We start from the raw sequence: 144,179 nt of genomic DNA on the forward strand, positions 1-144,179 counted from the left end.
GAGGGCTTCATTAGAAGGCAGAAGGGGCTCCAAAGAGGCCGCTGCAAGCACCTCTGACAGGAGGTTAGTCCTGACTGCCACCATAGGAATCTCCAGGCCCTAGGCCTCAGCCGCCCTATGCAACACCACTGCATACGAGTCTCCCTTCTCCGTAGCCACAGTGGGGGGGGAGGGGGAGAGCATGCCAAGGTCTGGGGAGGTATCCAAACCACTGGCATCACCCAGGTCCTCTCATCAGTCCGGCTCTTCAAGTTGGTCAGCCAAAGAGTCCACAGACAACCCAATGTTCTAGTTCCCATCTTCAAGAAGGGAGATAGGGCCTGTCCGAAGAACTATAGACCCATCTCCCTTCTGGACACATCAGCTAAATTAATGGGGCGGCTATTATTAGCCAGATTGGAGGCATGGGCACTGGAACGAAACATCTTAATGCAGGCACAATATGGCTTCCAGAAGGGAAAGGGGACGGTGGACCAATGTCTAAATCTCTCGCTATGCATAGACAAGTACACAAAGGCCAAGGGCGGAAAGCTATACATGGCCTTTATGGACTTGTCAGATGCATTTGATTGAGTGTCCCATCAGAAGTTATGGCCCATGATGGTGGAAATGGGTATTGATCCTCCAATCATTCACTTCATTTATCAGCTATATACCAACGCCACGGCCTGTATGAGATACGGCCAAAACTGAGAATGCTCTTGTGTGTTTAAAATCGAGAAGGGTGGGCAGGGCTGTGTCCTCGCGCCGTTTCCTTTTTTCTATCTTCACCAACGGGGTGGAGGCGGCCCTATCTGGCTCGACATCCCTAGATTTGACGACTCCCCCTTACCAATATTGGCTTACGCTGATGATGCAGTGTTACTAGCAAGGACAGGCGTAGCCCTTCGGAGTCTTTTAACTGCATATGCTACCTTTATGGCCTCGTTGGACCTCAGTGTAAATGAAGGTAAATCTTTTATCATCATAGCTGGAGCTACCCGAGGTGCAAAGGTGCCACATTTTCATTTAGCCTCCCAAAAAATCGAAGTGGTTGACTCCTTTGCATACCTGGGTGCTCTGTTCGACAGCAAACAAACTTGGTTGAAATTGGTGGCAGCTACAGCCCTGGTCATGGAAAGAAGCCTACTAGCAATAAGGGGCTTTACTAAGAAGCTGGGGGCCAGCCCTGTGGACACGGTTAAAACTATCTACCTAGCTAAAACAAAGGCGGCGGTAACCTACGGGGCCAGAGTCTGGGGGATGGCTCATATCGAGAAATTGGAGAGAATGGAAAACATCTTTTTTAAGTCTAGGGTCTCATTACCACCTACAGCATCTAATGAACAGGTTACTTACCTTCGGTAACGCTTTTTCTAGTGGATACAGTATCTGCCTGTGGATTCCTCACCTTGTAAATATCCCCTGTGCCAGCAACATTAGGAAATTTATGTAGCTCTCCACGCCGACGAGGACGACGTCACAATAGCATGGCTCCGCTCGCGGCTCCGCTGACGTCACTGGAGCCATAAGAGGGCCTCGTCGCCATGATGACATCAGTTTCGCCCTTTTTTTCCTGTGCCTTCGAGGCACACGGATGGACCGACAACAATATATATATATATATATATACACAGTACATATTATTCAAACCAACACACACAGTTTGAAGTCAATGCTGGAAAGCAAAAGAATTAACACACTTCCTTTGACAGTAACAGATAGATTTTATCACATTATCACTATTGTAGGTATACAAGGGTGGGCAACGGGGAGGCGGGTGGGTCAGTGGGGAATCCACAGGCAGATACTGTATCCACCAGAAAAAGCGTAACCGAAGTTAAGTAACTTGTTCTTCTGATGGATACATCTGCCAGTGGATTCCTCACCTTGTGAATAGAGTCCCACAGCAGTCCCCACTCCCGGAGGAGGGTGTCCACCCTTCTATACCAAAAAGTCCTGAAGGACGGAGTGTGCAAAGTGTCCGTCCCTCCTCACCTCGGAATCTAAGCAGTAATGCTTCGCGAAAGTGTGAAGGGAGACCGAAGTTGCCGCTCTACAAATGTCCTCCACAGGAACACCTCTAGATAAGGCAGATGTAGAAGACTTTGCCCTGGTAGAATGAGCCCTTAAACCCTCTGGAGGTTCCTTACCGGCCAAAGAGTAACAGATCTTGATACACAAGATCATCCATCTGGAAAGGGCACTTGTGCACCGCTCTGCCTTTCCTGCAGCCAATGAAGCCCACGAAGAGCTGGTCATCCACTCGAAAGTCTTTAGTTCTATCGAGGTAAAAACTCACCGCCCTTTTAAGGTCCAAGCGGTGAAGCCGCTCCTCCTCCTTGGAATGGTGAGGGGGAGGATAGAAGGTAGGAAGGGTAATGGACTGCCCCAGATGGAAAGGAAGGCAGAAAAGCAACCCTCGTCCTGGGTACCATTCTTTCAGCATGAATGGTCAAGAACGGGGGTTTCGAACTCAGAGCTTGAAGCTCACTTACCCTCCTTGCCGAGGTAATGGCAATGAGAAAAATTGTTTTAAAAGAGAATAGCCTTAAGGGACACTTGTGCAATGGTTCAAAGGGAGAACCCATCAAGTAAGTTAAGACAAGATTTAAGTCCCATTGAGGCACAATAAATGGAGTGGGCGGAAATTTGTTGTTAAGGCCCTTAAAGAACCGTAACACAATAGGTGATTTAAACAAGGAGGGCTGATCAGGCAAGCAAAGGAATGCCGACAAAGCCGATAAATAACCCTTCACAGTAGCTATAGCAAAACCTTGTTGAGCTAGAGAGAGCAAACTGAAGGATGTTGGATAAACGAGCCCTCAAAGGGTCAATAGACTTCTCCCCACACCAATGGACAAATTTGGACCACCTATAGGAATAGGTAGACTTGGTAGAGTGACGCCTGGCAGACAAAATCACGTCCACCACGTCAGGCGGGAGAGAAAAAGAATTCAGGTTGCCCCATTCAATCTCCAGGCATGAAGGAGTAAGCTCTGGAGGTGAGGGTGTAGAACCTGCCCCTGCGACTGTGAGAGGAGGTCTGCCCTGAGAGGGAGACAGAGGGCACGAGGAGAGGTGGAGAAGATCTGTATACCACATCCTTCTTGGCCAATCCGGGGCGATCAATATGACTTGGGCCCGGTCTTGGCGAATCTTCTTCAGAACCCGAGGTTATGGGAGGAAACGCGTAAAGGAGATGTGAGTCCCATCTCAACTGAAACGCGTCCCCCAAAGCTCCCTGCATCGGATACTGGAGACTGCAGAATGGCGGGCAGTGAGCGTTCTCGTGAGTGGCAAACCGGTCCACCCGAGGAGTTCCCCACATCCGAAAGATGTGACGAACCACCTCCGGATGGAGCCTCCACTCGTGGTCGGCGGAGAACTGCCGACTGAGACGGTCTGCACGCATGTTCAGAACTCCGACCAGATGATTTGCCATCAGACAAATCTGATGATCCTCAACCCAGGACCAGAGACGCAGAGCCTCTCTGCAGAGACAATGCGCCCCACTCCTCCCTGCTTGTTGACATACCACATCGCGGTAGTGTTGTCCGTCAGGAATTGAACCGACTGACCGCGAAGGGAAGGGAGGAAGGCCTTGAGAGCCAAACGTATCGCCGCAACTCCAAAAGGTTGATGTGAAGCAACCTTTTCTCTGGAGACCAAAGACCCTTGATCTCCAGATCCCCCAAATGCGCACCCCACCCTAATGTGGATGCATCCATTATCACTGTGGCCACCGATGGAGGTAGATGGAAGGGCTTTCCTTGAGATAGATTGCCCTCCACACTCCAAGACAGTTCCGCTGCAGCTTCTCTGGAGATCCTCACAGACTCCCTGAGATCTCCGTTGTGCTGATACCACTGCCTGCGGAGGCACGACTGGAGCGCCCTCATGTGCCAGCGTGCATGGTTGACCAACAGAATGCAGGAAGCAAACAGACCGAGCAGACGAAGGACCTTCAGGACTAGAACGACCGCTCCATTGTAAAACAAGGGAATCATTTCCTGTATGTCGAGAATCCTTTGTGGAGGTGGGAATGCTCGGCACACAGTAGTGTCCAGTACCGCCCCTATGAACAGGTTGCGCTGAGAGGGCACCAGGTGAGATTTGGGCACGTTTATCGAGAAACCCAATTTGTACAACAGCTGAGTTGTAACCTGCAGATGATGAAGCACCTTCTCTGGCAACTCTGCCTTGATCAGCCAGTCGTCCAGATAGGGGGAAAACTGGAATCCCCGATCTTCTGAGATGGGCTGCCACCACTGCCATCACCTTGGTGAAGACTTGAGGTGCAGTATTAAGACCAAACGGGAGAACCGCAAACTGATAATGTTGTGACCCTACCGTAAAATGGAGATACTTCCTGTGCGACTCCAGGATCGGAATATGAAAATACGCATCCTGCAAGTCGATCAACACCATCCAGTCCTCCTGTTGCAGCGCTTGAAGAACCTGCGCAAGGGTGAGCATCTTGAACTTCGCCTGCTTCAGAAAAAAGTTCAAGATCCTGAGATCCAGGATTGGACGTAGCCTGCCATCCTTCTTGGGTATCAGGAAATACCGGGTGTACCATCCCTGACCCCTTTCCCGCTCTGGAACCACCTCTATCGCACCTTTTTTTCAGTAATGTTAGGACTTCCTCCTGCAGGAGAAGAAGGTGGTCCTCCAAGCAAATACCTTGGCAAGGAGGGTAATTTGGAGGGAATTCCCGAAAGGGAAGAGCATACCCATTTTTTACAAGATTTAGAACCCAAAGGTCTGTAGTGACCGATTCCCAATCTTGCAGAAAATGGGTAAGCCGACCCCCCACAGGACCAACATGATCCAGAATAGTGGATCTAGGGCTGCTTTGCTGTGGTAAGATGGAGGGAGGAGGAGGAAGGCTGACGACCTCGTGGATGACCTCTGTTCCTGCTCCTGTAGTTCTTATACAGGGTATTTTGCTGCTGTTGCTGAGGCTGCCTATAGGTCCGAAAGGACGACCTCCCAAAACCTCTGTACCTCCTGTAAGAGGAACCTCTAGGCTGTGCCTGCAGGCCCAGAGACTTAGCTGTAGCTTTGCTGTCCTTGAACCTTTCCAAGGCTACATCTGCTTTCTTTCCGAACAGTCCAGAACCATCAAAGGGTAGGTCCAGAAGTATTGCCTGCACATCTGGAGAGAACTCTGACGACTTAAGCCAAGCACTTCTTCTTGTGGCAACCGAGGAGCCCATGATCCTGGCAACAGAGTCCGCAGTGTCCAAACCACTCTGAATAACCTGTCGTGCAGCTGCTTGAGTGTCCGACAAGACCTCATTAATATTCTGCCTGTCCTCTTCAGACAATTTAGGAGCCAGCTGTTTTGCAGAATCCACCAAGGCGTGGATGTAACGGCCCAAAAGACAGGTGGCATTTGTGGACTTCAAGGCCATACTCGCCGAGGAGAACACTTTCTTGGCCGACTGGTCAATCCTTTTCGACTCCCTATCACTAGGAATTTGAGGAAATGCCCCAGAAGACTAATTTGAACAGGCAGCTTGAACCACCAGACTTTCAGGAGAAGGATGGGATGTAAGGAAGTCCGGATCCCCTGGAGCCGCCCTGTACCTCCTAGCAACAGCTTTAGACACTGCCGGAGCTGAAAAGGGCTTACGCCAAACCTCCATTACTGGCTCAGTGATGGCATCATTAAATGGAAGCAAAGGTTCTACTACAGTGGAGGGAGAATGAAGAACCTCTGTCAAGATGTTGGATTTAAATTCAGCCGTTGGCAGCTGCAAGTCTAAGACCTCCGCTGCCTTCCTTATGACTGTGTGGTAAGGAACCACATCCTTAGAGGGAGCATCTGAAGGAGGAAAAAGCTCCCATTCTGGGGACATATCAAGGCCACTTGCCTCCTTTAATTCTTCAAACAAGTCATCTGACTCTAGAAGTTCACCCTCTTCCAGTTCTTCTGCCTGATACCTCTGCTCTTCCAAAATCCTCTGTGCCTCCCGTCTGAATCTTATCCTCGGAACCGGAGGCGCCACACACAACTCCGACAGAGCCAGAGCCGGCGTCTAACACGGATCCGGAGGCACAGCCTGAGCTGAACGAGGTTGAGTTGGCGGAGCCGGAGAAGAAGGCAGCGGCGTCGACGTCCTCGGTGCTGGGAAATGCCAAGATGGCGCCGCTGCAAAGAATGGCATAAAGGGAGCCTGAGCATAGGCCTGAGGAACCCCCAAATTAAAGGCCATTGGACCCATGGGACCTGAAGGTTGCTCCAGAGGGGTATATTGCTCTTGAAAAGACACCATACATGGCATTCAAGTAATGCGATGGGTCTTGACGCGGGCCAGGAAAAGGGGGTAAGGCTCAGACTGAGGCATTACCGGACTCGCGCCATTCGGCCCCGATGGTGGAGCCAATAGAGTCGGCGGCTCATCAGGTACCGGAGCCTCTTCCACCAGAGCCGGAGAATGCGCCGGCGTTGGAGATGGAGCCGGAGAATGCTCCGGAGAAGCCAGGCGAACAGGTGAAGCCGGATTCGACACCAAAGGAGAAATATAGTCCTTACAACATCAAGGAACTGGTGAAGTTGATCTCGGAGCCGTCTCCTTATCTGAACGCGTCTAGAGCCGTGCCTCTTCTTCTTTTTATGTTCCTTTGACTTTGAAGCATGACCCGACGTCGACTTCGAACCCGACCCCGACCTGGACCTCAAACGCCTTCGACCTTTCTTCTCCTTCCTCATCTTCGCTATGAATAGCTTGGCTTCTCTCTCCTTTAAGGCCTTCGGGTTCATCTTACGGCAGCAAGAGCACCCCTCGACGTCGTGATCCGACGACAGGCACCTGACACAATTTTCGTGTGGACCCGTGATGGACATATGCTTTCCACACTCTCTACAGGGCTTGAAGCCTGACTTCCTCATCGACATCTTTAGGAAAGAAGCAAGATGAGACCAGAAACGCAGCAGAAACACAAAGTAACTAGAACAGCTACGGAGAGTCCCAAAAAAACGTTAGCGTCGACGGCGCAGAAAAAAGGGGAACTGGTGTCATCACGCCGGCCAGGCCCTCTTATGGCTCCAGTGACGTCAGCGGAGCCGCGAGCGGAGCCATGCTATTGCGACGTCGTCCTCTTCGGCGTGGAGAGCTACAAAAATGTCAGAATGTTGCTGGCGCAGGGGATATTCACAAGGTGAGGAATCCACTGGCAGATGTATCCATCAGAATTCATCTTACATCTCTAATTAGGACTCTCTTACTTGTCTGACCGCATCAGGCTGGCACCGATCCTACTGTGGCTCTCTATCTGGCGGAGGTCGATGGTCAATTTAACCCAACGTATCATCGGCGATTGCCTCAGGTTGGAGGGTCGCAGTGGGATCGGTTGGCTCAGTTATGTAGAAGCTGAGCTAAGAGCAATCGGGCAGGAGGAGCTGTTTAAAGACCCAGCTTCCTGTGGGGGCGTGGCTTGCGCGCCGCGGCGAGATGGCGGTTCGCGCTTGAGCTCCGTGAAGAGCGAGGGCTGACGGAGACTTTGCCGACGCTGAGGAATGCCCCGCTCAGCGCCGAAGATGGAATATTACATGGGAAACTGCCGTGTATCCTACGAGGGAGTTTTCTAGAGGTGGAAAGTGGCCAGAGTTCACTTTTTGGCATTCTAAGGTTGCGCTTCATGTTTTCACGAGCGGCCGCCATTTTGTTTCTTCTGTGAGGGAGTTCTACTTGCGCTTCTACACGACGACGCTACTGGATTATCCTGTCAGGAGTGGAGGCATACAGGAGCTGGTGACGTTTTTTTTCACCTTTATTGAGTTTATTTTGTTTTTTCCTGCCGCCTATTGCAGTGCTGCCCCTTGTGTGAACTTGTTGAGGTTTTTGCTACCATATTATTCGTCAGACGCACTGCCACTTCCTTATGTGAGGCTTTTTTGCTCTGGGCTTGATTTTGGCTATTTTCGTAGTCGGTGAGGGCCTACTTTTGCCTGCAGCACATGATATTTTTTGTGAGGTGGTTTTTCTGACTGGGTTCGCCTGCCATATTCTCTGTTCGGCGTTTTTTGATGCAAGTACATTATCTCTTCCTGTCCATTTTTCATCTTGCACATTGAGTGTTTTGCAGCCCCTGGCATTTCTTGCTATCACTATAGCTGAGGAGGGGTATTTTGTTCCTATTGAGGTGGCTTGCCCTATGGCTGAGAACATGGCCCCTTCACCGAATGCTAAGGACGTTAAGGAATCTAAAGCATCTCTTAAGCGGTCCAAACAGGTTTCCCCAACACCTGAGCCTGCTTCTAAAGACACTAATTCGACTCTTGAGTCCATCCTGTCGCGCCTTAATGAGGTCTATGAAATTGCGGTCTACTAAGACTAATACAGATTTATTGCAGGTGGAGGTGTTAGATATCAGGAATGATTTCAAGGCCCTTTCCCTTCGTGTTTCAGGTACAGAAGCACGGATTAGTGGCGCAGAGGATACCATGCAAAAGCATTCTAGATCTCTCACGCAGATAGAGCGTTCCATGGCAGCATTGAGGAAAGACCTCACTGAACAAGAGGATCGTAATCGTAGATCTAATCTGCGAATTTTTGGTCTTCCAGAGGATGTTGAGAAAGAGGCATCTTCCATGATTGAGTTTCTTTATCATTGGATTCCATCTACACTACAAATTTCTTTTCATAAAGATTTTGAACTGGAACGGGCACACCGTGTCCCCTCCTTTCGCCCCAAGTCTGCTACGCAACCAAGAGCGATAATTTTTAAACCGCTGCGTCATCAACATACAGAGCAGATTTTGGCTCATATGCGGAAGGTTAGAGCTGTCTCTTGGAATGGTCATCGTATCTCAATTTCTCAAGACTTGGCCAGGGACACGGTGATAAGGAGGAAGGGCTTCCTTAATCTTCGGAAGCGTTTGTCTGAGATGAATATCCCCTTCTCCTTTGTGTCGTACTTTAATATTCGGGACCGCGTAGGGGACAGGGCCCTACCCCTGTCTATCTTGGTATTAGCGAACCGCAAATGGTAAATGCGGCATGTACGAGTGCTTTATATACCGTTCTAGCTATGAATGCACTGTGTACACGTTATTCTGCTTGCACTACGCGGGTTCCATTTTGGAAGCAGTGGCCATCTTGTCATTGCCCTCACATAGGCTATAATGGAGTAAATACGGGCCTCACAGTACATGGGCTTTCCCTCTGACTTCTCTGTGACCTGGGCAGCTGGCTCTGCTGCCCTGGGTCAAACCAGTCTCACGAGCTCCCCTTCCTCCGTCCACCTGTGATTAGCATCAGGGCTTGACCCGTCATAAAACCCTTTCATTCTACACAATCCCCCGGCTAATCTCTTCCACACCTGCTTGTTCCTGCTTTATGACTTGTTTTCCAAAACAGGAGATGCTCATGTTTATTGGGGGGTCTCTTTACATCAAACGTGGGATCTGAACCTTACTGTGTAAATCATTGTGGGCTGGCCGAACTGGAATGTGGGATGGTCATCATGACTCTGCTTTTTCGTTTGTAATGTATACCTTTATATGGCCATATCGTAAACCAAGGAATGTGTGCCTGGAGCATGATATTTTGTACTTAAGGAGAAGTCCGTTCCTATGATTTTCAGCAGTCTCCTGAGAACATACACGCTGTTGTACTTCTAGGATACCTGTCATTGGTCTGCAGCCAATAAACGATTCTTTGACTTCACCCAGAAGACTCTGTGTTTCTGTAGGTCCGGAACAGGGTGAAACCCAGAAGTCATAGGGTGTGTGCCCCTGCACCGCTGGGTCTAAAATACCCAGTACTTCAGTTTGGCGCCCAACGTGGGGCGATTTCAGCGGTACCAGTCCAAGCCAGAGGTTCGTGAGGAGCTTCGTGTGGAAATTCCGGAGGAAGGCCGCCACTTCATCGACCCCTGCATGTCGACGTGGTCCGAAAGTCTTTTCTGCGAGGTTCTCCGCGTCCCGACGGCTACGAAGGACTGCTGCCCTGATTAATCGACCTGTTTTGGACCCTTGACGAGTTTTGAGAGAGCGAAACAATCGAGAGAGTCTTCTGGTGACGCCATCGATCAGCAATATTCAGTTAAGTATAAGTGGAGCGTCTCCCATTTGTTTTGGTATCCTTCGGGATCATTTGAATTGGTACTTTGGAGTTTGCAAACGCCAAAACCAGAGGACTCGTGTATTCACGAGGCTATCGTAATCGATAATCCTTTGACGTTTGGATCTAGACTAGTGAGCGAAGATGCCTGGTTCTGGACTATTTGGTAGATTATTCTGTTTGGGTTGTGGAAAAGATTTCCAGCTAGAGGAATCATGTCCGGTTCCTCCGGTTGGAACTCCAACTTATGAGCTCTATGTGAAACATGGCGTAGGCCCCATTGCATATAACGAAGTGTGGATCCACTACACCAGGAAAGATGGTGTTTTAAAATGGCCCCAAAATGGTAGTTTTGATACCGATATTTTAGATAATCTGGAAATTAAATTGTTTAAGAAGAAAGCCCGGCCGGCGATGTTTGACTCTTTCCGCTTATGGCGAAAGGAAGCCAAACAGAAGGAAATTAAGTTAGCGAAAAAGAATAAAAGAGAGAGAGGTATGTCAGTAATGCAAGCAGCTGTACAATTTAAAGACAATGAAGAGGAGCAAATGAATGAGCAATTGCACAGGCAGCGTAAGTTAGGGATTGACAAATGTTACCCAGCTTTGCCACATTCTAAGCAGGATGAGTCAGAAGAAAAGGAGAAAGATCCCTTGATGTCACATTTGTTGAGTTCGCCACCCCCGTATGTTCAAACTGCCACGGCGCCTCCCCAGCTTGTAAATATGCCGCCTCCAGTGCATATACTGCAAGCCTTGCCGCAGCCGCCAGTTGCTTTGCAGCCACTTCCTATTCCTGTAGCGCAGCCCTCTCAAGCGCCGCCAGTTGTGCTTCCAACTGCCCCCGCATTTCCTGCGACTTTGCCTAATCCAGTAACTGCTTCCCCTAACACTCTTCCTTCCACCACTCCAGTACCTGTCTCTACATCCTCTTTTCTTCCCTCTGTTTTTCCCCCTGTTCTCGCCTCAGCTTCTCCTTCAGCGCGACAGCGCTTAGCTAATGTGGTTACTACATTAATGTCTCCTCTCTTTGGGTCATCTGGTGCAACTCCTGGTGTACAGCGTAAGCAGTTGCGCAGCCAATTGCCTAACCCCGATGAGAAAAAGGTAATAGATCACATGGCGCGTAGATGGATCGTTTTTCCTTCACTTTATGATGTGGAATCAGTTGTCAACACTTTCCATCAATGGGATGCCCCTAAACAGAGATATGTGTTCGAGAAAATGTGCGAAATTCTCTGTGAAGAATTGGAGGATAGTGGTAAAAATCCGAACCCGCAGGAGTTGTGTAGAGTGAGGTTCGATTTTGGAACTGGTATAATTGTGGACCGCGAAGTAGATAAAGCAGTTGCGGTTGTATTGTCACTTAGGAATGACGATTGCCAACAGTCATTGTTTGAACAAGAGGTCCTTGTGGGGAAAAAGGCAAAAGCGCGACAATACCCCATGAGAGAAGTTCCCCCGGTATGGAAGGAAGCGGTTGCAGCTGTCGGTGGTAACCCCGCTGTGGCAGCGCATTTCCAGCGTGTTTGGGTGCATGTTCCATGGAAGCGCTCTGAAGTGTTAGCGCTTAAGCAGTCCTTACCTGATCCCCGTAAAAACCCAGCAGGTTATTATAAAGAGTTGTCACAGACAGCAGGGTCATGCATTATGAATTTGGCCGATATAGACATGTTGTTTGGCAATGTTGTTCCACAGCCTCTATGGGGATCAATTCGTAATGTAGATCACAATGCAGAACTAGGGGATACATGGGCCAACATTGTTGCTGCTGATGCTAGACAAACTGGTGGTGCGAAACCAGAACCTTTAGTAGCTGAACTGCCTGGTAGAATCATCACGTATATGAAGACAATAATGCCTGCGATGCGCGTAAATTGGGACAAGTTATCTGCATGCAAGCAGAAGAAAGATGAGACAGTGTCAGACTTCTTTACTAGGTTTGAAGAAACGTTTATTGACCACAGTGGGCAGGATATGAGTACTGAGGGTGGCCAACGGTTATTTGTGGATAAGTTTGTGCAGAATCTACTTCCTGACCTGTGTAAAAAGTTGAAAGATTCCGAGAGTTCCTGGGCTGTTTCTTCTTCAGCGCAAATACTGGCTACTGCACAGTATTATGAAAATAGAGATAAGGACGAGAAAGATAGAACAGAAAAGAAAACGAAGGAATTAAAGACAAAGGTCCTTTTACAGCAGGCCTATCCGCCACGTGGAGGTCAGAATAATTATAGACAACCACAAGGTGTCTATCACCAACCCCAACAGTTTCAGAACAACCAGCAAATGAATGGGTATTATCAACCACGTGTCCCTGTAGGTCCCAACCAATGTTCATACTGCAAAGAGGAAGGTCATTTTAAATATAGTTGCCCTAAATTAATGCAGCGGAACGGTAATATGTATGGCGCAAGAGGTAGGGGTGGTCAGCAAGCTCCTAGAGGCAGAGGGCGTGAAAATGCTCCCCAGAACGCGCGTCCTCTGCCGCCTCAAAGTGCCATCAATAGCTTTGATCAGCAAGTTAACGCGATCAGTAATACGGCCCAGTATTATAATAATGATTATTATGCAGAGGACGGTGATGCAGAAAGTAATGATTATTAGGACAGCCATAGACAAAGAGAGGGAGTTGTTTCAGTGCCAGTGGATCAGAGTGGACCGTATGTTGAGGTGACTACAGCAAATGTAACAGAGCCTTTTCTGCTAGACACTGGTGCTGCAAAGAGTTCAATCATGCATTCAAAACTCCCTGGCGCACCTTTGTCTGGCGATATGAATGTTTCAGTAGGTTTTTCTGGCGCCCCAGTTAGGAACCCGATTTCCTGTCCCATGTCACTTTCTGTTGGACCTTGCAAGCTGAAAGCACCCCTGATCCTGACAACAGGTTGTGGTGAGAATTTGCTGGGATTAGATTTGTTGAAAAGATTACACGCTACACTGTATTGTTCTCCTTCAGGAGTACAACTTACATTAGGCAAGAAAGTGATTTCCCCAATGTATTTGTCTAAAAACACGATGCCGCCTGAATTGTCATCCCTTCCGGATGCCCTTTGGGCTATTGGTCCCAATGACGTGGGCCTCTTAGAGATACCGCCATATGTGGTGACTTTAAAGGCTAATGTCAGACTGCCACGTATTCCCCAGTACAAGATCTCTAATGAAGGGCAGAAAGCATTGTTAGACATTGTCAGCGACTTGATTCATAAGGGTGTGATTGAAGAGACAAGAGGCAACGTTTGCAATAGTCCGATCTTACCTGTCTTAAAACGAACGGATCCTTCACAGCCACCTGTTTACAGGTTTGTGATTGATCTTAGAGAGGTTAATAAGATTGTTGTGCCACAGTTTCCGGTTGTCCCCGATATAACTGCCTTGTTAACGATGATTCCAGCCTCTGCTGCATGGTTTTCGGTGATCGATTTAAAGAATGCTTTCTTTAGTATCCCAATTGCAGAAGAGAGTAGAGATATTTTTGGGTTTAGTCTGGGAGGCCGAAGCTTCCGCTTCAAACGCGCTCCCCAGGGCTACTGTGAGAGTCCATCCATATACAGTCAGGCTTTGAAAGCGCAGCTTGATGCACTTGTTTTACCTAGTGGCGCTATCCTGATTCAGTACGTGGACGATTTACTGATCGCCGCGGATACTGAGAAGATCTGTAAAGAAGCCACATTGTCACTGTTGCGCCATTTATCCGCTTTCCATCACAAAGTGTCTCTCTCTAAGCTGCAATATTGTCGACAAGAAGTGACCTACTTAGGTCATCTCTTATCGAAGGAGGGAAGGAAACTGACCCCAGAAAGAATTCAAGCCATTGCACAGTTGAGTGTGCCAAAAACACAGAGAGAAGTACGTGCTTTCTTGGGCATCACTTCATACTGTAGGCATTGGATCCCTAGTTTTTCTTTATTGGCAAAACCTTTGTTAGCCTTAACATGCAAAGACACACCGAATCCTATCCCATGGTCTGAAGAGTGCCAGAAAAGTTTTGTGGAATTGCGTAATGCATTATGTTCAGCACCTGTGTTGGGTACCCCCGACTACAGTAAGCCTTTTACATTGTATGTTCACGAGAAAGATGGATGTGCGTTGTCAGTGTTAACACAGCCTTTTGGTGACAGACCGCGCCCATGCGCATATTTTTCATCTACCTTGGACCCTGTAGCGAGGGCATTGCCAAGCTGTCTGAGAGCGACAGCTGCTGCAGCGATGTCTATCCGACAATCTGCTGGTTTGGTAATGGACAACACATTGATTGTCATGGTTCCACACGCTGTAGACACATTATTAAATAGAACTAAGACACAACACTTGACTAGTGCACGATTATCGGGCTACGAACTTACACTGTTAGCTAATCACATACACATAAAGAGATGCAATACGCTGAATCCAGCCACATTGTTGCCAATTCCAGCAGACTCAGATGAGATTGAGCAACATGACTGTCTGTTCAGAACAGAAGAAGAGACGAAAGGGAGAGTGGATCTAAAAGATACTCCCCTGACTGAGTGTGATGGCACTTTATGGGTGGATGGGTCCTGTTTCAAGCTCCCTAATGGTGACACGACTGCTGCCTATGCTATCACGACTTTGTACACGGTCGTGGAAACTGCACGAGTGCCACATAATTCGGCCCAAGCAGCAGAATTAATCGCCCTCACGAGAGCATGTGTGTTGTCTGAAGGAATGAGAGTGAACATATATACAGATAGCCAGTACGCCTTTGGCGTGGCTCATAATTTTGGGCGTTTGTGGAAAGAGCGTGGGTTCCTGACGTCACATGGAGCTAAAATTCAGAATGGCAAGTTGGTAAATGATCTCCTTGAGTCACTGACCCTACCGTTGCAAGTTGCGATCATGAAATGCAGTGCGCACAGGAAAGTCACAGATGATGTTGGACGTGGGAATGCGTTTTTCTGATGAGACCGCGAGAGAAACAGCACAGAATGTGAAGACTAGAATGTATGTTGCAGGTCCCGCAAGATGGGTTAATGATGTGGGAATGTGTGAGAACACAATAGAGAGTGTGAAGTCGCTTCAAGCTGAAGCCACAGAAGAAGAGTTAAGCAAGTGGAGAGAAAGTATGGGTAAGTTGGATGAGAATGGTTGTTGGATTGATCTGACAGAACATAGGCGATGGTTGTTGCCTGATGCATATGTGCCTCCAGTGGTTACTATGGCACATGGAATGGCACATATCAGTACGAAAGGTATATGCAAGTTGTTGGCTCCAGTATGGCAGAATGCTGGGATTCCCAAGTGTGCAGAGAATGTGGTCAAGAATTGCATAGTATGCTTGAAGTACAACCCTGGTAGGGGAACCCCAACTCCGGCTGGTCACTTTGCACCCCCATCATGTCCATTTGAAGTTTTGCAGCTGGACTTTATTCACATGGAAAGATGCAACAACCTGAAATATGTACTGGTGGTTGTTTGTGCTTTCTCAAAATGGATTGAGGCTTATCCTCTGAAAGATAACACTGCCCTATCCACAGCCAAAGCCCTTGTGAAAGAGTTTTTCCCTAGGTTTGGGATGCCAAGAATGGTGTGGTGTGATAACGGAAGTGAGTTTGTGGGTAAAGTGATGAAGAATGTATGTGAAGGGCTAGGGATAAAGCAGAAGTTCCACGCTGCAAATCACCCCCAATCAGTTGGATTAGTAGAACGCTACAATGGAGCCTTAAAGCTCAAGCTGGCTAAAATCCAGGCGAGCACCGGTCTTAAATGGCCTGACGCTCTACCTCTAGCACTCCTGTCCACCAGAATGACCATACACTCACGAGTGGGACTTAGTCCCTATGAGGTCGTCTTTGGCCGCCCGGCTAATGTATGGGGCGTGCCAAGACCGGCGAAATTTAGCGAAATAGAGCATCCAGTACTGCTCGATTACTTGTATGATTTGACGGTTAAACTGCGTGTTTTACACCAACAGGTACATGATACTCTTCCCCAAGCCTCTGAACCTCCTGGACACCCTATCAACCCTGGCTCGTGGGTCCTGGTCCGGAATTTCCAGCGTAAGAGCAACGACGAGCCTCGCTGGATCGGCCCTCATCTTGTTCTTCTTTCAACAAGATCAGCAGTGCGAGTGAAAGGGAAGAAGCACTGGATTCATGGTACCCACTGCAAAGTAGTCCCCTTGCCTCTGCCATATGACCAGTGGGTCAAGGAGGGTATCGCCGACTCAGAGACAAACATTGTACCTCGTTTTGCACCATTCAGTGACGCACGCTTAAAAGGCACAGTTTCAGACCAAGAGAGTGACAATATTCTGCAGGAAGCTGTGCCACCGTCAAGTCGACTGGACACCACTGAGCCTGAACTTTTGTTTCAAGACCAAACAGCACCTGGCCGTCTCCGCTATAATTTGAGACCTAGGCCCATGGACAAATAAAGATTTCCTCATTGTTTCCCTTTTGACATTTTTGCTCTCCCATCTGAAGGACTTTCTTGATTTTTGTTTTTCGAACCACCATCCGGGTTCTGCCGCAGGGTCGCGGTGCCAAGACTTTGGGGTACAGGCCGAAGACGCTAGGTCGACGGTTCTGGTTGGTCTAGGGCGTTTCCCTGGACTGACAGGCGTACTCTTTAGCAGAAGAAACTCATCCGCCGCGAGCGGCCCGAGTAGAGGATGGAGTTTTTTAAGATGGAGAGACCGATTGAGGAAATGAACTTTAACGCAAGGATGTGTAGAATTGTAAAAAGTAAATGTTTTGTCTTTTTGTGCCTTTTTACACTGTGTAGTATCATAATGTTTATTGTAGGATTTGTGTTTTTCTCCGCTCAAAAGCCCATTGCACCCACTCAACAGCCTATATCTCTTTCTACTGCCTCCTCTCACTCTTTTCACCCTTTGCCTGAGCACGAACAGACCAGACGATCAGAGTTTGTAAATAACTCGTTTATCCAACTCTTGCACCAGCACCAACTAGTAATGAATACGACCAATTGCTGGGTGTGTGGGTTAATGCCACATACCATTAACAAAGGTATTCCCTACCTGGTGCTACCGTACAGTTACAATGGATCGTCATGGGCATTCCAAACCATGTTTCTCTATGCCCTAGATACATACTCCCCTCGCCAACCGCGTTCCATCAGACCTATCACCAATAATAAGGCTTTGATGAAAGGAGTTGCCGAGATGAGTAGAGATATTGATGCATACTCATCCATTCCCAAAGAAGAGCGGAGACCTTATGTAGGATGGAACGCGACGGGGTATAGTATTAGTCTGGGTGAAAGACAGCGAAAAATCTCATCTCCAATCTGGGTCGTACCCCACATAGGTCGGTTCTGCTTACAGGGTAATGGTCAGAATCCTAGAGCTCAACTGGGAAGAAGTGACTGTACTGAAACGTACACTTTCCCGTCACAGTTTTCCCCTGCGTTTCTAGCTGCCAAGGGCACATATTTCATCTGTAATGACCGAGCATATACATGGCTGCCCCCTGATTTCTCGGGCACATGTTATATTGCGAACTTGCTACCGCCGACATTTACTGCTGCCTCTGACTATCACAAGACCAGAGTTGTGAGAGGTGTGATTAGTAAGGAAGATACTGCCGGTCAGCAAGCAGGAGACTTCTTCTTGGGTTTCCTGCCGTTTTGGGGACCTATGGTCAATAGTAGGAACCTGAGACAGCTGACACGTGTGGTTGAATCCACTGTCAATGTAACGGCTGGTGCCCTTAGTAATCTGACAGCTGAGCTCCAAGCGGATCGCCTTATGACTCTGCAGAACCGCATGGTTCTAGACGTTATTCTTGCAGACCGCGGTGGGGTATGCAAGGTCATCCAATCCAGTTGCTGCATTTTCATACCAGATAATGCTCCAACAGTGTATCAAGCCATCTCCAAACTCCATAAAATATCTGAAGCCATACACGTGGATAAGGGAGATTGGTCACTGGTGGGGTGGTTCTGGGAATTGATATCTGCCTGGGGTTGGAAAGTTCTGATGGTCATTGGAATGATCTTAGCCATTCTTTTCCTGTTCTGTCTGTGCATACAGTGTGCTCCCACGATATATGGCCTCTGTGCTACCTTATGTGTAAGGAAACCTGTATCGAGAGACGAGCTAAGTAATAGGATGATGCTACAGCAACATCTCCATGACTTCGTGAACATTGACCTAGACTCGGATTAAGATGAGTATAGTAATTGCCTATGTAAGGGCAAAAGGAGGGTCTGTCGTACTTTAATATTCGGGACCGCGTAGGGGACAGGGCCCTACCCCTGTCTATCTTGGTATTAGCGAACCGCAAATGGTAAATGCGGCATGTACGAGTGCTTTATATACCGTTCTAGCTATGAATGCACTGTGTACACGTTATTCTGCTTGCACTACGCGGGTTCCATTTTGGAAGCAGTGGCCATCTTGTCATTGCCCTCACATAGGCTATAATGGAGTAAATACGGGCCTCACAGTACATGGGCTTTCCCTCTGACTTCTCTGTGACCTGGGCAGCTGGCTCTGCTGCCCTGGGTCAAACCAGTCTCACGAGCTCCCCTTCCTCCGTCCACCTGTGATTAGCATCAGGGCTTGACCCGTCATAAAACCCTTTCATTCTACACAATCCCCCGGCTAATCTCTTCCACACCTGCTTGTTCCTGCTTTATGACTTGTTTTCCAAAACAGGAGATGCTCATGTTTATTGGGGGGTCTCTTTACATCAAACGTGGGATCTGAACCTTACTGTGTAAATCATTGTGGGCTGGCCGAACTGGAATGTGGGATGGTCATCACGACTCTGCTTTTTCGTTTGTAATGTATACCTTTATATGGCCATATCGTAAACCAAGGAATGTGTGCCTGGAGCATGATATTTTGTACTTAAGGAGAAGTCCGTTCCTATGATTTTCAGCAGTCTCCTGAGAACATACACGCTGTTGTACTTCTAGGATACCTGTCATTGGTCTGCAGCCAATAAACGATTCTTTGACTTCACCCAGAAGACTCTGTGTTTCTGTAGGTCCGGAACAGGGTGAAACCCAGAAGTCATAGGGTGTGTGCCCCTGCACCGCTGGGTCTAAAATACCCAGTACTTCAGTTGCTGGTCCCTCAAAATTCCGCATTACTTTCAAAGGTCGTGTCAGAATTTGAGACGAACCTGCGGATTTGGCCTCGTTTTTGGATAATCAAATGGAGTTGCAGATGGAGCTTCAAACGGGGGCTTCACATGTTCCTGGTTCTTCTGGCACCTGATGCGGCTATACATAATTCATTGTTTTTTTGTCTTTGTCAGATCTATTAGTCTAGCTGCTTTTAGATCTGCGCGGTGGTCTTTTTGTCCATTGGTTTTGACGTATTTCTGTCGCCTCTTGGTGCTCCCCTATTATCGTTATGGTGTTTTGGTCTTTAGTGTTGTTAGTTTTATTGTATAAACCCCTTAATTTTTTTGTCGTAGCATCTCATGTTGGCTTGCCTTCACTCCTGGTCGCGTGTCGTCCTGTTAATCCTTGCCTCCCCAGTTTGTTTCTCGGCGTATTAGGTCTTGGTCCTTTTCCTTTCCCGTTGTTTGTCTTTGGTATGTGCGTCGACTTTTGTGGTGAATTTTGGTTATCCTATCCTTTTGTGGTCGGTCTTTTTGCTTCATGGTTGTTTTCTGTTATCTCGTATTTTTTGGAGTTGGTCATTGTCTTTTTATTTGCGTTATTAACGTGTTGCTGTATGGTTTGTCTAGGTGCTTTAATTATATCTGTTTACTAGGTATTTATTTATGACTATATTTAGAGTTAATATGGGTCATTCATATAGTTGTTAGTTATACCTTCTTTATTGATTTTTTCATTGAGTGATTTTAGTACATTGTGTTATTAATTGTCTTTTTTGAGTAGGCTAGTTTTTTATAGATGCTTTGTAAATTGATAGATCTATGCCTCTCTTGCCTACATGTCCACCTACTTAGGCAAGTATACTTATTTTGCCAGTTTTGGTGTATATGGCTTTATTTACTCATGGCCAGTTGTCTATAAATTTGTATATAGATTTTACATATTTATATGTAGTATTAGTTCTCTTATTTAGCTGCCATAGGGATTCACGGACTTCTATATTGACAGGATGTTATATACCGTTTTTAGTATGTTTCACCTATTGTTTCATATTGTATCATATAGTATGCTTTAGATTGTATTTCTTCTTTTCTCTGCATTATGGTCCTCTTTCTCTTGATGGAGTCCGTTTTGGGCTGGTTCTACCTAATAGTAATGTTATCTTTTAGTTCACTTTCCATCAGCTCTTATTGCCTGAACGTGCTTCCTTTTTCTCTCTCTGCTGCTTTTACCGCTCTCTATGATTCATTTTAATTGTTATATATATATTAATTTGGTCAAACATGTTGCCTTTATAGTCTTTCATTTCGCTTATTTTCTAAGTTATAATTGATTCCAGCTCTTAGTTTTTAGATAGTTTTTCTTTTAAAATGTATAATCAACTATGCACTGTTCTGGGGTTTTTTATGCTGTTGTTGTTATTTCTCCTGTTGGCCCCTCGCTCTTTTTCCCATGTCCCCCCTTGTATGAATTTGGTCTTTTTCAGACCTGCCGGATTGGCCCTTCTCTCTCTCTTTTTCTGTTTTCTTTTGCTTTCTTTTTCCTCCTCTTTCCTTTTTTCTTTTCGGATTTCCTCTTTGGTCTCACCCTGTTTTGTGTTGGCTGTTGATGTCTGCTGCTTAGCTCTCCTGGGTGTTGCGCTCCATTTGTCACATAGGGAATATCTTTTTTTCCTGATAATGGTTATATGTCTGGACTGAATATACTCTCCCTTAATGTTAAAGGGTTAAATCATCCAGTCAAAAGGTCAAAGATTTTGGACTATTGTAAATCTCTTTCTTCGGATCTCGTCCTTTTTCAGGAAACAAAGCTCTCTGCCAAGGAGGCGTTGTTTCTGAAGAAAGAGTGGGTCTCTGATGTTGCTTGTTCGGATGCTTGTGGTAAAAGGAATGGGGTAATTACCTTAGTTTCTAAACACTCTGGGTTATCTATCGTTTCCTCTGAACAGGATACAGAGGGACGTTGGTTACTATCTAAGGTGTCCAATGGTAATGCTGTCTTATTTGTCATGAATATTTATGCCCCCAACAAGGATGACCCGTCCTTTTGGATTGCGATCGCCAAAAAGCTCGAAGATACCCCTCACTCTGGCAATCTTATTGTAGGTGGTGATTTTAACTTGCCAATGGACCTCATCCTGGATAGGCATTCTGCCTTTAACTTTCGTCCCCCTAAAGCCCACAAACAAATGACTAATATGTGCTCTCTTACCCATCTTCAGGATGTTTGGCGTCTTCATAATCCCACTGGTAGTGACTTTTCCTTTTTTTCTTCCCCTCATTCGTCCTTTTCACGCATTGATTATCTTTTGGTTCACTCTTCTCTGGTTCAATTTTCTTCCTCCCCGCTTATTCACCCCATTTTAGTTTCTGATCACGCCGCAGTGACATTTACTCTTACGTCCTTTGTCCCTAGGGCACGAGCTCGTTCGTGGAGACTCAACACAGAAATTTTACATGATGAGTCCTTGGTGCGAGAGTTTTCCAATGACATTGAGACTTTTTTTACTGAGAATGTTGGGTCAGTCAGTTCCCCTGTTGTTCTCTGGGACTCTTTTAAGTGTACTTTCCGGGGTCAGGTCATTAAGTGTATGTCAGGGAGGAATGCAGCCATTAAGAAGGAACTCACGGACTTAGCAGATGAGATCAAACGGCAGGAATCCCTTTTTCGTCACTCTCAGGACAAGACCTGCCTCCAGTCTATTAAGAACTTAAAGTATTCATACAATACTATAGTCACTAAGAGAGCTCATATTGGCCTGCAGGCTCAGAAATCTAAGAGATTGCTGTTAAAAAATCGTGCGGGCAAGATTCTTGCAGCCACTTTAAAGTTCCAGGAATCTTCTTGTAATACCTTCCAAATTTCTTCTATTACGGACCAGTCTGGTATGAAAAAATTTCAAACTGCAGAAATCCTTGAGGTTTTCCGTGATTTCTATAATAATTTATATACCCCTTCGGCCCAAGCTTCTTTTGAACAATGTCAGGAGTTCTTGAAGTCGGTTCCTTTGAAAGTCGTTTCGGAGGAAGATAATCAATCATTAAATTGCCCGATTACTTCTGATGAAATCATTTCCGCGATTAAAGCTACTCGGTCTGGTAAAGCTCCTGGTCCTGATGGCTATCCTATTGCGTTTTATAAAACCTTTATTCCTGTGCTTGTCCCGAAACTCCAATCCGTTTTTGATGCTTTTATTAAGGATGGTTCTGTGTCTGGTTCCACGGCTGATGCTACTATTGTAGTTATCCCCAAAGAAGGGAAGGATCACGCAGATCCCAAAAATTTCCGTCCCATTTCCCTTCTTAACATGGAAGCCAAGATCTTTGCTAAAATTTTAGCTAAACGCTTAGAGTCCTTTATTCCTCAATTGGTTCATCCCTCCCAAACAGGTTTCGTAAAAGGACGACTTGCACGGGATAATATTCGTACTTTTTGTCATATTCTTGGTGCCGCTAAGCGATCTAATCTTCCGGCGGCTGCCTTGGCCCTTGACGCTGAAAAGGCCTTTGATAAGGTATCTTGGCCTTTTCTAAGAGCTGTTCTATGTGCACATAATCTTGGGGATTCCTTTATTCGTATGGTTATGTCTCTTTATTCCCGACCTAGGGCTAATATACGGGTGAATGGAGCTACGTCTTCTTTTTTTAACCTTTGTCAGGGCACTAGACAAGGGTGTCCTTTGTCCCCTCTCTTATTTTTGTTGTCCATTGATCCTCTCCTTAGAATGATTGACTCGCATCCAGATATTAAGGGTTTCTCTTTTGGGTCTCATCAGTTAAAAACAGCTGCATATGCAGATGATGTTCTCATTTTTTCTGATGATATTGAACTGGCCATCCCTGCTATTTCGGATACGATTGCTCGTTTTTCAAAAGTTTCAGGTTATACTCTGAACAAAGATAAGACGGAGATGTTTCCTTTAAATGCTTACTGCTTCTCCTCTCATATGGGTTCGGTTGGCTTTAAATGGCAATCTAAACAGCTAAAATATCTGGGCATCTTCTTTTGTTCCACCCTATATGCTACGGCTACTTATAACGAAGCCCAAACTATTCTTAAGGTGAGACGTCTCTTAGAAAATTGGTCTCCGAAACATATTTCTTGGTGGGGCCGTATGCAGACTCTTAAAATGATGATCACTCCTATTATTAATTTTGTTTCCTCTATGCTTCCAGTAAGGCTTTCTGATTCCTTCTTTCATGAACTTGATTTGCTTACTTCTAAATTTTTATGGAATGATAGAAGGGCTAGGATGGCTTATAAATTTTTACGGAAATCTTATGATATGGGAGGCTGTAATTTTCCTGATTGGGGGAAGTATCAAACTGCTTTTCTTGCGTCCCAGGGTGCCCTTTGGTTTTCTTCTCCAGCTATTCATGTTCCAGCATGGTTGACAATAGAACAGGAATTGGCCTCCCCACTGCCGACTGCATCTTTTTTAACTACAAACACCCTTTCTATTCCATTCTCTCGCTCTATTATCTTAGACACTATTGCTGCGGTTCGTAAGGTGGATAAGAGAGTAGCGATTCCATTACATAAAACTAGGTGGTCGTCTATTTGGCGTAATTCTAAAATCAAAATTAATATTGACTCTGAGTTGATGTCTTACTGGGCTGGGAAAGGTGTCTCACTTGTTAAGCATCTCTAGGATTCCAACAATGATCCTTCCCCTTTCTCATCCCTTGCTCAACAATTCTCTCTATCTAATTTGGATTTTTATACTTTTCTTAAGATTAAGGTTGCACTTGCTAAAGTCCACCTTCATCCTTCTTCCCCTATGATTACGCTCTTTCAGCTTTGGATCAGATCTGGTCATGTTGCGTCGCGGATTTACAAATTTTTATCGTCCTCTACACTCCCTTCTCAAACTGTCACACAACAAAAATGGATACATCATTTTGATCATAGTGTTACTGCTCATATCTCTTCTGATACCTGGCAAGATATTGGTAAATTGTCTCTTCGTAACAAAATTGCCCCTTCTCTAACACAGTCTAAATTTTTCTCTATTAATCTTCTTCATTGGACTCCCATTCGTCTATATTCACTCAATCTCAAAGAAGACAACTTGTGCTGGAGCTGTGGGCTTCTACCAGGCGATTTTCAACATATGTTCCTTGATTGCTCCCTTCTCCACCCCTTCTGGGATTTAGTTCACAAACACCTCATGCTCATCTTTAACATCAAATTCCACCTGTCTTTTCCATTAGTTCTTTTGGGTCCGTTGGCGGCCCCAGTCCCTTTGCCCTTAGATCCCATGGAGTTACAGTTGTTGGACCTCTTGTTAACTATTGCAGTCAAAGTAATTCTCATGGAGTGGAAATCTTTTTCGTCCGTCTCTTACCATACGTGGTGGGCTTGGGTTTCCTTTCTACGAAGTGCTCATACGTCAGTGGACCATGCTCATCTCTCTCCTTCTATTTCCTCTGGTGTTTGGAAAGCCTTAGACTCGTACATGGAGTTGGCATCTGAAGGGTTGGTGGAGCAATATCCCTTTGATTTGTCTGGTTAGTGTTGTCCTGTGTGTTGGGTGATTCCTCTGGAAATCCTCTCCTCTTTCTTTTCTTCTCTCTGTCTCTCTTTTTCTTTCCTCCTCTCTTTCTTACTCTTTCCGTCTTTTCTTTTTTCCTTTCTTCTCTTTCCTCTTCTCCCTAATTTGCCATCTGTGGGTGATACTTTTGATATATATCTTTGCCAGTTATCATTTTGGGTCTTCCCTTCTTAAGTAATTTATTTATCGGATGTCTGTAAATTAATGTATGACAATGATTTGCTCTCCTATTTATTAATTCTACATTAATGTATCTATTACCTTATTGTCCGATATCAATTGTATCACTTTGGCTTGTATCTTATGCTTCATATTTGCGCTTTTAAAATAATAAAATTCTTTTGAAATCAAAAAAAAAAAGACCCAGCTTCCTGTAGGACCATCTCTAGACAAAAATTGACAAACCTATACATGCAGAGGGCTGATTTTATTCGCAGGGGGAGGTTTCGTTAACCACAGGCGCTTAGCGCCTATGCCCTTGTCCCGCCCAGACCTGCGGGAGAGCACCATTATTTTTACCTCTCACGCATTACCATGGCTCAACACAGATTTATCTTGGTGCGCTTTCGTCTCAATTTTATCCCCCTGATGCTCGGGTTCCCAGAGAGGAAGTTCAAGCATGCTGACCTCATCCCGTGTCCGTGTGACAATGTCGCACCCCAAACTGATATACACCTGGTATTGTTCTGTAAACTTTACAACAAAGAAAGAGAAACTTTTATCTTACCCATCTTAAGACTTCAAAACTTCAGAAAATACAGGGCAACTCTGCATTGTTTAAAGTCTAATTCGCACATCTGTTTCTCAGTAGCATCTTTTTTGTGGGCTTGCATGAGAAAAAGAAAGTCGATGGGCACGCTAACTTGAATTACAGTAAAGGTTACCCAAATTTTTATGATTGTAAATTGTTTTATGGTCTTTTTAAATGGTTTGATATGATGCATTTGTGCTTTTATGATCTTTTTTAATAGATCGAATAAAGATTTTAAATGAAATGAAAAATGAAATATTGAACCATGGTCCTAACTACAACTGTAGGATGGACGGATGAATAAAAAAAAAGAATATATATTATATATATATACATATTTATTTCAAATACTCAGCTTGCCCTCAAGAGGATTCGCTCTTCCCAAGTAGATTGTAACTCCTTTAATGAAGACTGCAGCGACAACAGCATGAGCAGGAAATAGATTGCAAGGCAGCCTGGTGCGTTTCAGGCTACCACGCCCTTTTTCACAGAACTGGCAAGAGTCAAACAACAAAAGATGAAGTCACCTGTTGCATTTAAATCTGTGTCCCGCCCACAATGAGCCTTCCTACGAAGTGCAAAGCATCATGGTACTTGTGGTGCTGCATATGCATTACCCCAGTGGGTTTTGGTGTCGCTCTCATAAATAAGCAAATTTTACCCCAGTGAGTTGACTTCAACGGTCTCATATCTGAGTCTGCTACTAATACCACATCATTCATTAAGGCCCCACTGGTCCGATTGTGCAGCACTACAAGTACCATGAGGCACTGCACTTCGCAGGAAATGTGGGCGGGACATTCCCTTTAAAAATGTAATGGGTGACTGCATCATTTGGTTGTTGGACTCTTGCAGGCCTGTGAACAACGGCGTGGTAGCTCGAAACGCACAAGGCCATTCAGTTTGGATTCCTAGCTCATGTTGTTTGCGCTACAGTCTCCATTAAAAGGCTTTAACCCATCTGGGAGTGCGATACGATTTCAGGGCAACCATTGTATTTCATGTTTACAGCCAGTCCAGCCGGGGAATTGCACCGCCACATGAGAAACGGATCTAAAGTGACTGAGAACGACCGTCACATTCAGACTGGTGGGGCATTAATGAATGATCCAGTATTGGCAGCGGATTCATACGTGAGACATGGAAATCAACCCACTGGGGCAGAAATTTGCTTTTAAATGAGAGCGACACCAAAACCCACTGGGGTAATACATGTGCAGCACTACAAGTACCATGAGGCACCGCACTTTGCAGGAAGTGTGGGCAGGACATCTACTTTAAAAATGTAACAGGTGACTGAATTGTTTGCCAGGCCTGTGAACAAGGGCGTAGTAGCCCGAAACATGCACAAGGCCATTCAGTATAGATTCTTAGCTCATGTTGTTTGTGCTGAAGTCTTCATTAAAAGGCATTTAACCTACCTGGAAGTGCGTTTCCATTTGAGGGCAACCTTTAGATTTGTGATTATATATATATATATATATATATATATATATATATATTCAGCTCCAAGAACTCCACTCGAAGAATGAAGGAGACCACACTCAGCAAGATTTCTCGATGCGATTAATTTATTGCATTGTTTCTCGAGATGGCAGCAGTAACAACAGGACGCGTTTCGGCGTTCGCGCCTTTTTCGACTGAGTTACATCGTGCAGTTTACGTGAGCAATATTATATCCGGTTCATACTATCTAGTTCCGGTTCACTGAATCAAAAACAGAGTGAAAAGACTGCGAATTAAAATAAATATCGGACCGTGTTCACTTAAGAAAAACAAATTGATATGTACTACATCATAAATTAAATACAGTCCTGAAATTCATCAATGCAAGTGAAAAAAGCATTTAGGAACAAACAATGTTAATACATCGATAGGCGGTCAATTTTAGGCAAATTATTACTCTAGATGAGTCAAGTCAACACGCAATAATTAACAGTTCAGAATTCTGCATACAGCAAAGATAAATATATGCAGTTCATTTCAAACACATAATTGAGCCCTGTATGGGTATATATATACCTAAACTCCTCACCCTCCTCTAAAAACACCCTTAACAACCAATACCCTTACCCACCCCACAAACATACTTGCCAACCAATACCCCTACCTACTCCTAAACCCTAAAATACCTTTAGCACCCTATAACCTTACCCACCCCATAACCCTAAAAATACCCTTACCCACACCCAAACCCTAAGAACACCCTTCCCCCTATACTCCTACCCATCCATAAACCCTTTTACCACCTTAATACCCTTACCCACTCACCCTACCACCCCAAACCCTAAAAACGCCTTTACCATAATATATATATATATATATATATATTACCTACTGGCGGTCGCCAGTAGGTAGTTATAGTTAGGACCCCTTTTCCATAGGAAAACCTCAACATTCTATTTTGAATAACTTTGGCGCCGGTCAATGAATCCTCGCGAATTTCTCAAAATAGGTGGGGCGCTACGCTCCGCTCCTACCCTGAAAGTCTCGGGGGGATTCGTCAAGCGGGGGCTGAGATAAAAGGGGGGTCCCAAAACGCGTTTTTCCCATGCATTTTTCCATAGGACCTTTAGAACGAGCTACAGCCCGAACGGCTGAACAGAATTACTAGAAATTTGGCAGAGAGGTAGTCCCTAGGTCAAGGAAGTGCCTTTTGTAGGTTTGGTGTAAATCTGTTCAGTAGATTCTGAGAAAATAGCCTTTAAATCAATATATATATATCTGAGCCCGCTTACGGTACGCTTACCGTAAGCGTACGGTGGCGTGCGCGAGCGCGATTCTGATTGGCTCTTAGATCTTAGTAAACATTCGAATCGGCCGAAACCAGGAAGCGGCGGCCGCCATTTTGTCTCTCGCACGGAGTGTTGTTTATCAAACAAGATGGCCAAAAACATGTTACGGGGCTGTTTTGACAACTCCCTCCCACACAGTCATGTTGAGGGAGTCCCCAAACATACCGGTTTTATTTTTTTTTCGGCAATTTCGCCGAGTACGCTTACCGTACGCTTACCGTAAGCGTACGGTAAAAAATAGAAATAAAAAAAACACTATCCACACTTACCCCACCCCCTGTGCTTTTGGTGGCCGTAGGCCACCAAATGTACAGGGCTTATTAATAGGTAAAAAAAACTAAATTTTGGCAACATGAAATTATAAAATCGAAATAAAAAAAACACTATCCACATTGACCCCACCCCCTGTGCTTTTGGTGGCCGAAGGCCACCAAATGTACAGGGCTTATTAAAGTTGATAAAAACCGTGCACGGAACGAACTGCGTTAAGTGGGCGCGCACGCCTCGAATGGCGTAAAGTAACTTAGCATTTAAAAAACCGTACAAATTCACTGAAAAAACCATAGGTTTCACACACGTTATAGTTAGGAATTAGCATTTAAAAAACCTTGCAAATTCACTGAAAAAACCATAGGTTTCACACATGTTATAGTTAGCGGAAATTTTACTGATAAAAAACCAGTGAAATTGCCCCGTTATAGTTAGTGCTGGCAACTATAACTCACGCGACCGCAATCTTCTGCTGATGACATATGTGTCTTTATGAAAAAAAAATATTTGTAATATATGTATAGCTAAAAATGTATGGAAGAAGACATGGGCAAATAAGTGTCTAAATACAGTATTAGCATCAGCAGAGGATTGCGGTCGCGTGAGTTATAGTTGCCAGCACCAACTATAACGGGGCAATTTCACTGGTTTTTTATCAGTAAAATTTCCACTAACTATAACATGTGTGAAACCTATGGTTTTTTCAGTGAATATATATATATATATATATACACATACACATATATATACACACACACACACATGCATACACACATAAATACATATACACACACACTTACCTGATATTTATGCGTGGTAAAGGCCACATTGTAAAGGGTGTTTAGCATAAAAAAGTATTATTGGTCTTTTCACGTGTTTCTTATCAACTCAAGTAAGTATATAAGGACATTTTGAGGGCTTTGCCATTTGCTCCTGGACTTAAAAAAAACATTAGGAGACCAAGGTTTTCAAGAGGATTGTATCCAAAATAGTGTCAGTCTTAAAACTGGTGACGCATTGTCACAATAATTTATTTGCTGTCAACGAATAACCATTTCTTATACAAGTGTGCACATTATTTTACATTTAGCATTAGTTATACAGGTTATTGATATGTTTTCTATTAACTATTGTTAGAATATGTGCATCTTAAAATTGAAGAGTGAACATGGGCCTTATTGCCCGACTCCACATTGAAAATTAAGCAATGCATTACTGTTTGCTTTGCATAACTCTATATCTGCTTCAGACACCCGAGTCAGTGTTTTGTTAAATATTTCTTTGTTAGCTCTCAGTGTGAAGGTATTTTTTTTGCAATTCTTTGGCTGGACTATGATTCTTAGCACCTGCATGGGATGAATGGCAGGGGGTGTTGAATACTCCTTTGAGATATCGTGAATGCAGAGGTGATGGAAGAATCTGACATTGTAGTAGGCGTGAGAAGAAGGTTCTTGCTCAGTGAGCTGATTACTTGGATTAAATTTCATGTTTTATCTGTGCAAGCTGATTTGTTAGTTAGGATTTTGCCCATCCACCTTCGCAGGCAGACGTCCCTGCTCTCTTCTATACTTGAGAACCAGGGCTCCTTATATTTCTGCTCATAGACTTACTTTTTATAGCAAGTACATGTCTCCTTTTTTTGATTGGAACCTTCATTTGGTTCTACTTTCAATTACATTTTTGCTGAAACATGCGGTTTAAAATGTTCTGACTTACCCAAAACTTTAGCTTAGCATTTGGGAGTTTCCCTTCATGGGAACAGAATTCTACCTCACTTTGCATATGCTGTCTTTAGTAACATTTACTGGAATTTGTTGATTGAATTGCTTGGATTATATTCATACATGCTGTATTCAGGTGACTACTGATCTATACTTAACTGACTTGATTTGAGACTGTCACTTTACCAAAATGGTTAACAAACCTTTATGACTTTCAAAATTGCCCTGCTCTGTCGTTCCTGTGGGGCAACATTAACATTGATATAGTGCTGAATTTAGACTCAGTTTGAAAGAGTCATCCCAGTGGACATAGCGGAGATTAGATTTTTCCCCAGGTTTGGGCAGTGCAAACACATCCTAATCTCTCATGCTATCAAAACAGTTCTCATTGTGATTACAGTCACAATTTACCCACCTATTGTTCAATTGATTCCTCCACCCGGCAAACAGAGGTCTAAACATTCAGTTTCTCAATTCATTCCTACCCTTCTTTATCGTTCTTCAAGACTGAAATTATTACACGGAGGTAATTATTACATGGAGTGTACTACAAAATAGTGGAATATCAATCATCATTGTGCAGATTTTTATGACAGTACATTACAATACCATATAATACAATGTGCTGACCTTTACAAAATTATTTTATTCATAGCAGTTGTAGAGTGCATTGTGACCAGAATGGTATCCTGGTGTGATGAGCATTAATTGTCTAGATGGATGATAATGACAGAATAGTACATGAATACAGAGATCCATTAGCTAGGGAACAACGAGGTCTACAAAGCTTTCCTGAATTTCAGCAGGTCTGTAAACGCTCTCAGAGTAGGCGGCAGCCTATTCCATAGCTGAGGAGCGTTAACTGAAAAGGCTCATGCACCTTGTCGGACCTTTCGGAACCCATGTTCCCGAATGGGATTAGCAGTAGCTGAGCGTAGAGACCGCCTCGAAACCCATCTTTTCAACCTAGGATGCAGCAATGCTGGGCCCTTATTCTGGAGGGCCCTGAACACAATGCACTTTGCCGTGAAAAAGTTCCTCTGCTCCACGGGAAGCCAATGGAGTTCCCTAAGGGCACTGGATGCAACTTTTAAAATGACCTTTAAAGACTTAAAAGCAGGCAGTAAATGCTCTTGGGGTTAATCTCTGAAAGTAAACAAAAGAGCTGCGCGATCACACCAGCCTTTTGGTTTTATGGTTTATAGTCCCCTCCCCACAAAGGCAAGACCTGCAACCAAAATGGCAGTCCCACTCTAACAGACGAAGACTTTCAAGAAGCTACATAAAAACCTTTCAAATTACATTCAACGCATTTAAGCCTCAGAGCAGTGTGCCCGCTTCTATCTCCCAAAGTAAACAATAGCGATGTGCAGTCGTGCTGGCATTTTGGTTTTATAGTCCCCTTCTCACAAAGGCTAGACCGACAACCAAAATGGCAGTCAGGTACTAACAGGAGAGGACTTTCAGAAAGTGCAAATACACAAGGTATTTAAAAATTAAGCTTGAAAACTTGTAAAATGACCTTCAAAGCCTTTAAACCGCAGAGCAATGTGTGTCCGTGTTTATCTCGCAAAGAAAACAATAACATTGTATTACATCGTTGTACAACTACCCTCAAATTTCTAGTAAGCACTGGCCACTCACACATTTTTTCCTGTCTGCTTGAATGGTGGTGGGGTCTTTTTCTAATTTTTAAAAAAATTTATTTTATGGAGGAACCCCAAACATATTTTATTAATGTAAACCCCTTTCCCATCCCTCAAAAATCTTACTACCTTTTACCCATCCCTGAACACTAAAACACCCTAACAAACGAGTTACTTACCTTTGGTAACGATGTATCTGGTAGAGACATAGTCTAGCCGCAGATTCCTTAACTTAGAATATCCCCAGGCGTCAGACTGGATCCAGAAAATTTTCCGCGGCAGCACGTCTGCGCGCCAGGGGTGGTGCCGCACGGCGCCCCCCCTGACGTCGTCCACGGACTCGACGTCAGCGGAGCCATATATGTCCCTCCCGGCGTGCTGACGTCAGTTTTCGTCGGAGAAACTTTTCTGTGCCGTAACGCGGAGCCATAATCAAAAATCTGTTAGAATAAGGGCTCAGTGTGCGAAAATGAAGAAAAGACATGGAATGATGAAAAACAGCATCATAAGGAAAAGTGCCAGGCACTGTATATTGAAAACTAGTAAAGGGAAAAAGAGGAGCACCGCTCTGAGAAGGAACCCCGCAAAAGTGAAGGTCAACCACCCTGGGAGGTAAATGTAGATGTAAACAACATCATGGCAGATGACAAAGTCCGCAACCTTAATGTAAAACCGTGAAGGACAACAAGTCCGGAACATAGGAGCTAGGACAATTGACCACAAGACGTCACCAGAAAGAGATGTTGTATCTCCAATAAGAGATTCAAAAAATGTGACAGAGCCAATAGACTTCAAACCAATGGAGCACAGGGGTGTAAGAGACCCCAAGGCGATAAAGAAGGGGAGAGCGGGGGGGGGGCGGGGGAAGACACAAATAGAAACCAAACTGTACAACCCAGGGTGTAGGGTTGGAAAGGATACATGACACATGAGCATACCGTCCAATTACGAAAATGGGCGGAGTAGAGCTATGAAAGCAGAATGAAGTATTCTGTGTGGGAGTGAAGTGAAAGCGCCACCCTGCAGAAGGATCCAGCCACCCGGAGGGAGGCGAGCATAGAAAGGTCCTCGCTGAACGGGGAGGACGGGGGGGGGGGGGGGATCGTTAAGGAATCTGAGGCTAGACTATGTCTCTAACAGATACATCGTTACCAAAGGTAAGTAACTTGTTCACCTGATCGAGACGTCTAGCTGCAGATTCCTTAACTTAGAATAGATACCAAAGCCATACCCATAGAGGAGGCGGGTTTGCGACTGAACCCCACCAAGTTCTAGAGAGAACTTGCCCGTCAATAATGTGACTAAAACAGTGCCATCAAAATTGTGACGAAGCACAATGGGGACAGTAATGTCAGGGCAACTAACTCCTAGACCATGAAACTGAAGAGAGCGGAGAACAATGGAAGGCAAAGGTACCACAAGCAGAATACAGCACGAAAACCCCTTTTGTAATGGGTTGAAAGAGGGAAAGCCCAGAGCCAGAATGCTCGTGCTGGAGCAAGAGTTCACAACTTCGAAAAGGGAAGAGGAACCAAGCCTAGGGCCAGAGGGATCCGCAGGATTCAAGGTGTCGACAGAAAGCAAAAAGCAATTACCGGTCGACCAGGCAAAACAGTGGAAAAACCACTGTTGAACCTGCACCTGCAAGGAAGGGGAATGGAGGCAAAAGGCTGACTCCTGCCCAGCAAGTGCCGGTATGGAACAAGAAAACGCATACTAGATATGCTGGAGTAAAAAGGAATCTGATGACACCGCCAGAAGTGGAACTGGACCTAGGGTTTGAGAGATCCACCAGATGTAATGTGTCGCCTGTAAGTAAAACCCAGAGAGATGGCAACCGGTATGACAGATAGTGCATACCGGCCCAGTATGTAGAATAGCAGAAGAAGCACTGTTCAAGCTGCATCAGAATGTGACAATATTGGCAGGCAACCAATCCATGGCCAGAAGGCCGGTAGTAAAATAGAAGACACACCAAGACATAGGCGGTCTGTTACAACAGGCGAAAGGGCCAATGGCACACAGCCTAGCGTCAAAGTAGGAGCAACACGAAGATATCGAAGCATACCGGAAGGCACCTAAGCACATCGTGTGGACGTTGGAACCACACTAAGAAAGGAAAGGCCTCCTGCAGGACAGCGTGAGCAGCTCAGATGCGCACTACATCAAGAGGGCAACGGCCCAAAGGGGGGACCAGGCAGCCGGGCACCACAGAGGTGGTGGCACAATCAGACCGGGTCAGTGACCATGGATACCACAAAGGAAAGAGCAACATCCTCCCCTTGCTCTGGAGGAACCACGGTCCCCTGCAAGCTAGAGGCACGACAGTGGAAACAGTCAGGATCAACCTAAGTGCCCCGGACCACAAGAAGCAAGTATTCCAAAGAAATACGCCCCATGAAAGATCACAGTATGATCCAAGCAGAAGTGTGTAAACACCTGTGCGGGGCAGCAGGGAATGTTGAATAAAACTTTGTAGGAGAAGAGGTGAGAAAAGAGGCCACATACAGCAGAGATATAAATGCTAAGCTAGTACCTTGGAGGACGAGCCCAATAAGGGCTGCGTGCCAACGTTTGTACTAATAGTACCAAGCATTGCCGCACAGCGGCGGAGACAGTGTGAGCCGTAAAAGCAAGGACAGAAGCACTACAGACAAGCGGGACAAAGGCACCCGAAGTGCGACAGAGTGATGCCAACAATAGGATCGCAGGTGAAAAGAGAGGGAGGGGCTCCCCGAAGGATGTCTGCGAGGAATACTCCATAGGAGCGTCCTAAGGCAATGGCAGTCGCCTAGCACCAGCATATACCCCATATAGGGTAAGTGTCAACCCCTGATAAGGGGATCCTCTTGGGCAAAACACGCAGTGAGAGGACTGAACAGAAGATTAAACCAGCCATACGGGACAGGCTTTAGCGGGGCATTACGGCCCGCCGGAGCGTGTGATATTCGCTTTGAGTTTTCGGGCTGTATGTTTTTTGCTGCTTGTTTTGTTTGGGGGGCTACTTTGAGTTTCCAATGAAGGGCGTTGAAGCGCCCCTGGACAGGGGTGAACAGCAGCTCAGCCTGGGAGGGGGCCGAGTGTGTGTTGTTTTCACCCTCTTTCCTCCCTTTGTTTGGGCCTGCGTCTGCCCAGCCGCCTCGGAGCAGCTGTTTCAGCACATGGCGTAGGACCCCCATGGGCTGGCAAGGCTTGTGCTGCTGTGGTCGAGGGAGGGGGGACGACGTGGGGGGTTTGATTGTGAAGCTCAAGCCGCAACACGCCGCGCCAGAGAAATTAAAGTTTCTCTTGCAGGACACCGCGATCATTTATTTTGTAACTTTAACACTGAGCGGGGTGGGGTGGGGTGGGGGGGGGGGGATACTCCATCATACGGGAAGGCAGCTTTACATCTCATTCCTCATTTCAGTTTTGAAAGGAAACGTTACAGAGATATGACTTTTGCAGAATCAGTGAGTGAGAACCAAATGCGCAAAAAAGAGAAAGTGAAGCCGTGGGCTTTCGCGCCTCACTGCACCGCAATTTCCGAATGACCGGGGTGAAAGTCGACGAGGGCGCCCAGGATGGAGTTTACTGCGCGTGCCTGTCCTCGTCTCAACAGACTTTTCTCTTTTGGAGCCGTCCCACTTAGACGGACTGCCCTGCCGGCGTAAAAGGTTTATTATCTTCTTTATGGGGCCATCTGTTTCGCCCCATAAAGAAGATAAAAAACCTTTTACGCCAGCAGAAAGTCAGACGAGCCAGTCCAAGTGGGACGGCTCTAAAAGAGAACGTACGTCACTGGAAGCTCTTTACCAATGGCTGGCCACCGTTTAGCATAAACGGTGACGCCAGCCAATGGAAAAGAGGGGCGGGGCTATAGCCCCGCTAGTGAAAGCTACCAAATACATAAAATCTCGCCAGCGAGACTGCGCATGTGCGCAGCCTATGCTAGCCGAGACCTAAAAGACAAAAAACTATAAATTTATCACTAAAAAAAAAAAACAAAGGGCTGGAACGGACATAGTTTGGTGAAAATATGTCTGTTTGAACTAAATATATAAAAAAAGAAAACACCGAAATTCTCTTGTTATAGTTATTTCAAGTAACTATAACTCGGGCCCTCAACATGCCCTGCTTATGACCCCACATACTGCATCACTTGACATATTCTAAAACATTATTGATAGCTTCTGAAATGACACCATTGACGACAAAACAGAGCATGCCTGGGGTGCGAGTTACAGTTGCTTGAAATAACTAACTGCCAACCTGCTTCAACATATCCCGGAGTTTAACCACACATCCTAGCGGCACAAGATTGGTTATGAAACACCCTATTGGGATTCTGAAATAAATATTCACATATTCCCTCCATAGAACACTTCTGTAAACTTTGGCATCTTTTTTATAGGTCGATAATGCTGTCTATCGGCACACTGTCCAATTATCTCATCTCTTTATGATAGAATAACACTGACATTGATTGATTATATCTCTATTCAATAATTACCAAAGCAACCAAAGCTTACAATCGAATTGTTTTTAATGATGAGCTTGTTTATGGGCATTCTTTTTTTCACTTCAAATGTGGCAAAATAGGCATAGTTGGCTACATTCCAAAGACAGTCTCAGAACCTCCAGGCAGATGCATTTAAATAAATGTAGAAATATTAAAAAACAATAGACATCAAAAACTCCAGGCGTGAAATTTCAAGTAAACAAAGGTGCATTTCCCAAAATAAGGAATCTGTGCGACAAATAATTTAAAAACATCTAAAAGTATGTTTTAAAAATTCACAAAATGTACATGCTTGGCTCTTCAGCTTTGCCAATGTCCAGAATATCTGCATTAAAATATTCCCTTAAACAAGGGAATGTTTAAAACAATACTATTGCACATATGATGAGATGGAATTGAATTGGCTCCTCTGTTAAGAGACATTCCGACAAGAATCCATGTCCCCAGGTCTGCTCTGTAGGCCATCTTCTTCCACAGAAAATGAAGGTGCACTCAAAAGTCGTTTCCTGGCCTCTATTCGCTGACATTTTGGACAGTCCCCCTCCGACTTAAAGCACCGTTTGTGAAAGCAGGTTTTGCAGACTGAGGAACAAAAACAGAAGTATTGAGGCAAAAATCATAAAAATGTAATTAAAAATAAAATATAAATAAGAAAATCAACATAGGGGCAAAAACTAAATTTGATGAACTTTGTTTATCTGGTACATTGTGGCTGAATATTATCAGCAACGGAAAGGGAAGTCTGAATAGTTTTCAAACATTAAAATACAGTCATGGAATGCTGTAAAAAGCTCTGAAATCATGCAGCACAAATTAGATTTCTATAAGAACTGAACAGAAATCAAAACTATAAAACAAAGTATGTCTTACCAAAATATATATGAAAACATTTTATTGAGACCCTCCAAAACAGTAATGAAGTACAAAGGCAAAACACATTTAGGAACTTGGTGTATCATATTGTTAAGTAAGATTCCTTGATGCAGTGTAATTGTGATCTATTTTAAGCTAGAACCATTCATTTAGTGGCCTCAAAGAACCAAGGTAGCTTATTCAGAGAGAGGCATGGAGCTCAGATGCCACCTCCCCGTCCTTGGTCTCTGGTTGGAGTAACTGCCTCTCATTCATCAGCTATTGCTTGTTCTCCACTGTGGTTCGTGGCATTTGGTGTACTGCTAGAGCACCAAAGTATATAGGTAAGAGCAGGATTTTGATATGTTTTGGAAGCCATCAGAAATACTCTCCATTTCATTTATTTTTGTTCACTCAGTAATTGTTTAGTGGCTAGGTTAGAAGTTGCAGTGCAACTGTTGGAAGTGCAATTTTACAAAGCTTTTCTGAATGTTATACAGAGATGAATTTATGCAGCAAGAATATCTTAAAATGCAGATTATCTTTGACAATCTCGGCTGTAGGAGAATATGGGGGAAGTTGTATTGAACTTTCAACTGTTGCCCTTTTATCAGTATGCCATGACCAAACTCTTTAGCAGAAGGGTATTCTTCACTAAGACCCAAGAGATTCCGACCAAGGAGAAGGAATGGTGACTCATTGGAACAATAAAAAAAATGTATTTCAGAACTGTTGCATTACACAAAACATAAGATACAGCAAATTTCGGATCCAGAAATCTAGTTTGAAATATAATATTTTTTTAACCAAATTTAGTTCACTGAGTCCTATTGAGACCTAATGTGCAAATCACACAGATTTTCTTTAGTAGGTAAATTAAACTACTAGGGTACCCTAGCAATTTAGGAACTCTGGAATCCACAAAGAACACAAAAAGGGAAAATCAGTTTCATACTACACGACACAGCAGTTCTGAAAAAATATCTTCTGAGCTAAATTGATGGGTGTTTTTTTATGGCACATTTTTTCCAATTTCTGCAGAGAGAAGGATAAGTGGTTTGCCTTAAACGTTCATCCTTTCTTACTTCTGCCCGTCACCTGGCCAGCAATATAGATGTATAGAAGGGATGAACTAATATTTAGTTTAACTATTCAAGAACACAGCAGAAATTAATTGGCATTTAGCAATGTTGTCTGATAGGCGGGCACACCTCTAGGGTTATCTGGAAGTGGATGCGTGCAGGCAACGTTGGCTTATGTGCCTTTAATGTCTGTGTATGTCCTACAACAAAGCTAAACCCAATGACCGGTCGATGCGCTTCGATCTGTTGTTAGGTAAAAAGGTAGTCATGGCAGGCATTGCAAGAAGATGATTTCAAGGGTGAATGTTGAATCTCATCTCATAAGGAATAAAGTTCCGTAATCAATAAAGAGCAAGTACAAGGAAGGAGTAAGGAGAACTTCTAAAATGTAAAAGTTGCTTTTAAACACAATTCAGCACAACTGTTACAGTACAAATGCAAGAAATACGCAAACGCAATGTAAAATAGAATCATCCTAACAGCTTTGATTTCAATAATCTAAGAGGCTTTGTAGACCCATTAACAGATTTTGGGGTAAATTTATTTGACATGGGAAAGCTAGCACTTGGATATTAATATTTTCTATCCTACTATTCGATTCATCTTGTATTCACCTTAAGACACTTACCATTACAGAATTCTACCGGATAGATTGTACGTTAGTCGTTAGTAGGCTACACATCTAAAGGTGGCACACTATGGGGGCACATTTTGGGAAGGGCATTCTCATTGTTTGCATCTTGGTATTGGTTGAATGATTAATTCTCAAGTGCATAAGAGTGTAGAGTTAAGCTGCTTTTCAAGTTCCTCTGTTGCTACTTGGAATCTTTACAACATCAACTGTGATTACAATAAAAACAAGGAGCCGGATTCTCAAACTGCACTAAGTAGTACTTTTCACAGTTGTATTACAAAATGCAGAGTTTTACAGCTCTGCACTCCCTAAACTCATGAGTACAGTGTCCTAGGCCAGTCTTCGGAGTCTCTGCTTGCAGAGAACTCCACACACAAGGATGGGAAGCGCAGAGTTGTAAAACTCCGCACGTAGTTTGTGCATACCGAAACTTAGTAAACACACTTCATGTGTGAGGTTACCTTTTGGAATCCGACCCAAAGAGGTTGAAGGGAGAGAAATTTTTCAGGAATAAGTAGCTGTTTATAAAGGAACTTTCTTCCACTTAAACTGGGATTTACACACCTCTTCACTGCCACTCTTGGTTTCTAGCACGACGCTCGATTAAAAAAATTGAAGCTGTTTGAGAATACTTGCAAATAACCTGGTCTCACTTTCTTCTTTCATAGTCCTACATTAAAGATACCACAGCTCATTGAAGTGTAAAGGTTTGAGATGATGAAACGTACCATTACATCGTGTAACCACTTCAGTCTGGAACGGAAAGAGGACCTCCGAGCTATGGCAAAATTCGCAGATATAACCTTTGGCTTGGCACAGCTGCAAAGAAAAACAGACTTTGATAAAATGTCTCCATAGACTAACCCTTGCCACTTCACAATTAGAAACACAGTATTTTCTGACTGTGGAGTTCGATAAATCACCCTCTATGTACTGGTATGTGTAGCAAATGATTACACAACAGTCACGTCTGGCAAACAATTATTTATACCACTAGGGGCCCATTAAGAGATACCCTGATGCAGAGGCATTAGTTCACACCCCTGGATAAAGGGGATGTGTTAACTCAGAGGGTGTTGAAATATAGAACCCTAAGCAATGAGGAATTACGAGAAGAATCTGTAATTAAGTCAGATTTCCTACGTAATTCCCCATTATCCCCCTCAGTTCCTCTATGTGACTTTAGGAGCTTGAGAGATACACGTAAAACGAGGCGAGATTAGGAGTCCAATCTGAAATTACAGGTTTTAAATGTTCACATACACCTGCACCTATAACAAGAAACGGTGCATGCTTTTGAAAAGAGTACAATTAAGTTGCCAAAGAAAGCATGGAAATGTACAACCGCATCCCGTAAAACTGGCAAAAAATGATCAACAAAACTCCCAGTGAACAACACACCACCCTTCTATAAATATTTGGAATTTGCAGTAGGAAGCCCCAACATGTAAAACACAAAAATAAATTATGCATTTCCAGCAGAGAAGCAGCCTTTACATTACATCTATTCCAACGCATGCTTTTCCCACATGCATACAAATGTATGTACGTACATACTAGGCATGAACCTTAACCACGCAGGCAAGTATTTCAACCTTTACCATACAGCTTTGACACTTAAATACGTATTTTCTTTTAAACATAAAAAAAGGGTTTAGTTGCCAGTAGAGGTACAGAGATGCAAGAGTGATTTACGGGCTGAAGGCTGGATAGAGGTGAAGGGAGGTAAGCGTAATTTTAGTGTTAAAGGGTGGGTGGAGGTAAAGGGAAGAAAAATGTATTTGAGGATTTGGAGGTGGGTGGAGGTAAATATATATGTAAATATGGATGTATGTATACACAAATACATACATACACATATGTACACAAAAATATGTGGTACATGTCCATTTTGTAATGTCACGAGCTGTAATGGTCAACGTGTATTACTTGCGTGATAATTGCATGCATTATAATGTTATACAACATTCCCAGTCAGCGTAATAACCATCTTTCCTTAAAATGTATTTTTCTCTATCACAGCTTAAGGTACCACATTCAGCATTTTATTAAAGGTAAAGCAAGTGTCCGTGCATTTGGTGCACAGTATTCAGTAGCAGAGCTGCTGTACTTAAGAGTACTCCACCACTATGCCCATAGAGAATCGGCCATGGTGTCCATAATTTGTTTTAAAAAAAAATTATCAAATTAACACAGGCAATGTGAGAGTATGGGACCAGATTAGGAGGCTGTGCTCCATCCGGAAAAGAATGCATAGAAAGTTACCTCCTAAACACTCTTTAATTCACTAAAAAGAAACATGATCAAACAGTTCAAGTCTACAGTTTGCAAAGATTTCTTATTACCTCACAGTTCTGGACATGCAGCACAGATGTTTGCACAAGATCTTTGAGCAAAGGAAGCAAAAGTCCTCGTTTCACTTGTACAAGGTCGTCTAGTGAGAACAGGTGCTGCTCTTCAGTTAAGTTACAGGACACTTGATCAAACTTCTCCAATGTGCTGTAAAGTTTAAAAAATAGGATATTCATCACAAATAGCTTTGCGTTAGTCTAGGCGCCATCTAATGTTAAATTTGCATCTGTTTTTGATAACTGGTGGCTGAGGTTTAACGAATTACAATTAATGATCATGCTAGTGAACAAACATCTAGGTGTACTTAGGAGCCCTAGTTAGGGCTCATCAGCCAGGTGCAGCTTGGTTCCATTGACAGTGTACACAGGACCCACATCTGTGCATATCCGCCCCACTGTGTCACTGCAACTAAGCTCCACTGGGTTGAGGAGTCCTAACTACGGCAAAACCGGTCCAAAGTTGCTTGTGTTCTGGTTCATGGAGAATCAGGCCTGGCAGCTCGGGCTGGACAGTCCTCACTGGAGCAGGGTGAAGACTGATTTGCATGTGACTGGGTCTAAACTGAGGTGGCATGGTGCGCAAAATATGGAATGGGATGCGGCCAGAGTAATTACCAGTGGTTGAGATTAATTCAAGCATTCCATCAATCACTTTTTGTATACTTTAGTTTGTCGCTCTAAGTGGGATGGGTATGCCTAGAAGTGGGTCTAGTGCACACTGGAACCAAGCTATACCTGTCTGATGAGTCCAAACTAGAACGAAACCGGTCCGAGCTTGCTTGTGGTCTGGGTTAGGAAGAATCCACTGGAACAGGGTTCAAGACTGATTTGCATATGGCTGGGTACAAATTGAGGTGGCAAGGTGTTCCAATTAACGATGGCCTGGGATGCGCCCGAGAATTTACCAGTGGCTGCGATTAATTCAAGCATTCCATTCATCACTTTCTGTATACTATACATTAGTGTCACAAAGAAGGAGACCTGCATCTAACACGTCAGTCACCTGCATTGGCTCAAACTACTGTAATCCATATAGTGGGGTATATTAAATGAAACACATTAAGGGCTTCACAAGGGGGCAGTTATGCCAGACAAATCAGTGAAAGCAGATCAACTAAGTAAGCAACCACCATTCTTCTTATTCCTCAAAGCAAAAAATCTAATTGGACCCGCCCTTGTATTCACTTACCCCAACATCCTCAATGCCTCAAAGTCACCATTCACACCTTGCATCTTGCCAGCTTCACTCAAAACCAGACAGTTTCTCTAGCTACTGAAAAAGCCAAGCCACCAAAGAATAAGACAACATCATAACGTTTTGTTGTTGTTGAAGTTTTATATAGGGCGACCTCAACCCGAAGGTATTAGAGCACTTTACATAAGAACCAATGACATTACACAAGGACACATGAATTTTTTGAAGGGGTTTGCCCAGAACCACAGGATGTTGTGTCAACACAGAGACTAACACCTGGTTTCCCAGCTCCAAAAAAGGCAGCTCTGGCCGTTAGCCACATACTCTCCCTAATTAACCCATCACACACTTACCCCTCATCAGAAATCTAATACAGAAAATAGCTGCACAACTATTAATCTGGAATCAGAACATGCTACATGATAAGCTGACTGAACATCCAGGCCATTGACAGACCTCTGCTAAAAGACAACGGGGGCCACTGCCTCCTGGTCCTCTTCAATTGTTTTGTAGCATTCAATGCAGTCATCTATCAAGATCTTCTCCCATCTTTCCAACTGTGTGCAATTATTTAGTGTGAACATATACAAATTAGAGCAAATAAAAGCAACACTTGAAGTGCCAAAGAAACAAAACAGTCTCCCTCAACCTGTTTAAGGAGCTTTTCAGAGTATGCCATTACACAAGTTTACATAAAAGGCTCCACAAGCAATCACATCCACCCAGTCGAAGACTGCCTAACCCAAACCCCAATCTTCTGTCACTTGCATTCAATAAAACTCCACAAAGGTTCAAGATCCTCACCACCATCGGCTTCAAAGAAAGGCTGAGCCAGGAGCGGCTCTCTGATATGAAGCAAGATATATTAGCAGCACTGCAATTTGTCGCAAGAACATAATCCCAGAAGGTCATCTTTGAAAGAACTGTCTCCTTCAGGGTCCACATCACCCAAGAAAAGTTAGAAAGCCTGGTACCAGTTACTCCTTCTCTGCAGAACAAAACCCAAAACTTCCTGTACTAGATCTCAGAATGAACACTTAGCCATGCATCCGAGATGATGGACGGTCTCCAAAGAAAGGCATCCCAGATTTCTGCAAGGCCTCTTTGAACAGTATTATATTTTAGCCCCTCTTCCCCTCCCAAGTGTACTTTGGCCACCTCAATAGCAAAAGTACGACCAGTTCCACACACACCCTCCACAAACATGCATCATCTTCAAGTCCGGCAATGACAACACAACACCACTGTGGTGACTAGCAGGAAAGGGTCACTGCTCTGTGGGCCAATTCTGCATCCAAAACCATAAAATTGTAGGAACAGAAATCCAGGTGCGAAAAAAAGGAAAAATTGAAAACAGGAGTTATCAAGCCATGCTTCTGCCTTAGGTCAGACTTGCATCCTCTCCCCTCCAGATCACAAAGGAGCTGAAAATGCATCAACATCTTTGAATAAATGTTCTAGCTTCGCTGTCCCCGGATACCCCGGGTGGAGCTACGATAAAATCTCTGGCACTAGACCAACTATGTAAACGATTGTGAATCATCACCTCCTGCCCATAAAACCTAAATAGTGTTCTTTTGTTACATAGTGAGGCGTGCACTATACTAATCCATTCCTAAATGGCATACACTCTAATTGAGTTCTTATTCTTTGTGAGTAAAGAAATGAATCATTAACAAAATAAAGTGCTTCTTTTGGGAACAGTGTTTCTTTGGGTATTAACATACCATGTTGTCTATGGGTTATTTGGTCGCCCTATTCTTGGATCAAGGAAGACCAATGGATCTTTAAAACAATTAAGGGGTTGAAGCCAGTTGGTATAAGATGGTTTATGAACTGGCACAGCAATGAATCAGTATATGTGGACCACTTGAGGAAAAGAGTTGGAGAATGAGGTGCTCCTGAAATCTGTTGCCGGTAGGCCTCAGTGAACTGCTTTGGAGAAATTTAGAACTCTAGAAATCTTAAGTGTGCATCTCATGACTGTTTGTGTAAAAACATACGAGATAAAAATAAAAGCTGGGGTCTGACACCCACAGTCATCTCTCTAGGATAGAGAAGTATTCATATATCTGTAGCAGTCATGGAGAAAAATACATTTTAGAGAGACGAAAACTAGAATATTGTTCAATTATCTGTATGTTTATGTACTTTCAATCTGGACTGAGCGTCTGCACATAATGGTATTTGCCAAGTTCTATTTAAGGTCGTAATGTTTTAAAATTTTAAAGCGACACAGACTCCGGACATCATTTTTTATTAAAGAAACCACCTTCTTCAAATATTGGAAGAAATAGGACTCTCCTCATTGTAGAAACCCAATTCTTCATACACTCACCAGGAGTAAAAAAAATTGTAAGTCCAGACTTGAAAACCATCATTTTATCACTGATTGCCCATCAAGCTTTTGTAAGGTTTTGTGAATAACCAAAAATGCACAAATCTTCACAAATCAGACAGTGTATGTTGTGTAGAAATATGCATTATCGGGGCTTTAAGTGGGCCGGGTCTCACTGGTGCTGAGCATCGGCAGTTTTTTTTTTTTTTTTTTTTTTTTTAAAGAGGGCCTCGAAACGGGTCTCTATCGGGCTCTGTTTTGTGTCCTGGCACAGGTGGTCCGTTTTTCCCCCAGACTGCAGTGACAGCAGGCACATCATTTGCATGTCGTCATGCCAGGTGAGCATTCTAGGGGAAGGGAAATCCTTTAAAGAGAGTCATTTTCTTTCTGGATTTCCCTTCTCTTTTTGAAACTGAGGAGCAGCAACCAAGTGGAAGCTTTTTCAATATTCTATACAAGCCATAGTTGCTGGTTATTTATCTTATGCAACTAACAACCATTGACAAAGCCAATAGTACTGACTTGTTGTAGGTATGATGCATGTTGCTTGTTGTATCATATTTGGATGCAATGACAGAAACAGCAAAATACAAGTCGGGCAGCACACTATGCAAAACACAGATTTTCAGCTTATGTGTTTTAAGACATGCGCTTAATTACATTGGCCACGCCACCTTTATGAGGACCCCCCCCCCCCCACCCAGTTTTTTTTATTCCACTTAAAGCCCTGTGCATTATACACCAAGTATAGTATAAAAAAAGTCCAACTTACTATTCTGTTAACTCCCCCTCCACCCACCTCTGTGTAGGAGTTTAATAAAATAAAAGAAATTAGTATTTTAGGAGGCACATTTTTTTTTTTAAGCAACCATGCAGGCTATTACCTTTCAGCGAATCTACAAGACTTCAGCATTTTCTTTAAGTCAATAAGTTGTTCTTGTTGCTCCTAAAATAGGAAAAATTAGGAAATTAATAAATACACAATTACTACTTTTTTAAATGTACAAAATAGGACAATTGCAAACACATTCTTTCGAATACATTTTATTGAATAACTGTAAAATATTAAGGGCATGTCCATTAGGGAGAAAAAGTGCAGTAGTAGGTAAAACTGCATCTCCTCACAATTGTAACCCTTTTTATTTTTTTTTAGGCACACGAAAAGATACCCCATCTCAGCATGCACTTAAATGTATATGTGTTTTTTTCAATTAGATACAAATTCCTGGTTATACATGCTTACTGAAGCTCACCCCAATGCACTTGTTTTTATCTTTTTACAACATTACAGATAGGAAGACCTCGGTCGGACCTTTCTAAGCTTGTTACCACTTCCTGTACAATGTTTCGGGAGAGGTATTCCAGAATGTTTACTTTGCTATAACATATGCATCCTTGGTCTTTTTAAAATCTTTAAAAGCCTAATAAAAACTGGAAAAATTTAAAAAAAGAAGTCTACACAAGGCTTAAAAGTTTTAGACCTGCATGAAAATCCTGGAGGTGGTAGTTTGGTAAAAACTGCACTTACACTAGTAGGAAAGGACTTGAGTAGCAGGTGCTGTAAGACTGCAAAGCATTAACTTTCTTCAAACAGCGCACTGGGATATCAAAGTAGACCACTAGCAGATAAACGATTGAAGGACATGTGCCCCCATGTTGAAATTCTGAGACACCACCAGTATCTGTGCAAGTTTCGGCGTCTTCAACTTAACCAATCAAAGGAAAAACTGGCTCAAATGGGATAAATTGGAAGATCGTTTGACTTTGTAGAAAAGTAATGCCCTGAAACATCAGATGCTGTAATTAACTGGCACACTACACACAGCGCGAAGGCATTTAATTAAGGTATTTAATTTAGCTTTACAAATGAGTGGAGTAAAGATCTTCAGAAGGGGATGCAGGTAAAGAAAGCACTACACTGCCTTGGTCTCTTGACAAATAAAAATTCAAAATAGTTGGGTGTTGAGACACACTGAGGTGGGCAAGGAACCACTGGTAACAAGTTTCAAGCACTGAATTTCTTCTAAAAATATTTAGGTTATCTGCTCTCCAGCTTATCTTCATCATATAGTGATAACTGAATCCCTGAAATCTTCAGCAAGAGAGTGAAGCCCTGCATCTTGATACACAACTAAAATGTTGCGCCACTCTTTCGTTTTGGAGCTCTACATCCTTCAAGTGCCACTTTGAGACAACCTGATGGATGTGTCTCCATCTCTTGGTCACAAGTAAAACTAGTGTTTTTCTTACTAGTGCGGAGTAACATTCATAAAACCTCCCATGAAGGCGGAGGATTACTTATACAAAACAGACATCAATCACACAGTATTGTGGGTATAAATAGGAGTGAAGGTGGTGGCAATTGTAAATCGGACTTAAATTATAAACTCAACTATCAGATTCATGGACTGCCAGCTAGTAGAGTCTCCAATGCAACTTGAAGACCTAGTAACTGGCACTTAGAGTACTGTATGAGTGGTGGTCTCATTTAAAATGCTTATTTCAGCTGTTTGTGTTTTTTCTATGAATGCCAGCAGTGGAATGAAAAATCTCTTGCAACACGACGGTAAACCAAGTTTTAATAGAACTGCAAGATAGCAACTAGAAATGATAAAGATCAAAGACATAAAAATAAACTTGATAATTTCTCATATCCCTACTTCCAGTTCCGCACTAAAAAAACAAGACCTGAGCTACACGTGTAAGAAATAAACAGTGGGAAAGCTAGAAGACGAGAAACTGGTTCTATGATACATGTAGGGTACCATCTAGAAATGGCTCTGACAAAGGATCAGGTCAACTTTAATGTTTTAGCATGGATAAGTTGGCATCATAAGTTAACTGCACCCGACATCCATAAAGGGACAGGATACCTACCCTCACTCTTTCCAGTTCCTTTACTTTTGTATAAAGGTTTGGGTTGATGGAAAGCACATCGAATGCAGGGCTCAGCCATATGCTTTCTATGAGCTGCTTGGCAAAGTTGGAGACACAGTACTTGCTGAAATCCCACTTCATTAATATCCGCGCTGGAATTGAAGACTCAGCATAGCTATGGCAACAGTCGCAGAAATATTTCCCAAGATAGTCACAGTACCTGAGCCTCCTGTTGTATTCTGCATAAAAATAAAATGTCAAATAATTAAGGGCTGTCGGTTCGTTCACAGTGATCTCTTCTGCAAGATTCAACACATACTCAAGTCAAAATGTAAAACTGCAGTGGTTAGAAGACAGGACTACATTAAGACATGTTCATTAGGGAAAGGGCCACTGGAATAATGCAGCAGGGGAGGACAAAATTATGTGGCTGGGTTGATTACATTATGCGGCATAATACAGCACATTTTGTGACAGTATTAGCACATTTTGCCATTTTTACACATGTTAAAAATGGGCAAAGGTTTTTCTTAATTAGCACCAGTTTGACACCCACGCCAAGCAATAAGCAACACGAAGGTGACCAGTCAACCTTTAAGGGACTTCCTCTGCCCAGCAACATGTGCTGCCATGCTTTTATTAGCTTTTGATCCATTTGAGCTAGGAACAATTTTTTTGTTAAATCTGCAGATTATGCATCAGGTGAAGGATTATGTCACAAATGTGGCAAATCCAATATTATCCAGAATCGCAATCTATCAGAAGCCCTGATTATGGGGTTCAAAAATGTATTTGAAATAAAAAGTAAGTTCAAAAATTGCTTTCAAGCTTGTGAACCAGAATCCAGTGATACTCTTTATATTTCTCACTGGAAAGGAGCAATTTTCAACGCATGACAAAAATCACAAATATTTAAAATCATTGGTCACAGGAGAGTCGGTGAAATAATTTATAAATAGCTTATGTTTTACTTACTCTAGCTTACAAACTATTTTATGAATTAAGTTAAACTGAGAAAACAAATGGTCACAGTACTTAATTGTGCTTTCATAATGCAGCAACGGCATATCACTAACACAAACACCCCTTTTCCGCAAGCTCCCCAAATTAAGAAAAAGACAGGAAGCTAAGTGAAGGTCAAAAGATCTTTTATCAACGAAGTATGAAGTTTATCTTGACACACTGAATGGAAAAATTAATGGGAACAAGCATTACAAAAAGGATTTAGGGGGATGTAATGTTTCTGTACATACACTATTAAACAAGGGGAAACAGCTTTTCGTAAATAACTTTTTTCATGCGGAACAAAATGTGCGAGGAAATCATCATGCCTACACTATTTTAATTCATAAATATAGATGAATTGTTTGGTCAAATGTACATCACTCCCCCACCGTGAGCAATGTAATTCCCCAGAGGATGAGCAGCATAATTAATTGCTTAATTTATGTGAGGTTTAATGACTAGGAAAGGCCAAATTGATGATAAAAGCATTTTTGTAACTTGCTACCCACTAAGGGTAAGCATCCTAATATTGATGTTTTGACCAAACGTTTGCCCTTCGCATAACTTTACAAAGTAAGCAACCAAATTCATTCCTTAAATCAACATTATGCTCTGCTACACTGCTATTGGGAATGGTAAATCATCATTTGATTTGCTTTTAATGTAATCATTAATATTATTTCTTTAGTAAGTTCTTCATCTACACTTGTGTACATACAAATATGTTCTATCGTAATGGTGCATGGGTCAAACAACTTATTAAATGTAGTGCTCCTTGAATCAGCCTACCCCTTGCTCTAGACAAGTTTTCCAAAGAGGCATTACAGGGGCATGGTAGAGAGGGTGGTCCTCAGGGTACCCACCTACTGTAGCTCAAAGCACTTGTAGGGTTAACGGGACTTATGCCTATAAAAAGGTACTAATCAACCTCCGTTATAAGGTTTTTATCAGCGCTATCACTGCAGGAGTAGTTTTGCAGCTTGAAGAATTTTCTGGATTCACATGCTGTGCATTATTCTGTCATTCAGTGGTTAGGTCCAGGAACGTTTGTTAGTCTTATTCCTTTTTTTTTTCTTTTTGTTGGGCGTTGTCTGCGGCCATTTGGTGCTATGCCCAACCTCTTGTGACGTGAGACGTGCGCTCCAGAAGCCTCTGTGCATGGTAGTCATCTTAGGATGCTTTTTTTCCCCATTGGTGATCGGTCTTTGTTGGGTTCTTGATGATTTAAGGCATCACAGAATATAACCTTCCTTGCAACCTCTAATGTTTTGGGGAGGCAGAGGGTCGCATGCAAATACAGAAAATTATCCAAGCTGCAAAACTACTATTGGTAATGACCATTTCGTTTTGCAGAATTAATCCTTTTCTGGACTCTCATGCTGTGCATTAATTTTGTAGATGTATTCCCTTCAATCCTGGATGTGGTGTTAAAATAAGGTTGACTTTGTGAATGGATGTTTCAGCACACTGTCGCACTTGCGGCTCTTCTTTGAACTGGATGTCCACGCAATAAAGCTTTGTGAAGGTCTGAACCGATGACCAAGTGGCAGACATGCATATGTGGCTTATCTGCACGTTTTCTAGTAATGTTAAGGTGGCTCCTTTCTTCTTTGTGGAATGAGCTCTAGGTCCTGCCTCCAAATGTGTTCCTGCTTCCCGTGTTGTACTGTCTGCACTATCCATATTGAGATGGTGCCCTTTGTTACTAGTATCATTTGCTTAAATTAGGTAAGGATACGAAGAACTGGTTTCCCTTTCTGATCTCTTTAGTTCTTGCCAGGTAGTACATCACAGTCCTGCGTATGTCCAGGGTGTGTAGGGTTCTTTTGGCCAGCGTTTTAGTTGTTGATGGAAGAAAGCAAGGAGATGAATCATATGATATATGTGGTACTGGGATATGACTTTGAGAAGGAAGTGCGGGTTTGTCTGATTAACAATCCTGGCCTTGTGTATTTGTAGGTAGGGTTCCTGGGTGGTTAGAGCTTGCAGTTCACTCACCCTACATAGTGATGTGATCACAATTAGGAAAGCATTTTCTAAGGTCAAACAGAAACCGCTGTTCTGCCTTGTGCAGTGGTTCAAAGGATGCCTACATTAGTTGTGGGACTACCAGGTTAAGGTTTCACTTTGGAGTTGGTGCAGACCTGTGTGGCGCTAGTCTCTTTGCCCTTTCAAGGAACCTTTTAATCACAAGTGCCATGAATAGGCTTCTTCCTAGGTACCCTCTTGTGTAAGCTACTACTTTCGCAAAGTGTTCTTTTACTGAGCCCGGTTTCAGGTTGTCGTCTAGCAGGTGTGCGAGGCATCATACTACAGTGGTGTCTTCCATTCTGATATGGAGTAGTTCTTTATCCCTGCACCACAGAAAATAGCTGCCATGTTGATGAATAGCATCTTTTTTTACTCAAGTCTTTTTGTCTCTTTTAAGATGTCCATCAACCGTTTTGAGAGGTTCAGGTGGCCAATCTATGTCCTCAGGAGCCATGCCGCCAGACTCATTGTTTACTTCCCGGTGGTGGACTCTTCCCCCCCCCCCCTTGCATGGCAAGAAGGTTGTGCCTAGTCGGTAACTTTATAACATTCCTCCTATGCCATCTGCACTAGGTCAGAGAACCATTTTTGTCTTGCCCACTAAGAGGCATTGGGGATCACGGTCATGAGCGATTGTTTGTACTTGCTTATCACCAGGGCATGAGGGGAACTGGTGGAAAGGCATATGCAAAGCTATCATCAGGGCTTCTCCTTGGAGCAGTGGTGTGTGTGCCTGGATGCCTAGGCTTGGCATTTTTGAATTTTCTGGTGTTGCGAAGAGGTAAATCTCTGGTGTACCCCACTGAGCACCTGTCCGTTTAGTTTGTGCAGTATAGAAGCTTGTCTGAATAGTCGGTCTGCCTCTTTGTTTTGAACTCCAAGTAGGTGTATTGTTAGGATTCTTCTTCTTTGGATAGCCTATCATACTTTATGAAATAGTATGGACAGCATGTATGATTTTGTTCATCTTCGTTTGTTCAGATAGAACATTGTGGCTGTGTTGTCTGTTTGTATTTGTACGGTCTTCTCCTTCACTTGTGCCTGAAAAGCCTTTAGGGTTAGGAAGGCTTTAGTTCTAGGACATTATGTGTTGGATCGCATCTTCCGATCTCCACCGTCCTCTGATTTTTAGCTCTCCCAGGTGTGCTCTCTAGCCCATATGGGATGCATCCATGGTGACTGCCACAGTTTATATATAAAAACAATTAAAATGTTTTATATAGAGCTAACATGACCCATGGGGGTATCAGAGCACTTTACATAATTAGGTGGACGTAAGAGATCAGTAGGAGACAGGCAGGAGAAATAGTCACATATGAGAGAGGTGCAAGCAAAGAGGATTAACAGGTTGGTAAGCTTGACCTCCATAGAAGTTGGCAATAAAGGGGTCGTGGCCAACAAATGAATAAGTCACAGATAAAATCACAAAACAAACAGGAGTGATCTTAGGGCACGAATGTGATCATCTGAAGTGTTTTTACTTCTTTTTTTGAAGGAGGTACTAGACGGAACAAAGCGAATTTATGGAGGCAGAGAATTAAAATGTTTTGGGGCTATACTCGAGAAGGCTCTGTTGTGCATTTTATTTTTGTGGAAAATCTGTGGTTTCAGCAGCAGGGTGCTGGTACTTTGCGATGTTCTGCATCCGCCTGATAGTTCTAGCTTCTGGTCAAAATACCTAGTGGTATTGAATTGTAAGGCTTCATGAGTCATGCACGCAATTTTTTTGTTGTATTCTTGCCTCTTAAGGAAACCAGTTCAGAGATTTTAGATCCGGGGAGATGTGCTTATTTCTTTTTGTACCAGTGACGAGTCTGCCAGCAGAGTTAAGAGAGGCCCTTTGAGTGGCCAACTTGTATCTAGGCAAGCCCAAGAGTGTAGCACTTCCGTAGTCCAGTCTGGACAAAACAAGAGCTAGGACCGCAGATTTAAAGTCGTTTTTGGGGAGGAAGGGTTTTGATTTACTTAAAATGCTCATCTGATAATTCGCTTCTTTGGTGGCAGTACTGATGTAAATCTGCATGTTCAGGTATATGTCTAGGTTGATTACCAAAGATTTAGCAGAGACAACCATATCAGGAAAGCAGTTGAGGGCCGTTTGACGCTCCATCAATAGGTCGATCTTGAGATTTTGGTTGGGTGAGGTAATGAGGAGGAATTCTGTTTTGGCAGCATTGAGTTTGAGATGGCTGCAAGTAAGCCAATGCGGAGTATTTTGTAGAGTAGTGTTGAGGGACATGGTCTTCTTGGGAGGAGGTTTACAGACAGATTATGGAGGATTAAGGTAAACCACTTCTGGATGGACCCTGGTAACCCTATCGTCAGTTCAAGAAGTTTTAGTAGGCTGTCGTGTTTGACAGTATTGAAGGTAGTGGTTCCTGTTCTGCAAGGGCAAAAGGGTTTCAAAGATGAAGCATGTCTGTGTCTTCTCCTCCTCAAATTGTACTGAATATTGGTCTGATGCCCTTTTCACCACCGAGTTGTACATGGTGATATTTTCTTGAAGAGATGGTCTTGAAGGACAGTAGCAGATTCCTTCTTCAGGCGAGTCGGTTTAAATATCTTGCCAGTCATCGACACTCTCGACATAGAGTCTCTGATCATCGTTGAGCTCTTCATTTGTCAAGAACATTTCCTGTTCTTCTTGTGTCTCTGGTGTTGTCAGCAGGACTAGTTCAAACTCCTCGGGTCCTTCCCCGCTCTATTCTGCCAGGTTTTTAAGGGAATCAAAATTCCAGACGGGAAGCCATAAAGTCGGTTTTATTTTGCAGGATCGCTGCCATTCGTCTCGAGGCACCTTTTCTTTCTATCGACCTCAAGCACTTTTTCCTCCGTGTTAATCGTGGTTGCCATTCTTTTCTACGGAGCCAGGACCTTGAGGTCTATCGGTTCCTTCAGCTTACCCAACTCATCTTTTAACATCAAGCATTTTTCTGGTGGGGTCACCAATGGAGTCCTTGGGTAGGCACCCATGGGGCTCTTTGTGTTTTGAATTTCCTTCGGCGGATGGAAATTTTGTCACTGAGGAAGTATTTCAGGATTCTGAGTTCGCTGAATTATGGTTGCACCCCCCCTGCTTTCTCGACCCCAAATCTTTTTAGGGGGGGGGGGGGGGGGGTCTTCCTCCTTGTGTTTCTTCAAAGGACCAGGTACCATCTCGACGACCTCTCAATCGACATCCAACTCTTTGGCTTGTGCTGTTTTTGTGCCCCCATTGTCCTCTTCCCCGCCAGAGGTCTTTTAGGGATGAGCTGTTTCTTCTGCACCAGCATGATGGCGTAATGTGCCTTTCTCTGTTTGGCTTCAGTCCTCAGCGTTTTTGGGAGGAACTCTGCACATGACTTGCAACCTTCAAAGTTATGATCCCTGGGTAAGTGGAGGATAACTACCTGATGGTTGTCCTTGTGGGCAAACTTGTGGTGGCACTCACTTGGGGCAGAACCTAAAGGGAGTGCTCTCCATTTGCCTTGACAGCTCCTCTGTGCATTTTCCGAATGCGTAGTCATCCTTCCAAATGTTTCCCCTGCTATGGTGGTGTTCTATGTTTTTTGGTCCTTTGTCCTTTTTTCTTCCCTAGATGTCTCTTGTGGTAGATCTCACTCTGTCCACACAAATTAGTCAAATTTCTGTCTCTTCTCTTCAGCATCTCTGCAGCGTTGGCTGATGCCGCCAGATGCAACAGTGGAAAAAAGAATCTGAAAATGGTGACCATGGACAGAGGCTTCCAGGGTGCACGTCTGAGGTCACATGAGGATAGAAATGGATATAGCACCAAATGGCCACAGACAACATCCAGCTCAAAATAAACAGAAGAGGACCAACTAAGCTTTTGGACCCAATCACTAGATGGCTGAATAATGCACAGTGTGAGATACCAGAAAAAGATTCATGCTGCAAAACTATAATTATCAATGATTTTTACTCAAAGAGAACACTGAGCAGTAAGAGCCTGTTTACCACCTACATGATTTTGTTTTTAAATGTTACCAGACCGCAGGCAGCAAAGAAGAAAATTCACAATGTATTATACTGGTTATCACACCATCAGGAAGCCATTTAACACTAGTAGGATGGTGTTGGAAATACTCCACTCCCACACCGGAAAGGGTGGTGGTAACGGGGTCTCTGTTTATCTTCTTTTTCTCTTAGTTGCTGATTAAATAAATAACACAATCACCATATACAAGGCTTTTTCTGTGGAAGGGTACGTCAAATAAATACTGTCTTAATGATTCAATAAATAGGGGAGATCATAAATAATTAATGCATAAATATAAGTGCATTACATACAGGCAATTAAATATTATGAGGCAATAAATACTGCAAGCCAATAAATATTGTGCGACAATAAATACTGTTGAACAATAAATACAGTGAAGCAATAAATAGGTTAAATACAATAAATACAGTGCTCTCAATAAATAATTAAAAGCAGACAGTGACACTTATAGAATCAGATCACATTTAGATTTTTATGGGCTGATTTGGCCCAGTCACAGCTTGTGGTTAGATGGATGGCTTGAGGGTGTCTACTCCCTGGCTTGGACAAGGCTGAGGCCTAAACTGAGGTAGATATAGGGGGGGGGAATTCTAGAGACCTGGCTCCCTCACTCTACACAACCCCTCTGAATTAGTCTCAGCTCACCCCTGGCACAATCAAGCAGGTTCCAGCACCTCTCTAGCCCCTAGGGTAGTCTCTCAGGATTCCACAGGGCCTTAGGCGCCCTCTATTCCACTTACTGCCCTTTTTCTGAAGCTCCGGCGCCGCTGGAGTCGTGTCGACGCCGTGAGGCGGTTCCGGTTCGATGTCGGCGGCCTCGGCGCAATGTCAGTTCTTGACGACGCCGGTAGGCGGTTCCGGTTCAATGTCGGCGGCCTCGGCTCGATCTCGTCCTCCGGTTCGATGACGTCGGGCAGTCTTGGCTCGATGTCGACTTCAGGCGGCTCCGGTCCGATGGCGACCTCAGGTTCGATGACGTCGGCCGGCCTTGACTCAATGTCGACTTCAGGCGGCTCCGGTCCGATGGCGACCTCAGGTTCGATGACGTCAGCCGGCCTTGACTCAATGTCGACTTCCGGCGGCTCCGGAGTGCGATCCCCACTCCCGACCTCCGGTGCTCCTCTCCTCAGGTTCCGGCGACTCCGGAGTGCGACCTCCACTCCCAACCTCCGGTGCTCCTCTCCTCAGGTTCCGGCGACTCCGGAGTGCAATCTCCACTCCCGACCTCCGGCACGCTTCACCTCGGTCTCCGGCGACTCCGGAGGGCGGACTTCACTCCCCCGTCGACGCCGCTCACTCGACCTCGGGTGACTTCCTCCTCGACCTCTGGTACTCTCTACGACCTCCGTCGGCGCCCTCTCTCGACCTCTGGCGGCTCCGGGTACGACGTCTGCTTTTCCAGTCAGCGCCGCTTCTCCACCTCGGGCTCCGGGTCTCTAGGCTTCTCGACGTCGGACTCCAGGAAAACCAATAATCAGGTCAGGACTTTGCTGTTCTTTGCTTCTAAGGCCTGTTCCTGCTGTCCAGGTCCTTAAGATGGTTTTTCTTGCTTCTTCCCACACAGGGCTCCAGGCTGGGCTCAGTCAGTAGGGACTAGTATCAAGGGTGGGTTTATGGACCCCACTCCAGGCACAAGTTTCCACCCCTGCTGCCTCACTCCTTCCTCCTTCAGGTTTCTGCTGCTCTCTCTTCACCAGTCAGGTGCCAACTGCCAGCTCCAACTGCCAACTCTCTGTCTTAGCTTCCCAACATTCTAAACCGCCTCCAACTGTCACAGGGCTCCAGAATGTTGCAGAAGGTTCTAGTAGGTTCCAGTGGGTTCTGATGATGTCACAGGTGGCCACCATTTTGTGCTCCTGGCCCTCAGACAGAAGTTCCAGGGGTAGATAAAATGGCTCCCTGAATCTGCATCAATACTAAAAAGTCTGGTGGTTCCCAAAAAGGAAAAATACTAACAGGGCTTAGGGCGAAAGTGGGACAAAATAAATAATGGAGAGGAGGGACCACCCAAAGGGCTGACAGGTCTAACACGCGTCCCCCCCCAGCTGAAAGTGGGGAGAGCTACCCAACCCCTTGGGAGTTCTCATCACTAAGGCGGAAATACCTTGAGAGACCGTCTGCATTGGCGTGGTCCACTCCAGGCCGATGTTCCACCTGAAAGTCCATTCCCTGTAGGGAAATAGACCACCTCAACAACTTGGGATTCTCCCCCTTCATCTGCATCAGCCAACAAAGGGGTCTGTGGTCGGTCTGAACCAGGAAGTGCGAGCCAAACAGGTATGGCCGCAACTTCTTCAGAGCCCATACCACTGCAAAGGCTTCACGCTCTATTGCACTCCACTTCTGTTCCCTGGGAAGTAGTCTCCGGGATAGGAAGACCACGGGTTGATCCAGACCCTCTTCATTGAGTTGCGATAACACTGCCCCAATGCCATGTTCTGATGCATCTGTCTGGACAATGAACTCCTTGGAAAAGTCTGGGGCCCTTAAGACCGGGGCCTCGCACATGGCTTTCTTCAGTCTCACAAAGGCCTGCTGACAAGCCTCCGTCCAGACTACCCGTTGAGGTGGTTTCTTGGACGTGAGCTCCGTGAGGGGGGCTACAATGGTACCGTACCCCTTCACGAAGCGGCGGTAATATCCCGTGAGGCCCAGAAAAGCTCGGACCTCAGTCTGTGTCTTGGGGGGTTCCCAGGCCATGATGGCCTCGATCTTCGCCTGGAGGGGTTGCACCGCTCCCCTACCCACCAAGTGTCCAAGGTACACTACCGACCCCTGCCCGATCTGGCACTTGCTGGCCTTGATCGTCAATCCAGCTTGTCTCAGGGCCTGGAGAACAGCTTGCAGGTGACGCAAGTGATCCTCCCAGCTGTTACTGAAGACGGCTATGTCATCCAGATAAGCAGCAGAGAAACTCTCCATTCCGGTGAGGATCTGGTTTACCAGGCGCTGAAACGTGGCAGGTGCGTTCTTGAGCCCAAAGGGCATCACACAGAACTGGTAGGGGCCATTGTGCGTGGAGAAGGCTGACCTTTCCCTTGCTCCATCAGTCAAAGAGATCTGCCAGTACCCAGAAGTAAGGTCAAAGGTACTTAGATATTGGGCAGCTCCCAGCCGGTCAATCAATTCATCCGCCCTAGGGATCGGATGAGCATCAGTTTTGGTTACTGAATTCAGTCCCCGGTAGTCCACACAGAACCTCAGTTCCGGTTGGGCACCCGGTGGTGCAGCTTTTGGTACTAACACCACCGGACTGGACCAGGGGCTGCTAGAAGGTTCGATCACTCCTAGCTCCAGCATCTTAGTGACTTCACTGTGAATGCTGGCCTTCACCTTGTCTGACATCCGGTAGATCTTGGACTTCACAGGTGGGCTGTCTCCTGTGTCCACGTCATGGACGCACAGGTGAGTCCTACCCGGGACAAGGGAGAACAACGAAGAGTACTGCCCCAGGACCTGGCGGCAGTCCTCCTGCTGTTCAGGAGTTAGAGATGGGGAGAGAATCACTCCCTGCACCGACCCATCCTTCTCTTGAGACGCAAACAAATCTGGGAGAGGCTCGCTTTCCGCGTCCTCTGCTCCGTCAGTCACCATCATCAAGATGACTTCGGGCCTCTCGTGGTGGGGTTTGAGGCGGTTGGCGTGCAGCACCCGTAGGGGCTGACGAGGGGTCTTCAGGTCCACCAAGTAGGTAGCCTTACCCTTCTTCTCCAACACCTCAAAGGGTCCTGACCAGTGATCCTGGAGGGCGCTAAGCTCTCCTGGTTCGATCACCCACACCTTCTGGCCAGGCTCCAACTCCACCGGGTGAGCATTGTGGTCATACCACGCCTTCATCACTGCTTGGCTGGCTTCCAAGTTGTCAGAAGCTTGCTTCCACAACTTAGCCATTTGGCTCCGGAAGGCCAGCATGTAGCTCACCACATCCTGGGGAAGCTTTCTGGGAGTTCTTTCCCATCCGTCTCTCACCAGGTTGAGAGGTCCACGTACAGGGTGCCCATACAGAAGCTCGAAGGGGCTGAAGCCCACTCCCTTCTGTGGCACTTCCCTGTAGGAAAAGAGTAAACAGGGTAGGAGGACGTCCCATTTCCTCCGCAGGCTTTCAGGCAGACTTCTGATCATGCCTTTCAAGGTTTTGTTCAACCTCTCCACCAGACCATTGGTCTGGGGGTGGTAAGGAGTTGTGAACCGGTAGGTCACTCCACACTCCTTCCACATGGCCCGCATGTACGCTGACATGAAGTTGGTCCCCCTGTCGGACACAACTTCCTTGGGAAAACCCACTCGGGTAAAGATTCCCATCAGGGCCCTAGCCACAACAGGTGCTGTTATGGTCCTCAGAGGTATTGCCTCTGGGTACCGTGTGGCATGATCCACCAGAACCAGGATAAACCTGTGACCAGCTGTAGTAGGTGGATCTAACGGACCCACAATGTCGATGCCCACCCTTTCAAAGGGGGTGCTAACGACCGGAAGTGGTTCCAGGGGAGCTTTCAGCTTCACCCCTGTTTTCCCACTGGCTTGGCAAGACACACATGTCCGGCAGTAGGTATCGGACGACACTTTCATTTGAGGCCAATAAAAGTGTGGGACAAGACGGGCGAAGGTCTTGTCTTGCCCCAGGTGTCCTGCCAAGGGGATCTCGTGAGCCAACTCCAGAAGGAAGGCTCGATAACGTTGAGGGACTACCAAGGCTCGTGACGATCCATGTAGGGGTGCCTTGGGTTCACTGTAGAGGAGGCCATCCTCCCAGTAAACACTGTAGTTCCCTTCAACGTTCCCTGCTGCCTGGGCTTCGGCCTGTCGCCTCAGCCCCTCAAGGGTAGGGCACTCCCTCTGGCCCTGGCAGAATTCCTCCCTGGACGGGCCTCCCTCCACGTGCCACTCGGCCGGGATGGGTAGGTCCTCCAGTTTGGTAACGTCCCCCACCGCAGACTCCTGGTCCACCACCTCCGGTGGCCTATCCGTCCTACGGGGTGTGGACGCCGAGGCAGGCTCCTCCTGTCCTCGGTTCTTCCCTTGACTGGCAGCTGGCTGGGCCTTTGTTCCAGGCTCCAGCCGAAACGAACTCCCTCTCCGGGTAGTCGCGGACCCTGTGCTCACACAGGCCCAGTCAGGTGTACCCAGCATCTCAGTATGAGTCCGGTATTCCACCTCCTTCCAAGCATTGTGCTCCATGTCATTCCCCAGTAGACAATCGACTGGCACGGCAGGGCTTACGGCAACTCGAAGTGAACCTGCAACCCCCTCCCATTCAAAGGGAACCTCGGCCACCGGATAGTGGCCTGTTCTGCCGTCAGCCATCGCGGCTGGGTGGAGTACATCGGGAATTACCTGCTCTGGAGACACCAGTTGGCTACGTACCATAGTCATACTGGCTCCTGTGTCTCTCAGAGCCTCCCCTCTTTGGCCGTTGATGGTGACCCACTGCCCATACTTTACGGTATTTGCGGGCACCTGGATCTTAGGAACCATCTCCCGTTCTCCCAGGGACACTAAAGTGACACCCGCCCACTCCCTCCCCTTAGTTAAGGGCATCTCCTCCCCGAGCACTACACTAGCTACTCCGGGGGCCTTTCCTCCAATGGGAGGGGGTAGTCGTTTCGGGCACTTCGCGTCTCCCTTGTAGTGTCCAACGCCACCGCACTCGTAGCAATGGACAACCCTTGGCTGCTGACTCTGGCCAGGATTAGGGTTTCTGGGTGGGTTAGCCCTAGGGGTGAATCCTGTTCCCTTCCCTTGGAAGTTATTTTGGGGGCCTTTGGAGAACTCCTTTTTCTTTTCCCCTCCCTCTTTCTTCTGGGGGGCGCCCTGTCCGGCCTTTTGAGTATCCCCTCCAGTCCCCCTTGTGGACACCCGGGTACTAGCCCAAATGTCCGCCTCCTCAGCAAGCTTCCGGGGATTGGTCAGCTTGCTATCCACCAGGTGTTGACGCAGTTCAGGGAAACATTTCTCGAGCAGGTGTTCCTTCAGTACTAGATCAAACAACCCCTCGTAGTTCCTCACTTCACTGCCCTGAATCCAACCCTCTAGTGCCTTCTTTGCATAGTCCAGGAAGTCCACCCAATTCTGTGTGCCCAGTTTGTGACTACCCCTGAACTTCTGTCTGTACTTTTCGGGTGTTAGTCCAAACTTTCTTATGAGCGCCAGCTTCATGGAGGGGTGGTGGGTCTGCTCATCCTCCTCGAGGGCCAATAATGCATCCCTACCAGCTGGAGGCATGTACTTGTACAATCCCGCTCCCCAGTACTTCTCTGGAACCCCATGGGCCCTTAACGAGACCTCATAGGCCGCTAGCCACTTGGCGATATCGTCACCCGCCCCATAGCTAGCTACTATGTCCTTTGGCAGGTAGGGTTTGGGTTCCCTGGTGTACTCTCGTTCTTCGCTGCCACCGTTAGGAACAGTTTGTGCCCCGATTCTTAGGATCTGAAGATCTATCTCTTTCAGCCTTAGCTCATGAGCCATCCTCTGTTCCTCCTTCTCTTTCTCCAGCCTTGCTAAGTCCCATGTGAGCTGTCTTTTCTCCCTCCGGTCTGTTAACTCCACTTCAGACAAGCCACCGCTAGAGGCACTGCTGCCCTTCCTGGAAATGGTTCTGGGCCCCGCTACTAGGTTCCCCACCTCAGGTTGGTACAAACCAGCTCCCTCACTGTCGGGCTCTCTATCCCTGTCCTCCTCCTCAGCCTTGCTTTCCCGTCGTGCCTCCCCCCAAGCCCTTAAGCTGGTTTGGAGTGCACCCTTCTTTGCTCCTGGGGGACAATACACCCCCTCCCGCTGACAAAACTCCCTGAGTTGGGCCACAGTGTACGTTTCTAAATTCTCCAGTACAAACTCCATCTTGCCCACTCAGGTCAGAGGACAGTTATTTGCAGTAACTATGCAGGGGGGTACCTTATATAATACCTCCTCCCACCACCAGAGTAAATTGGAAAAAACAAAAACTCACAATTAGGAAGGCCGCTTTGAGAAAACTCCCGGTGTAGGCCTATGGACTACCCACAGTTATTGTCGAGTATACGTAGGCACAGCTCTATCCCACCACTGAACACCAATTAATGTTGGAAATACTCCACTCCCACACCGGAAAGGGTGGTGGTAACGGGGTCTCTCCAGACATACACAGCGGTAGCTTGGCTCGAGTGGTCAGGAATCAGGCACCGTGCTAAGCATACGTCATACCCATACAATAACCATGCGTGCATCCGTTCCAAAAACGACTCTACACCGTAAAAATTATGAAAATATCTGTTTATCTTCTTTTTCTCTTAGTTGCTGATTAAATAAATAATAACACAATCACCATATACAAGGCTTTTTCTGTGGAAGGGTACGTCAAATAAATACTGTCTTAATGATTCAATAAATAGGGGAGATCATAAATAATTAAGGCATAAATATAAGTGCATTACATACAGGCAATTAAATATTATGAGGCAATAAATACTGCAAGCCAATAAATATTGTGCGACAATAAATACTGTGGAACAATAAATACAGTGAAGCAATAAATAGGTTAAATACAATAAATACAGTGCTCTCAATAAATAATTAAAAGCTGACAGTGACACTTATAGAATCAGATCACATTTAGATTTCTATGGGCTGATTTGGCCCAGTCACAGCTTGTGGTTAGATGGATGGCTTGAGGGTGTCTACTCCCTGGCTTGGACAAGGCTGAGGCCTAAACTGAGGTAGATAAAGGGGGGGGAATTCTAGAGACCTGGCTCTCTCACTCTACACAACCCCTCTGAATTAGTCTCAGCTCACCCCTGGCACAATCAAGCAGGTTCCAGCACCTCTCTAGCCCCTAGGGTAGTCTCTCAGGATTCCACAGGGCCTTAGGCGCCCTCTATTCCACTTACTGCCCTTTTTCTGAAGCTCCGACGCCGCTGGAGTCGTGTCGACGCCGTGAGGCGGTTCCGGTTCGATGTCGGCGGCCTCGGCGCAATGTCAGTTCTTTACGACGCCGGTAGGCGGTTCCGGTTCGATGTCGGCGGCCTCGGCTCGATCTCGTCCTCCGGTTCGATGACGTCGGGCAGTCTTGGCTCGATGTCGACTTCAGGCGGCTCCGGTCCGATGGCGACCTCAGGTTCGATGACGTCGGCCGGCCTTGACTCGATGTCGACTTCCGGCGGCTCCGGAGTGCGATCCCCACTCCCGACCTCCGGTGCTCCTCTCCTCAGGTTCCGGCGACTCCGGAGTGCGACCTCCACTCCCAACCTCCGGTGCTCCTCTCCTCAGGTTCCGGCGACTCCGGAGTGCGATCTCCACTCCCGACCTCCGGCACGCTTCACCTCGGTCTCCGGCGACTCCGGAGGGCGGACTTCACTCCCCCGCCGACGCCGCTCACTCGACCTCGGGTGACTTCCTCCTCGACCTCTGGTACTCTCTACGACCTCCGTCGGCGCCCTCTCTCGACCTCTGGCGGCTCCGGGTACGACGTCTGCTTTTCCAGTCAGCGCCGCTTCTCCACCTCGGGCTCCGGGTCTCTAGGCTTCTCGACGTCGGACTCCAGGAAAACCAATAATCAGGTCAGGACTTTGCTGTTCTTTGCTTCTAAGGCCTGTTCCTGCTGTCCAGGTCCTTAAGATGGTTTTTCTTGCTTCTTCCCACACAGGGCTCCAGGCTGGGCTCAGTCAGTAGGGACTAGTATCAAGGGTGGGTTTATGGACCCCACTCCAGGCACAAGTTTCCACCCCTGCTGCCTCACTCCTTCCTCCTTCAGGTTTCTGCTGCTCTCTCTTCACCAGTCAGGTGCCAACTGCCAGCTCCAACTGCCAACTCTCTGTCTTAGCTTCCCAACATTCTAAACCGCCTCCAACTGTCACAGGGCTCCAGAATGTTGCAGAAGGTTCTAGTAGGTTCCAGTGGGTTCTGATGAGGTCACAGGTGGCCACCATTTTGTGCTCCAGGCCCTCAGACAGAAGTTCCAGGGGTAGATAAAATGGCTCCCTGAATCTGCATCAATACTAAAAAGTCTGGTGGTTCCCAAAAAGGAAAAATACTAACAGGGCTTGAGGCGAAAGTGGGACAAAATAAATAATGGAGAGGAGGGACCACCCAAAGGGCTGACAGGTCTAACAGATGGACACTTCCAAACACAGAAAAAAGAGGTAATTATCTGCAAGAAAATACTTACTTGGTTCTACCTCGGTACCGCAACCAGCACAACGAAAATACTGTGCTGCTACCACATCATCTCTCCTGCATAAAGGAAACAAAAATGAACTATATTACATCCAGCTATCATTTATTGAACTTAATTGCAAGTTCACCAGAAGTGAGGCAATCCAATTTCTGTGTTGAATTCTGAAGTCTGATATGTGTATATCCTGGTGAGATTTAGCAACTAAAAGAATGATCTTCAAATGTTTCAGTGCTGTACCCCCCCAATCCCGTATATAATAAAATATCATTGCCCACCCGGAATCAGAAACATACTCACAATAATTCTATAAAATCTGCAGCTCTGAACAAATTTACCGAATTTAACACTGGAGCTACATTCATTTATCTCTTTTAAAAATGCCATCAAATACTTGATGCTTCAATATTATTGACAGCCTGTTCTTCCTATAAATATAAACATATCCACAATATAATACTTCGTTAGAAAGGGATGGGGGTGGAGGGGCTTTCAGAGCTATTTGGAGTCTCCACTGCTAACTTTGACAACTAGTACAATATTGACAACAGAGATAACTGATTCCCCACTACAGAGTGTCTCAGTGCCTAAACTATAGATACAAAGATGTGATGGTTGGCAAAGGTATCTTGCAAAAGTATATGGAGCATACCAACATGTCTCTAGCACTTTTTCGAAATGCTCATTTCAGGACATAGCGACACATTTAAACATACACAACTAAATTTAGGTAGTGGGTGACTCCACAGTAAAGTGCCAATGATTTCCAAGACATAAGTACATTGCAAAATAATGAATGTGTTTGTCATTCATTTTAACTGTGATTTTTTACCAGGACTATAGGATATTTAATTGCTGAATTCTTTTTAAACATCACCAGTATTGAAAATGTGTTCAGTATAGTAAGAGTTTGTTAAACATGCAATATCAGATTTAAAAAGCTCTCCTTTACTAGTGCACAAATAATTCTGTACTGGTACATTCACTCAGACAAAATGCACAAAGGGCAGAATAAATGACATCCTACTGCTGACATCGGCCCTGAAATGAGATGAACCTGCATTCTCTCAATGTATTTACAATTATAAAAAATAAAAAAAATTAAAATCAAGAAAAAAGCATCAGCAAATCCATTTTTGAAGACCCTTTTTCATCAAATACTTAAATTTTTATATACAGACATTGCTTGTTTATATTTGATAAAACACAAAAAGATGTGCATAGAAAAAGTTTTAAACAGAAGTAAACACATTGTGAGCGAGTCCTGGAACACTTACTTCCGAGATGGATGAATATTAAATATAATTTGAAATCTTGGTGGGGCCCATTCACAAGAACCTCGACACTTGGACTTCAATTTTATTTCTTTGACCAGGCTTACACTGGACTCAAATTCCATCGTCCGTTCACTTTTATATGCAACCTAAAAGAGTAAAAACAATGGTTGTCTACTATTTCTGGCAGAAAACATTCACGGTTTGTTTTTAGTTTACTTCAAAAACATCCTTTGCTAAAATATACCATGTAAACCTTGCAGCCCTTGCCTCTCAACAATCAGACTAGCATCATTGGATAATAACTTTGGGATGAAGTTTAACTGTTTATATTTTTGCCTCCAAGGTCTTTGTTTTTTAAAGACAGAAAGTGCCCACAATGTTGTGGTGAATGAAATAAAAGGAAAACTACCACCATTTCAACAGCAAACTAACGAACAACATAGCTCAAGTATACCAAAATAAACACTTAAGATGATAAAGGGTTTTCATGAATAGCTTTACTCTAGAGATATCTTGTTGGCATTCAAAAGTGCTGGAACAGCTTCCGAACCACGAAATGTGACCTAGTATTACAAATATCCATGCATTTAAATCTCATCTCACAGGCAAGAATGGCATCCTAGATTAAATTGTAATTTGCTTATTTTACATTCTGGAATGGAAACCACCAAATTCAGTCTCAGCTTGATGCTATAGCTTAATTTTCATTGACTATCTGTAATCATACCCTTAGACATGTCCCTGGTCAACACCCATTACTAAACTCTTTTTAAATTTACAAGATACTTTTTACCCAATATTCGGGGTGGACTGTTCCCATGAGGAGCAGGGTCAATACTGATTTGCAAATGGAAGGCTCCAAACTTGGGGTGGAAGGGGGGAGGGGGGACGTGGTGAGGGAAAAAAAACAATAGTTTAAACCTAGATCTGTGACTGAATGCTTGCATTTTTCAGCATTCCGTCCATGGTCTGTTGCTTTTGTCGCCTTAAGTCGGAAGGACATGGCTAGGCGCGAGTCCCGTGCTCACAGTGCCACTGGATTCAAGCTAGCCTGGCTGGTGAGGGGCAATACCTCAAAACTGGTCCCAGGAAGCTTGTTTCCGGTCCAGGGAGGACCTGACATGGCAATTTGGGCTGGACCGTTCCGATGAGGAGCAGGGTCAAGACTGATTTGCATATGGCCGGGTCCAAACTGGGGTGGCGTGATGAGCAAAAAAAATGGATTAAACCCAGCTCTATAACTGGGGTGAATGCGTGCTTTGTTCAGCATTCCGTCCATCATCTGTTCTTATTGCTTCTATCAACATCCACCACAAAAATCATTTTGAAATTTACAAGATACTTTTTACCCACCCAACCACAACTTGGCAGAAGTATTCTAAGCACGAGTCTAGGATAACTGATGCTGCAAAACAACAAATATTCTGACAATATTTTAGATTACAATAGGATGACCAATATTCAATAGTACAGAAGCATTTGCTTTGGTCTATTGAAAATAGTCTAAACTGACAAGAAAATATTTTGAGGAAAGTACCCAAACAAACGTAGTCAACTAAGTCTTGTTCACCCTCCTACCAAACACAGTTTTCAGTGTAGTCCCCTCAGAGGGTTATCATTCCTAGAGTTTATATAAAAAATCTTATTGGGTAATTCTGCACTGTGCTAATAGGAGGTTAACTGCAGCAGTTCATGCCCAGATGCAATTTTTTCTACAGACAAAAATTAAACAAACCTAGTAGATCAACAATCAGCTGCATTTTGTTTCTGTGACCACTCTAGGTTAAGGCAGACTTACTCATTCCATAATGGGAAGCTTACACTCAATGCATCCACTCTGTACATATAACATTAGGGCAAGCATGAAGTAAGTACAAACTAAGACTTTCCACTACAATTTACAGCATTCATTCATTCTGTGAGAGTAAATATGTGCTTGAAAAGAAAAGAATTAGGACAGGCATCCATTAAACAAGCACCACCATCCAGGAAGCTTGAAATATCATTTAGAGAGATCAATGTTTCCCTATTGTCATTCTTTGAACACATACATTTTGCTTAGTGCCTTTTAGTGGAGCAGCCATTTGACAGTCTTTCTCTAACTGCCGCCAGCACTTTCGGAAATTCCTATACAGCTGTTGTGCCGTTACTTCAGCAGAGTTTGAGACGGGCAAATAAGAGGATCTGAAACGAGAAGTGAAATTACTTGCTTTGTTGTAACTAGTGCAGGTTAAGGTTTTGCATCTCAGATACATTTCTGTATATTTAGGAAATCCCCAATAAGTTAAAAACACTACCTTTCCGCTATGTCTTGAGGGCATGGAGACCCAGATACTGCCTTTTCATAATCTTCCAATTCTATTGGAGGGAAAAACAAGAACATTAACTCACAACAGATGCATATAAAAACACTTTAGACACTAGTTACTTACTGACACTTGTTCATTTTCGCAAAATTGCATTGCTTGGAAGTTTTCACATTAAGACCAACTCTGCCTAGAAATGACTCATGCAAAACATTTTGTTAAATAAAACTATAACCACCAGATAGTCTCCTTTCTCCTTCAGCTATAAAACACTACATTACGACAGGAGCTGGTGAGAGACACTGGCAAGTTTGAAACAGAAATGACTCGAGGTCTCCTCCTTAGACACCAGTCAAATGATGAGGATGCTCGCTGTTGAGCCTTCCCAGATCTACTCTACCTTCATCTTCAGTGACTGCATGGACCAAAATGACCCCAGTGAACAAATGTTCTGCATTCCTGACAAGCCCTCTTTTCATTGAGGCACCTGTAAACATGGTCTTTTCTTTAGTGGTTTCATTTAATTTGGTAATATTAGTGCGGACCATTGAGTACGTTTACTGTTGCCAAGGTTTCTTTACTCCAGAGTGTAAACTTGACACATTTTTCAAATTCCGGAAAAGAGGCGAATAGGAAATACCTGAACCACTGCAGGGATACCTCATTATGAATGAGACAACCTGTGCAGCAATTTAATTGGTAGCTCATACAGTGGAATTTAAGGACATATAGTCCATTAAATCATGTTCTCATTTGGTGTGACCAGATACTGTACCTAGTTAGCAGTTGTAGGATCACTGGACAGAACCTAGAGCTTTGTTCAAAAGTGGAAGCAAGGTTAAGAAACCAGCAAATAAACAAACCTGGCATAGGAACAACAGCTAACTAGAACACATTTCTCACTAAAGCAGTGACTCACAACAAAGACTCAAATCCACAGGTCCTGAACAATCAGAGTACCCTTCCTCCCCTACTTTCTACTTTGGACATGGCCAAGATCAATATTGGTGCTGCTAGGAATCTGAAGAATTGGGGCAACATATGCAAAAATACAAACAAAGGTGTGTCACTCAGGCTGCAACACCATCTTACACAATTTCTATGGCAATATCCATGTTGGGGAAATAGAGCACAATCATATGGCCCTCCCTCCCCAGGTATCCTCTAAACACATTTATTTCCTATATTTACAGCGGCTTCAATAAATATCAATAAACCCAACCTCCCAACCTTTCTTTAAGGACACAAGGCTGCTGTTAAAGGTATCCGGACTGCCACAAATGTATTAACTTAATGTTTTTGACTGAGTTCAAGACCATGGGGTAGGACACGATGCTAGTTTTTTGTCAGACTCTTCCCAGAACCTACAACAGCATGCTCAGTATGAGAGGACATGGGCTTTAAATAGGCATCCTTTCAGGTTGCTGGAACTCACGCCATTTGATTATGGCTTTATGTGAATGGGGCACATCTTTTTTGCTGTGTGACTAGCCTGCCGCTGCGAGCTTGGTATTTTCCTCAAGATAATGCCTCCCCAAACATGTGGTAGTCTCAGTCCTTAGTGGCATATATTCAACAAATACACCTAAATACCCAGATTCAATTGGCTTGCAAGAGGCAAGTCCAGTACTTGGGTACATGTTCTTGGGGGGGCTTGGATCCGCTGGTGATCTTAAATATTGCAATTCAAGGGACAGTGTAGAGAGCTAAAAATAACATCTGTATGCTTTCATCCCCAAGACAACACATTGCAAAAAGGAAGGGAAAAAACGAGATGCAAAGACTCTTTGGAGTTCACCTTAATGTGAGAGTGATTCAATGAGCTTTTGTTTTATTGTTATTTTTTAAAAGCCTTAGTTTCCGCAGGTAAAAAAAATGGATAAACACCCTGAATTAGCATTTGTTGGTCTAATGGTGGGAGGCTAGTGTTCTGGAAGCATACGTATCAGAAGGTACCCTTGAAACAGGATTTAAAGACTGGTAGCTAATTTTCACCCTATTTAATTCAGCACTATCTTTATGAAATGAGCAGAGAACTGGCCATAGTTTAGGTCAGATACCTCAAATTGATTCATTAATGTCATTTTAATCGAGCTCTGATTTTACAGTAATTTTCTATTTTGCTAAGTGATTGTCCATAGTTGACCACAAGATTCTGCTTAATCACCACAGTACGCCACCAACTCATCAAATCCACAAAGAAGTTGTTCCTCCAAGACAGAATCGTCACCAACATTCACAATACCAAATAACTTCTCGATCATCAAGGAATTCACCAAATCCAACAGCAAAACAACAGACCCCCCCACACCCCCAAAACCTCTGCAACACACGAGCACCTTTCTTCACTTCAAGATGAAGATGATCTACGACAACTTCAACAACCAAGAGCTCCGCACCGCTTCAGATCCCACCCCCAGCAAAACCACACAACAGACCCTGCTTACCTGGACACCGCTCACTACAGAAGACACCCTAAAGACCATGAAGAACATCCACTCTGGAGCACCCTCAGATCCTTGCCCACCCCACATCTTTCACAGAGCCGCCACGGCCATTGCACTCGGACTACGCTGGATGATCAACTGCTCCCTCAAAAGCACCACATTCCCAGATGACTGGAAACATGCCAAAGTCAACCCCCTCCTGAAGAAACCCAACGCAGACCCGACAGACCTCAAGAACTTCAGGCTCATCTCCCTGCTTCGATTCGCAGCCAAGGTCATCGAAAAGGAAGTCAATAGCCAGCTAGCCAACAATGTCCTGGACATCTCCCAACCAAATTCTGCAGCAACCACAGCACCAAGACTGCCCTACTCTCTGCCACTGACCACATCCGCTCCCTCCTCAACCAGGGCCAAATGGCAGCCCTCATCCTCCTGGACCTCTAAGTTGCTTCTGGCACAATCTCCCACCGCACAGTAGCCACCAGACTCCATGACGCCGGTATAAGCGGAAAAGCCCTGGACTGGGTATGCTCATTTCTCACAGGCAGAACTCAGCAAGTCAAACTCCCGCCCTACCTCTCGGAACCTACAGAGACCAGATGTGGAGTGTCCCACGGATCCTCTCTCAGCCCCACCCTCTTCAACATGGCCCCCCTCGCAACCATTGCCAGGAACCACGTGCTCAGCATAACCTCCTATGCTGACGACACCCAGCTCATCCTCTCCCTCACCAATAACATCAGCAGACAACTTCCAAGAAGGGATAAATGCCATCGCCACCTGGATAAAGAGCAGCCTGAAACTCCACTCCGAGAAAACAGTCCTCATCCTTGGCTCCACCACCTCTGCATGGGACAACACCTGGTGCCCCACCCCCACGCTCGACCCCTCCCCCCGCCCCCCCACCAAGACGACACATGTAACTCGGCATCATACTTCACTCTTCGCTCACGATGAACCACCAGATCAACAGCGTAACCTCGGCATGCTTCAACACCCTCCGCATACTTCGAAAAACATCCAGATGGATCCCACCCAAATCCAGGAAAACAGTCACACAAGCCCTCGTCAGTAGCAGATAAGACTACTGCAACACCCTCTACGTTGGATTCAAGAAACTCCTCCGCAAACTCCAGACCGTCCAGATCGCCGCAGAAAGACTGATCCTAGACATCCCCTGTCACAACCACATCACGCAACACGGCCGCGATCTCCACATGCTCTCCAGCAAAAGAAGAATATCCTTCAAGCTCCTCACCCACGCAAACTATGACCCAGAAATTAATACACTGGTTTTCATCAGTTACAAAGGCGCTTCAAGTCCCTCTGCCTCACTAACAATTATGTCTTTTTTTTTTTTTTACTGCAGATGGAGAGGAAAAAAAAAATACATAAAAAGGTAGAGAAGGTACATTTAATAATGTGGAAAATCTTACCAAGTACTACATATTCGTCATCGGATTCAACGTCCGAGGGACAAGTACAGCCATCTTGTTCTGGAATTGGCTTGGATGTCTGCGTATGTTGCAGAGCAGCGCAACCTTAGGAAAGTAAAACGGATACCCATTTTTATTATGTTCCTACGTTTTTCTGCAATGAATCATTCCATCATTGAAAAACATCGAGCTGCCACTGGTTCACACTCTATAACATACTGAGCCAATAAATGCTAAGGCATTTGCACATGCTCTTTTCTAACTGGAACCATTAATAACACAACTGGTTTTACCACATTAGAGACACTCAATCCAACATATACCATATATAAATGATCTTCACTGCCTCAGAGCTCCTGAAAAGCTGGGTGAGAAGAGACCAGCAGAGCTTTTAAGAGAACTTTGTGAAAAAGGAAAATCAAGGAACAGACTAACCCAAGGTGAGTAAAGGTGAATGAGAAAGGAGAATAAAAGCGGTGAGCAAGGTAGAGTCAAAAGTGATGCAAGTATCTTTAGGCCATTCAAGTTAAAACTCAGTGGACAAGGCAGAGCTGCAAACAGGGCAAGAGACAGAAGGACAGAAAGAGGCATGGGCCACAGGACAGCGAACTACTCAGGAAAAGAAGGGTCTTATGTTCTATCCCCGCCGCCATAGCAGGAAAAGGGAACTTGATACTGTCAAAGGAATGTGATTAAAGGCCCAGTTTTCGACTTACAATCATATAAAACATTTCAGCGCAAGTGTAAAACTGAACAATTTCAAACAATGGTGCTTTCATTATGCTAGAGGCAGTTATTATTGCTGCAAAGATTTTGTGCTCATAATACCCAGAAATTCAAAGTGTGAAGAGAGATGCTTCGAAAAACATCTACAGAACATAACTGACCAAAAGAGTGAAATTTTCTGACTTATCCATTTCCTCCTGGTAAGTACAATATATTGTGGGAAAGGACAGGAGAAATACTGAGCATGGATAAAAAGAATGCGGATAAAAAGGGGGTAGAAGAGGGAACTAAGGATTATCAAGTGGTGAAAACAATGGGTTTAGAAATGGGTCAAGTGTGTTTAAAATATACCTTCATAGCCACTATCTATCGAAGCAGCAGACTCCGACTGAGTCTTGCTCCTCCCATAGCGGTGAGATTCTATGTCGGATGGAAATGCACAGAGCAGGTCTACTCTTTCTACTGTTACGTGCTCAGGAGGTGGACTTTGCAGGCTGCATTTCAGCTTCTCAAAAGCTGCGATGATCAGATCTGCAACGTAGAAGTGTTCATTTTCCTGAGAGCACATAAAACAACAAAAAAAATTAAATGTACTTGTCAACCTGGTAGCAAGTGTAACATGGCAACAATGCAAAATGTACAGAAATCACATTAACTAAACACTTCATAATCACCATTATGCTTGTACTACAGGGGTTAAAGGGTAGACTACAAACTGGCAATTGAAAATGCTATGTTGAAACCAGACGGACTTCAATTTGACTCTCCAGTACACCTACTTGCCATCAACACTCATACATTTGAAGCATTTGGTTTTCCATTTGGAAGTTATAGAAGAACGGAAAAATAATTACAACAATGCAATTTTAATAAGATAGAAAGGCAAGGGATTCAAGAAAGACCAAGAATGGGGTACACAATGCAATTTCCACAAAACTAGGATGGTGAGGTGCAATACGAAACATTCAGAATGTCGGAATGAACAGAAAGTTGTATTGAAATCCATGGCAAACCACGACCTCAACATACAGAGAAAAAAAAATCCTCACGAAAATGTGCCAATTTTTTGTGTATAAATCTTTCTTGTTTTATGTCCAGCCATTTAAATCGGTGACCCTCCTTGTTACTGCAAGCTGAATGATCCAAGGTCAGCCATCCCTATACTCAACTCTCATTTTTGGGCTTGTCAGAAAAAAGAAACAAGAAAAAAAAAAAGATTTTTTTTTTTTTTTTAAATGTACTCTGGCAACTTCTATCTTGCCTCATTTCTGTTCACTCAATTGCACTAGAACGCCTGTCGACTATGATCTGCAGAAGCAAATCCCAACAGTGGAAACGTTGAGCTCTGGTAAACCCAAAGTTGCCAATAGGATAGAGTTGGTTCTGGATCTTGAGTCAGTGATGAGTTTGTATGGACTTTCTCTTGGTGACCTGGTCTAGATATTACTCCACATTCTTTATACCTTGACTATGCAGCCATACAATTTTGCTTGAATTCAATCCCAGCTATTCTAGAATGGACATTCTTTTGACGCCACTTGTGGTGCCAACTGAGATACTCATTACCCAACATGGAATTTAGCCTAAAAGTTTATTTCAATTTTGTGCCCCGAACAAGGCTGACTCAACTTTGAATATATTTCACATGAATTCTGCAGTGTTTGTTGCTGCTAAAATTAAGAGGTAAGGCAATACTAAATATTTCTTTTCTGTAACTGTGTGGTCAGCCTGCCTTTGTCAGAGGTAATTCTACTCAAACGTATGGCAAAGTAATTTGAACGGTGTGTACAATACAAATGAAAACATGTGACTGAGCGGAGGACGGGATGGCCTTAAAATGTGTATAATGCTTCTTTTCCGGGTGCAAACCAGTAACTTTGTCCCACTCACTGACAATATATACACAGATCAAAATTGGAGATCATCCTTTGGGTTTAAAGCACACGGTGGAGCACTGTGTGTGTTTATATCAAAAATGTAATTACAGAAGGGCCAAGATTCTAGTTGGCGACACACTATGCAGAGAAATTTCTCAAACGACTGAAATGATTCTCAAAGAGCAAAATTCGAAGCAGCAATCAAAGTGGGTGACCTGTGCAGGAGCCATTTAATTTTTAAAAGACAGATTGTGTCTAGTGCTGAACATGTGAGCTATATAAGTGAGATAACAGAGCAATCAAAGTTGCCAACCACAGAAGAACCTACGCAACCTTTCGAAGGCCCAGATCTCACCTAGTCCTCCAACACAAAGCATACAAACTTTGAGCAGAGGTTTGCACCCAAACTTATCATGCTACTGAAAGCACCCAAAGGTGGATGCTCTTCACCCACGAAAGGGTCATTTCTTTGGAGTGAGTTTTTCTTTTTTTGGTAAGTTCTTTTAATCTCCAATTTCTTTAAAGCAAGACCTCCACCCTTCTTAATGCAGGCCGCTGGCGCTCCAGAGGCAAGCCCGTCTGCGCCCGTCCGCGCCTGGACCGCGCCCAGCGCCAGGACCCCTGGCCCCTGACGATGCCAGCCTACACGACGGACTTACGACGCCGCCACCCTCAACGCACTCAAACCTGGCCGGAACCCCGCCTGCTACCGAGCCACCCCGAAACGCACCCACGGACCCTTCACCTGCCAAGCCTGCAATTTCACCTGCCTCCGGACCTGCACCGCACCTGAAAGGCCAGGCACCAGCAACAACTACCTCAAGTGCATCCTGCTCAACACCCGCTACGTCCACAGACACGCTGTCGAACTCTGGAACCTGCTCGACACAACTTCACCAGACATCGCCTTCCTCACGGAAACCTGGATGAAGGCCTCCTCAGCCCCCGACATCGCCATTGCCATCCCGGACAGATACAAGATCACCCGGAGGGAACGCGCCAACCAGACCGGAGGAGGCATCGCCATCATCCACAGGAACACCATCCGCATCACGACCAACTCCGACGACACCCTCACCGCCGCCGAGCACCTTCACTTCCAGATACACACCGACCCAAAGACCACGCTCAGAGGCACTCTCATCTACAGACCCCCGGGACCACGCACACAATTCAGCGAAGCCATCGCAGACTTCATCAGCCCGCACGCCCTCACCTCCTCCGACTACATCCTCCTAGGGGACCTCAACTTCCATTTGGAGAACAACAATGACAGCAACACCACCACCCTGCTGGACAACCTCGCACTCAAGCAACTGGGGAACACCCCCACCCACTACGCCGGCCACACGCTTGACCCCGTCTTCTCCTCCAGCAAGCAAATCTCCTTCAGCCATTCCACCGAACTTCATTGGACTGATCACAGCTGCGTCCACTTCAACTTCAGGAGAACCACGACCCACCACCACCCGCAACAGGCTCCCCGCAGGAGCTGGAACAAGATCACCGCCGACCAACTCACCACCTCCCTCAGCCAGAACCCTCCCGCTAGCGCAACGGACCCCAATGAAGCAGCCCGCAACTTCACACAGTGGCTCACCAACTGCGCAGACGACCTCGCACCTCTGAAGAACCCACCCAGCAGACCCGGCAACAAGAAAGCCTCGTGGTTCACCAACGAACTCAAAACATCCATGAAAAACTGCCGCACCCTCGAAAAAGCCTGGCGCCACGACCAGACTACAGAAAACATGACAGCCCTCAAGAACGCCACCCGCATACACCACCAGCTGATCCGCACCACCAAAAGAACAACATTCAAAGAACGACTGGACAACAACACCCACAACATCAAGGAACTCTTCAGCATCGTCAAAGAGCTCTCCAACCCCAGCGCCGGAAACAACGACATCACACCCTCGCAAGAACTCTGCGACTCACTCGCCTCATTCTTCCACCGCAAAATCGCTGACATACACAACAACTTTGGCGCACAGACCACGCACCCAACCACTGAACCAACGCCCTCCACCACCACCCTCTGCAACTGGACCCCGGTCAGCACCGAAGACACCACCCGCACGATGAACACAATCCACTCCGGATCCCCTTCCGACCCCTGCCCCCACCACGTCTTCAACAAGGCCGACTCCATCATCGCACCCCAACTCCGGGACATCATCAACATCTCCTTCACCACCGCCACCTTCCTGGAAAACTGGAAGCATGCCGAGCTCAGCGCCCTCCTGAAGAAACCGACAGCGGACCCCACCGACCTCAAGAACTTCCGCCCCATCTCGCTCCTCCCTTTTCCTGCCAAAGTCATCGAGAAGACCGTCAACAAACAGCTCGCTGCCTTCCTCGAGACGAACGGATCCCTCGACGCCTCACAGTGCGGTTTCCGAGCCAACCACAGCACCGAGATCGCCCTCATCGCAGCCACCGACGTAATCAGATCCCTGCTCGACAACGGGGAAACAGCTGCCCTCATCCTCCTGGACCTCTCTGCAGCGTTCGACACTGTCTGCCACCGCACACTAATACAGCGCCTCAGCAACACCGGAATCCAAGAGAAGGCACTGGAGTGGATCATCTCGTTCCTCGCCAGAAGAACCCAGAGAGTCCGCCTCCCCCAGTTCCGTTCCGCAGCCACCAAAGTCATCTGTGGCGTACCTCAAGAATCCTCGCTCAGCCCCACCTACTTCAACGTCTACATGAGCCCCCTCGCGACCATCGCACGCCAACACAACCTTAACATCATTTCCTACGCCAATGACACCCAGCTGATCCTCTCCCTCACCAACGACCCCGCCACCGCCAGCATACACGAAGGAATGAAAGACGTCGCCGAGTGGATGGAGAACAGCCGCCTGAAATTGAACTCAGACAAGACTGATGTCCTCATCCTGGGATCATCCTCCTCCGCCTGGGACGACTCCTGGTGGCCCCCTGCCCTGGGCACCACCCCCAAGCAAACGGACCACGCACGAAACCTGGGCTTCATCCTGGACTCCTCCCTCTCGATGACCAAACATGTCAACGCCGCCTCGTCATCCTGTTTCAACACCCTGCGCATGCTCCGAAAGATCTTTCGTTGGATCTCCACCGAAACCAGGAAGACGGTCACCCAGGCACTCGTCACCAGCCGACTGGACTATGGGAACACCCTCTACGCGGGATCCACAGCCAAACTACAGAAAAGACTCCAGCGCATACAGAACGCCGCCGCACGACTCGTCCTGGACATCCCCCGCCACAGCCACATCTCCGCCCACCTGAGAGACCTGCACTGGCTCCCCGTCAGCAAGAGGATTACGTTCAGACTCCTCACCCACACACACAAGGCTCTCCACGACCTGGGCCCCAAGTACCTCAACAACCGCCTCACTTTCTACACGCCCACCTGCCAGCTGAGATCGGCCAGCCTCGCCCCCGTTCCACGCATTCGCAGAGCCACCGCCGGAGGAAGATCCTTCTCCTACCTGGCGACCAAGACATGGAACTCCCTCCCCATCCACCTACGGCTGACCCAGGACCATCTCTCCTTCAGGAAGCAACTCAAGACCTGGCTTTTCGAGCAGTAACGGACCCCTCCCCCCCAGCACCTTGAGACCCTAGCGGGTGAGTAGCGGGCTTTATAAATTGTTTGATTGAATGTATTACTGTCCACTGGCTGGGAACATTGCTGGAAAAGATTCTGAATAAGGACATTGTCTACGTAATTCACTGCGAAACCATTTGAAGCATTAAAGAAGATGTGCCAAGAAGATTAAGTAAGGGAGCTCGCAGGAGGACGCGGGTCCCAGCTTCCCCAGCAGGCAGGTGCTCCCGATGAGGAGCACTTAAAGCCTTGGGTACCCAAGAAGGCACTGACTGAATGTTAAAACTGCTACATGTAACTGGCTTCAATAATCCTACACCAACTTGGAGAGAATGTGGCTGATGTAATACCAATAAAAGGGGGGGGGGGGCAGTAGAAGTAGTCTAGAGCTACGAACGTGCCAAAACAATTCCAGCCCTCAAACACCCGATACGGTTAATGCTTAGTCCTCAGATTATTTTGTTGCTCACGGTTTGTTTAGGTCCTTAATTGCCCAGCATTTGACTTAACAAAAGATCACATGCTGAACAAATGTTACCCTCTTGTAACAACATCTTTACAGCCCCAATAGATTCACATACGGCACTGCTCCTAATGGAAAAGGTCAATTAAAAAGGCACACGCCACGAAGTGGAAGTCTCTGTTGAGTGATGTCATAAGGTCAAATTTAATTAGCTATCCTAATGATTTTTACAAGTAAGATAAATGAAGAAACCAAAGATCCTCCTAATATCAACAAAGAATAGTCTAAGCCTTTGAACCTGAACACAATACTCCCAGTGGAAACATACTATGCTTATAGACCTCCTTCCTTTCTTTTGTATATGGAAAAATATCCAAATAACGAGACATGCCAACGCTTCAGCAGTTTAAAAAACATAATGAACGTAACAGAAGCTTATGCAAAACCAACTTTTTCTCCCTAAATATTCTCCACTATGAATACCCATCCAAGTTCACAGTCCACAGAAAGCAGCGGAAATGGATTCGCTTTTCACATATTTGTGAAAAATGAGAATAGCAATTAACAAAACAGCGTACTATCCTATAAGCTAACTCTGCACAGATGATCAGCTATGGACAGTAGACTAGAGCAGAAGTTCTTAACCTGTGGTCCAGAGACCCCTGGGTGTCAACGACACCATCTAAGGGAGTCCACGACTGCTTAGAATAATAAATATTAACAGATTTGTAAAGTGTGTATAAATAAAGAAACAATGTAAAATTGAAAATGTTAAACCATTCTGTAAATGTGAATGAATTTAATATTGGAGACTAAAAACTAAAGGCCTGAATAATACTTTTGCGGTGCTGCACCAGCTTTGCGCCAGCACAGCATCACCAAAGCCGTGCATGGTCCACCCACCAGATTACAAGTATAACTCGCGTCTGGTGGGTTTTTCTTTTGCCATTCCCACATTGGTGCCCTGAAAACAGGCACCCCAATGGGAACGCAAAAGAAGTTCCAGCATGGAATGGACTTCAAGTCCATGTCGTGCAGGAACTTGGGGTGCATGCAACATGTGCCTCCCCCCCACCCCCGAATGCATCCCCAGGGTGGCGGGAGCAGGGGGCCCTGTAGGGACCCCTTTGTTTACCCACTGTCATGAAAAGGCTGGTGGTGGGTAAAGTCAAAATAGGCTCAGCAGACCGTTGCCATCCTGCCTTGCATACTGGATACCACTGTCCACTGCGCCACTGCCAGGGCACCGCCGGCGATGGTCCGAATGGCTGCCTTGGAATACGGTGGCTGCAGGACAACCATACCACCGCAACTTGTAATCGGCCCATAGTCTGTATCCCCACATTGATTTGTGGGGGCAGTAAAAGCGCATCAAACATAGTATAGCATTACCAATGGGTGGCCTCAATTGAATTTAGAAAAACTCCAACCACCGAATTGAAATTAAAAGTCTGATTTGTTATATTTGTTTGTAAAATTCAATATTTCAGTATTTATGGAATTGTTTGATGAATGTTTCTGCATTTTTGTGTACAGGTTTGTGGTTCAAATCATCAAAACTGCTTAGGATGCGGTCTCTGGATTCCAATAATAACTCAGTGGGGGGGTCCCCTGATTCCAATGATGATTCAGTGGGGTTCCACTGATTTCAGTAATGACTAAGTGAGGTCCACAGAGGTCAAAAGGTTCAGAGCCACACTACTCGCGTATCCAATAACCCGAGGTGGCTACCTATGTCGAAACCCATGTACACAAAGAAAGAAGCTGAAAACTGTGACCTGATCCCAGCAGGCAGCAAAAAAAAAAAAGTAAACTAGCAACTTAAAAAACAGAAGGTTTTTTTTAATAAAGATGAAATTGATTAGGACTACGATAGAAAAAATTGAATCATCTCTGCATTTAGTTCGTTATAGGATTCTGAGAACAGTTTGGTTGATGCGAACAAATGTGGGATCAGATTTATCTTGTGGACCCCCATTTTGCTGTAACATTACTCATACTATTCTTGAGCAATACAACTCCGGACAGTACGTTTTCCAGCAATGCAGTGATGGGACAGATCTAAAAATATTACAAGACATCCAAGACCCCCACGATGAGGCAAGACTGGGTCCCCTTCTTTAAACTTCAGTCATAGACCAGCTTAAAGGATGTGCCCTTTTAATTAGAGATAAAACTTAAAAGATCGGTCTGCAAAGAGCCGCGGGCCTGGAGTGGCGGCTCAATGATCATAAAACACTGATACAGAAAGGTTCAGACTAGGGTGAAACATCCTTTAGTATTTATTGTATTCTTGATGTGGAGTGTGCCACTTGCATGTGGGGCCGTGCACACTTTTATTAAAGTAATGACATAATAGGCCAACTCCTTTTCACAGGCTTCCAAGGATGGCTAATGCGTGTGCAAGGGAACGCCCACAACTGACGGGTGAAGCAGCACGTAACGACAGAGAGCCAGGAATATGCATGTATCCTCCCCGATCTTTTGGTGGGGAGGTGTGGTCTTAGAGGCCCCGCGGAGTATGGGTGCAGTGTAAGCTTCTCAGGGATAGTTAGAAGAGATTCAACATATGTACAATCCCTTCAAAGCCTGTGCGCATGCTTCCAGAAATGGAAGTTTACTGCATTGGGAGCACACCTCAATGTGAATGAAGAACCACACCACGTCTGAAGCAGCTCTTGGGGAAAGAACGGGCACATATTTAGTAACACGTACAGGGCCTTGATGCCTGGTCTATAATGCTATGGTGTGGCGTCTGCATACCATCTATGTGCTTTTACTCAGTAGCAACACATTAAGTAAAGTGGCCCTTGTGCGGTGATTTAAAACAGAAGATTCAGCACTTCTCAGACCACTACAGCAGCCATTGCCCTGAGAGACATAAAACGACCAAGACATGGCTGGGGAGAGCCACTTGCACCCTTAAGCAGAGTCAGCTGAGGCTCAGCTTCCAGAAGGGGTTTCAGTTTGACCAAATCAAAGAAAATGTCTACATCCCAGTTTCTTGGCCGTCTACACCAGACCTGCTAGATGTAAACACTTCTAATTTAGTTAGGCCTGTGCAAATTTTCTTGTTACGTGGCGTAATCTAAAATAATTCCCAAATTTTGTGAATTTTGACAGCGAGAAAACAAGAAGAAAATTCATCACGTTGAAACACGTTCTCCCTGAATGAGATATGATCTTATCTAACTAATCTTGCACGAGTTTTCTATATGAGGTATATACCCTTTACAAAAAAGTTACTGGCAAACTGTATTTCATGTGCCCTGTACACTTTTGGAATCATAATGCATATTCAAACCCCTGGCTCCTATGTGCCTACGGGAAGTAAACAAAGTTTTACCATTGAAGACATGCCCCTTTCTTAAAATAAAACGGTGAACACACACCTGTGTTTATGTTAAATGGTATACAAAAAAGGTACATCATTGGTGACATGTCACAAGCATAAAAAAAGAAAGGGCAGGTTACATGCATTTGCTAACAGAACAATTGTTAGGAGTACAGAAGAAAACAAGCATTGGCAAAGCCAACAGGTCTGGCTTTAATTCACAATGCATGCTAACAGCCTTTGTGCATCCCTGTATTTGCATTAGTCAGACATATAGGATTTGTCAATGCTTGCACTTGATATATATATACACACACACAAGTGTATGGTGGTTAAATACATGTGTACATTTAAGAGTACAGACGCTCAGTGACGAAAGGAAACGAAGGACTTGTTTCTGTATACCTTGTAGGGAAGAGAGAGACCATAATGTGTGATGATGTAGTGTACGTTTAAGACTCATGATAGTCCCTGAAGCATTTAAATGCAAGTACTCCATAGGAGGCAGAAAGATGCAACCAGCCAATAGCATGAGGTGAGAGAGAAGTACTCCGCTGTCTGGGCCCAAAGCCGACTGTGTATTTTAACGAATTGGTAACAATACACAACATCAGCGCCGCTGTCAAGCCAGACTTAAAAAGAACACTGGCTCAAACAAACATTGTGAAACACCTCAAAGACAAACACTTTATCGAACAAAATGTGCATCATAACAAGTTGCCACCGTCTGAGTCACACTGTCGGGAACTATTAAACTATTCGGCCTCCTCAGGACTCTCTGCTGAGCAAACAGCAGCGCCATTTTAAGTGCCTCGAGTAAAAATATTAGCATTCTACCCCAGCTGATGTCAGTCACATGGCATGATACGCCGGCCTATTTGTAAACAGAGGCTAAACGTCCTCGACAATTTAGAAGGGTTTTATTGCAGCGGGAGAACCAAAATAGCTGCTGTTCCGTGTCTTTTCCAGATAATTGTTGCCATTTTTGAGAAGGTGTTCCACGAATTACAGACTATTTGCACACGCGTGGGTTATTAGATTCCAGCAGCGGTGCGCCTTCAGTCTTGCTGTGTCTTATATCATTCTATGAAAATGAAGCAAGTGATGGTTGTAATTCTTTCGTAGAATGCCCAATATTGTGCATGAATGGGTATTTAATACTTTTTTGAAATTATTTAAGCAGCCAGGGAACCCTCTCCCTACAGTATCTAAATGGGTGGGCTTGCTGGGACTAGCTCCAGGGTGCTGGTTTATGAGGGAAATGCCTGCATGTCCTATGCACAGGGGCGTGGGGCACGGGTATCCTTGGGACGTCCAGGTGGGTCAGGGGCACGACCTGAGACCTCAGGTGATGGTGTGTGGGAAGGTGGGTGGGTGGGTGGATGAATGGATGCTTGAGTAGGTGACTGACAGAGGACCAGGAGATGGTGCTGTGTGGAACGTGCATTTGTGATGAGAGACCATACAAGGCACAACAGCTCACCTGAAATTTTCCCGGAGGAGACCAAAGCCTATGATAGATCCCTCTCAAGGGCATGGGGCAAGAACTTGGGGGCAGGGATGCACTAGAATCTGCACTAGCAGCTGGCAATTAATCCAAGATCATACTGAACCCCTTCGAGGGCAAGAGCGGGTGGGTGTTCAGGACATCCTTGTATCTCAACTCTGCATATGCTAGTCAAGCTTCGAACAAACTTTGGTGGGAGTGGGAAAAATAACAGTCTTGTTCTGTACTTAAATTCTGTTACACTTTTCCTATGTATACATTGAAAAATAAAGGTCGACAATTGTATGAGGTAATGAATTTTGTACATGTATTGGACTAAAAAGGGGAATATGGGCACCAATCTCTGGACCCACATTTCCCGAATATGCTCACCTTCTCCAGGTCAACAGTTGGTCTGAAAAGGCCTTGAGATGAGTGGCTCCGAATGAGAGCATCGCTGTTGGGTGTCAAACCACTATCTACAGCTACAAAGAGAACAATTAGCTATTTATACCCTCACTCTTAGAAATAAAGATGCAATGTCAAAGTACCACAAACAAATCACAAGCAAATGGCAATGGATACATGAGGATTTTAAATGTAATAGCCCGAAATGGTTACAGACAACTAAAAGAGACTTTAATAATTCTGTGACAAGTGATGGCAAATTGCGAAACATTCTTTCCCCTAAGCAAGTCCCTTTGTTCTCCACCAGTTTAACTTTCTAAGTAACCTGAATGCCATTCCCGGAAATTATAAAGAAATCACTCATTCTCGTGAAATAAGTGTTATATAGAACTTTTCTTTAGGCAGTTACAACAGCAAATCAGAAATCTTTTTCTTTTTTTGAGAGTTCTCCAATTCTAGAGCGCATACACACTTGGATGGCTACATTTATGAGTTTTCCTCAAAAATGAGTAGAGGAAAAGTTACAGCATGTTGCGACTGATGAATTTTGCAAATTTTCTAATCAACTTTAAAGAAGAAAAAAAAATTTCATGGAGAAAATTCCATTGATAAGTTCTCCAACTAGTAAGACACAAGCACACGCCCCTTTAGCTCCTCTCACCTTTATAACCACAACATTTCTCATTAGCTACATCCGTGACTGAAAGGTAAGATTTACAGACAGATCACACTGCACCAAGAGGAGATCCATGTAGCGGAACCCAGGGTCAAACTCAAAATTACACCTACCCACAGACACGACCATGCTAGGTGTGCAATTTCATGAAATCACATTGCTAGAGGTGCCACCATAAGCTGAAAACCCAAAGCAGACATTGTAACATACAACCATTCAAGAAACATGGACACTTACCTTGCTGAATTTTTGGAAAGGATTGAGAACGTCGCTGAAATGTGCAGGTGTCCTGTGTGGGCGTCAGTGAGGTAAGTGAGGTTCTAAAACTTCGTGGCGGCGCAGTGAGTTTCTTGAAGGAAGAAACGTGTGATTGGTGCTTTGTTTTGGAACGCAGTCCAGGAAGGTCCGGTGAGGAAAAGCTTCCGAAGGCCATTTCCAAATCCACACTAGGTGAAGTGACTTGAGATGTAATGGAGGCTATGAATCCATCATTGAAACTGTGTGGTTTCAGGACCGTTGAATGCCTCATTCGTGAAAAACTGTCTAAAGAAGGGGTGAGGCGCCTTTTGCTTAATCGGCGGTGGTTAACTGGTGAGTTTCGTCTCAGAGGTTCAAAAGAGTTACTGTGTGCATTATCCCATGAGGCTCGGTTCCTTGTGAACCTTACATCAGTCTGTGCTTTGCACACAGTTGGCTGAGACACAGCATCATCTGTGAAGCGGGTGAGGTGAACTGGTGAGTTAGGTGGCAGATATGTGAAAGAATGGTTCTCAGAGTTATCCCATGATGCCATGTTTCTTGTGAACCTTATGTCCTCCTGTGCTCTACAGACAACTTCGGTACCATCAGTATCGCTGCCACAGTCTTCGTTCAACTCGCCATCACTGGTGTCTTCCCAGTAGGCCATGGCTCGGTTATGAAAGTCAGTTCCTGGTGATGCATTCTCTGAAGAAATTACAGGAGGTTTCAAGCCATCAGATGTACTCAAAACAGACATAAGAAGATCTTTGATTGCTGAAGCGCTGTTTGGGTAAGACCCACAAGATCCAGAGAGTCCAATTACTGCAGGCCTGGCGAACTTATCTGCTGTGAGTAAAAAGACAAAGAGTTGGTGCACAGTATGATTTCCACATTAGCTGCTGAATCACTGCGGCAAAAACAACGAGTCCACACATTTGGCAACTATGAAAAGAAACAGATTTGTAAACCAGAACTTCCTTCCTTGTGAAATGAATACCCGGCAATAATCAGCAAGTACTGCAGTTTATTTCGAGAAAGAGTCAAGTGAAACCCATTATAAAGCTAGTTGGTGACCTATACAGGATTTTCCCAGAAAGTTATGCCAAAAGAGACAAGTTAATGACTTGTAGTAGGCTAACACAAAAGCAAATTCTCTGAGAGGCAGGGTGCTGTGTGTTACACAGGAGCTGGACTTACTTCACAGCGCCTGACACGGGGGGATTTTAAGGTCAATGCACAGTCAATTGAAAAACGTATTTTCCATGAAAGTTATACGAACACAATCCCCATCAGAAGAGTTTTTAAGTTCAGATGATAGTAGGTTGATTACACTTTTTAAGATCCACAATGATCATTTAGACCACAAATACATTAACTAAGAAAGCTCTCTCCCCTCTTTTCCTCCTGTCACATGGGGTACTGATGCAAGTGTACCAACAGGGCTTTTTGATGCAAAGTCAGTACAGAACTGTCTATATTTGATTTTGGGAGATGGTCAGTGACTTTATCTGCTGGTGTTGTGTAGACTTGGAATGCCTTATGCTTAATCATGTCAGCACCTCACCCAAATTCAATATTCAGATTTGAACTGTATTTAAAGAAAGCGAGGACTTATTAAAAATCATTATTCACATATCGCATGAGAGGACATATATTCACTGCTCTACATAACAGCCCTCTCTCTTACGCTTCCGGAGCCTTTCCACCACACCAATAAAGGTAGCAGCTCGATACCAAATCCACAGTATCCGGTATCAGAACTACGTTGCAGATTTCAGGTGGTGCCAGATCTTGGTATTTGTTGGACTTGCTAGATACTTGGAGGCAGTTAATAGTCCATTGCTCTTTTGGATTTTCTGCTACTATTTACTAGGACCCATATTCGGTGGGCAGTGGATCCACCAGAGTCAGTCACAGAGTCCTGTAAAGCAGTCTCTCTTCTTTATCACTCCACATCATGAGTTCAATGTATGCAGTGTGTGCCTCTCAAACACAATCTCCTCCTAAACATGACAGAGGTTGGCTAGTGGAACCTTTAGTGTGAGGAACCATAAGTGCGGAATGGCTAGTTTCTTTATGGACCATCCTATTACCCTTTCTGTTATTTTCTCCCCACCTACAATTGCATTTGTTGTATGGAAGAAGGGGGCTTAGACTTAGCTATCAAATATGGGAAGTGCTCACAGCTGTTTCATTCTCATGACTCCTTTGTGCGGCTGCCATTCTTTCTGTACTAAGCGCCAATCAGACTATTTCCTGAACCCACGCCTACAGTAGGCACTCCTGGTTTATTAATACAGAAGGAGTACGATTATTTTCTTGAGTATTAACTTATCTAAGGATAGTCTGTGTCCCTACTAATCAATGAAACTCTTCCCCCTAAATTAGCTTTGCCAACTTTTTTCTTTATCTGAATCAAAAATAAGACTGTGTGTAGATACAATTTAACTGAATGTGGCCACAATACAAATTGTCATAAATTTTTTTTTTTGCATTAGTTTGCGATTCCTTGAGCAGACCAGCAGAAACTTCTAAACTGAATGTTTACTATATACACAGCATCTTTATACAATGTATATGCACTAGGTATAAGTGACACAAGGAACTAATCTGTAGCCCACTGGCTACACAAAGTGTTTAATGTCCATTAAGCATTTATTAAAGAGTAATACATCACTCGGAAGCTATGTGCTGCTCTGCAGAAACCTAACACACACATTTTTATAGATCATGAGTTGTAAAAGGAACACACATGCATTTACAATAAGACAACACAAGCACTGTGATTATACACGACACCTAGTTGGAAAATTCCAGAGGTGTACAAACACACAAAGGTTAATTATAGAAAAAAGTTCTTAAGGAAGGTTCGAGTGAGCAGGTTGAGAGTTACAATTTATCAATTTGTTTCAATTCGCCAAATAAAGAATTATTTCTACCTCCAAAAAACAAGGTTGAAAGTGCCTGAGAAATCTGATGCGAAAAGGAAAAGGATATCAACAAACTCAGTCATCTATACTTAAGAGACTCATAAATCATGTGCCCCGACGCATTCTTCGATTCGCTTTGCCCCTTTTTAAAAGGCTTGACATTGAGGAATGACAAATGGGGGTTTCAAGCCCACCAAGACCAAAGCGTTCAAAGTCCTACAAACTAAGTTGAGACTTTCAGTATTAATTACAAACTGCTGTGGATATACAGGAGAGCTTCTCCCACTTGTGACATAAACCCTTATCTTGTCATCTCATCAAAATAGTGTACCTCGGCTGATTTTTATGATTCTCTTCACTCGAGGCAGAACAGGTTTACAGTGAACGTCAGCGTGGACCCGTCAATGTGTACCTACGTTGTACCTATGTGAAGCACCCCCTACCTCCCCAGTTCCATCATTTTAGAGGCGATTGCACATTTTCCACCCTGGTCATAAAAATGTAAGTTGGGTACTCAGCTGACCGATAACTTGTGGGAGGGGTGGAGTATTTCTTGTGCAGAGGGTGAGACGCGGTCTTTACTGGAAAAAGAAGTGCCCCATGCCCTTTAAACATGTTGAACCAAGTTAAAGGAGAGCATCTTCAAACCATGACAACTTAACACATCGACCTTTACTAATATGCAAGAAGTCACTGCCATTTCAGACATTAACACTTTGAGCACGGGGAAAAACTATTTTTCGTGGGAAAATATTCACAAGTAGCAAAGGCATACCTGAAGGGATGTCCATTTTTGGAGTTTGTGTCAAACTTCTTCTTCTTGTTGAGGGGAAGCATATTACATTTGAGGCGTTTACTGACATAGTGACCGCCAAGGCACTCATTGTGTCAACAAGCTGGAAATAAGAAAAAGGGAATATCAAAAGTTGACTCTACGGAAGAGAAGCAGGCAGTTTAATAAGAAAAAAAGAAATCAAACAGATAACTTTAATACATGCCAACACTGAACATTCCCTTCTCCAGACTATTACAGACATGCTTGAAAGCATGGTGTGTGATGTCTGCGAGGGCGAGAAATATCAAAATGATGCGAATGTATTCGAAGAAGTTTATTCAGAGGAAAATAATATAGCATACTTTGATAATATTTTAATTAAATGTTTAAGAAGAGGCTTAGTCAACTGCTTTCCATTCATCTTGGTCTGTGAGAGAGCATTCTAAATCCTGCAATTCAAGTTCACCATGGGTCATACAGTGTGGTGGGAGGGAAATGGGAAATAGCAGGGTGGAAGCGTATAGGATAACAATACGTATTTGTGGATTTCATCGGTGCCCAGTCTTGACTGCTCTACTTGGGTCTCATGTGCAGGTTTGACTTTCCATACATAACCATTGACCAGCTCAGGTTTCTAATTGCACAGCACATACATGGGATGGCAAGGAAGGTTGCATGGTTCATGTAAAAGGTATAAAACTGCATCCATGTGGCAGTGCAAGATGTACTGGTTTTCAGAAGTGCTCCCAACAAAGGGTGCGGCGCTTAGAATGACAGCAACCTGGAATCTCCGGTGGATTAGTCAGTTTCTATGTGTGGGAACCCTCAACAAAGCATAAAGTAGAACTCCATCCTTCCTTGCAGGAGAGACGAATGCATTTTCAGCTCAGTGGTTTGCAACTGAAGAACATTAAAGTAAGACTGCACCCGGAGTTCAAAGGGGATTCAATGTCTAAATCTCCAGGTGAAGTGAATTTTGTCTCCGTTTTTAGCTTTAATTAAAAAGAAAACACACACACAAACACACACACACACATCAGAAAGCAACACACCTTAACTTGGCCAACAACTTTCTCATCCTTTGCAATTTACATTCTTTTTGGGTTTCCGTAACATCCTAGTTTTGAGGTCTTATGTGATCGAAGCATGTGATTATTTAAAAACGTTTTTCCTTTCAGTTATTTGAACAATTCGGGTACAATGATGGAGACTTAAAAAGACATATAGTTATTGTCATGAACTGACTTCAGAAGTCTAAATATACAGAAAAGGGTGTTGTGAGGCCATCGGTGGACAGTGCTTTGAGTATTAGAAAGAAGTGTTCCTTTCTGAAAAAGGGTGGTTTTATGCAGCTGCTGTGACTATAAATGACTCCATTTAACATTTAAAGGGCAAAAGGAGATATGCCTTCAACGTAGGACATAGCTCTATGAAGGAGGTAGAAAAGTCTGTGGAGGAGGAGGACTTGAGCCAAGCTGAATAACTGTCCCTTTCACCTTCAGCCCATCTTCACCCAAAAAGCAACTTGGTCCTTGCTACGGACATCTGAAAGCTATCGCACTTATGCGCTACTCTGAAATAATAAGCGTTCAGTGGGATCCCTTGCACACCATCTATCCTAGAGTGCGAAAGAAGTGAAGAGGAGCTTAACTTCAAATGTTATCCTACAATCTTATTGTTTTAGCCCAGAAGGAACAGCCCATCAGCAGTAAACCTCCACCACAGACTACAGTGGCTCTGCTTGATTTTAATTTAAAAACATTTGACTACACTTCCCTCTACTTTCGGGCGACTATGTTGAGCAATACTCGAGCAACTTCCTAAAATGTGCTAAAACCACAACATTCACAGCTTCAGTAAATGTTACTTCACTTCAGAGGAGCTTGCAAGCTCTAGTTTACCTTTTAGGGCGAGCAAAGATCATTTGTGGTCTTTTAGGTTTCTGCCTTGATCAAGGTTTGTTGTATAATAAAGAATTGATCATCAAATTGGGATTGAAGCGCTGAATAATGTATTTAGGATTGCATTGTTTTCAAACTCTCCAGTCATATTGTATCGTTGAATAACTAATAATTTGAGAAAACTGTACTATCAGAAGGAGGAGAAGAAGGAAGTCATAGTATTAAGTCCAACCTTCGCGTGAGACTTGCATAGGCCATCTATTTGTATTGCCCACGGGACCACCACAATTTTATACACTTTTCTTTACCATTTGATGAATCGACATATAGATGGGGGTAGGGTGGCAAGGGACCAGTTCCACATATTCAATCTTTTACAGACTGAAAAGGAGACCATTTGATTTTAAATTTGAGGATAGCCTGACAGTGACAGCACCAGGATAAGAACTGCGGAGTGGTGAGCTGCTGAATATATGTGATGTCAATGTGATATGGGCTGATGCTTTGAAATCTAAGGCACTGGGGCAGAGGCGGGTGTAGGGAAGTTGGAAGACAGAATGCTATAGGACTACAGTGAGAAGTCAAACGTTGCAATGAACAAATAATTTCTTGTATGAGGTCTCCGCTGATAGAGTATTATCTGGTAATGGTCTTCCGTCTCCTTAACACGCAGGCATCAATAGATACTGGCCAAATACAGATTATGGTTTACTTAGTAGGTTACAAGCTTTCCACCCCATTTACAAATTTGACAGGGCAATCATCAATACAAATATTTCATCTAATTAGTTGTGGTCAGGGCTGTAGCAGGCATGGGGCATTTCCTCAGTGGGCAGGACACATGGGGGCTGGTTTTGCAATATCAACCCCCTGTAACAAAAGCAGGAGCGGTGCTTCTCACTGGCACCCCCCACTCCCAGGGCCTGTCAAGCAGCAATCTGCCTGGGCTGGTTGCTGTTCCCAGTCCGGCCCTGGTCGGGATATTGTTTGGTGGGGAACCAGCCTTCACGTTTGATACCAAACTAATTAGGACATGCATTAAAAAAAAATAAAACTACAAAAGGGAAATTAATCAAAAAGAATAAATAAATAAATAAATCCCACCAGGATGCAAACTTGCTCAGTGAAAAGTCAAACAAATAGAGTTTGGGGGTTTAGTAACAACAGGCATAATACCTTCGAGATGACAATCATGCGCCCTTTATGCTAATGCTGGTATGGAGCGAGAGGAGCCAGCCCATTTTATCATAACCAATGACCAGGATCGTAAATAGAAGTCAGCTGAGATAGTTAGGGAGGGGGACTGCAAATAGCCCTCAAATGTACTTGGTCAGTCAGTGCCTGAAATGAGGTATTGAGGGAATGACCAGCAGCAATAAATTGCTGGCCCACCAGACTCGCAACTGAGGACTGACGGGGCTTCCAGTAGCTAAACCCAAATACAGTCCAAGTACAAATAATCAGTTGAAGCACAACAAGCACTGGCAAAGTCAAAGGGTGCGACTTTAATGTACTAAAGTATGCAAACAGAATGTGTGCATGCCTGTGTTGGCATATTAAAGTCAGACCTTTAGGCATAGTCAAAGCTTGATTCTCCTGCAGGCAAAAAGTAGCATGAGGTGAGAGAACTATTCCTCTAGGTGGATCTAAAGACCACTCTTTCAGAACATACAGTTTAAAGATCTGGTAGCAATAGGTCAAGCAGGTACATGCGTGTTAAGTCAGACCTATAATGTGAACATCATGGCCCCTGGATGAAAGAAAGAGCGAGAGAACACAAGTCAATGTCTGGACCAACCCCAGGCTCTTGCATTCACCCAGCAGTATCATTTTAAAGCCATTCTGCTTCTTTGTGTTTTAAGAGACCAAACTTTATTTTACCACCATAGAGCAGCATATGCATATATGTAGCCAAATCAACAATTATATCTCATTCCAAATAAAAAGGACACTTATGCAGAGATTTTAAAGGTCTTATGGAGTTTGCGTTGTTGAAAGGCTCTTAAGCACACCTGGGTGACGCCAGCAATGAGATTAAAGATTTATTCGCAAAGATCCTTTTTGGGTGGGTATCCCCTGACCAGGCCCTGTGAGTGGACTTATGTGCCAATGTTCCCAACCTTGCCTTCACTTAATCTCAGTTATTTTTATAACATTTATTAAGCGCTATTGTTACCCGTAGGTGTCCTGGCGCAGTGTGAGATCTTGTCCAAGGCTCAAATCAGAGGTCAGATTATCCTTTAAACAGACAAGTTTTTAAGGCTTTTCGAAAAGCCAGTAAACTGGTCGTGCCTCTGAGGTATAGTGGGAGATTATTCCAAGCCTTGGCTTAAGAACTGTGCTGATCTGAGAACAGGAATAAGCAGCAAAGAAAATACGAATCAGCAGAAAAAAGTAACATGTACATGATGCTCCCATCTTCACTCTCCAGGCTCACATGGATTGAGCACATCTGTACGCAGTATGCGAAATTAGACCTTGTGGTATTCACCAGTGTGTTATTGTTTTGGTCTAGAGGAGCAGGTAAACGGTCACTATGCTGCAGTTGCATGCTGTCAGAGACTCCTCAGTGACTCTGGCGGCCATGTAAATGATAAATAAGATTACTGACTAAGCTCTAGAAACGATGGAATGAGAGTTCGGCACAGAAAAAGTTTGAGTGGACTGTATACCGAGATGCCCTGCTCCATCAGTTATTAGCTGTATGAGAGATCGGATAATCGGCTAAGAGCTGGCTATGGCAACTGCAGGGAGAAGCACTGTTCGGAAGTGCCCAAGCCGAAGAGAGCTACCCTCAGAGGTGGGTAAAGATGATGTGCTGGACCGAGGCAAGCACTGATGCAAGCATTAATTGGTGGTTTCCTCCTACCTATGCCCCACTCAAAGACTAAGATTAAACACCTATGGTACTTACCTTTTCAGAGATAATCTGTAGATTATCCACGCTAGTCAGTGATAGAGCATCCATTTTGCAGCATTCAGTAATTCACCAGAGATTGAGATAATCCTTGGACTAATTTGTAAACCCCCACCAACAGGCAGAATTGCGCTCTGCTGCATTAAAAACACGTATACCCTATCCATTATCATCACTAAGTGATGGATCTGGTGTCTTCTCCCTGCATTCCCAAATCACCCCGACCATGGAAAGCAGAGTCCGAGCGATAAAGAGCGAGAAATTATATTTGTTATGGGGTTGATGGGTATTTAGGAAAAAATAAGGCGTATAAAGCGTTGTGGTTTTGCTCGGAGTGGTGCTGGAAGTGTTGTTTCAGATACAGTTGCAAAAGCGCGCTTGCACAGATAAGGTGCAACAAATAGTAATGTTAAGCACAAAGCGGAGGTCATACCCAGGACAGTGGAGCTTCGCGTGCCTATGGGAGATATGACGAAAGAATGTGCAGGCGCTGAGGTAGGTGTCACAATAATGAGACTCTGAAATTAGGGAAGAAAGGCCTCTCTGAGAAACTAAAATGAGACCTTGAACAGTCGTTCTTAACCTGTTGTTCGGGTACCACTGGGGGGTTCGCAACACCCAATCATGGGGTCCATGACTGTTTAGAAAATTAAATAATATAAACAGATTAATAAGGTATGAATAGAGAAGCAAAATGTAAAATTGAATTTTGCAAAGAGTACTGTAAATTTTAAATGAGGGTCTAAAAATTAAATTGAGATCTTCATATTTAATTCACGGGAGCAGTCAAACAGAATACAGTATGGATGATGGGAGGTCTCAGCTGGAATTAGAAAAGCTCCAGTCTTCCTATTACATTTTTTTAAATACATTTGTTGGTGAATTAAATAAAAGAATTCATCATTTGTTTATTTGCTGGATGAAAACTTAAATATGCATATTTTTTGTGTATTGTTTTATGGTATAAATCATCAAAACTCCTTAGGTCGGGATCCCTGGATTCCAAAAATGACTCGTCATGGATTCCAATAAGAATTAAGTGTGGGTGTACATACGTCAAAAGATTAAGAATCAATGACCAAGAACACTGGGGTCAGGTAAGCCTTGCTGTAACTGAGTAAGTAGAAAGGTAAGCCCATTAGGTACAAATGGATGCCCAAATATGGAGGCGTCCTGCTACCATGGCCGACGTAAACTGCCTAATTACGCATGCGCTTAGGATAATTGATGTACTAGTAGGATTAATGGATGATCAACATCTCTCATAACGATATTTGATTTATTAAACTGCTAAATTATGGCCTCACTGGCTGTGTATTAATCACGTGTTTATGTTAAGAAAGTATAAGAATGTCTTCAGTTGTGTAGCCAGACGTGCATTCTCCAACACTGCAGTGATCATTAATTAAATGCTCCTACGCGTACCAGAAGCCTCCCACGATTTACTTGGAGGAGGATTTTACTTCAACAAGGGAATGGAATGGAGATGGCTAGAGATTTACATGGTGATGTTTAATTGAAGTACTTAGTGCAGCAGCGGACTTCAAGGGTCAACGTTGGACACACTTGGTAGGGCAGGTCCTCTACGAGGGAACACTTCCAAGCACAGGAGAGGGCAATCTCTGGAGGAAGACTTTCAACTAAGCTTTAGGTTTCTTGGTTCTCTTAAAAACTTCTTTAAAATGTTCCCCACTCAATTATCTCTTTAAGGAGTAGTGCCAAATCTTGTTGAGCAATCGCTACCTTATGGGCAATCTTTAAATGGCCGTGATCCACTACGAGGGGGAGGGTAAGAATGAGACAGTGAATGTGATGGTAATAGTGAGAGCGTGAGGATGGGTGAAAGCAAGAGTGTGTGGAGCAGGAGTACTACAGGCCTTGGTTCACGCAGGTCTTGCTCTTCAACTTCCAAAGATGCATCCTGGGACTTGCATTTACAGGACTGCATATACCACTTTTAACCAAAGTACTGCAAAATAAATTATAACAGATACAAAACCATTTAACAGATCACAGACCAGTGCATCTCAAGATGGCAAAGAACAGATCAGGTCTCTGAATGTATTAAACATCAGCAGATGCTATTTAAGACAAGACTTAGTCAGTGTGTGACACAGCGCAACACCCGGTGGGATTATTCCAATGAAAAGTTGCCAAACGTGACACAGTAAAAAAAGATACGGAGCTAGTACATGTAGTAAGAGACCCTACCAAGAACATGTGAAGACACAGAAGAAATCATTGTAGAAGAAAAATATGAAGGTGCTAGAGTGGAATCAAACCACAGAAACATGAAAATTATCTCAAAAACTAAAAAAATAGAACACTTGCATAACCAAGAATGTGATGCAGTGATGAGGAGAATATGATGTAACAAACAAGATTAAATCAAAGTACTTAACGCCAACCTGTGTGGCAAACAATACTCAAGAGATGGGCATGGTGAATCTTTCAGTACTGCCGGCATGCCCCCTTATTAGGTGCCTCCAGTATTATAAAATAGGGCACTGGCCACATTACAGGACCAAAGACATTTAAAATGTGATATACAGTCCTAAAAGGGATATTTAACTGTGATTGGGGGGGGGGGGGGGGGGGGGGGGGGGTATGGATTATAATTTACTCGCCAAAGGTCAAAAAAGACAAAGTTACTCTGGAGCGTTATTGGTCTATTTGTACGAAACACAAGTGCTTGGCTCCAGATAACGCAACATGGTGTTCCCCTTGGGATCCACCAAGAAAGTTTCAATACTGGTGAATGCACAACCTCAGCCATTGAGCCTCGCTAGACAGAAACAAGTTGTGTCACACAAAAGGAGCACCCGCCAGAGAAGCTCGGTCACAGCTTGGGCATCTGCCCGGTGCAACATGACCTAGCTAGAAAGCTGGCACATGCTGATGCAGATCTATCTACCCTCATCAGCATTATACCAACGACAGCTAGGATGTCATCATCCTCTCCTTGCAATGGAAAACAAGTGGATTCATAGTTTGAATTTTGCTCTATTTGGGACTGAAGAAGTGAGATTCCAACCTATTCAAATACCTTAGAAAGTCAAAGGCGGCATGCAGTGCAGCATGTGTTACTACGGATGGGCACACAAGGCACTCTACGAGGCAGGTCTGTATTTCTTTTTAATTCACATGGATTATGTGGGAACCAAGGCAGAAATTAAACCTACATTCTCCCTAAAGCATCCCAATGGTGGCCTACACACTGCAGAAGCAGCAATAGTGGTATTTCCTGTCATCTCACAAGGAAGAAAGAAGCCTCCAACATTACATTACAGAGCGAGAAGTGGTACTCTCTTTACAATGAACTGCTCGCAGTGGAAAGATACACTTGCTAAATTTCAATACACGGGCTACAAATTACTGAGGAATTAGGAGAGCGCCGTGAATTTTATAGGAAGCCACCTGATTCTTAGAGACAAGGTGGGTTGCAAGTAGGCCTGGGTGGAATTGGGAAAACGACACTTGAATTTTAAAAATGCCAGAATTTTGCATTATGCTCAATCTTACCTCTAACAATTTCATATAATTTTCAGCCATTAAAGACCTCAATAAGGCTGGAGTGATTTTTTTTTTTTTACGAGAACTATTCTCTTATTTGAAAACGTCCTGCATGATACTTGCAAAGGATATTTCGCTCCAAAAATTTAACTGCACAAAATGTCATGACATCTCACCCACAAATTTGCATACCCCTAGTTGTACTTTTTTTTAAACATGCAAGCAATATGCCACTTAATATGAACTTCTGCCACTAACCCCCGAAAGAAATGCCCATTACGAGTTGGATCTACTGGGGAATGGGGCATAACTAGTAGAATCTGATTAACAAACAATTTCCCTGGTTATTCCCGGCGGGATTTTCACCTGGTTATTTCAGCTTCTTGGACCATCCAGTATCCCCAGACTCGCACGATTACAGAGACTTTGTTACAGTCAGAGCAGATGGGCCTAGTAGCTCTTGCTACTGGGCCCACCAGAATAGTGGTTCTTAACCTTTTGACTTCTGTGGACCGCCACTTAATGATTATTGAAACCCGGGGACCCCCCCACTGAATTACTGGAATCCAGGGACACCCATTACTGGAAGCTGGAGACCCTGGCCCAAGCATTTTATGCGATTTGTACTGCAAACACACAGAAATAAGCATTCACCAAACAAATGCCAAAATGGTGAAATATTTTATTAAATTTACTAACAAATATAAAAAAAAATATCAAAATTTTAATAGGAGAGTTGGAGCCTCAATTTTCATATTCCTGCACATTTAGAAAATATTTCATTTAAAAAAAATATTACTTCCTTATTTATATACATTTTTTAATTTGTTAATATTTAATTTTCTAAGCAGTTGTGGACCCCCTGAGAAGGCTTTGCGGTCTTCCGGGGTCCCCGGACCAGGTTAAGAACCACTGTACTAGAGAATACAAGCCACTTGAAGTGAAGCGTCAATAGTTGAGGACAGATGCAATAGTGGACAGAAACAATGGAAAGTAAACACATCTTGACACGAAGGGCAGTTCAGACGAAGGGCAGTTCAGACTCATCGCTGCAAATCCACCTCTAGTTGAATACCCGCATGGGGGCCATTTTTATCAGTAGGAACATCTACCTCCACCCTATTCATCTAATCACTCGCCTTTTGCTCACCTGCATGAGACCCTCTTAACTCATACAAGCATTCACCAACAACAGGCGAGAAGGGCCTTGTAAAATGACTAACCAGACACTGCTATTCCACAGACGGCACCTATAGGCCTGGGAATGGTAACACATCACACTGCATGCCATAGCCCAAAGACAGAGAGTCAAGTAAGAAGGGTTCAAAGTAGGTTACAACAGAAGGTTGAACAAATGAAGAAAGAAGTACTATGCCAGGTTAAAGACAGAGAAGCAGGTGCCACAAGTAAGGAAGTTGAGAGCACTTCCTTCACGCACACATTATGAAAAATATGTTATTCAAATTCGGTGGCTGAAGACGGAGGCTGAAAATGCATACAGTCATCTTAGGGGGGTTAGCGCTATTCTCGAAGGAAGGTCAACAAGCTGCAGCTTTACGCATTTAAGTATCTTTCGCCGAGTGTAACAGAACATGCTCAGCATTAAATGAAATACAGGATGCAATGTGTGCGTCAATAATAAGGGTTTATAGGGGCTTGGGGGGCAGTCGACTAGGGGGTAGGCTGCCCCCTGAGATTACTGGGAGAGGTGGTACAGTCTGAAACTCTGCTAGATTTGGGATCTTTGGTTGGTGCTCCTTTATAGCCCTGGGTCAGTTGGGATATTAGCCGCCATTTTAATCTAGGTGACCAGGCAGCTGATAGGGTGTGGTAAAATGAGGTGTAGATTAGTCAGAAGGTTCGTAAGGGGTGAGTTACGGCAGAGCAGGGGGCAGACTAGGTTGCCACGGTGTTGCACATGCTGCACACAGTAGGGCGTCTAGATTTGTTGATGGCTGGTGCGAGGCAGGCTCTGGCTGGCCAACACGCTGGGCCTCAGAAAGAGTGGCGGCTGCAGAGTGGGCATGTTCCCCATTGCATGAGTCAACCGGTGAGGCAGTGACACAGGCCGCTCCGTGCTGCAGAGAGTGGCCCCAAAAACAAGGTTGTGGGTCACACGGGCATCTGGCATGGGGCCCCGAGCGGGCCAAGTGATGGTGGCTTTCGTGAAGGCTGGATGAAGGGAGCGGTGGAGCGAGGAGGATGTGCAGCATGATGCCAGCTACAGTGGAGATGCAGAAAGGAGGCACAGCAATAGCTTAGACAGTGCTCGCGTCCTCCGTAAACACGAGGAATGAGTGGACGGGCATGAGGAGTGAAGGCGTGGCTTAGCAGGACACGCAGGGAATGCTGCAAAAGCGGCAGCATGTCACAGGGACAAGCGCTCAGGCACTGGGGAGGGATTGGCGCACACATGGCTACTGGTGGCTTCATTGGAAAAGAAAGATTGGCTTGACAGGCCCCCGCAGGGCCTGGTGACCCAATAGGAGAGGAAGTCCAGGTGTGGGGGGATAGGGTTAAGGAGAGTGGAGAGGGGGATCGTGGGTGGCACGGTCAGAGGGAGGGACGGAAGATGGCTACTGGCCCCACTAGAGCCCCAGGTAAGGGCAGGGACCCGACCTCTGCTGTTGTGGTGGCTATGCTGGAATGGAGTGGGGGTGGGGGTGGGGGGGAGAAGACAGCAGTCAAAGGGTGTGGGGGCCATCAGGGTTGTGGCCTGCAGAATGTCAGGCAGAAGAGTTGAGCCAGCCTCAATGGACCTACTCCTGGAAGGGGACAGCAGAAGCTACTCCGGAAGGGGTGGGGGCGACAATGGGAGGCGAGGTAGGTGAAGCTTTTCAGGGCAGCACACAGAGTGAGGTGAGCCAGGCGGCAGACTGTTTGCAGGTGCCCGGGGTACAGTAGGTGGTGGTGCGTCAATCAGGGTTAGGTTTTTGCTAATTGGGGCCAGGACACCAGGCCTAGCATTTCCCTTTCAGATTACTGAGTTTGACACAATGGCATACTAGGAAAGCACAGTGCAGACTGGATGCCCCGAGAAAAAAGCGAAGCTAGTACACGGTGCGGCCGGCATTGTGGGACAGGGTGGTCACTGGCAGATGAGGGGACTCGTTGGTGCAGCATGCAGGAAGGCTAGGGGTGGCCTCCTGCAAGCAGAGGTACGGGTCGAGATGGCCTGCTTCAACAGGAACCCTTAGAGTGTCTGCAGTGGCCCAGGACAGTTTAGATCCTCCTGCGATACGCACAAACATGACAAGGCAGCAATGGCAGAACCCATCTGGCACATGACGAGGAAGGTTTGGTGAAAGGAGAGATCGTGGAGAATGAGGCACCTATGGAAGCGAACAGAGGTGGTGCCAGTCAAAATCCCTGGGGAGGGAAAGGTCCGTTAACCTTCCTGTGCATAGTGTGTTTCATGGTACTATCGGGGAGCAGATGGTGTCCAGCAGTATGCAATTCTGAAGGAGAGGTGGTCTGCTGGCTAGGCGGCAGGCTTCAGAGCAGGCACCAACCTGGATAATTGGTAAGCCAAGACGGGAAGAGGCACATGCCCCATATATGATTTTACAAGTTGTGGATGCATTGGTGGAACTGGAGAGCGGTGGTACAAGGTTGCAAAAGGGCATGTATGTAAAGGGTACAGGGGTATACACAGACGAGCAGATGCCAGTTGGCACGTGACAGGTAAGAGCCAGACAGGTTGAAGGTCTTGGTAAGGCATTAGTGGCTGGCGAGCCTCCAGGAACAGAGGCGTGGAGGGGCCAAGGATCAACCAGGTACCCCTGTGGACAATGTAGGAGGTGGGGCTGGCATCGAAAAGTTAAAGGGAGGACAGGTTGAGACAATAGGGGATAAGGAGAGTAAAGAATTGAAGATTGGGAAGTTGCCCTACGTGGGCATGAAGAAGCCTTTGGGGGTGAATTTGATGCTGGCCACGGAGGAAAAGATATGGAAAGTGGAGTACGTAGAGATGTTTAAATTATTGCACAGGGCTCTCTGGGCTAAATAGGGGTCCAAAGAAGAAGAAGAAGAGTTGTCTAAGAGGCCCAGGGTGACCATGACCACTGAAAATTGGATGTCTGCATTTTTTATAAATGCTAGCGTGCACTGCGAGAAGTTCCCAGAGTGGAGTATTGCCCTGTTAAAATATATGGACATGATCCGGAAGGCCAAGATAACCTTCAGTGGCAATGCATGACACTTTACTATGTCAAACCTGGTTGAAGTGATCCTTGTAACGTGCAAGACCATATTATTGCAATGTATATCATAAAAATGCAAAAAAATATATATTTTTAATAAAAAAAATTAAAAAACTTTGAAGCAAACAAATCCAGCGAAGCTGTGGGATTCAAACTTGCAACTAGCGGAACAATCCAAGTCCTGCAGTGGATGTAATAGTCCACCAAACAAGCAAGATCGTAACTGCGCAGAATTATACCACATTTAGAGTGAAAATCAATGACGTTTTAAAAAAGATGTTTCAACACAAATTTACCCTGCCCCTCATTTTTGGGGGGGGGGGGGGGGGGGGGGGGGGCGAGTCTGGGCAGCTCATGCGCTGCTCTGTGAGCCATGCTGTACTGGAGTATGGACTTGAAGCTTCGCCCACACTCTTCCCATATTTGTCATGGTCCTTCTTAAATGCTGGTTTCGGATTCGTTAATAGGCTTGTTAGTCTCTCCTAGTACCGCCTTGTCTTCATTTGTAACCTCCCATGAAGACCGGCCCTTTTACTTCGGTTGTTACAAGGTACGTATTATTTACTCTGTAAACACTATTTTCTTTAATGGTTTCTCCTACTGCAGGCACTACATGCTTTCCTGCAACATTCAGCGTGCCACGCGCACTTTCAAGAGGTGCTTTTACAAAACAAAAAGCATGTGTTTGTCAACTTGACAAACAAATGCTTTTTTGGTAAAAGCGCCCCATAACGCGCTCTCAATTTAATAGCCGCCACGGACCTTTCTTTAAACACGGCTCGAAGAAAGAAAGGGGCGTGGCCTCGTAACGTAAAAGCTCAACATGAGGCGCTTGTAAACAAAAAGCATTTGCAATCCAATAGGTCTCACATTTTAGAAAACTTTGACCTTTTGGTATTGTAAATGACAATGTCTTATTATTGCAGGTTTTTTTAACACAAATAAAAGGCAGTGTCATTTACAATGCCAAGAGCTCAAAATCTCGCAATTGCGAGACCTGGTGCATTGCAAATGCTTGTTCTTTAAAGGGTTCGATTACAGAGCTCATTTAAATGCCTTCGTGGGTTTAGCGATGCCCGACATTATGCAAGTTTTTTCTACAGCTGCACGTACGAGAGAAGCTTAGGAGCCGCGCGCAGTGGAATTTATGCTTCGAAGGAAAAAAAAAGCAAGTCAACAAAGTTCAACAGTGAAAAACATTTCTTAGAAACAGTGAGCCTACACCTGTCACGAAAACCACGGGACTCGAAGACGGTTGGCAGGGGCGGGCCGGGCCGAGCCGAGAAAGAGGAGCAGGTAAAAAACAAAAAAAAGCTTCACACTCTCATTGGCAAACCTTACTGCAATGTATAAGCATTCGAACTATACATTCAAACCGTGCACAGCGGTAAAACTCGGATAATTCAAATACATGAGCATGCAGCGCTAACCTTGCCCACAGAGTCTGATGAACCGATTGAGATGCCAATGTGGAGATGCATCGAGCTTTACGGGTCACAGGACGGGAACTTCTTCAGGGTCGATTAAATCATTTTACCTTCCAAGGACAATAAAACAGCTGCTCGTGATTTCTGCAGGTGTTTCATGGAATACTAAGAACTATTTATATTGCACAGCTCACGAGGGAAGGAGGTGTGCTAGGTTTGAGACCTTTCACAAGGGCAGCCTTTAAGTGGGCTCAGCACTACTCCCTTGCATACGAGATACCAAAAGCCACATGTATACTCTATTGAAAGCAAAAGCACATTAAAAAAGCACTGACAAAACCAATCGGTTTGCTTTTGCATAGTGGAAAGGTTTTTACGAAGCTTCACTAACAAACAACAAAGGTAGAACAGGGACAGCAGCAGTGCAAGGCTCCCTAATATACACAGGTACAGGGCAGGGGGCAGAGCTGGGTGTCCTTACATAAATAACAGCGAAAACTAGCAAACTGCAGAGTGCGCACACACACACCAAGTCAAGCAGGACTGCAAGCTTCCCCCAAATACACAGAACATAGGCAAAGACAGATAGCTGCAGTGCAAGCTTCGCTACCTCTCAAGACAGTGAAAACCTTGCACGAAGCAGTGCGACCACACATCTCAGCACCTCCCCCCCCCCCCCCCCCAAGCAGGACTTCATGCTTCCCTCACTTACACAGAACATTTACAACACATGCAGCAGACTTCACTTCCTCAGGCAAGTACAGCATAGAAGCACTAGCTCAAGCTTCCCTACCTCACAGAACAGAACCATGGCAGGCAGCAGAGGCATAAAAATGAAACGCAGAGTGATGCAGGAAAGTGTTACACGAAGACCAAAGATTGAAGGGAAGATTACAGGGAAAGGGATACATGGATGGAAGATATAGAGGGAAAAAAATAACAACATGTGCATATGTAAAGCGCATGTTCACCCGGAAGGGTATCTTGGCGCTGAATAACAGATGTTTATTGTTAGCCAACTCAATGGTACTCATGTAATCGACCTCAGAAAGATGAAAGGCTAAGTGGCCCTGCCGGGATTTGAACCTGTGACCATGTGGTCAAACACCGGTCCCAACAGTGGATGCATTAGCCCACTAAGCCACGAGACCAGACACAGGAAGAGCAAGCGGATGGAGAGTACAACAGTTAAAAGACGGGGAAGGTGAAAGGACAGAAAAAGCAAGAGGAGAAATATGAGAAGAATGAAGGGATGGGAGAAAAGAGCACATGGAAGTGAAATGCAAGGAGAGTTAGTACTGAATTAACACAGACAGGCAGAAGAGAGAGGGGGGAAGAGTCAGTTATAGGAGGAAGCTGTGTGGACACAGTCCATGACAGTGATAGCCAGGACAGTGCTGCCTGCAGGTCCTAGAATGACCACAGCGGCTTGGGTCATACGCTGAGATGCCATGAGGAATGCATGCCACAGGGAGTAGCCCGGAACCGAGGACTTGAAAAGCATGCTGCAGGTGTGGCCGTGAGGACGAAACTGGACCACGATCATAACCACTCTCTCCATTAGCCCTTGGCATGCATGTCTGCTGCCCAACTCTTCAGAACACTATACAAGCCGACCCATCCCGTTGCGGGAGGCAGCCACCAGCATATGCACTGCACGATTTATAAACTCCATGCACCTAGCTATTTTTTGAACGCTTAGGAACACAAACTATGAAATAGAACCTCCACATCAAGGCATCTGTCCTGATGAAGACCCAAGAGTGAATCCTTACAGAGGGGTTGAAACAGGAAGATGACAATACTCTAGCACATTGGAGGATAGTCTCTAAAATATATAAATGGTTTATACATTGCCTGGTACCTATATGATAGTGTGAGCTTTGAGAGTTGGAAACAGATTACTAAACAAATTAACTTGTTTGTGCAATGAAACTCCATTGGTAAGTTCTAATATAGCAATAAAATTGCCCAATAATTAGAAAACTAAGACTGACCTGAAGTTAGATTTTGTAGGGGTTTGTGTGCCAATAACAGGATCAGGATGACTAATAAAGTAAAACTGAGTAGATTTTGGAGCCTATTCAATTTCTAATGCTATCATATGCCGACCGTCTACCCAATAGCCCCTATTGGGACACTTGCTTAGACATACAAGCATTGGATTAGCCAATAGGTCTCGCCTTTGGTAACTTAGTTACATAACTAAATACTTATAAGGTCCCAAAAGCGAGACCTATTGGCTATGCCAAGCGGCCGTGAAAGTGAAAGTGATCGCGATCAAACATCACTGTAGGTCTAGGCTGGCCTGGTAGCACTTTTTGGAGCCCTCTCAATAAGTCTCGCCAGACCAGCGCATGCGCTGGGTCAGGCGAGACCTAAAAAACCTTTATGCATGGCCTTTAGATTTACACAATCCCAATGTTATTCCCGCGTAATTATGATTTCCCTCACTTGCAACATACTCCACCAGCCGCTGCATGACAGGCAGATATCAACAAAAAGGTTATAGCTTAAGTCCCAGATCCATTTAAATGTTAACTAGTAACTCGAGTCTTCTTTTCTAGTGTATTAAAGACATTAAACTGCGAGAATCTTGACAATAGGATGTTAATTCCCGCAACTAAATACAGAGAGCGGCATTTGTCCAGAGCAGTAATATACAGCGCTTACATCTTTAAATGTAGTTTAAAGAAGATGATGTAAATTATAGTTCCTTCTTTGTCATGAAAATGTAGAGGTTAACCCTTTGGGCAACTTCAATTTAGATAACACAGCGTTCTTAATGCAGCAGTTGTTTCAAGTGTTTGGAATAATTCCATTTAACATTTTTGTTATGCAACCTGCTGCCTTAAAACTTACAGCGCCACCTCCTGAGAGTTGCATACAGTCCGACTGCAATTATGTGGCAAATTGAGCATCGCATCATTTGACAGGCTTGAGTAAATTAGGCGACAACATAAAGCTAATTATGGTCAATAATACAGCCCACTTAGTGGCAGTATATTCACGCTAGCTCGTCATGTGTACATGCATTAATACTGACGTGGTGATTTTAAAGCATTATCACCAGTTTAACACCGGACTACAGCAATCAGCAACTGAAACTTGCTGAAACTACAAAGGGTCTGCCACTGCAGGACCTGGCATGTGGCACTTCCTTAAATAACCCTTTGATGGGTTTGAGCTAAAACAAAAATTTTTCGTTGAACTCTGGCGCTATGCAGCAGATGGCGGTTTGGGAGACAAGTACAGTGAAACGTGGTTTTAAAAAAAATGTTGAACTGAAAGTGATCCAGACTTAACTTGCAGCAGAAGCCCAGAAGTGTGCCCAACCCACCATACTCATGACAGAAGGCCGTAGCATGGATTGCCTACAATGCTTCGAGTAGTAGTAGCAAGCTACAATCGGCCAACCTCCTCAGATGAGTGAAAGAGGGATGGATATCTGCAGAGCAATACTTAAGCTTAAAGTGCTCGATCAGGTTTTACGAAACAGGTTCGGTTCGGTCGCTAATAAAAATATTTTTTCCAATATCACATTCAGCAAGTAGAAAGTTAGCTCAAGCTATACAACATGGAACACCCCATGTTCTTCGTTAACGTCTCCAAACGCAGACTTACTGCCGCATTGCTCACACAAGCTAATGTTTTGGGCACAGACGCTTCTTCAAGGCACAAGTCCACACCCGCTCCAAACAGAAGTGAAACTGAGAAAAACGTGTTCACTCTGAACTGGAACCTCTTACTAACAAAGAAACCAAGGCAGGTTTAGAAGTATGGGCTCGGGTGTGGACACGAGCACAGCTTCACGGATAAAGAAAACAGAGACTGAAAATTCTCTATGGTCACAAGTACCGATAATGAAGGCGGCATTGAAGGTGCTCGATTTGGCGGGCTTGTTAAACACTATATTGCGTTGTTTCTTGTTTCTGGGCGATTCCCTCCTACCAATCATCCGAACACCACATAGCAGGCATGATTCAGAAAGCTACTTACAGTCTAAAATGGTTCTATTCAGGTACAAGTCATATACAAAAGGATATCTGTGAGGTACTAGTGAGTAATTCTACACCACCACAGCTGCCAACAAGTATGTAGCACTAAACCAGAGCAAGAAGGTGCGAGGTGGTGGAGAGTCAAGGCATGGTTTTAGGAGAAAACCTACCAACTTGTAACTTTGGCGGCATTCGCAACCTTTTCTCTAACCCCTTTCCACCCTGGAAGCATTCAAACACTGACTCCAGTAGAAGACTAGAGTAACTGCCCTTAAAGAGTGGGAAGGGAGATTGAACATTGTGGACAAGTAGGGAAAGGTATTTTCCCTGGGGGGAAACCTGTATTTCCACATTTAGCTGCATTGCCGTAATGTGGAGTTATTCCCAGTGGGATGAAAAAACGTGGGGGTAAGGGGGTGGGGGTCTCTAAAAGGGGTGTGATCTAGGAAGCGTAGCTAGGAATTATTTCCAAGAGGCATGGCCTATGGAATTAAGAATATGGCTTAAAAATTGTAAACTAGACTCCGGTGCTGCTCACAGAGAGCCACAATACTAGGATTTAGATGACTCTCTCAGCTTCCTGCTATTGAATCCAAGCATATCACAAAGTAACGGACTCCCACCTTAAACAAGCCAGACCCGTTGGCGTTGCCAATGCTTTCTTGCAGTTTGGCGATAAACGAGTACCAACAAAACCTCAGACACTCCCTTTCAGCCCCTCACTCCCATTCATGCCACTTTCTCTACAGAGTCTGTTAGACACACCTTTTCCTCCCCACATCTTTCTGAAATCCTCCATCGGCATATTCCACACCGCGGCTCTCCTGATTGTACTTCCTTTCACCTCCTCCTCTTCAGTATCCGCCCACACCACAACGCACCCACTCACTCACCTATGAGCACTGAGTTTTCTTTTCAAGTTCTCCGTGTCAATATTTTAACAGCAGTTTACCTCCTTGAAACACTTTAGCATAGAATCACAATTACAGCTGGCATAGACGGCCATCGCCCCGTGTTGCCTACAGAGAGGCCAGGGATTGGATAAGCATGTGCTCCGAACACCTTTATGACCCAATGATAGCCACTGGGAGAAACTGGCAATGCCTTTAGCCTCAACCTCAGAGATCTCAATTGTGACCGGTTATAAGAACGCACCCACAACTCGAACGTCCAAAGACGCATAAGATATAAGAGTAAAGAGGCGTGGGGAAAAAAAAAAAACTTCCCATAAAAAAAAAACACTGTTAAAGAATTGAAAACTACATAAAACATGAAATGTAAAAAGGAGATACAACGCACATATGGTTTAGGGTATTTTGTTTTTACAATCACAAGAAATTGATTTGTGTTTAGCCTGGTAAGTTTAGAAAATGGACTTGTGCCCAAGTGGGACCTGTTACAAGGTCACTATTTAATTTCTGGTGGGTCTGTGACCCAGAGGGATCGGACTCACTTAAAGCCCTGGTTAGACCCACGGTATAACTCTGCATTAACGTCACACAACATGCCCTGTGTTGTATGCCTGAAAGGCTGCACCAGGCCCACTTTCAGGTGCACGTTTCTGGGAACGTTTCTGAATTACCAAAATTCATAAATTTATACCCATGAGCGGGAATACGCCAGACAGGAAGCTCAGGCCTGGAGCATCAAGACAGGAAGCTCAGGCCTGGAGCATCAGAGTCACCCATCAGTCCATTCATTTCCCTGCATACCGCTCAACGACAATTCCAGGTCTTTCTCCAAAATAGACGTAAATCTGCCATTTGGCGTGGGTAGAGCTTTACATCGGTATCGGTTTAGACTTTCCAAAATGTTTGCAACTTGAGCCTTGAAACCTACTTCATTTGCCTTGGTGTAATCTTTGAAATGTTTTCTGAATTCCCTTATGCCCGACGATAATATACACGTGAAATTACTAGCATGTTAAAAAATAAAAAAAATAAGCACATAACTGCAAACACAACGGATAGCGTTTATCTTTTATTCCCCCCTATATGGGATATATTTTTCATTGTAAAGGAAGTGTTCACCGAACACATTTTTGGAGGTGCTCCTATGTCACTCAGTAAAGGGATTTTCTCCTGCCCATAAGAGGATGAAATGCCAAACTTTCAGGGTATGAAAATTTCTTTATGTGGCTTGTCAATACCCATAAATGAGTAAGTTTGTGGATGTGACGCCCATTCAACTCTCACAGACAGATATGTATGCACGTGAAAAGCTCTATGTAGGTACAAGGTTCCTAAACATTATTTAATAAGTTCTCAGGAAACGAGCACCTACCACCATCAAAACTCATTCGGTGCCACCAGATTTGATACCTAAATCAATCAAAACAAACAGAACAAACACATATAGGCAATTCGTGACCAAATAAAAACAAATAATGATGGGACGACTACATAGGTTTTGTCTGTAGTGGCGACAGCGCGCAACCCCAAATGCTACTTTCAGCCAAAACACTAAACACAACAGACTTCCGCCACCACAAAATATAGAAGAGTATGCGCAAAGTCGGACAGCTGGCTACTGGAAGAAACCATTCAAGGGCAACCAGTAATCGACACCCCCGTGGGGGACGGGGATTAAAAGGGGTGAGGTGAGAAAAACAGACTTCTAGGAGAAGAATTCGGGCGGGAGGTTCAAGGGGGGCAAGGCGCGCTCAGCTGGTGGTACCCCCTCGCCTTCACAAGAACATCCCGATTCAATCCTGAGCAGTGGTGTCGTATCAACAACGTATTCGCGTTGAGACTACACCGTGCTGTGTAGACCATAAAGCAGCCTGTAATCACGAAGTCTGGCACGGGGAGATTAAGTGATGTGCCCAAAACCGCAGGCTGTTGAGCCAATGCCAGGACTCGAAGTTGGTTCCCAGTTACGCCGAGGTTTCTCTCTATCTAAGGAAGAAGCCACGCCCATGACTTTAAGCGGGATACAATAAGTCAGTGGGTCTCTAAAACGGGCATGGCCTAAGAGGTTTAGCTATGAAGCATTTCCAAAATGAGTGGCTTACGTAATGAAGGACATGGCTTAAAAAGTAAACTTAAATCACAAATTCAATTTAATCTCGTGACCGCTGTTCTGTAGAGTCCAGTGTTTCACGAGCACGTGCTCTGCGCTCTTTTATGACCCAACGTGACTGACTGGCACCTTCAGAAAAACGCTGCCTGCAGCCTCCGCTCCGTCGCTTCCAAGTATGCATGTGATTAACAGCCACTCACAAAGTGAACTCAGAGATACAGAGACTCGGCTCAATATAACTGCAAATGTACGAAAAAAATTATACAAATAATATCCTGGAAAAGCAAACACTCAAAGACTGCTCGATCAAATAAAACAATTGAAACGTAAACAGGTCTTGCATCCTTGAGATGGAATTCCTTAACGTTTGTACAGTTATTGTTAAAAAATCGAGGATTATCTTGCCTGTAGCTTTAAGCGCACGAGGACCCGACAGGGGCCTGTGACAACATCAGTTTTTAATGACTGGCGGTCCGTGGCGGGCTAAGAACCAGAGGGACCCGCTCCACTGAAAGCCGAAGTCACAACATTACCTTTGAATTGCCTTGGAGTCTCAAAGAAGGGTCATGTCGAGTGGGCAGCGGAATGGAATCCGTGGGGATCAAACTATCAGAAAAGAACGGGTAATGGCAGACGTGCCCGTTGACGTGGGATTGCTCAACGCCCCTTCGACCACTGTGCACGTCATACTCTTCCGTCCTGAAGGAAGGCCACCACACACGTTGTGGTCCGTCAAGTTGCTTCCCACAAACGGTGAGTAAACAGCAAACTTGTGACTGTGAGGGTCTCTTATCTCCGGAGGAGGGGCGGAAATGGAAATGAAGGCCGAAACAACAACAGGCAACGCTGAAAGCCTCTTTGTTCAGCAAAAGAGGAACCGTCTTCTGGCAGGGTTTGGGATATTATTATTTGTGGAGGGGGGGAGAGAGTAGGCTTAGCGAAAGAGTGGAAATTCCCACAACTACCTTTCTGTTGTTGAAGGCAAACATGCCAGCTATAGGAGACGATCCCACATTGCGAGATGTTCATTTGGTAAATATGTTGGGGGCGGATATTGCATAACATCAAGAGTTGCCAACAGCGATACTGGGGAACCAAGTTCGAGTCTCGGTGTTGGCTCACCACCCTGCATTTCTGGACAAATCACTGCGGGGCATATCAACAAGGATCTGCGATAATTATCGCAAAGCGTGATTATCGCTGCATTTCATTGCGGAGATATTGCGTTATTATCAACGCTTATCTCCAAGGTGATAAATAATGCAGCGATAGCGGCGAAATGCGGGCTTATCGCTGGAAATCTAGCAATAACACTACTGTGATAGGGAATCAATTGTTGATACGCCATGGTGGTCATAGGCAGACAATCCACCTCCCTTTATACACATAGCTAAGTCTGAAATTTAGCACACGTTAGACGACTGCGTTAACTGCGGTTAGCGCTGATTCTTATGTCGCTATAGGTGTCAGGGTCCGGCTTGTTGATACCGCTATGTGCGGTTAGTGATTTTTTCTCTGTTGTTTTCAGAGGGAACGCCTTCTTTGCATCTCATTAGAGATGCGAGGCATTAGCGAAACAGCGGCTGACACCAGGAAACACGCGCTAATGCCCATTAGCATGTCTTTGCTAATAGAGAGGTAATTCAATCTCCGCTTTTTGGCCGAAAACCGCAGTTAAAGCGGCGTTGTTGGCCTTGTTGGTATGCCCCTTAATACCCCATGCCTAAAAAAACTAAAAAAAATATAATGTGTCCTCGTGTAATGTAACGGGTGCACATGTAAAGCTTTCCAATACCTTCGGGTCGAGTTCGTGCTATATAAAACAAAAAAATGTATATGTACTTGTTTTGTCGCATCGCTCTAAAAACAAAAACAACAACAAATATCTGAATTAGAAAAAAGGCTCTGGGTGGCAGCCACCTTAAGGTATGCTTCCCAGGCAAGTTGGACGGGTGGTGCAGCCCAGAGAGCTGGAAAGCAGGGATTGGCTGGGAGCAAGCAGGGGAGGAGTTATGAAGACATTGTGATATCTAGTGTGGGGCGCATAGACATAATTTTGTTGAAGTTGACACAATGGCTGTGTGTATAGGAAGGACAATAAGAAGGCATTACAATGTGTAATTATAAGCCTTGTGTAAAGAGGGCAAAAAGTATAGTAAATGCTAGCCAGAACTGGTGAGGTGGTAGAAGGTCTGCAGGAGTCGGAGGTGTATGGAGGAGAGGAAAGTGGGGGAGGATTTGCTGCAGCCCGAAACTCAGGCTGGTGAGGTTGCAGTAAGAAGTCGGCCACTGAGGAGGGCACTAAAGGGAGTGACGGTTGTGTTATTTGCATGTTCGCTGCGGCACACCAAAACGTTGCGGACCAAGAAAGAAGTGGCACCGGGACATGAGGCCCATTGAGTAGCCGGGTCAGTTTCCTTACCTGGTGCCATGGGTGACCGCCCGCATCTGCAGGCTGTCATGGCAGCAGCGGTACATTTAAGTCAGGAGGGCTGCGTACAGCATGGGAAGCATGCGGGGGTACACAGCAGCTTTGCAGGACAGCAGGGCCACAGCAAGCGATGCATTAGAGATGCAGGGGGGGGGCGCTTAAGGCTCCCATCACGTGAAAGGGCATGTGATGCGTTTCAGCACAGCCAGCAGCGGGACCTGCATCTGCAATTGTGGCAGCAATGCTCCAATGGAGCGAAGATCAGAAGGAGAATGTGGCAGGAGGCAGTATGGGCTAGAGGGAGAGGTCAGGGCAGGTATGAGGCGAGGGACGAAGCCTCTGAAGGTATTCCGCAGGAAAAGAACGGGGGCTGCACAAAGGCAGTGCAGGGGCAGGGCAGTGGCTACCAGTAATTCGGACAATGGGGCGCCTTGGAGGGAGTTAGCGGGAGGTGGCTATGGGTGCCAATAGACAGGGAAATTTCGTCTGGGAGTTTAGCACTCCCCGGCAGGCAATCAGGCCTTTCAACCCGGGACAGAACGGAGGATGCGGACTCAGGAGAGTCCAGTGTGGTTCGTCAACCCCGACAAGATATTGCAGGGCCCAGTGACGCTGGTTAGAAGACAGTGATGGACAGAAGCGACAACCCGGGGAAAGTCTAGTGGGGCCTCCTCAGCAGCAAGTGGGGAAAGGTCTAGTGTGCCTTCACGGCCACTGAGGAATGGTTTGATGCAAATGACTGGTGGGGTGTGGACTCGAGGGATGCACTGGTGGAGACAGATCACTGGTGGAGACAGATGCCAGTTTACACAAATATGTAGGGGACAGACGAGAATTAGGAGACTGGGCACAAAGGTGTGGAGGGGCAGAGGACAGAAGGAGTTAAGAAATTAGAGGAGCCCGGAAAAGACGGGATGGGAACAGAAGGGAAGAAATAGGACATGAGGTCATTGGAGATAAAGAGGAAACAGGGTAGGTAGATAAAAAGGAGAGCAAGGAGTTAAAGAAGAAAAAGCTTCTGTGTATGGAGAATCACAAAACCACTGGGGGCACATCTGATGAATGCCAAGAAAGAACAAATATGGAAGGGCAGGCACACAGAAGTCTTCAGTTACACAGAGTTATTAGGGCTAAAGAGGAGTCCGAAGAAGAACACTAGTTAGCTAAACAATCCCAGGTCCCAATGACCATCGAGAATTGGACAGCTGTGTTCTTGATATATGCTAGTGTCTACTGTGGTTAGTACCCAGAGTGCTGTGTGGCTTTGAGTACATGGATGCAATATGAAAGGCTCACTTCACATTTGGGGGATATGCCTGGGTTCACTATGATAGTGAGTTTAGGGCCCGGCTGGCAAAGGAGGTGGAAGGAAAATATGGAAGCACGGGCCAATGATTTATGGTCGTATACTAAGGCACCAACTATGCCATCTCCCAGTGTGTACGGCTAACAGGCTGCCAGTTTACCAGCACCGTCACTGCATCTCACCCAAAGATCTCAACAAGACTGGTCTTTTCCTAGTCACTCACAAACCTATTCGATCCATCCATATACTTAAAAAAAAAAAAAAAAAAAAAAAAAAAACACACATGACTAACTCCTGTGGACTGTGGAGAACACAGACTAAGCAAGAAACTACTGAGCCTGCCAACATTCAAAGTAGAAGATGACAGATAAAAAGGCCATAATACCCTGAACCTGAGCTATATGGAAACAATGAACCCCCTGAATCAAAAACAGGGGAAAGAGAGACACAGGACTTCACTACACATAGATTGGACGTCCTTCAACATAAGCAGGACGCAATTGGGAAAGAGATATCGATAGGACACTCAAAAGACTTTAATACTAGATTAGGAATATCCCAAGCGAGAAGCCTGCAACACACATGTATACAATATATGCTAACACAGTGTGCATGCCTCACACCACATAGGATACAATCCATCTTCCCCAACACAACAGAGGCGCGTCCCAGATGTCCCGAGCAGGATGCCGATCTGCTTCACATCCTCTGGGCCTGCCCTACTTAATTACTAGAGCCAGGTCACAGCAGGCACGCGGGGGACACATCATGACACATGGCTGAAAATTGCCTTCTAGGCCTCTACCCACGGAGGAAGGGTCATGAAGTCCAGGCCAAATTTGCAGACCTGGCTCTTATTTTAGCTAAGCGCAGCATCACCAGGAGGTGGAAATCCATTGCCCCTCCTGGGACATTAACGTAAAGTAACCTCTTTGACGGCCTCTATTTCTTTCTATTACTGGCAAATGCTCTCATTGAGTTTTAACACACATGCGCACCTACAGTGAAGTCCTCCAAGATACAATGTATACACACACGAAAATATTTACTTTTTATCTTTGTTTATTTTTCATTTTGTAAGTAAAAGTATTTTTTGTATCAAAACAGTGATTGTGAACATTTCATTTACAATGTTTATAATTTTCAATGTTTCTCAAATATACTGAAAAACAAATTATTACAATTGGATATTTATAGAATAATCAAAACACAGAATACTTAGCCCCTCGAAAGGCTAATTAATTCCCTACATTCAGATCTTGCATACTAATCTTGCATACAGACACTCATACCACATACCACACACTAACAAAAAAACACACAATAAGAAAGTGTACAACTGGATGATTAAATTTGTCTAAAAACAATCAGAGAATTTTCATATTTGTCTGTACATTTCATAGTGTTGAATTTACTTTATTCTTATTCTTTGTTCTGAGTATGTCCAAATAGCCTTTTTTGTCCAGTTGTAGCAGTGCTGGTCTACGCACGTTTCGGTGAGCAATGGTTTAGATACACCTTCATCAGGACCATTAAGGATTGAAAAACTTTTCTATGCACAAACGAGGGGACAGATATCTGCTAAAGGTGGGTTGTATGTTCAAGCTTTTGCAAATCTGTTGCTATCCTCAGCTACTATCTTGGTTGGTCGTTGAGATCTCTTGTAAATTTGATCATGCAGACTGCAAGTTTGTCACGAACTGTGGGTATGGCCAGGTCTATATATCTTCTATCCACATATAATTGTGCGGTATTTGGGAGAACCTTCAAAAGAAGATATAATGACAGTTCGAGGCTTTGACGACGATGGATTATATGGCGCGGGATGCTGACAACTAAGATACTATATCGCTACTAACAGATTCGGACCTGTTAATCAGCACGTACACAGGCCGTTACGACAGTTTATACTGAAGATTATTAACAACTCCTGTCATTATATCTTCTTTTGAAGGTTCTCCCAAATACCGCACAATTATATGTGGATAGAAGATATATAGACCTGGCCATACCCACAGTTCGTGACAAACTTGCAGTCTGCATGATCAAATTTACAAGAGATCTCAACGACCAACCAAGATAGTAGCTGAGGATAGCAACAGATTTGCAAAAGCTTGAACATACAACCCACCTTTAGCAGATATCTGTCCCCTCGTTTGTGCATAGAAAAGTTTTTCAATCCTTAATGGTCCTGATGAAGGTGTATCTAAACCATTGCTCACCGAAACGTGCGTAGACCAGCACTGCTACAACTGGACAAAAAAGGCTATTTGGACATACTCAGAACAAAGAATAAGAATAAAGTAAATTCAACACTATGAAATGTACAGACAAATATGAAAATTCTCTGATTGTTTTTAGACAAATTTAATCATCCAGTTGTACACTTTCTTATTGTGTGTTTTTTTGTTAGTGTGTGGTATGTGGTATGAGTGTCTGTATGCAAGATTAGTATGCAAGATCTGAATGTAGGGAATTAATTAGCCTTTCGAGGGGCTAAGTATTCTGTGTTTTGATTATTCTATAAATATCCAATTGTAATAATTTGTTTTTCAGTATATTTGAGAAACATTGAAAATTATAAACATTGTAAATGAAATGTTCACAATCACTGTTTTGATACAAAAAATACTTTTACTTACAAAATGAAAAATAAACAAAGATAAAAAGTAAATATTTTCGTGTGTGTATACATTGTATCTTGGAGGACTTCACTGTAGGTGCGCATGTGTGTTAAAACTCAATGAGAGCATTTGCCAGTAATAGAAAGAAATAGAGGCCGTCAAAGAGGTTACTTTACGTTAATTTTTGTTCTCTTCCCCCCTCTTGAGCCTATCAATCCTGTTTTTGGGGAAAACCTTTTCTTAGACACCCTCCTGGGACATTGGCATGGAAAAAGGAAGCGGAGAACTAGGGGATAGCAGAGAGTTGTGCGATTCACAGGGGCCTATGGTAAAAAACCTGCCGCAACAAGATAGGACCCATTACTAAAGTCCTTTAAAGATTCAGACACATTTAACATCTAATGACAGGCTGTTCGGCTATCCACACGGCTCTAGGCCATGTTATATAGGACAGGACCAATTATTGTTGGCCTGTCGACCTTTTCCCCCCCTCACCCTCCTTACTATTAGATACGAAGTCACAAACCCGAAGGGTCCCAAAAACGTCTTCCCGATGCCTACCATCCCATGAACTTGAATAGATAGAAACCTTTGCCACTTCCTACTATCAGGAACAATTCGCCCAAGCAGGTCTTTCCTTAACTCAGGGTTTACCGAATGCACCCGTCATTAGGGGGGTTTACTTAGTATTAGTTAATTATTCTCTTATTAAACCCGGTTGAAACAAAAAAAATTATATATCTTTTACATGGAAGGTGCACCAGAAATGAAATCGGGATACCAAGATTAGTCCATCATCCTTCTTTATTTATAATTGAATTAAAATCAGCGAACGCGTTTCGTTCCTTTTGCATAAGGAACTTCATCAGGGCTTAGTCTGTCAAGTAGACTATTCACAAAAATCCTTAGTTGCCGTGGTAGTGGAGCCCGTGTATTCACCCCAGAGTAAGGGTAAATTGAAAAAGTCAAATCCTGGTCCTCCATGTTGCCTGGTTACGGTATAGTCGCCGGCCGTTGGGATCATTGTCTATAACTATATACATATACACACACACAGGGAATAATGCAATTTGAAAGACCCAATCAAATTTGTCTTTAATTTTTTTTTGTAAAAACACACACACACACACACACACACACACACGCAGGATGCAAAGAATGCATCAACCAGATTCAAGGACCTCAGATTTACCAAATGGTATGCTGTGATCCCTTTAAAAAAAATCATGACTAAAATACCAACATTAGATATATTAACCACCACCAGGTCTCTTGTTCATATCACATGTAGGCAGTGGTGTAGTACTTCAGCACTGCTATCCATCAGATCCTAACAAGTGACTGGCCAGGTCAGAGCTCAAGTGGGTGGCCATCATCCAAACCACCGCGAAGACGAAACTACAGCAACAAACTAGGGGACATGGGACTGAAGTCCCAGCCCTCAAGGGAAGCATGCTCTGAAAACCCACAACCCTAGACCCAAGTTTGCAGGCTAAAGCCCCGAAACACCATAATTGGTGAATGCTACACTCCACAAACCCTGCAAAACAATACAAAAACAAACAATCACATGATCCTATGATCATTGACCCGCACTGCCTTTGCATTTCTACATATGGCCCTTTGTTTACCCCATAATAATTTACATTTTGTTGCTTTAGGGTAAATTTCAGTGTACATTTGAGGCCTGGGGCCTCGTTGATTTCATCAGAACTGAAAAAAGAGGGAGGTGCGGAAGGGGGGGAAGAATTAATAAAGAATCATCTTCTAGCCCCAAGTGGCCAAACCAGTAAACTTTCATATTGAAATGTACTCGCAGTACAACAGTGACACTGTAGCAAATCAAAGTAGTACTTAGAGCAGTGAACAACTTAATGATTTAGAACTTTCCAGAAACAGAATAGTTTCACAAAATCCTGGAAATTGCAGCCCACTAGAATATATAAGAGTTAATGATGCAACACTCAAAAAATATTTTATATCATCTCTCATACATGGCAACTCTCCATGTATTGGAGCCAAGTTTTTTTTTATTACTTCAACTTTTTTTTAATTGCCTGGCGTTGAGAACTGCTACTGTGTCAGGCAGCCTGAACAGGGTGATCCCAGAAACGGATTATAAGAGCTGAAACACACTAGAGCAAAAAGTAGAGACATGGTAAATAGGGCCAAACAGCTCACGGATGCCCTTTTGCCTACCCCAGCCACACCTACTCTGCCCCAACAGGCTCTCTTTGCAAGGAAGCCAATCATCTGGATGTAATTTCTGAAGACAAACTAAACCTAGATTCCCAAATTAGAAAAATTAGCAGGTTCTCTCTCCTTTCAGTTCCAGCGAAAGAAAACATTACAGAAACAGTGCATGCCAACACTATCTGTGGCTCCAGGACCACTAAACTGCCTTGTTACACATATCCAAAATGCAGCTGTAAATCCACTGCCCCATATAGAGTAAAGCGAACCTGTCTCGCGAGATTTACTAGGGATAAAATGGTCACAGATGGTCATCAGGGAGGGGCGCTGCTATTCTTTGGAATAATTCTGAATAAATGCAACAAATCTAGCTGTGACGGGACTATTGTATATTTATTCATAGCTTTTCTGTTCTAAGATGTGTGCTACCTCGTATGTGTTTTTAATGGTACTTTTTAGATCATTAATAGTCGAATAAAGAATTATTGAGTGATTGTGAGAGGATGCGATCAACCTTAGAAATCTGACAAAGGGGATACTCGGATATTTGTTTATATCTCTCCACGCACGTCGCCTACTAATTGCGTGATTGCATATCCCCTCCTGCTTGCGTGCGATTTTTTCTTCTTCCCGTTGATACTTTATGTACTGGAAGAGTTGGGGTACAGCGCTTCGCCCGGCAGCGATAAAACATGAGATAGACACGTTCCGCTTTCATCGATCAACTGTCCACGCGGATAATCGAATCCAGCTTTAGCTAGCTACGCAAAGCACAAACTGGTTTACAAATTCACAGGGACTACCAGTGATTAGTCAGCGAGCAAAGAAAGGGGCATTTTCAAGTTTTATGTAGTTGCAGGCGGAGCGATGATCTAACTTTTCTGCAACCCTTTTTCGATTAGGGAAATTACTGTGCGGGATACAGCAACACCACCACAATCTGAGGTGATGGCAAATGTGACGTGTGCGGCGCACACCTAAAACACATACGTAAACACAGATAGAGAGCTGGCCAGGTGCAACACATGATGAAACAAGGAGGCCCAATCTACTAAAGAAACAGTGGCGTTCCTAGGTGTAAGGAAGTAGGGGAGCTTGAGTGCTGTCTCCCGCTCGCACTATAGAAGCCTCAGAACAGTGGCGTAACGCCCCCCCTCCCCCTGCCCTCCATATCATCACTGCGGTTAGGCATGAGATAGACCGGGTACATCCTGGAAGCAGCACCCCCTGCCTCGCAGAGGCCTATCTACGCCCAGTCTAAAAAAGTCAGGAATTAGTAAAAAAAAAAAAACACATAATGGAATGAAAATATTCAATTTGTGAACCAGGTATCAAAACCCGCGAGCCAGCAAGGTTGAAGTTAAATCCCGCTATAGCCACGTAAGAATAAACTGAAACTGACCAGAAACAAAGGTGGGTAAACATTGCAAGTTATTGGAACAGGTAGGAAATACGTATAAGTAGGAAATATGCATAAGTTAGTTGTTCGGGCGCTCGTACAGCGCACGCAAAGGGAGGTGCGGGAGACAAGGCGCGCCTGCCCAGGGTCACCGTTCACTCCTCCGTAGGATTTCAGCGCCCACCCCTAAGACTTACCCCAAGGCGGGTGCACCGACTCCCTGGCGCTCTGCGCCTCTTTGTCCTCGCAGGTGATCTGGCTGAAAACGCAGCAGCCGGAGTTAGTGGCACCAGAGGAAGTTTTGAAACTGGAGAGTCGGTCACGGAAACAAGTCCTTCTCTGCTTCTCCTCCCCTGTGCTGTGAATACTATTGGCAGGGGAGGCTGCACCAGCCAAGCGCCGCCTCCAAGGGGCGGTCACCAGCCGCAGGCGCACGCTTCTCGGAGAAGGGAAACCGACTAGCTTTGAAATTTGTGAATGGAGCACGCGGCCAGCGAGTGGTCGAGGTGTGACAAGAGGCCCACCCACCAACTGCTGACCCCCTGGCCCCTAGGTCATCTCGTGACAGCTGCAGGACGCGGCTTTTCTCTTTCATTGCCCAAGCTTTTGTGAAATTTAGTTAGCTGATTAAATAAAGATCGCCTTCTGTACAATGTATAATTCACAAGGTTATGTTTCGTATTTCTAGCACTTTAGATTCTAAAAATTAAACCTAAGGTGGCCTTTGTGGACAGCAGAGAGATTGGAGAAAATAAATAGAGCGTATGCAAGGGAGAAATAATTAAACCCTTGGAGGGTGCCGAATGGGAATTCCTTACCGTTTGCAACACACCGGGAAAAATCCCCAATATGAAAATAACTCATTCATTAAGCATACAGAGCATCGTAGGCAAAACTATATAGAAAACAGTTCTTTTATTAGCATAATTTATTTTAGAAACAGGTAGACGAAAAAAATCATATGCGCACATATCGATTCAACGTATCAAAAGGTAAAAACAGTAATCCTTGAGGTAAGCCATAGGAAAACCAATGCTCAGTGTTAGAGGTGATTCTATGTAGCGCTAAGTGTCCACTTCAGCAAGAGAGTAGCCAGAAAATTAAAATACTCCCCCCACTTTGAAGCAAAGCTCTTATGGCACCAAGCAAGTCATTGCGACCCTCCCTAGAAGGTCTCTCTTGTTTGTCTCTTCTATCCAAGCATCTATCCATTCATCCTTCCATCTATGCACTGATATCCATCATTTAACATTTACATTCTGTCGTCCACTCATTCTTTCATCCGTATTTCAGTCTTTCACCATTCCACCCCCTGTCCATTTGTCTGTCCAGTCATAGCCAAATGTATCCATCCATCTGCAAACCTATCCATCCATCCCTCTCTCCACCCTTTAATAAATCCATCCATCCAATCCATCCATTCTTTTCTTACCCTTCCATCCACCTTTTCACTCCATCGATCCTCATTTTCACTCATCCATCCACCCTTTCACTCAGACATCCATCCTTTTACTCATTCATCCATCAATCCATCCATCTATCCTTTCACTCATCCATCCACCCTTTCACTCATCCATTCATCCATTTAGCCTTTCACTCATCATCCAACCACCTTTTTATCCTTTCATCCATCCATCCATTCATTCTTTTACTCATTTATCCTTACATCATCCTTTCACTCATCCATCCATCCATTTCCCCTTTACTCTTCCATCCACCCTTTCACACAGTTATCCCTCCTTTCACTCATCCATCCACCCTTCCACCCATCGATCCATTTCCCCTTTCACTCATCCATCCATCTTTTTACTCAGTCAACCAGATATCTTTTAACTCATCTATTCCCCCTGCTTCTGTCCATTATTCATCTACCCACCCACCCTTACACTCATCCATCTATCCACCTTTTCACCCAGTCACATATCCATCAATCTTCCCTTCAGCTTCCATCCACTCTTTGACTCAGTTATCCATCTTTTCACTCATCTCTCCACCCTTCAACACATCCATTCATCCGTATGCCCATCAATCCATCCACCCTTTTACTCATCCATCCATCCTTTAACTCACTCATCTATCCATCTTCCTCTTTTAACTCATCCACCTATTCACTCTTTCACTCATCCATCCATTCATTCATCTGTCCATCCATTCATTCATCCACCCTTTTGCACATACATTTATCCACCCTTTCACTCACACATACATCCTTAAATACATCCTTTCACCCACACACTCACTCAACCATATCACTTTAATAATAAGACTTTATCTGCCGAGTTGCAGACAGAAGAGGCCCATCAAGATCCCCACTCCTGCTGTAGCTGCTAAAGCGGGGGGTTCACCACGCCGCTGCACTTCAGCCATAGGCTAACCTCACTGTGAGTGATAGCATTCTGCTCCCTCACAAGGTGCACATCCGCAGACAAAGTGATGCCCTTCAGTGCCATTGTTAGTTTGTTAGAGATTGACTGGCAGTTACTCTATTTCCCAACCAGTGCACCCCATAATCTTTCCACTGTACCACAACTGATACAAATTGGGATTCCCCAAGATTGCGATGTGGGAGGCATTTAGTCACACATTGTAACTGTGCAGAAATGTAAGGTAGTTGTAATCTGGTGTTCCTGGCCCACCACGTCGGGGGGAGATGAAGTTTGACCAGGACGACTGTATGTCTTCCCTATTTGAAAATTAAACTCATCAATAATCGACTCAGATCTTTAGATGAAGTCGCTGTAAGTTTTTAAATCACTTAACAAAAAATAGGGCAATCTTGAGAGTATCACCATTTTGGATAGTGACACCCGCCTTCCTCATCAGTTAAGAAGCGCAAACGCTTCCAGAAATGCACCGAGATTCTGATTGCACTAATTGTCTTCCTATTGTAACCTACAATGAGGCCAACACCGAAAGGTATATCTGGGCCCCTAAACATTTACTGGTAGTATGTGACCATGATAACGGGTAAGAGTCCACGGCCACCTGATCATTTGTTTCCCAATTTATTAGAGGCAAGTTGCACAATTTATCCCTGTTCGCAGTAATGGACTTATTTCTAGTTTTGCGGGCTGTGCATTTCTGCCAACTCAGCAGAGTGGACTGCACTCCACTTCCCTGGTGAAGGACAACATGGCATATTTAAAGCGGTCTACCAGGCAGAAGGAGCTCCCTGTGCCTTCAGACGAGCTCCCACATAGGCAGTTTGGCTGCAGGCACTGTAGCTCTACTGTGCAGGCGCCATGTTCTATTTGCTTGCACAGCAAAAGCGTTTGCTTTTCGAAAGCAAACTCTCAAAGCGAGAGGTTGTTGTTGAAAAATAAAAGATTAATGGCCATGATGCACTGCCTGCCTTGGCAGTTTGGGCTGAACTGTTCCCATTTGGAACAGGGTCAAGACTGATTTGCATATGGCTGGGTCTGAACTGGGGTGGTGAAGTGAGCTAAAGAATGATGGATTCAACCCAGACCTGTGACTGGGGGTGGGTGTCTGAAAACTTTCAGCGCTCCGTCCATCATCTCCTTATGTTTGCTTCGTATATTGAGCATCTCAAGTCTGAGGTTGCATATGTTCCCTTCTCCAGAGGGCTTTGCCGGGGAGATTGGACTGGACTGAGGAGCAGGGTCGGGATTGATTTGCATAACACGGGCCTCTGACGAGAGTGGCACTGTGGGCAAAAAACGATGGGTTGCAACACTACCCAGAGCACTTACCAGTGGTTTAGACTCTGCAACTATTCCACCTAGCACCTTCTGTGTGTTTGATGTAATGCCCAGGGGTACGCTGATCGTGCCATGATGCTACCTAGAGTGATTGCCAGTAGTCCAGACTACTTTCAGGCATTAACTCCTTTCTTCATTATTTGTGTGTATGTTGTAACTTCCTAAGAGGCCAAGGATATGCCAGAGTCCCATGCTCACTGTGCCACAGGTTCCAGCCTATATCTCACTGATGAAGCCTATCACTGCTCAAACTGGTCTGGGATTGCTTGTATTCCCTTCTGGAGAAGGCCTTTCCTGGCAATTTGAGATGGACTTTTCCCTTGTGGGTCAGCGTGAGAGCTGATTAGAATTAGGCATGCATCTGTCCATAGTGGAACAGTGTGTGACAAGAGATTGACTGGCATGCTACCCACAGTGTTTGTCAGTGGTTTAGACTATTTGTAAGCACTCCGGCCATCTCCATTGTCTGTTGGGCATATTTGTATCAAATAATAAGTGTTATTTCCCTCTGAGAGGGTTTTGCTGATTTTTATCAGTTAAAACTAAAATACTGGAATGGCAATTTTTAATTTGACTATATTTGATGTAAATTTCTACACGAGTGTAAGGCATTTTTTCTAGACCTTTGGGCAGTTAGTCATTTCTGGGCGTTATCCATTATTGGGAATGTGATTTACCACGGGTTAACAGGGCTTAACCTACAAGAGAAATGGGGTCAAGGTTCACTCCAGGAAGTTGTCCAGGGTTTTAAATTCAGATGCATTATGACACAAGTAATTAAAAGAAGTACTGTCAATCTCCAGTCGTGTCTTTTTCATTTATTTATATATAAGAAAGTAGGAGCAGTTAAATGTAGAATGCAACCCTGAATAATTGTAGTGATTTTACCACCAAAGAGCTTTAGTACAATGTGCATGGTGCTTTACGTCAAATTTTATTCTACTGGTAAGGGTTTTGGCATCCCTAGTTAACGTCCTGAACATGATGGTCTGTTTACAAATTACATTATATCCAGAAATGTAACAACACGAATGCTGCTTTCTATCAAGTTTGGCCTCTTTTTTATCACCAGCCCTGTGTTCAAAGGTAGCCAAATGAGTGTGCTTGTGCCCAGGAATCTGAGAATCCAGAAACTGAACTTAACAATATTGGCACCTTATAAGAACAAGTATCCCACCCAAATCAAAGAGGATATTTTAGAGGACCAGTTCCCAAAGTCAGAATGATTGTCGTGTCTAGTTCATGAGGCTACCAGGGACCACTTACTTACAATGCTAGGTAGTGCTCATCTTTCAGGTGATGCCAATTATCAAATGGTCTCTGATTCAATGTTAAATAAAGGGGAACTAAGTCAAAGGGGATTGCCCATCTCAGGAATGAAAGGGGCATTTATACGGTCTCCCACACATCTGGATTGGGTACAGGGTGGGTCCGGCACAAAGTAAGCTCATCTCATTTATAATCCTGGAAAGCTCAATGCATGTTTGTGGCCTTCCACGTGACGCTGCATAAGGCTGGTGAAACAGGCCAGCTAGTCTCCAAGACCCCGTGGTACCTGGGTCATTCACTTTTTCAAGAACATCTCTGTGCAAACTTCTGTTTGTTGCGCCTTGCTTGTGTATTCAAAGCAGGTGCTTGCTCCTCTCCATGCATGATAAGTAGATCAACTTCCTCTTCCTCTGGGGTCAGGTCAAAGCAGCAGCCTCAATGAAACAGGAGCACATATTTCTGTTCCTCACAAAGGTCTCTTTTAGTTGGTGCACATCATTCAGATCAAGTCAAGTTTCTGGTTTAATGGGCGTAATAAAGATCGTTCTCTTGAGACACAAGCAGGATGTCTGGCCCAGCCAACGTATAAGCTACCGTCACACTTAAAACAGACCTCTAATCCAAACAGAGTGAATCTCCCCAGATTTCTTAATTCTTTGTGGGGTTTTCTCTTCTTACTGGTCTTTACAAATGATCAGTAGAATATGGATTATCCTTAGAGAAGGAAAACCGTCTCAGTTTGGACCTCCTGGTTGCTAGGCAATGACTGACCAGAACAACAAACGTGTGAGGGGAGCTCAGATACTGCCCCTGGGGCGGGGGGAGGACAAGCTTAGATAGCGTTATTGAGCAAACGCTAGCCCAACAGGAATAGGATGAACCCTGTACCAGCGTATTCAGGGATGGTTGAGGTCTTTGAGATTGATCCCAGTAGACAGCAGCATGTGGTATTTCATGTCCATCAGGAATGACACAGACAAGCCCATGAGGAGCCTTCATTTTGCTCAATGTTCACCATCTTATCCAATGACACCATTCACCCTGCATACAGTTTTGCAGCAACAAAGTACCCATGTGACCTGCAGCACACACTGCTCATACCAAGAAGAAGCAAGGACCTGCTGTTTTTGGATGACATAACATATTTTACCAGGATGACCTAACAGGCTGTCTCCACATCGCCATCTGTAGGCTTACCTAAAAAGACTAGTGCCATGTAACATATGTGCCACCAGACATCAGTCTCCACTTAGCTAGTATGATGTGGCAGCAGCAAACTTTGACTAGGCTAAGGGGTACACTCTGGCTGCATCCCCTATCCAGCAGAGAGTTGTGGTCTTCTGGTGAGCGTTCCCATAAACATGGAGTACTCCCAGTGGATCACAGCTTGTAAAGTCCACTAGGGAGGGAAGGGGGTTCACTATAGTACAGGGGCAGGTTGAAACAGCTTTCTATGACATGCAATGACCCTCTTCCCTAAAGTGATATTTCTCAATGATATTTTGCGTATTAATTCTTTTTCATTTTTCATCAGTCTTGGATCAAATTCGTGGATAAATTGCTGCATGGTGTTGAGAGTCGTGCAAATTATACAGGGCATTTATAGATGTTTTTCAATGCGTTTAACTGGCAGTGCCATTAAGGTGTAAAAATTATTTCATTGTAAGGATGTATGTTGCCAAACCTTGATTTTATCAAATGTATTCCAACATATCATGAGAACTATTTATCAAAATCATAACATTCTGTTGCAAAATGCACACACACCCCAAACGCAGCAACATGATAAAATAAAGGGGCAAAGGGACTACTCGAGGTCTTTTCCCAGTCACCACCAGTGTGCGTGTTTCTCTAAGTGCACCCCACCAGGCCACTTGTGGGTCACTAATTAAAATGCTTCACCAGTGGCTCCGAGGATTTCAAGAGGCAGATGAAGAATAGATTCAAAATAATACACTTCCCCCTCACAGAGTACAGTATTACCATAAGGCTCAGTTCCAACAAACTGTCCTACACAAGAAGTACTATCAACACAGATGTATTCTACGTAGCTGGAGCAAAAAGGGTTAACCAAACAGTTATGTGTGTTCAGGATGAAAAACTAACTTGAAGAAAGTGGTTCTGATGAATTGCTTTTGTCGAACCAATCTTGACGAATTTCTCATTTAGAATGGGATTCATCTGGCTGATGAAACCAACTCTAGGAAGGCCTTTCTTGACAAAGTAATATTCAGGTTGTTTTATATGTTTGTTTCTGTAAGTGTGGATGGTTCCCCCTATTATCCCCCAACCCATTTGTATTTTTTTAGGTTGAGCCTAGCGCAGCGGGCATGCGCTGCTCCAAGAGAGGGCCTCTTAGAATCACTCCAGACTTCCAAGAGAATTCTCTGTGTGGGTCGGACTCCTCTCACACATTCCATTGGCCTTTGCGTGTGGCTTTCAATAATAAAAGCACGCAAATGGCCAAAGGCGGGTGCACGTCCTGTCTTTTCTCTAAACTATCACTCTCATGGCCTAGGGGTCTCGGGAGTGAGCAGCGGCCTGCAGTGTGCCTGCTGCATTCTTTAAATTTATTGCAGCGCGCGCGTTTCACTCGCGGACTTGTTTTTTTTTCTAGCTTTGCACCATCTGGCTTCTGAGGTGTCGCCTCCTCTTGTTTGCCCTCATTACCCCCACCCTTTTGTCACACGCGGGCTGAAGCGGAGGCAGCGCACAGCTGCATCTGGGACTCTGTGCTGCTTTATTCCATTGTAATGATGGGAGTGGTGCTATTATTATTACATTTATTAATAATATCACTGTTATTTTGCCGTAATCCTTTGATTTCGACACCTCTCCCCGCCTGTGTCCATCACACTCCCTTGAATGGGCGTGCAACTGTCATTCTAGCAGCTTTCCCTTCCTAGCGCACAGAGGCAGCTCGCCCAGTAGTGGACACAGCGTGCCACGTGCAGCCCCCAGGTTCAGTGAGTCTGGTGTGGGTCAGGTGGGTGTTCACTGACCCGGCACACAGAGGGCGCACCTTGGAGCGGCTTAAAGCAACTGAGGGTGGGTCACGTGGTTCAGACCCGCCTGGACGGTGCCACGCACGGCCCTCCAAGCCTCGGCTCGGCCTCCTGGGCAGTGGGATGGAGTTGAACCTGGACACTGCGGGCTCCATGGCAAGGGCGCCGCGCGGCCTCTGGGGGAATGTTGTTAACTTTAGGGGCCTGTTACCCAAAACAGCCTTTCAGCAACACTCTGCGCTTTTTGGCAAATGTCATTTTTTAATCCTGTTTAATTCCAAGTCCTAGAAGGGAGCATAAAAACAAGACTAGCTTGTTTCGAGGCGCTTATGTCTGCTGCAGCGCAATGAGCCGATTCTAGGACCTTACCTCTTCAGGACCTGTCACGTTTCGGATGTGTGTGTGTGTGCAAGACTTCTGCCTGACGTATCTGGGATTCATGTAAAATCGCATGCCTGTGCCGGCAGAAGAGTAGGTGTGACGTGACTGCGATGCAAAAGAGTCAAAGGATTCCCATTTGGGAATAGGGTTACAGCGTTTGTCCATATGAAGGCAGAATACATTAGTGAAAGTGAAAGGGTTAATCGACTAATGTAAATGTCTCTAAACACACCTCTCCCATATGCATTTCCCCAGATCTGCACTATGAAGGATAGAAGAACACCAACATAGACATGATCGCAGAGCAAGCTCATCTACCTGTCCCTTTTTTAAAAGCATCTGACTGGGAATGCATGTGTGTACGTATATATCTATATATGTATGAGATCGTGTGTGCGCGCGCATGTACCTATCCAGATGCACACACGTGTTTACATTTCATGATAAACATGTAAGCAAATATAATTTCTAAATTGGCGATTATTTCTATGTACTTAGAAGATGCATTGCTACATTTCAGATAGAGAGGTTGACAGGTAGATAGATAGATAGATAGATAGATAGATAGATAGATAGATAGATAGATAGATAGATAGATAGATAGATAGATAGATAGATAGATAGATAGATAGATAGATAGATAGATAGATAGATAGATAGATAGATAGATAGATAGATACCCTCCCCTGGGCGCAACTACGTAAACACACACGTGAAACGAGTTCTTCACAGAGTATTTATATAAAAAACGAAGGTACAGAATTTCATAAACATATTTTTTTTGCCAGTCTTTTGTAACTTTAAAAATTAAACGTAAACATCAATTAATGGAATAGAGAAGGCAGAAACACAGCGCCCTGTGCATATGTTTTTTTAGATTTTTTCATGTTGATACACTCGCCCACAAACACAAACGACGCCACGCTGACAAAGTGCATTGTGTCCAGACACACCAGTATAATGCTCATGTAGACAATGCTCTTGTCAGAGGTACACGAGATATGCACATGTGTGTCTGAGTGCACGGATTGTGAACCTAGTACACAGCAGGCATAGTGAGTAGTACATCCCATGTGACGTTTCTTCTAATGCTCTCTATCACATCAAATGTTGATGTGTTTATAAATGTATACCTGCCCTAATACCCTGACAATCACAAAATAATAATTCATGACAACTGAGTCGTATGATAAGTGTGACATGTAGAAGTAGTACAGACGTATGAATTAGAATCCCACGCCACACCCATAAATTGTGTTAAATGGTAAACAATGCGTGTTTGTGCTTCGTTCGTAAGCAAAGCCAATAGGTCTCGCCTTTGGGACCTTATAAGTGTTTAGCCATGCAGCACATTTTCCTGGCTTAAACTCGCGTAAATGCGAGACCTCTTGCATTTATACCAATGAGTGATACCAAAACGCAAAAGTATCTCCCCAAAACTACTGTTTTATCTTGCCACTGCTCCCTCTCTGCTGTTGACGTACCTCCTGTCGCACGTCAGTCATATCTTGTATTTAGCACCGTCATCGGAAAGCTGCAACGCTACACACTTATATGGTCCCAAAGGCGAGACCTATTGGCTATACCAATGCTTGTTCTTTTTAAGGGACGTGTACCACCTTAGCCCTCCTCCCTGATCCTTTTACCTTAGCTTTATTTCTTACAGTTTATATAGCTTATAGAATTGTAGGAAGATTTTTTGGGGCACAGGAATTCAATCCAAAATCAAGTATACCTCTACTACAAAATATTCTATTTTCGTGGAAAAGGTATATTTCCACTGTGACATTTCCCCCCATGAAGTTTTGTCAGCTTGATTTCATCAGGCTGACTTTCTACATTTTGTAGATTCGTTGCAATGACAGAATTGCATTTCTCCTCCGTAAACAGAGGCTTGGGTGCCCATATATGATGCTGACAAATGATGGGACGACGTGTCACTCTTTTATTGGTGCAAATGGTATACAGGACTGTGAAGGGTGGGCCCCATAAGATGCAGAAAAGAATGACGTTTGAAGGGTGGCAAACTGGCTCTTGGTGGTAGGTGGTGAAAGAAGGGGTGCTGGGATGATATAAATAGAAGCGGGCAAGCATGGGTATATCCCAGGGTTCACTCATTTGAAGGCAGCAGGCTGCAGTGGACCATCAGGTGGAATCTTCAGGGTTATTAAGTAGTTGATCAAATTCTGAGTAGTAGCTCCTCCCAGGAAAGATGAACCTATAGCCCCACTTCTGATGGAGAAGGGTCACCTGTGTGTCTTTGCAAAACACTGATGAGAAAAAGGATCATTTTGTAGTCTCCAGGGCTGTGAAGCTGGGGGCGAGTGGGCTGAACTATAGTGCAAGCGCAGACCTCCCAAGGCCAGTCGAGCTTCCCAGTGCTCTGTGGATGGTGGGGCTTTCCTTGACGGCTTTGTGTAGTGTCCAAGGGGGGTCTAAATATTGGTAGGTCGAGAGCTCCTCGCCTGATACCTTCCTTGGATGTGGTTGGAAGTCTGAACCTATGGTGGTGTGCCCCCCTCCAACGATGGAAGTCATTTTTAAAAACAATGCAATATTTGGAAGCATTTAAATTCATAGATCATGTTTTGGGGAGTGGGAGTGGGGGCAGGGGTGGGCTTTTACTGGCCGTACTGAGGGTCCTAACAGAGTGATGCACCTCCAGCATGCATGATGGGTTAGCATACACAGCATGTATAGCCAAACATTTGCATTGCAAAATGCATTTTTTTTTCGTTTCACATTTTACAGAAACAGGAGCTTTTCGTATTGCTTTTTTTAACAGTTTTTTAAAGTGTTTAATGATATAAGCCCATTGCCCTTCAATAACTCGAGGGTGACAGTGTTGTGACCCCAGAACGTACTTATTCAACAGTATTGAATATACCTTACAGTTGGTTGGTTGTTGTCCACTATAATCCCATCACAACATTGCGCTGACGTGACAGTGGTTTAGTCACAATAGTTTGAAAAATCGTGCTACGCTGTTCATTTCTACCTTTGATCTATTTCCGTGGGACTAAAGCCGTGTTATTTATCACGTGTCCCTCTATGGAACAGTCAGGTATTTCACGTAATTTACCCCTTAGTGCAACTGAGAGACACTGGAAGATTTGCTATAAGCAACATTGGAGGCAAATAATTGTATTAAAAAGTCCTGTTTTATCACATCGAGGGAATACGTTTGATTGAGGCGTTAAAAATAGAAGCTGTGCTGAAGAAGATGGAGTTAGGGCCACTCATCGTGATCACACTGGTGGTAAAATCCTCGTGTTAGCACCTCAAAAGTGTCTTTCGCCGCGCAGGGTATACATGGCGCTTTAATCGTGCAGTAGGACAAGACGAGCAGAAGGTGTATAATTGCACTGCGTGGGGCTTTGTGTTTCCTCGTGACCCTGGCAGCTTATCTGTTGACATTCCGCAGATAAGATGTGCGTCAGGAGGAGACAGTCATTGTGTGGCATTTGATATCCCCGGGGCAGGGCCGAAGAACAGCGGGGGAGCCCGAAATTCCCTACAGCAGTAAATATTACACAAACCGAGTCACGACGGTGCATTGTTCCTTCATTCTGTGGAACTAGATGTACGTGCCTCATACACCCCACCACACACATAACACACACACCGACACCATCAGCTGTCAGAAGTACCGATGGTTGGAAAGAGTCAAAGAGACTGTGGGACATATTTACAAGCCCCTAACGCCACCAGAGTGTCACTTTTTCTGAGGCTTTGGTAGCGTTGCTCTCAACCCAATAACTACAAGGTGGCCTTAAGCCACTTAAAATGGATTAATGCCACCTTGTAAATATACCCCTTACTGCAGCAGTCCTCTGCGGCAAAGGGGTGGGCAATGAGAGTTGCAGTGGGCGTTCCACCACAACACCCATTGCTTTTTGACGCTGCCCCATATTTACAAAGTATGGGGCAGCGCCAAAAATAGGACCAGGAAATACCTGGTCTTAAACGAGCAATACGCGGAGAAATGTTTTATTTCTCCTTGTATTTTGCTCTTTCCATGTGTGCTGCAGAATAGAAACAGCAAATCGCCTGTAAAGATTGTTTATGTGTATCAAGGTGTCCCTTCCTGCACATAAACAATCAACCCTGCAGCGCAGGCACTCTTGCAAAATGGCGCTAAGGTTCCTGCACTGGCGCTAGGCAGCATTTTAAGCACCAGCGCAAGGGGAAACGCAGGGGTGCGCCGTATTTTTGTAAGTACGGCACATCCCTGCATCAAAAAAACGTTGGAGCGTAGCGTTAGCAATTTTGAAGTAACAGCCCGCTCCGACTATTTTTTGTAAATTTCCCCGTGTGTCTCTGTTTCCGTATTTGTGTGTGTTGTGTGTGCACATGTGTTTGTGTGTACATGTGTTCCACTGAATGGATTTGTATGATCACATTTGTTTGTATTATGGAATGTTTCTTGGTATAATGGTATCCCTGTGATAAATAGTGACCCCATCTTGGACCACAAGGCTGGTCATGGCATAATGATGCTTGTCCATGAAAGATCTTGGGCAGTCTGCTGTCTACTCAAGGCTGGACTGGCCATTGTGCCACTGTTACATCTTCTTGGTGGGCTGCAGACTAGTCTGATACTTTCAGAACAGAATGGGCTGCTATGGCCCAACCGTGCCCTTATAGGCCTATTCTACCCAGGCCCTCCAGCAGTGTGGGGCTGCTTTGAACATTTTTGCTAGGGCTGACTTTGTTTTCCAGTCGGCCATATGTCTAGCCCTGGTGTAATAGTGCTGCTTGTCTAATGGTGCCAATTCTTCATGTTGTAGTCTTTTCGTAGTTGATAAGGATGATCCATGGTAGATGTCATTGGTGTAATAAAGTTTGGACAGTACAAGAGATAGAGAGTATTTGGATAGAGTGTTATGATCAACTGTGTCAAAGGCAGCTGAAAGGTCCAAGAGAGGGAGCACAGTGACTCCGTTTCACTCTACTGTGTTTTTAAGGCCATCCCATATGGCGTTGAGGGCAGGATCTGTGCCTCTTCCTGGACCGAATCCTGTTGGAAAGTTGTCTTCAATGAAATGTGATGTGCGGGTCAATGCTGCTCTTTCTGTCAGTTTGCCCAGGAAAAGACCATTTGTAATTGATCTGTAGTTGGGGTTATGTGGGTCCAGGTTTGTTTTCTTTAAAAATGGGCATATGTATGCCTTTTCAAGTCCTCTGGAAATGCTCCTGTAGTTAGAGAATTATTGATGATTTTTCTGACTGGTGTGGCAGCAGAGGTGGTTAAAAGAATATTCTTGAATATTTATGGTGGACAAGGGTCAGAAGGGCAGCTGGCTGGTTTGCTTGCTTTGACAAGGTCCATGTATTCATTTACTGATAGTTGTTTGAAGGAATTTAGAGGCTGGGTTAGCCTACCCTTGGCGGGGATTGTTGCAAATGGATTGGTGAAGGTGATTTTCCTTTGTCTTAAATAGGAGTCCAACATGTGTTAGTATTTCTTGAGAAATGGGATGCGTTCTTTCTGTGCATTTAGGTTTACGAAATTCAGTGACAAGTTTATAAAATTCTTTATTTGCACATTTAGCATTTTGAATTCTGTTTGAATAGTACATGTCCTAGCTATTTTGATTGTTGACTTGTATATTCAGTTAAGTTGTGTAGGTGAAGTTTGTCTTGATTGTTATTTGTTTTGAGTCAGGTGCGTTGCAGCTTTGACATTTTTAGTTTTATCTTTTTTAGTTCTGCTTTCATCCAAACTGCTTTTTTTCTTTTGTTTTGTTTTGTTGTTTTTAGTGGTATTAGGATATCAAAGGCTTCCAGTAGCCACTGATTCTGAGCCTTAATCTGTGTTGGATGTTAGTTGTGTTTATAAGTATTCAAAATTGAGTTTGTTTCACAGTTGATATGTGGTTGCATGTAACATAGCCTTAGGTGTTGTCATTTGTGGTGTTTTGTGTTGGAAGGCTACCAGATGGTAGTCTGACCATGTGACTGGAGTAATCCTTTGAAAGGTAACTAGTTCTTGATTTTCAAACATTACATCTAGGATGTGTTCAGTGATTTGTATGGGTTTGTGAACTATTTGATGTAGGTTAAGTGTGTCTAGGCCAGTGGAACCTAACCTAGATCCTAGGGACTGCAAAAACTACTGCCCCATTTCCTTGCTTCCTGCTCCAGCAAAACATCTGGAGCTGCATCTTAACAAGAAGCTCATGGAAACTGCAGAACATCAATCATGGCTTAATGATTCTCAGTTTGGATTTAGGAAGCATCATGGAACTGAAACGGCTTTCATATCAGCCACTGATTACATCAGGGGCACGGTGGATGAAGGACAGGGGGTAGTAATGATCCTCCTGGATCTGTCAGCAGCGTTTGACACTATTTCACCCACTCGGCTGCTGGACAGACTCCGGAGTCTTGGTATCTCGCATCAAGCACTAGCCCTCTTGTCCTCATTTCTGACAGGGAGATCCCAAAGCGTGAATTTAAAATCTTTTTACTCAGACTCTATGTTTTACCTTGTGGAGTTCGGCTGGGATCATCTCTGAGCCCTACTCTTTTCAATCTGTATGTGGTACCCCTAGCAACTGTTATCCACTCATTTGGTTTGGAGGTGGTGTCATATGCAGATGATACACAGATTATGGTCACTATACCTAAAGGGCTTTGTTCAGTATCAGAAAAAATTCTTGGATGCATGACCAGAGTGGCAGAATGGATGTCTGCTAACTTTTTGAAACTTAATGGGGATAAAACCGAACTGATGCTATTTGGATCAGGATCATCCAAGTGGAACAATAGTTGCTGGTCTCAGTCCTTCGGATGCTGTCCTGTTCCGAGCAAAAAGGCTAAGAACCTTGAAGTCATGATGGATATTGAACTTAGTTTTAATATCCAAATGAATCGCACCATCTCAACATGCTCCTGGCTCATAAGGATGTTAAAAAAAATCTTCCCTTTTATCCAATGAACAGCGCAGATACAGGTAGCACTGGCCTTGGTAATGTCCAGGCTTGATAACTGTAATGCATTATACTTGGCCGCTAATAAGGGTATGCAGTACAATCTCCAGGTATTACAAAATGCATTGGCAAGACTCACTCTGGACATTCCCAGGAAACAATCTGCCAGGAAGGGACTGGAACTCCTGCACTGGCTTCCCATTGAACAAAGCATTAGCTTTAAGTCACTTTGTATGGTTCATAAATCGTTGCATGCTCCCTACCCGTCAAGGTTGAAGACTATGTTTAATTGGCATTCTTCCATCAGACCCGTGCATTCTTTGCTCCAACTGCAACTAGTTGTTCCAAGAAGATGAAGTGGGGGGACAGAGCATTCTCGGTGGCAGCAAGTAAGCTCTGGAATTCTCTACCCCTTGCTCTTAGATCTACTCCCTCCTTCTCCTCTTCAGAAAAGCTCTTAAAACCTGGCTTTTTATGGTCTTGCATTTAGCTGGAGTTTCTGTCTCTCTCTATGTTCCACAATATGGATGGCTGGTCTCTAGCGCCTTGATGCCTTCGGGTGACTGCTGCGCTTTACAAATCTCAAATCAAATCAAATCAGTGATGATAGTTCTTGGGTGGGCATATAGGGTTTGTCAAACGATATGATATGTTTAGGCCACCAAGGATGCATAGGTTGGAGTGTAGTGTCATAAGGTTTGAAACATTGTCTAGAAACTTGTTTTGGATTGCTGCATTGCTAGGTGGTGGTCTGTAAAGAAGAAGGAAGTTGGTGTAGGGTTGCATATTGTGATGAGGGCCTTACAACCTTGTATGGAAACGTTGACAGCTTTGGTGAGATTTATTGATTCTCTGAATATAACATCTTGTCCGCCTTCTCCTTCGCCTGTCCAATATTGTGTGACAGTTTGATAGCCTGGAGGAACAGCTTCTTCAACATTGGGAAGACAGCTTCCCTTGCTGACTCATCTTGAGAATCAGGTTCACTCACTTCTTCATTGTAAAGCAGGCAGGTATTTACAACTGACTTCTTTCAAGGTACACCAGCTGCCACTGCTAATTCGTCACTCTCCTACCACACCTAGTGTTGGAAACTGTGGCTGACACGCTGGCAGCCTCAAAAGAGATAGGTGGCAAAGTAAAGAGAACTTTTCTGACACCCATCTGAGTACTGTGCCACACAAGCCACTCCTAAATATAAAGGTGTCTGATTATCAAACTTCAAGAGATGGACGCTTTAGTGATTTAATGGGCATGTACACTTTCTCCTACCCTGACACGAAGACACAAATCTTTGTAGGATGCTGGTCTTTAAAACTATAACAGCAACTACTGATGGAGCCTAGGATCAAACTCCTTGTATTGCTGGCTATCCATTAACCCTCCAAACTCTTACAAGCCAGAAAAAATCACGAAACAATTGTGCTCACACCCGCTTCCACTACAGAGGCGCTGTGCAAGTCAATGGAAAGAACAGATCATAGAGAATGTCCTCTCTAGTCAACCTTCAAACACCAGGCTCAGAGAGACTGGAACCTTGCCACCAAGGCATGGTCCCTTTCCCCACTGAGAAAAGTGGCTAGGAAAGGGCAAGAGATCCTAAAGATGTGGAAAAGAAAATCTCTTGGCTAACCTCTTTTCCTGGGGCAAAGGCACACACTTGTTACCACTGTAGAGTGTTTCTAAAATTCTCTCCTTCCTGGGCCAGGTGAACTACTGCAGGAGTCATCTCGAACCCAGCTACTTCCTATAGGCCCAAGAGGGAAACAATAAGGACACATTCAGAATGAAAATTGCATGTTACACAAGAGGGTGCCTTTCAGCAGATCAGCTGTCCTACAAGAAAAACCAACCATGACCTACTGCAGTCTGTAAAGCAACACAGAGCTACTGGTACACACCAGCCTTTAAGAGCAATCTGCTGTTCAAATCCAAATGGATCGACTGCACAACATAAATGATCGCATAATGCTGTACAGACAGCCCTGCAGAAGGAAGACATTGCTCTATAGCAGGACTGTACCTACATCTGTATTTGCCTTGATGGGTATCCTCCTCAAGTTAAGACTGACCACAAGCCCTTGGTACCAGTTTTATGGGGATCACACTTCCCCATGGATGTGGATGCTCCATCGCTAGAAATACACCTCACTGTGGAATATCATCTGGAAGGCGAAAACCCATCAGAATTCCTGTGAAAGCTCAGCCGGCCCCCTACCAGGAGAGAGCACGAGGAGGGCAGCATTGGAGAGAAACATGCATCCACAATCCAACTTTTCAGCTGGTATCTACATCAATTGTTTTCTCATGAAGTACTAGACACAGATCCATTGGAAATGGTGGATGCATGTTAGGCAGAAGTATTCTAATAGCGAAGCTGCAAGTGAGCACATTGCAAGCCGTTAATTAGATGCTATGAGGTCTATCATGTGAAAATTACACTAGCCTAAATTAGAAATCTTCTAACAACTGTGACAAGCTCCAGTATTGGAAGTGGTGATTGGAGACCAGTGGTGACAGTTGGACTTAGGACTGAAGCTGGCTAATTCTCCTGTAGCCCTAAATAAAGATAAGAGAACTTTAATCCTAATTTTCAGATGGCTCGACATTAAGCATCTCAGGAGGGATCTTCAAATGAAGATTGAGGAGTCCCTGTTTAGTTCCACCAACCATTAGCTGAACTGGTATCCTTAACCCCGTAAAATGTCCTTCTATAGAATCATTCGTTGTTGGATAGTGAATACTTTTAGATGCTTTAATAGTGAGGTGTATCCATGCTAAACATTCTCCCATTCAGTGTGCACTCTGAATAGCGAACCCACAATAACAGTGGGACAGAATATTGAGGAACAATATTGAAAAAAACATGTAGACCTGTAAGTCTAGATGTTTGTAAACCTAACGTCATATTTATGTTCCTACGCCATACATGGATCTTCAAGTATGCAGATGTGGAGTTAAGAATAGAAAATCTATTGTTTCAATATTGTGCTCCTTAACCCCTTCCCTGCTCATGACGGAACCGTTCCGTCATGAGCCACGGTTGTCGTGTGCTCATGACGGAACGGTTCCGTCATGACAATCCTGCCGGCGGCCGCTCCGCCTGCGCGGCGCTGTTTCCCCGCCTGTGCGGGGCGACAACGCAAATGGGCGGAGTCATGACGGAACCGTTCCGTCATGAGCACAGCTCAACTGTGGCTCATGACGGAGCGGCTCCGTCATGAGCACAGGCCCGCCGCGCTGCCCCCCTGCCCCCCCCAGCGCTGCAGCGGAATGTCCGCAGCAGCGAAGGGGTTAATATTCTTCCATGTAAATATTGTTAATGTCAATATTCAGTAATACAATCCCTCGTTCTTCCCCTCTTAGATGAAAGCTCCACATTGCCCAAGTCACTGGAGATGCCAACAGCCACCATTACCAGTCTAAGGAGCCTAAGCATCTCAAAACACAGCATTGTGCACACACGCCTCGAGTACATGGCTAGTAGACCCCAATATGGATGTCCCAGTTCAACTGGAAGCACATCTTCTGGTGGCAGCCTTGGAAAGCAGTTCTCAAATATCCGTCATTATCAGCCCTTTTGAAGACAGTACTGTCCACATCTAAGACTGCCCAAGAACAGGGTGGTGGTGCATAAATAACTAACCATGTTAAATGCACAGGCTAGGGCGTGAAGCTACATAGCTGAGCCTGACTGCATCTATAGCCTGGAGATGCACCTGCTATGCCAGTGAGCTGTGTTTAAAGAGAGCACTGCAGGAGAGCACCAGAGTCATGCGCAATGAGTAAAGCCAACTTGCCCAGAGAACAACGTGTGACCATTTCTTCAAGGGTGTGTCAGATGGTCAAGCAAGCAGTCTCCATATTGGGGACTTCTGTTGAAGATCCGGGCTGATGCAAATTCCAGGAAGAGACACTCTGCCTTGCTAAAATTGCAATGGTCCTCATCTGCAGCAGGCCACAGGCAACATTGGCTTTGCCCACTTTCATCCTCACAGAGCACTGCCAGTCATCCTGGAGGAACCACATTGGCCCAAATCTACCTACCAGCAATAATGGGTAAGAAAAACACTTCTGTACAGGAGATGCTGGTCTTCAGCACTAATGTCAACATGCATGGCTCCCTGTTGCCAGATCTGGAGACAAACATGCCTACAGCACTGGCTGGCATGGAGCCAATGCCTTCTTACATTTTGAATATGAGTTAGTACAGGTCTGAAGTGTTGGATGCACAATACATCCCTTTCTACAAGGACATGGAAACTGGAACCCCATCACAGGCATGGGGTTATTGACTTGCAAGCAGTGACTTTAGATCATTGACAGAGGGCACAAACACTGAAACCTGTACAATGGCATAGGGAAGTGACACTGAAGACTGGCAAATGGACACTAGGAAACTGCACCTTAATTAATACTGATGCTTATACCTAGCACTAGGACAGTGACACAACACTGTCATACAAACCTATGGTTACTGGAATAGGGACACTGGCACCGGGATACTCACACACTGGCACTGAGGCGAAGACACTGATATAGAGGCACAGGCATTGAAACTGACTCTAGGGCGCTAACATATATGGGCCACTGCAGTACTGCCATCGGTTACTCCCTACAACAGCCATGCCTGGGTATACAGACACTAACACTGAGCCAAATGGTCGCTGACACAGAGACAGTGTAAATAACATGGAGATATTGCCATTAGACTGCTGGCATTGGAACCCGGGTAGAGACATGGAAGAGCATAGGGATGTTCCCACTGGAACACTGACACTAGGGCATTCACACCGAGACACATGTAGATGGAGGGAAGAATGCTGATATTGATACTGGAACACTGATGGGAAAATAAACAGATGGGCACAGACGCATATGCAGTCACACTGACTTGATGACACCAACCAAGGAACACTGACAAGTTCCCAAGCATTAATTCTGAGACACCGACACAAGGGCGCTAGCACTAGAGCACTGACATATTGACACTACAACACTAAGAAGCAGGGGCGTCAACAACCCCCCGCTTTAGCAGCTACAGCGGGGGTGGGGTTTTTGATGGCCCTCCTCTGTCTGCAAATAGGCAGACAAAGGCTCATAATTAACATGAAAGGGTGGGAAGGTGAATAAGTGAAAGGATGTATGTATGTATGGATGAATGGATGGATGGATGTGTGTATTTATGTATGGATGTGTGTTTTTGTGTTTGTATGGCTGTATGTATGTATTTATGGATGTATGTATGTATGATGGATGGATGGATATGTGAGTGAAATGGAGTATGGGTGGGTGAGTGAAGGTGTGGGTGGATAGATGCATGGACAAATGAGTGAAAGGATGGATCCAAAGATGGATCTGGGAAAGGGTGGATGGATGGATGATGAAAGAAAGGATGGATGGATAGATGAGTGAGTGAAAGGATGAGTGAAAAGGTACATGGATGGGGGATTAATGGATGAAGTGAAAGGGTAAATGGATGGTGGATGAATGGTGGATGAATGGATGAAGTGAAAGGCTGGATAAATGAATGAATGGATGAGTGACAGTGGGGATAGATGAATGGCTGGATGAAAGGGTGGACAGATGGATGAGTGAAAGGGTGAATGGATGGATGGATGGGTGGAGGGATGTGTCCTAACCATATAGTTGCTTTGGTGGTTGGCGCTCTAGTGGTTGGGCTACTCATTACTTAAGTATTCCAGGGCAGTGGGAGTGCAGCGGATTCGCACAGCAGACGTACCGCTGGCGGGCCTAAGCCGCACAAAAGGCAAGCCTGTCTGTGACCGACTGCATCTGAAGTGGCCCAGGGACCAGGAACTCTGTCCCTCGCCACCTCAGATAATGGTCTATGCTAGGCAGCATTTGCTAGACATAAGAGGGACATGTTATCCCGAGTGTCTCCACTCTTTAGACTTAACCAAGGGCAATATGGCAAGTAAGCAATGCTCTTATAATGTTTTACTTGTCCTACCAGCTATTAACCTTCCTCCCTCTAAGACCAGCTGGAAAATGTTTCTGTTAAATTGTTACTCCCTCTTTTGACATATGCTGGATATCTTCTCCTTGTTGGAGGATGCAAAGCCTGATGTTCTTTTTCTTACTGAAACCTGGCTCCAAGAGCAGTCTGGATCAGACATGTTCAAGCGCTTCCCCCGACTGTTATATAGTTCATAGGGATAGAGAGGATAGAAAGGGTGGACGACTTGTAATAATAATGAAATCTTCCCTCTCCTGTATGATGGACATCCTCTCACTACCTTATTGTGAAGCTGTTCGATTTTCTATCTCTTTGTCACATACCTATACATTTTCAGCAGGCCAACTTATTCAGATGCCACTGGATGTTCTCGCCAGTTTAGCATTAAAGAAACCAAATTGTATGGTATTGGCTGATTTAAACTTACATTTTGATTAGCCCACCAGCACCTCAGCATCTATCTTCTTGTCAGATTTAGAGGCTATCCAACTGGGCCAAAAAGTGTAGGCTCTACTCATGAAAAGGGACACTTGCTAAACACTTTATTTACCAATTCTGTGCTTCAGGTCGCAGATCCGATACACATCTTCTGAACCGATCAATTTTTGATCTCTATGGACCTGACTATCCCTGGCTCTAACATACCCCTTAAACGTCTGTCAAGGGAAGACAGATGTTGGTCTCAATTAAACCTTGATGATTGGACAGGAATTCTTAGCCAGACCACCCCGTCATTGGGACTAGATCCCTAAGCAGTCAATTCTAAGATTACAGAGTGGCCAGTCCACTCTGTCGATTTAGCCATCCCCAAGAAGAGGCACATGCAGAAACAGACAAACATGTCGCCGCCATCTTAGAGTGTTGAAAAAATAGTGCAAGGTGGCAGAAAGAAATGGTGAAAAGATTAGGGGGAATTAAGAAAAACAAAGAATCAGCAGACAGTTAGGATCTATCACTCAGAAATTAGATCTGCAGAAGCCACTTACTATGAGGCTAGAATTCAAGAAGCTTCTACCTCCCCTAGGGAGATGTTTAAAATCACTAAAGCTCTGCTGAAAGCTAACCCCATTAGATCACCCTCCAATGATAAATGTAATGCTCTAGCCTCCTAGTTTAATACTGAAATATTGGATTTCTACCTCTCCTTTCAAAGGGGAGAGGGATGTCCTAAGTCCATGTGCCCAAGTGTCATCAATAAATCCAACCCATTTAACCTGTTGGAATTCCCGCCTCGCTCCTTGAATACTTTTGCTGAACTCGTTAGCAAAATTAAACCTGAATCCCATCTCTATCCTGCACCTCCAATGATTCTTACTCTTGGAGCTGAGACTATCTTCCCCATCTTGCTCGAAATGGTCAACATCTCCCTTGAGAAAGCTCTGGTGCCTCAACCATGGAAACACTCCATGGTGAAAGCCCTAGTAATTTTTACCCCATCTCCTTATCCCTGGCATAAGTAAGGTGGTGGAAAAATACATTAACAAGCATCTCTCTGAATTCCTTGAGGTCAATTCTTTCCTTCACCATACTCAAATTGGCTTTTGGCCTAAGCACAGCACCAAAACCGCTTTGCTAGCGGTGGTGGAGGATGTGAAAAAGAGACTTGATCAAGGGGCTTCAGTAGAGATTTTTCTTTTGGACCTTAGCGCAGCCTTTGACACCATGGACCATCCCACTCTTTTAGAGAGGATTCCTAAGGCTGGTGTTGGAGGGCAAGCTCTGGATTGGACAGACTCCTTCCTGAACGCTAGATCTTCCAAGACTTTGTTCCTCTGTGATTCTACCAGTCACCTGTGGGGTACTGCAAGAGTCTTTTGTCAGTCCTAAGTTGTTCAACATGTACTTGCAACCCTCGGCGGATATCATAACTCCATTTGGGATCTCCATCGTCTACTATGCAGACGATGCCCAGCTAGTTTTTTCTCTTGCCCCATATGTGGACCATTCAATCACTACTTTAGGACCATGTGTGGAACAGGTGGCCAGCTGGTTGAACAAGTCTTGCCTTAAGGTGAATGGAGCCAAGATAGAGCTTATGATCCTTGGGAGAAATTCCCAGCCTCAAAGGGCCCTCGCCTGGCTGGTCTACGTTGTACCTCCACCCACTCCTAAACCAGTCTTTAAAAACCTGGGGAAATGGCTGGAAAAACCCCTGACCATGGAATGCCAGGCTATCAAACTGTTAGCCTCCTGTTTTGGAATCATGTGTATGTTGTGCAATATTCTGGTTCTTCTCTCTCAGCCTTGAGAAGGCTGGTAGTCCGGCTCTGATTCTTTTTCACCCGGATTACGGCAACACGCCCTACCTAGGTGCTACCAAGGCAGTAAATCGTAAACTCCAAGTTGTGAAAAATGTGTAGGCATGACTGCTCTTGGGTATTCATAGGTATGATTCAACCAGACAGGGTCTGATCTATCTCTACTGGCTGCCCATTGCCCAAAGGATTGAATTTATATCCTTGTGCACAGTGCAAAAGCCTTTTATGGGAGTGGCCCTCCAATCTCTTGCCAACTGGTCACCTCTTACTCCCAGAAAAGGCTTCTTAGATCCTCCAACTCGTTTTTAGTAACCATTCCCACTGTTAGAAGGGTTCGAAGTGGAGGATAGTCTTTTGGCTTTAACGCGGCCAAACTGTGGAAAGCTCTCCCCCTGGCTATTCGCTCCATGAACAATGAGCTTGAGTGTCCAAAAATCCCTTAAAACATGGCCCTTTAGGAACTAATCCTCTGGTGACACTTCTGACCTTGGTGTATTGGTCCTTTGTCCGTCAGTGCTGGGATGCCTTTGGGTCGCCATGCGCTTCATAAATCCCCTAGCATAGCATAGCATGCGTGAGTGGAATGGTGGATGGATGGGTGAGGGACCAGGTAGATGGCTAGATGCATAGGGACATGAGCAAATGGATGGATGTAAGGATGGATGAGTGAAAAGGAGAAAGGATTGATGGATGGATGAGTGAAAGGGTGGATGGATGGATGGATGAGTGAAAGGATGGATGGGTGGGTGGACAATGAGAGAAAGGATGGATGGATGAGTGAGTGAGTGAAAGGATGGATGGATGAATGGATGGATGGACAGACTGAGTGAACACGTGGATGAATGGATGTGTGCAAGGATGGATGGATGAGTGAAAGGATTAAAGAGAGGGTAGAGGGATGGCTTGATGAAAGGTTGGTTGGATGGATGAGTGAAAGGGTGGATGGATGGACGAATGAGTGAAAAGTTGGATGGATGTATGAATGAGTGAAAGGGTAAATGGACGGATGGATGAGTGGATGGGTGGGTCGAAGGGTAATTTGGTTGAGTGAAAGGCATGTTGGCTGAGTGAAAGGGTGGATGGATGGATGAGTGAAAGGGAGGATGTGTGGAGTGAATGGATGGATGGATGTTGGGAGAATGAGTGAAAAGTTGGATGGATTGATGGATGAGTGAGTGAAAGCATGGATCAATGAGGGGATGAATGGATGGATGAATAGAATGAGTGACTGGGTGGATGGATGGATGAGTGCAAGGATGGATGCATGAAAGGATGGATGTAAGGATAGATGAGTGAAAGAATTGATGGATGAGTGAAAGGTAGGGTAAATTGATGCCTGGATGAAAGGTTGGATGGATGGATAAGTGAAAAGGTGAATGGATGGATGGATGAGTGAAAGGATGGATGGATGGATGATGAGAGAAAGGATCAATGAGTGTATGGATGGACTGAGTGAAAGGGTGGATGGATTAATGAGTGCAACAATGGATGGATAGATGAGTGCAAGGATGGCTGTAAGGATGGATGAGCGAAAGAATGGCTGGATGAGTGAAAGGAAAGATAGATGGATGCTGGATGAAAGGTTGGACGGATGGATGAGTGAAAGGGTGAATGGATGGACGTATGAGTGAAAGGGTAGATGGATGGATGAGTGAGTGAAACAATGGATGGATGAGTGAAAGGGTAAATGGACGGATGAATGAGTGGATGGGTGGGTCAAATTGTGAATGGGTGAGTGAAAGGGTGGATGGCTGTGTGAAAGGGTGGATGGATGGAGGAGTAAAAAGGGAGGATGGATGGATGGATTGAAAGAATGGATGGATGGGTCAGTGAAAGGGTGATGGATGAGGAA

The 144,179-nt window shown here is 44.7% G+C and overlaps 1 protein-coding gene across 2 annotated transcripts; it reads right to left on the bottom strand.

Annotated features, from left to right (window-relative positions):
• Positions 1 to 36,356: 36,356 nt before the first annotated feature.
• RUBCNL (rubicon like autophagy enhancer) lies at positions 36,357 to 119,133 on the bottom strand. 2 transcript variants are annotated; one of them, XM_085621843.1, is made up of 15 exons: positions 118,975 to 119,133; positions 87,846 to 87,966; positions 84,138 to 84,983; positions 83,210 to 83,301; positions 72,407 to 72,611; positions 71,330 to 71,434; positions 67,438 to 67,498; positions 67,192 to 67,324; positions 65,141 to 65,286; positions 63,858 to 63,922; positions 47,680 to 47,918; positions 45,687 to 45,748; positions 41,264 to 41,417; positions 39,647 to 39,737; positions 36,357 to 36,932 (listed from the first exon to the last, which is right to left on the bottom strand). In XM_085621843.1, exons 2-15 carry the CDS (start codon positions 87,952 to 87,954, stop codon positions 36,763 to 36,765), a joined length of 2,478 nt encoding a protein of 825 aa, XP_085477969.1. In that variant the 5' UTR covers positions 87,955 to 87,966; positions 118,975 to 119,133; the 3' UTR covers positions 36,357 to 36,762. The 2 variants fall into 2 exon arrangements, with proteins under 2 accessions (XP_085477969.1, XP_085477968.1); XM_085621842.1 differs by having other exon boundaries at positions 84,138 to 84,986; positions 118,975 to 119,131.
• Positions 119,134 to 144,179: the final 25,046 nt, after the last annotated feature.

Source organism: Triturus cristatus, chromosome 8, assembly GCF_964204655.1.
Source record: "Triturus cristatus chromosome 8, aTriCri1.1, whole genome shotgun sequence".
Classification (NCBI taxonomy): Eukaryota; Metazoa; Chordata; class Amphibia; order Caudata; family Salamandridae; genus Triturus; species Triturus cristatus.

Bases quoted from the DNA above. Each gene is read 5' to 3' on its own strand.
- RUBCNL (XM_085621842.1), bottom strand. From the start codon at position 87,954: ATGAGTGCCTTGGCGGTCACTATGTCAGTAAACGCCTCAAATGTAATA. The intron at 67,325-67,437 runs GTAGTGTTTTTA...TTCTCGTTTCAG, and splicing joins CCTCAAGACATAGCGGAAAG to ATCCTCTTATTTGCCCGTCT. The intron at 41,418-45,686 runs GTAATAGCCTGC...TAAACTTTACAG, and splicing joins TCTTGTAGATTCGCTGAAAG to CACATTGGAGAAGTTTGATC.